Source organism: Cololabis saira, chromosome 3, assembly GCF_033807715.1.
Source record: "Cololabis saira isolate AMF1-May2022 chromosome 3, fColSai1.1, whole genome shotgun sequence".
Lineage (NCBI taxonomy): Eukaryota > Metazoa > Chordata > Actinopteri > Beloniformes > Belonidae > Cololabis > Cololabis saira.
In genome coordinates this window covers 34,598,066-34,734,692 of record NC_084589.1, presented here as the reverse complement: position 1 = coordinate 34,734,692, position 136,627 = coordinate 34,598,066, and the positions used below count along the sequence as shown (strand labels likewise).

Here is a 136,627-nt window from a genome sequence, read left to right as displayed (position 1 = left end):
AAATAAAACATCAGTGCTTTCCAAAAGATTCAACTCTTTGGTTTAACGAACCTCCAGTTTTGTTTTTGAAGCCCACCTTAAAGTATAGACACTTCAGTTGAGTTAGTTTGCACTTTTACTGAACTTCACTTCTACACTGTGACTCTAGAACGAACAGCAAGTCAATATTCTTATTTTAAAGATAACAGACCATCTAAAAATTCTGTGTTAGACTTTTTTGAGTGACTGAAATTGATATGGTCATGTAATGATAGTAAATTACAGTAATTATAAGTTATCAATTTAAGCAGTGCCTCAAACATCATGCTATGCGCAGGGGTAATATTATCTTAACTTCACTGTAAGATTAGCTCTTATCATAGATTTCCATATCACTTGAGTTTGTAACCATTAAGCGCTTGAAAGCATAAAGCTGTAAACAGATTTGTTCCATGCAGTCTGCCGGTGGATCCTACTCCCTGGTTCTGGCCAACCCCTGCTGCTCACGTTTTGTCCAGGGTGATTCACTGTGACCAGCCTTGGATGGTCAGGTAGTGTCTGGAAGTGATGGTAACTCATCCAGCAGTTCACACAGCCGTAAGCTTTACAGTGTCATCCCATCTGGACTTAACATCAGCACAGCTCTGTGGACAAAGACCACCGTGTGATGAAACTGGTGCTTGAAACATGGATCAGGGAGTCTAACTCAGCCCAAGTCAGTCAGATGTGTGATCTGATCAGATATGGCCAATGAAACATTTCATATGAGCATTGTCAATTCTAGCATCTGTTGGGGCTCTAGGTGTGTGTTCTAACCCTTTCTAGAATAAGTATGTATGTATGTACAGTATGTATGCAGGCAGCTATAAAAATGTACTAAAAAACAATATTAAAATAAATAATATGCATTAATGCAAAAATGTAAACAACATAAAACCTAACCATTCAAGAAACGATGAAAGATTTTGGAGAATAAATTAAGCAAAAGTATCAGACAGGATATTACTGCAATACATTTTTACTTGGCATGTAGATGTTGTGAATTTCATTGAAATGCTTTGAACTCACAGATATAGGTATAACCACCTGAATACAACGTTAGATCTCCCTGAGTTGGTTTTCTCTCAGGAGTGGTGGCTTCGCTTCTTTTTTTTTTTTAATATACACACTGACTCAGCTAAAGTGATAAAAAAAAAGGAACGTCAAATTTTACATCAAAGTGAAGCTTGAGGGTTAAATACACAAAGGCTATCGACATAAAGGTGGAAAACTGAAGTAAGATTTTACATAATCATTGTTATCATATGGAGGGACCACCTAGTCTGCTTCCTGCACTGCTTGTGCAAAGAATGGATCTTTAGGAAAGATGATAAAGTGAAAAAATGAATATATAATTGCAACAGTCATCTAAATGGGTTCGAAATGTTACAGAGTTGGAGTTCCTTAATCACACTGAGATTTTAATAAGAATAAGAAGTTGGCACCATGGTGTTTTCTACTAGTTTACGGTCTTTATGGTCCGTTGGTTTGAAGCTTGAGTTTGTCCTTTGGCTGTTGCCATCTTGGATTTTTTGAGGCAGGACTGACATGTAAAGAAATCATTGGGTTGGTGCCACCGCACTCATCTGTCACTCAATGTGACAACTACAGAGACCAGACCTTTTTTTCTTTTTTTACCAGAAGCTATACATGTTTATTTATGCAGCAAAGTACTGCATTTTAAAGCCTCAAGTGATAATTTAAGAATGTGCAGTTGTCTCCCCTTCAGCATTAACTTCAGTTCTCTGCCCTGGAGTCTACAATCCTATTTTTTTCCCCTCTCTTCTTTAACCTAGATGCAGACACACATTTAGACAGACATTACATAATATTGTATATTTTATATCTGTCACCTTTGAAGGTGAATATGCACTCTTGCATATTATTATTGATTAAAATCCATAAAAACATATGATCAAAAATGAAATTAATAAAAGTAGCAAATTAAACAGCAAAAATACAAACGTTGTGCTGCTAACTGACCTGGTACAGCCACTCAGGTTGAAACAGACAAATTAGTCAATGCAGGTGCTGCTGACTGTTTCTCAGGTGCTGCTGATGGCTCCTGCCAACATTCAGGTGCTAGCAACTCTGCAGATGATAGTGAGAAAATAATTATAATCAGATATCCTCGATAAATGTGTTAGATGTTTTCAACAACCTCACACAGGGCAAGGTTTATCCATCGTCTGTTCAAAACTCCCTGTCATCAACTGAGGAGGCTCTGACGCCTACATGGGCAGGTGGAGTTGGTTTTGCTCCAAAATACTGACTACTCCTGCAAAATAACGTTACACAAGTACATATTTGACTCTGCAGACTGAGTTTATTTTAACATCATCATATTTCATTGAAACTTGCGCACCAATCTGCATATCAAAATGAATAATTTTAATTTAAAAAAGAAAGAAAAAGTAACATCTGTAAGAAGCCCAGATACTGTAGGTGTTGTTAGTGAAAATAAGGTGAATTGAACTGCCTAATAACTAACTCTGTAAATAGCGCACTGAGGCAAAATCAGATATTATAAGGACACCAAAGAATTTTGGTTTCAGCTGTTTTCATTCTGAATGTTGCTTACAAAACATTTCATTTTACCATATAAGAAAAACTACCTTATCTCTAACTTACACATCCGCATCCCTGCTCTACACTAAATTGTAAAGACTATTATAAAGACACTAACCCTGTAAAATCAAACATAAGCATGCCAATATGATTCACACTGGTACCTCCATGTTTGCAACAACTCTAATTAATCGGTTTGCATCAACTATCCCCTTATAAACCTGTGAAGCTTTGCGTCACATGGGTGTTCTGTTTATAAATACTGAACAGCCCTCCCTTTATCTTGCTGGCTTTTTTCTCTTCCTCCAGTCTCTGTTTTATTCTATTTCTCCACTCCAGAGGCAAGGCAAGTTTATTTATACAGCACATTTCACACACAAGGCAGTTAAATGGAATTCACATAAAGATCAGATGTTTAGGCATAACTGAGCGGGTGTGCATGAATAACAATCGAATACAAAAATCTAGTAGAAAAGAACTATTAATAATTACTGAAAGAAAAGATCAGTAATACGGATAAAGGATACAGTCCAGATCTCATGCATAGGCCCATGAAAAAAGATAAGTCTTTTATTTAAAGACAGAGCTCAAAACTGTAGCTGGTTTGTCTCCAACTTCTAAAGGATATGAAAAATAACCTTCATGTTTAGCTCATTCTGGGTTAACACAAGCAGCTGGTTGCTTCGCTAAGGGTGGGAGCATAGTGATTACAGATGAGCAAGTGATAACAGCTAGCCATTGGCTGAGCCGACTGTCAATCAATCATATTAGAAATACATTTATTGCTTGATATAAACTCTCCTTGCATGGCACAAACATCATTTCCCCTCAGAGTTGCCACGGGTGTGAAGTGAAACGACGGACACCAACATGATTTGCTGTAAGTATGTTTATTTCTGCTCTAAAGCTGGAAGTTTTAACTTGAGAGTCACTGGGGATTGACTGGTTTTTGCATCCATCCTCTATTGGTCAGTCGAGGAACTGCAACTAATCTTAGTTCTGAGTGAGCCTCAATCCAGAAGTTAAATGGTTTGCGCTTTTTTTTATACCTCTAGTCTCTTGCTTTTCCTCTTTTCTCTTTGCCTACAGATATGGCTTCCTTCTCTCCCTTCCTCAACAGGCAGTCGCCCCAGTTTCATGGGCTCCCTATAGGTCAACACTGATGGCAGTCATTATTATCAGGGCCTCAATCGATATTATGGTCATATCTGGCATCTGGCATGTTTAGTTTGGTATAGTTTTTTAGTCGTATGCCCTTTCTGACATACATAACCCTCTCTAGAGGGTATTGTCAGACTCGGGACCGGCTCAAAAAGAATCTGGCTTGTGACCCCCTGATGCTACTTTGGCTGCTTGCGCAAATAACCTTTGCTCATAAACAAAGGAGCCAAAGAAAAGAAATTAGTCAAAACATTTCCTCATACTTTAATTGGAAAATGTCTGTGTAATGTTTGTAATGTAATGTAATGTATTGTAATGTATGTTTAAATCTTCTTGTCTCGATGTAACACAAATGCTGGACTTCACACTTGGTTAATATTAATTAAACAACCTGATTCATAACTCAGTGGTTACAAATCCAAAGCAAAAACTAATTGCTGATTACAAGTGGAGGCAATAAGACATCATATCCACATTCTGATCAGTTAAATACTTTGAAAGGATAACCATTATTTCTGACAGACCTATTAATTAACCTTTGATAACATTGTGCCTCACCTGTAAATATTAATATAGGCATGGATTTTATTTATTTACGGTATAAAAGAAGTAATTTTAGTCTAGCCAAATACCATTAGAAGACACTTCTACCACCTTCCGTTGAGGAGGAAATAAAAAATGTCACATTATTTTATTCTTGGCTGTTCTTTTCAGTTCATGTCACGTTCAACAGACTTTATCGATATCAAGTTTACTTTTTGAACAAAAAAGTAATCGCCATATGGGTACTGGAAGATCCTACCAGTTCTACTCCTACTTCACTATAAGAAGCTATTTTATTTTTCATCCATGTACATATACGTCACAATAATAATCACAACAATAATAATCTTTATTTGTCCGCATATATCTCACAAAACACATGGAAATCAGTCCTCTGCTTTTAACCCATCTCTAGTTGCACTAGCAGCAGTGGGCTACCACGTGTCCAGAAAGTTATATTTTTCACATTTTTTTTTACTTTCACATAGTGGATCAAGTCTCCTGCTGGGTTTTCAATTTTGTGATTCTTGAGAAGAACTGAGTCAGAACTAATGCCTTTTAACAAAAAAAGTTCATGTGGTTTACAGATTCCTGTCTGCAGTCATAACGGCAGCAAACTTCAGTGTAATTTAGCAGCAGGGATCTTTTCAGTAACAGGCCAATTTGTCGAGATCAATATCTTTTTTTCTCTCGGAGCTTTGAGGATTGAAACCTACGTAAGAACGTATTCTTCACAGACATTTTCCTCTCTGTTAGAGACCACATCAAATGTTTGTGTGAGTGTGTGTATTTGAATCATTCAGGAAATCCTTCTGAAGTTTTTAAAAATGAAAAAATTGTTGCTGTGTGTACGTGTGTGGGTTTTTTCTTGATCACTTTCTGAAAGCAAAATAAACTATGTCTCAAGCGTTTGATCAGCAACTTTAGGCGAAGAATAAGTGATTGAAGTGATGTGATGGGAAAATATCACACAGAGTGAAAATCAGTTTTGACAACTAAAAAACTCCAGGTAAACTTAATTTTGAATGAGCTTTGAGACACATTGACATTTTTCTCTTGGCATCCAAAAAGCCCATTTTGAGATAATTGCCTAGCACCCAGCAGAGATCTAACAAAATGATAAAAAAAAAACAGAATAGTAATACTGCTGACATTTATATGACAATCACTGAGCATCCATATGTTTAATTATCAGCATACTTTAAAAGCTTTCTTTAAACCAATTTACAGTAACTATTCCCTGCTACTACCTATTCCATTTTGTGATTAATCATCAACCATTTCGGCTTAATCACTCTTGCAGGGGTCGCCACTGCGGATCAAAGTTAGCACATCGATTTGGCCCAGTTTTACGCCTGATGCCGCTCCTGCCACGAGCCTGGGAGACTGTGGGAGGAAACCGGAGCACCCAGGGGAAACCCACGCAAGCACAAGGAGAACATGCAAACTCCACACAGAAACACTCTTGCTGGACTCAGGAATCTAACCAGGAACCTTCTTGCTATCAAGCAACCGTGCTAACCACTGAGCCACCGGGCTACTCAATCAAGCGTTTGATCACAAATGCCAATTTGTGATTGGTCATCTTTGAACCTCTTTGTTCATGAGGTCTCCGAACCCAATGTAACATTTTTGCTTTTGCTCTTTGGTTTCAGGTCCCTGCAGCTCATGTACAGTGTCTGTTATCCGCTGCTTCAGGCCTCAGTCTGTTCTTGCTGATTTGCCTAAGTAGCTTCTCATGCACTCAGGCGGCGTGTTGGCTGCAGCCCCCAATCAATTGGTCGTGCTTCTCCAAGCTCTTCCATCAGGAAGTCTTCAGAGGAGTCTGAACTAGAAAAAGTTGTCACTACCTCAAAGCACAAGCCGGGAGAAGAGGGCGTAAACGTCCACAGAGAGCACAAACCATTGTGTACGTGACTGACTTCATCAGAGTGTCTGTGTACTTGGAAAATAAAAGAAAAATGTGATGGTCTTTTGCTCAAGTTGGAGAAGCCACACAACAGCATGCTGACTTTCTAAATAATGATAATCCCTCTTACACCTTCACATTAGTTGTGGCTGATTGGATTATAGGTCTTTGGTGACAAAATCCTGATAAATTATTTCAGTCATTCAAACCAGTCTCAAAGACACATGGAGCTAATGATAATTTAGAGGATGAATTAGGTCGCAAACGAAATAGTGTTTTTTAAATCTTCGTTATTTTTTGAAAATGTTCCACTTCTGAAGAAGTACATGTCTGGATACTTTGTTAAAGGAGCATGAGGCTCCTTTTAAGAAATGAGACTCTCTAGTGCCACCCTTCACCACGACGGCCGTTGGGGGTACTGCAGCCAACAGTGAAGCCGGCACGGGAGAGCGGGGAGAACGCACATGCAGCGTCATGTGACGTCACATCCGCAGAACAGCGCGGGAAATTCCGGCCCGGAATTGCAGCACATTTTGCAGCACACAGCCTGTTCAAGGCAACAGAGAGATACGCTAGAGGGCTCATTCGTTTTGGTTTGGAACGCTTCATCTGACATTATTACTAGAAAACTTAAAACGTATACGAATTTTTTCATAAATCCTGCCTCAATCCTGCCTCATGCTCCTTTAAAGTCTGGGTCTTGATTCATACATCAGTGTGCTGCTACTAAGGTCAATTTTCAAGAAACATAATATCTATTTTCATTGTAATGCGAGATTTATTCGCCATGGACACCAGTGACTCTATAAAGACATTGCTTGATTGTTTCGCTGATTTTAAATCCTGGATGACCTCAAACTTTCTGCATCTAAATGAAAATAAGACCAGCAGAGGTCCAGCAGACTTTCCCTTTGACTTTTTGGCTCCCCTTGCCACCAACATTAAGTCTTCTGTAAAGAATCTTAGGGTGATATTTGATGATGGGCTAAAATGTGATTGCCAAGTCAGCTCAGTTATAAAAAATTGTTTTTACTCCCCTGCTAGCTGTGCTGCAAGGGCTCCCTGTTGCTTTTAGAATAGATTTTAACATTTTATTGATTGTTTTTAAAGCTCCAAATGGACTAGCCCCCATTATCTGACTGGCTCCTCAATACCCACAACCCTGCCAGGTCATTGAGATCCTCCAATCAGCTGCTACTGGTCGCCCCCAAAACACGACTGAAGACCAAAGGTGACAGAGCCTTTGCCTCTAAACTCTGGAATAACCTGCCCTTGCACGTTTGATCTGCACAATCACTTGAGGTTTTTAAATCAGCTTTAAAAACATACTTTTTCTCCCTGGCGTTTCATTAGTTTCAGTGGATTTTGGTAAAATTTTACTTCAAATATATTTACATTTTTGATTATTTTGCTCTTATTTTTTATTTCATTGTATTCTTGTATTTTGTACTCATCTTATTCTATTTATTTTATCTTGGTAATATATGCCTTTTATTCAGCTGTTTTTAAACTGTACAGCACTTTGGTCAACCTCGGTTGTTGTAAACTGTGCTCTATAAATAAAGATTAAGTTGAGTTGAGTTGAGTTGCTTTTTAATCCCCCTGAAAAAGAAAATATACTCTCTATCTATATTTCTGGAGCCGTAAGCAAGTTTTTTTTAAGAGAAACACTGAGACACTCGTTTGCATGTTTTCAGTTAAAAAGAAAATGTTGGTTTGTGTGTGGTGCCGATGACACATCAGTCCAAATTCTTATACAAGAGAAGATAAACTAGACGCTTTAAAACAACTTGAAGCATATATAAGAACATAGTGTCCTGTGTTTGCGTGTACTCACAAAAGTACTTAATTTGTAACAGCCGTAGCCTACTACGCAAAACATATGTTAAAAAGTATTTTTGTGCATAAACATCATACGTTTCAGGATAAATGAGGCTTTAAAAAAAAGCACCAGTTCTTTAATATGTCCTGAACTGAATTCAGGTTTTCTAATGAAAGACTCTCACTTCAAAATCTTTCTACTTCACATTTAGATTAGGCTATAGAGTGGTGTCGTAGTGCTGGCAAGCTGTTGCAGGTCATTTTGCATTTTTATTTGCAACATCCTGAGATTTCCCATTGAGATTTTTCTACAAGGACACAAATCTTTGACACTTTTTTTCCAACATTGGGTTAGATGCTCCTTAAATGATATGTGCTGGTAAATTCTTGCATTTCTTGGACATTGTTTATGATGAATAGGCTATGTGTTGCTGATTGAGGATTAAAGCCCATCTAATGCCCAACTTTAGAAGGAAAACATGTTTAGAAAGTTAAGCTGGAGTAAAATCAAGAGCAAGGAGACTCGATTGTAAACCATTTATCCTCTGCATTGTCATGAAGAGTGAGTCTGACACAAAAATTGGAAGAGATTCAATATTTGGCCATGATGAAGACAGAAAAGACGACAAAGTGTTTCATCAACATTTACCTGACGTGATCCAGAGATTTTAATCATGAGTCTCTCTCAGCTACAATTTCCAGAAGTTTGATTTATTTTGTATATTTCTAATAATTGTATTCTCGCTTCAAAAAACGATGTCCCTCCACACTTATAATGACTTGTGTGTATATATTATTTCTACCACTGCTTGAGTCCTGCATATATTCTAAGGACATGAAACCCACCTTGAGTTAGTTTGATTTGTCAGATTTGTCAAAAATGGGACTGAAATCTGCAGATAGACAAAGGAGCTATGACTACAAAAATAGGGCAACAACAAACTCTCATACTAATGGAAAGTGTGCTGTATTCTCCCGTACTGTTCCACAGCAGGCTGTGGCTCGGTTACACTCACTGATGATGTATGTTTTTACCCAGAGGCTCCATTGCTAAATATACCCGTTGCAGTGTGCACACCTTGACAGCCTGCGATCACACTGGGCTCATTTCATTATGCCGCATGATGGGATTTCACCACATGCAAATGAGTTTAATTAAGCCGAAACTTATCAGTCAGTGGAGTGAGAGTGAAAGGATATGCAAATGTGCAGCAGCAGGGATGAAAATCAGATCACATGTATAATAGGATGGAAGATAAAGAGGTGTAATAGCACAGCGGTAAGCTTGCAGCGTGTCGTTTACAGCTAAATAGATGACGCCATGTAAACATGATTACCTCCGAGCACATCGAGATAGGGGAAGATAGGATCATGCGAAGTAATTCACACAGCAAGGACAGACGCCAAAAAAGAAACATCCCAGTTTTTTTTCCTTTTTCAATTACTGTGAAATTGTGTGAGATTTTTTTGATTTTCTCTTTTTACCTCTCAACCTGAGCAAAGACCAGCATCATGTTTTCATGACTCTTCTTTTCCTGCAGAGGAGGATGAAAAAAAAAAGTGAGTGAGCTGTGATGAAAGAGTGGACTGAGCGGCTCTGACGGGAAATCTGACACCATCAGCTCCGTCACACGGGCTCACCGTCGGCTGGGACTGCTGGTCCCAGACATCTGTCAAACATAGAGGATGGAGGCGGAGGAGGGGTGGAGTGGGAGGGTTCATGGGCTAAAACCCTAGTAAAAGCTCTGATTTATTTCAACGGACAAATCCAAGTTGAATTCAACGGTGCTTCAAATTTAAAACGGCACAAAACATGAAAATAACACAACTGCATTTCCCAAAAAATATGGAATATCCTGTAAAATGGTTATAAAAATAGAATTGTATTCTTTTATTAAAGAAAGTATACAAAGAAAGGTGAATATTTTTAATATGAACTTTTGAAACTGGGTGTCGTTTTACTATTTGGCAACAGATGAGACAAATTTAACTTATTTGGGCAGCAAAGTTGGACTAAGCCTGATGTGTGCAAGTTTTTTGTTAAGTCAGTATGAGGTGGCTATGAGGACCGTTTTCAGGGTTCAGCTCTTGGGGATTTCAGTGCCTCGGGTTGGAGGGAGTTCTCGGGGTTGTTACTTGAATGCATTCAGAATTGTAGGATTCTTTCCTGAACGGGTGAAGTTAATGGAAAGTCTCCCAATTCTGCTCTACATGGGGTTTTTTTTGTATCTTGTGGACTTGACATGCATCAGCAGATTTAATGTGCTCACTGACACGGTTCCTGGTTCAGTGCAATGACTGAGAGATAAAGAATAGAGATTTAAACAGTGAATCATGATATTCTGTCTCACAAGTCATTTTTAAATACTGATATAAAAGTCATTTTGTTCATGGCCAGAACTCCTAAATTGCTCGTACCATTTCATCCCAAACTGCTTGAGAGCCTCTGGTGTTTCTTTTCATGCACATCTGTGTGAGCAATTTGTGTGATAATTAAAGTTCTTCTGTTATCTTGTTGTTATCTTATCTTATCTTATCTAATCTAATCTGTTGGTTTTTTTTATCTTATCTTATCATTGAACATAAGGCCCCTCTTGAACTTAATAAGTGTTGTTATGTGAGTTTATGCGCGTGCCTGACTATCTAAAGTGCCAGCTGAGGGATTTGCCATCAACCATTATTCAAAATGTTACACATAATTTCATAATAGACATCTTATGAAAACACAATCTGGGCTATTCACGTCAAAGAGCACACCAAGTTCATCTTTATACTCATTGTTCTGTCTTCAGAGCTTCTGTGACCAAGTGTTGTGTGAAGTTCTGCTGACTTGTGTTCTCCAGGTGGGGAATGCAAGAGAAACTGTTATTGCAATTATTATCCTTTGCCCTGTAAAAATGTATAATTGTATTGAAATTAAATAATCTTGTTTGCAAACTTTTGTAATCATCAGTTAGATAAATGCAGAGTTTTGTTTATTTGCAGCATAAAGTATTTCCAGCTTGCTATCCTTCAAGGTTAGACGTGTCCAGATATGTCTCTGTTTTGACATGCAGGCGCTGCCTTTGGCTTTTAAGATAAATGCAGTTGATCAAAGTGACACACAAGAACATAAAATATATTATTCATATCAAAAACAGTATCAAAAGTCTTTCACAGAATAACCATTTCTCAAATAAGATGGCAAAATAAAAGCTTTCTGGGTAATTCCATCAATTTTCAAACTTTTGAGAGTTAATAAAAAAGAAAGGAAAACTACATCCGTTTACTCCACGTCCTAGGAAATAAGGTAACATAAAGCTTTCTAATCAAATGTATGGACTTCTAGTCAAGAGGTTTACTCAAGAAACTTCAGGAAGCATGATGGTGCAGAGAAACAAGATGAATCCATCTTTTTCATGCAATTGCTCAGTCCAAAGTTAGCTGTCTTCATCTTTGTGGCGCTTCCCCTTGCAAGACATTTTTGCACCATTCAGGACACCTAGATGTGAGAGTATGGCTCCACACATTCTGGCATTTCAACTGACTGGGACAAATACTGTATTTGCTGCCAGCCAGATGGCACACAGATGGACAGAGTAGACCTCTGGCAGATTTACTGGAGGTGGACAATGATCGCGGCGCCACAGCCGCTGCGTCCTGTGACCCACAAAAATAGTTATCAGGGAGCTTGTGAATCACCTCTCTGCTCCAAATGTATTACACCGGGGCTGTAGCCAAATAACAGAGGAATAATGTGCTTTTTCTTTTTCTTTGTTAATATGCAATGGAATTTAACAGGTCAAAAAATAATATAATTTCTGTTTTAACTTTTTGAGTAAGTACAGAACATTTTCTCTCTTTTAAGCGAAATTAACAAAAACAATTGTTAAACCTGAGCTAAGTCATGTACAAAATGTATGCAAATGCAAAAACAAAAAGAAAGACACCGTGAAGGAGCTGGTATGCTTAATTCAACCAAGGACAATCTCTTTAACACAACATAGCGTTTACAATGAATCAAACTTCTGGTTTGGTTGGAAATTATATAAACTGTGATCATTTCATTTTCAAAAAGACTTCATGTCCTGAGAGACAAACATCCAGCTGTTGCTATTAAAGAGAGATATTTGAGTGCATATATGAATAGGAAGGTTTTTATATTTCTCTTTCTCACCTGGCAAAAAAGAAAGAAAAAAAATCATCAATATCAAACCAGCACAAATACTGTGGTCCGGTTGATGTTTGTTACCATGGTGATGCCACTTATGAACAGAAAACAAACGCACAACAACAGCAAAACACTATCTTCTAACAGCTCTCATTACTGAAGCAATGTGAATCTTTAAAGGCCAAAGCCCACTGCAAGCCTGCATGCAGACGTTGTTTTTTTTTATGGTTTTCTCCAGTTTTCTGTCATTATGATGTGACCAAGCAAAATACAACTTAACCGACTTTTAAATAAGAGATTTTTCTCTCTTCAAAATATTCAAAAAGTAAGCAGAGTCATTATTTAAAGGATAAGTGGTCTGTTAAGCGGTGTTCACTGGGTGGACGAGAATAAAACGTGAAAAGCTTAGAATGCCTCAAAAAGTCAGCTGAAAAGGCATTAATTACTCATACTGTGACATCTCTTCTATTCTCAGGCGACTTGTGACCATTTTAACCTCCTGCAAACCCCAGAGCAAATATGGCTAATTGGGTCCTTAATGACCCCCACTATAAACAGAAATGTAATTATTTCCACAGGCAACGAGATACCAGCAAGTACTTGGGAGCAGAAATGAGAAGTTGATTCATCAATTAGACAGCTGACTAAAAATAAACTTCCAAACACATTCTGGTTGTTGGTGAAATTGAAAGCTATTTTAAAGTGTTTTTCAAATATGTTTTAAATACAAATAGACACAGGCTTTACTATGAACTGCGAGAAATAGGATTTTTCTTATAATATAATAAAATCAAGTCATTTGATGAAGTTGAGGATAAGTGCTTTTGTGGTGAAGTTCGGCAAAGGCTGAACAAATCACCATCATCAGACTCTCGGAGTTGGGACAGATGGTTTGAATTGAGCGGAGGGGGGAGGGGGAAGGTGAGTGACAGTTATCCTCCACCCTCCATCTGTCCAAAATGTCACGCAGCAATCTGAGAAGCATCACCCTGACCAACAACTGGGAAACACATGTGCATCCGTGTGTCTGCGTCTGTGAGCCTGTAGCAGATGAATAACAGGCTCCAAGTGACATTTTAAATAGAGTGGTATTTCCCTTTAAGTGCAAGGCTGAATCTCACCGCTGCCGGTGAGTGATGAGTTTCTGACAGACGCAAACTGTGTGATTACGACGCACTCGCACACGCACTCATGCTTATGACCAGCAGCAGGATTAATTATGTCTGAGGGATGAAGGGGAAAGGAGAAAATGACCTGGTAAAACATTTGATGCCAACTTTTCAGTGTTGGAATGATTCCACACACACACACACACACACACACATACACGCAGGCACGCACGCACGCACGCACGAACGCACGCACACACACACACACACACACACACACACACACACACACACACACAGACACACACATACACACAGGCACGCACGAACGCACGCACACACACACACACACACACACACACACACACACACACACACACACACACACATGGAGGCTTTGAAGATATTTCTTTCCACTTGGTCTCTAACAAAGTTGTTTTTGAAAGAGCTGTCAATCATCTGCCTCCCACACTGCTCACCTGCAGAGACAATGAGAGATTTTCACTTGTTTTCTATACAAAAATAATATTTCGAGTATAAAACTGAGTGAAAATTCTAATGTGAAACATAATTATCATCAAGAATCGTTGTGTAAAACATGTCAGATAAGATGCAGAACCAGAAACAGCTCACATATGAAGGCACATATCATGTGGTGATCTGCTGTGCACACATGCAGACACACACGCACACAACTCATTATAGGAAGTGTAAAGTGTTGTTTAAAGTAAAGTGTGTTGTGTAAAAACAAAAAGTGTGTAAAAAAAAAGAAAAAAAAGTGTGTAAAGTGTGTAAAGTGTATAAAGTGTGTTGTGTAAAGTGTTGTGTTCGACTAGTACAGTCAAGAGAGCTAACTGTTTAAAACTAAGCATTATATTATTTCACAGAAAAGCTTCCAACTTCTCTGCAGAAAATATTTCTCCACCAAGGTATCACAAGATAACAAAATGCACACAATAAATGTTTTAAAGCAGCGACTCAATTCCAACAAAAGAGATTGTATTATGATACGTATTATAAAAGCTGCTATGTAAAATTCAAATTCAAAGAGAAAGTCTTTTTATCACATCACATAAAGCCTTGTTTGTTTACAGCAGAACAAAGAAAAATATAATTGAATGAGAAGCATTTGACCATTTCTTGAAAAATAGCTCATTTTGAATTTGATCACAACATTTATGAAAAGTTGGAATATGATCAACAAAAGGCTGAAAAAATAAACGGAAATTAAAAAAAAAAGAAAATGCTTGAATAAAAATCTTGCAATGTGTTAAACTTAACTGGAAACACGTATAAAAGAGCATCATAGAACGGCTCTCAGAGTCTCTCAGATGAAGAGGCAGGGTTTCACTAATGTGTGAAAAACTATGTCAACAAAATGGGAAACTACTGTATTTCAGAATAATATTCCGCTGCATACAATTGGGAAGAATTTGAATGTCTTATCATCTGTGGTACATGATACCATCAACAGATTAAGAGAATCTGGATAGATCTCTGCGCATAAGGCCTAAAATCAATACTGGTTTCAGGTTTCAAGGCAAGGACGCAAATGCATGCAGGAGTAACCAAAATAGAGTCCTTTTGAAATAACAACAAAACAACAATGCCACTGCAGGAATAACCAAAAATGAAAAGTAAAAGCACTAATCAAATTCACGACAGAAAGAAAGCAACACAGGGAGGAGAACAGACATAGGTATGTTACCCTTTTTCCATCTTACAGAGGAAAAAGCAGGAGAACCAAGACAAAACTGACAAAACACTAAGACACAAGTGTACAGAATTCAGATAAACACATATCAACGGTTAGGCACTTACCCTTGATATATATGCAGAAAAATGATTTTCAGTATTCAGATGGCACTGTTCTGCTCTAGACCTTGTGAGTTGCTAGGGGGTTAAAAACAGATTCTTTAACATAAATCACTGACTGCATTTACATGCAGTCAATAACCCTTTTAAAACCGGAATATTAGCAATAACCCGGTTTTGCACGGCCATGTAAACACCAATAACCCCTTTGAATAACCAGAATTTGCTCATATTCCGGTTTTTAAAAACCCGAATATGAGCCCTGGGACATCCCCATCAAAAGGAACATGAATTTGTTTTCTGCGCATGTTCTTTTCGGAATCTTGGTCTTTTGAGTCCAGGTAGTACTTCTAAACACGGCGAAACGCAAGACCACGCCACACTTTCGGAGTGAGGAGGAGACTAATCATTTTATAAATGTAATGAAGGATATGAACATTTTGGCATTTGTAGACGGTAGAAAGTACCGGGATAGCGACATTTACAAGAAGGTGAGCGAAAAGTTGCGCAAAGCAGCATTTGTAAGAACGCCAGACCAGATCAAGCACCGCTGGAAGACGCTGAAAAAGGCGAAATACAGGGCCGAGAAACAAAACGACTTCTACTGGGCTGTACATTATCCGCCGTGCTGCTGTTATTGTTGTTTTGAATTTGAATACAGGAAGAAGAAGCGGAAATGAGGGGAATTGCGTCATGACGTTCTCCGTGCATCGCTGTTTTGATCAAGATATCCCAAATGATTTATTACCTTGTATACAGGGATAACCCTGTTTGCTCAGCGTGTAAACAGATTATTCCGAATGTTTCAGTAACCGGAATATTGACCTTAACCCGAATTTTGACTGCGTGTAAACTTAGTCATTGTATGAGCTCGTGAATACTTCTGGAAATCACAGTTGTGAGAACTACAAATAGGTTGAAGTTTTCTCATGTAAAGATAATTATGAAGCCAAATTTGTGCATGATCCAGAAATCTTCTCTGGGCCAAACCTCCTTTAAAAAGGTGTGGAGAGGACCTACGTAAATTTGCTAGTTTGCTGTATTCAGTTCAACAGCCTGCATCTCTGATTGATTGGGGGGGGGGGGTCATTTAAGCCCAAGGAATGGGCATTTTGCAACACAGAATGCTCTGCTTTCTTTGAATATTTCTATCTCTTAGGGCAGTAAAAGAATAGCTTATCACAGACACTATAAGTATATAATAAATTGAGCCTAAAGACCAGAGGAAAAAACAACAACAAACTAACAAAAAAAAGAAACAATTCTCATGATATTTATATCTAAAAGTAGTGTATAGATTTAAATCACAGTGAAACGACTTATGATGCAACTATAGAATTCTCTTGTTTGTTACCGACGGTAACAGACTGGTGTGCAGCCTCAGCTCTGCGACTTGAACATCAGTCCAAACTTAAAGTGCCTGTATCAGCTGAGGAGCAGGAACTGTCCCTCTGATAAACACTGAAGCGTGCAGAAATCCAGCGCTGCAGGCTGTCTCCGTTTTTGGGGAAAAGTGAGAGTCAGTAGATTCTATATAAAGATTTTCTCCCTCCACAGCCAGAGTTCCTCCCTCTTGCTTCTGCAGGCCATCCTGCTGCTGTCAACACGAGGCCGGGCTGAAATATCAGGACTAATGGCTGTTTTAAAGAATCTGATAACAACCAGTCAGTCTGTTCCTAATACATTATCATCAACTCCATTTAATACATTTTGCAAAATCACACATCTTAAGCAACTTTGTCTTCTTCTACTGTGAGAGCCACAACACTACAGGAGAGCATGTCACAAGTTATATGAAGATACATTAATAGCACTAAAACAGAGCTACTGGGGTCAACTTTGAGTTTGTTTATCGACTGAGTGGAGAGATACATTTGAAAGCAATTGAAAACACTCCACTAATCCCCGAACCATGGTGGTCAAGAGGAAAAAAAGATAAAGGAAAGCTCATGTGTTTGTTTTTCCATTTCAGCACCGCAGTAGAGACATAGCAGTGATAGTGATAGTGATAGTGATCGAAGGAAAGTGCAGGAAATGCAGGAAATGCATACCTAATGCATCCTGCACAAAAGAGGTGCATGCACAGAAAAATCACCAGTGTTGAATGAACACTAAACAGTGTCTATATGTGCCCTCTTTTTAGTGTTATTGTAACACTGTTTAGTGTAAAAGTAAAACTCTCATAGTAAAATTAATTCATTTTTCAATCATTTACCATGGTAAATTTAACACTGCACGTGCAAGAAAGCATGCCATACTCGAAATATAAACTAAAACTTAATTAATTCTACTCTGAAAATTTTACTTTTACACAAAAACGGTGTTAAAATGACACTAAAGAGAATGGGCACGTATAGGCACTGTGTAGTGTTAATTTAACACTGATGATTTTGCTGTGTGGTTCTGTCTCTTATAGAACGCATACATTCACTAAAGCTATGAAGGAGGTTTTGAATGGGCTAAATTGCTAAAATGGATCCTAATTGCTTGCTTGATTATATTTATTTTCATGATATATTTTGGCGGGTTTCTACTTTAATTCTATCAATTTCTGTCTGTGAGGGAAAGCACTGCCTGTCCTTTTTGCGCTGAAATTCATCAAGATTTTCTTTTTTTAATATTTTCAACCCAAAGTTTTTCCCATTTTATCACCCAGCGCTCCTATCCAAGTCAGTCCTGGGCATTGCTCCCTCTACCAACCCCGGGAGGGCCCTGCACTGAGCTCAAGTCTCCTTCTTAACCTGAGGAGTGAGCAGGCCGCTTCTTTTCACCAGACAGGGCGGGGCTTCTCCGGCCGGACGTAGCGCGTGGAAGGATCACGTTATTCCAGCCAGATCCTCCCCACCCCGTCTGGTGCCCCGGTTGGCCAGAGGGGGCATGTATAGTCTAGGACTGCTGCATGTTTTTGTGAGGGTAGCTCACATTAGCTACCCAAGGGAACACGGGGAGAACATGCAAACTCCACACAGAAAGGCCCTTTCACCAACCCCACCCAGGGTGTGGGGGCTGAAGTCATGGGGGAACTTAACACGCACTTCAGCACCCACAGCGTCCCTGGCGAGAATATAACCCAGGACCTCAAGATTTTCTTAATATTTACGTGTTTAATGGTTTGATACTTTTTTGACAAAGTGGAACTAGAACTGCCTCACCATCATTACAATCGTGTGTCGAGATAACCTGCCTGAAATATCTTTATTTCGTTTTTTTATTTATATTTGCGCCATAACATGCACTTAACTGCCCCATCGACAATAAAAAGTAAGTCATATTTGTGAGATCCTATTGAAAAGGGGGAGTTGAGTGAGACTGCATAAAAACAGTTCAGGAAGGAAATAATCACAACTGATGAGAGACATTTAGCTCCAGAGGAAAGGATCGAAGAGAATAATGATTTTCGCCACTGAGTTTTGTAAGAAACTCAATCCTGCCCATACTGGAACACACAGCAAAAAAAAAATCTACTGCACATTGAAACCTCAGTGCAGGATTGTCAAACGCTTGTCCAATTGTTTGAAATAGACGGCCTTAATTCTCCTCAACAGCTGTAAACTCTCATGATTAATAGACTTCCGATTTTTTTCATCCTCAGTTAATGCACAAAAGGAAATAAATTCAAAGGAGATTGAATGTCTGTGGGTGTTTTTTGTTTGTGCACATTCAGATGACAAGGGATGCATTTCTCATCAAGCATGTAGAGCTGGGCACAACACCTGTGCAGGTCGATGATGACAAATCGACAATGATAATGACAAATCTCCCCTCATTCAAGTTTCATGGCCATGTATTGGATATAAATCCAGTCTAGGACCAAATACTAGAGGTGACATTATTCAGATCTGACAATCAGATCAGGCAATCAGAATATTATGTCTATGCAGCCCTGAAAAACAAATTGGATATGAGTCACTTCAGAAAAGTAGTGTGATATGGAGAATCTGTCCACGGGATTGCATCATTGTGCGTTTGAAGTTGCCAGTTATGCTGTCTCTAGCTGTGCAACTTTTAATACATTGTATTATTTACACGAAGAAAAATGTTTGAAAAGGACAGATTCAACTGTTTTTTTATACATCCATAAATGTCATGCTTCTACCACAGAGTCGACCAAGTGTGCATCACACTAAATCAGAATGATGTAGGGTCCTGCAAATCAATCTGTGTCTGAACTCAGCTGCTGAACACTGATAGAAACCCCCAAACTAGTTAAACTTTCTTTTCTCTAAATGGATCTTAACTTTGGAAAAATCTAAGAATTCTCTCAATAATCAGCTTTTATCAACAAACCCAGTTTTCCGCAACGCTCTGAACCATGTGGAGCTGCAGGGCCAACAGGAAGTTTAATGACCGTGGCCCCTCACTCCCATCGGCCGCTGTGACTGACGGCCTGACGGCTCTTGATGAATGACATTCTCCGCCTCGACAGAATGAAACCAACGCCAGGCGGAGGGAGGTGATTCAGCTGCTAAACATCATCTCTAGGTCCTTTGAGGGCTCGGTGCTGTAATGAGCCTGCCGCTCAGTTCAGAAGAAGGCCACAGAGGCCGAGGCCAAATGATGATGGCCAAGCGTGACAGCAGCAGAGCTGGTGAGGAAATGAGGGAGGAGGTATATTACTGCTGAGGAATACAACTCATTTCTCCAAGTTTTTACTTTTTTCCTTTGATTACTGGAACTAGTGCAGTTCCAGCTGCTTTATTCTGTATTAACTTTTGTTTCACATAGTCTCACACCTTGGAGCTGATGTTCGAGCTCATTTTTGCTGTTGCTGTTTTTGGTATTTCACAAACGCTTGTGACTCACTAAAACCACAAAATAAATCCACAGGTCAAAGCAGCTGCATCGCTTATTAAAAGTTAAAGTAAATTTAGTTCTACTTTTTTGTGTCACCTTTTTTCAAATAATTATACGAAGAAAAAGGATCCATCCTTAGACTGAATAAAGGAAGAAAATCTGGTGACCCATTTATGAAAGTTTCACTAAATAGACTCCCTAATTTGCATTCAAGTTAAATAAAAAACAAGTTTTTTGGGAGCTGATTCAGGTCTACTATTAGGTTTTGCTGCATTTGATACAGTAGATCATAACACTATTATTTGATCCCAACCTGTATCCCCACCTAACTGCGGGGTACCACAAGGCTCCATTATGGGCCCCAATCTTTTTACTTTTTCTCCACCTTCCTTCTTCGTTTTTGTTATATGTGCTTTGTCCAGGCTCTATTTTTCACGTTCATAATATTGCCTTTCATTGTTTCGCTGTTGATATGCAGATATACCTGCCCGGGCAAACAGTAATGCCTCTATTACAGTTCTAAACTGTCTAATAATACATTTTTATTTAAAGGCGCCTTTCTTGGCACTCAAGGTCGCCGTACACAACACATTAAAGAATAAAAACAGCAGAACACATTTAAAAACATCAGAAAACTAAAGGAAGTACAATAAATGGTTGGAGATACACTTGTTTAATTTGAAGACACAGCTCTGTGTACAGCTGGAGTTCGCTACTGTTAGTTTACTGTTATTTATTTGAAACATGTCTGAATATTTGTCAAATTCTGAGGTTGTGGACGACGACTTTGAATATGATGGACGTCCTTACCGTTTTGTACCGTTTTGTACCGTTTTGTACCGTTTTGTCTGTCCGGGATGCGCGCACAGAGATGACGTCATGCAGGTCAGAGGTCTTGTTTACAAACTGATTTCCTTGTTACACACACAGCCCCAGATGTAGACAACAGGTCCTGGAAGACGCGCAGAAGCAGATCTAGTGATTCATAAAAGAAATGAACGAGTTTTGCGACAATAATGTGTTATTTAGACGCTGCATCGTCTGTGTCCCGCTGTGCCCCCATTCGCTACCATTATATGGATAAGCGGCTCGCACAAAACTCCTAATATCTTCCGAAGGACTCCAAATGACACCAAACTTTTCTGGGTGAGTATACGACCATAAAAAATGCCAGAAATAAGGTCCAGGTTGTAAAAAACGAAACTTTCCCTTTAAATAACTTATTAATAATGTAAACGCCTACATTCCTCCAAAAGATTTTGAGAGGGTGATTCATGTTCTCATTACCTGTTGCCTGGATTTGTGGAATTGATCAGGTGTTGCTCTGTTCTTAGCAAACCGCACAGAATGCAGCATCTCACCATCTGAGAGGAAAGAAAAGGCATGACCACTTTATTCCAGTGCTGGTCTCCTTTCACCGATTTCCTGTCCAGTTCAGGATCCACTTAAGGATTTAATTGCTTGTTTTTAAGAGTCTTAATGGTTCTGCTGTCTGGCTTGTACGTTTTCACTCTCCAGCCAGACTGATATCAACTAACCAGTTACTATTGGCTGTTGGAAGACGTTGAGTGATAACGTCTCTCTCTTGGTTCTGTTCATGCACCAAAATTGTGAAACTGCCTCTCTTTTTGCACCTCAAATGAACAAATCAACACATGAAGAACCTTGAACCTATCACAAGGCTCAGCTAAGCTGTCAGAAAAAGTGCATGGCCTGTTGCCTAAAGGACAGCTGGCCCAAATGATGGGGTCTGAATGCTTTTTGAAAGTTGGAGCTGATGCCAATAGCGGTTGCAGGTGGTCCAGGCACAGGACAGAATCCAATTACTTTGGCAGGAGGTTGCACCAGAGGTGGATGGAGCCAATCCCAAACCACAGCTGAAACATCCGCTTCACATGATGGGCACCAGCTATGAAAAAGTAGACCAACGAATCCTTGGAAAGTACTTAAAGTGATCTCTTGGTATAAGGGAGGAGCAAGTAAACATGACTGCAGCAGGGGCCATAACATTATTATATAACTTGGCTGATATAATTTAATTATTTAGGGACTTTTAGGAAGTCTCTATATTTAGGGACTAGCCACTACAGTGGGATTGTTATTTGAAAAAATAAACTGAGTCAGTACCATTTCTTTTATTACAGTCTTTTTTCATAGAAGTGCAGTTTGAAGGAAGAATGTGTGTACCTTTCTCTATTCCAGTAAACATTAGTATTTGACAAAGGAGAATATGCTGCCCAAGAGACATTCAAGACCAACAAGGTCCTTTGTTCCCTTTGTTTACACCTACAGTACAAGGTTAGTTTGAATACTGTGAAAAGGTTGTAAAGAAAAATGTAAAATGTAAAATAAATATTCTGTTCAAAGGATTGTAAGCTCTTATCTAGATGTTTAATGAGTTAGATGATAGTTTGCAGTTTGTTGAGAACTGGATAGTCTTTTTATGGCTAAAATAGACATGTACCAACTTCTATTTCAATAAAAAGTCTATACTGTTTCCCACTAGAGATTTCTAAAAAGCCAGTTGTAGACATTGTGTATCTATGTAGATATTCTCGTTTTGTCTTGACACCCTGAAAGTTGAACACGTCAGCCATGAGTCAATTTGTCCACTCAGCAATGACATGAAATATTTCCATCCTTGAGAGCTCCTGGGCTGTAAAACATCTCCATCGTGGACACACAGTGTCACTGCTTTAACTTACCCCCTGCCCTTGATCAGCTCAGATAGAGAACTCTGTGACATCTGTGAAAGAAGCTGAACTATCCAAACTTAACCCTGTGGGTACAGCTTGTTAAGAAATCTTACCAAGGACTAAATTATAAGAGATGCACTTGCTCAGTTAAACACAGATCCCTGCTCAACTTTGCATGTGTTTTTTTTTAAGAGAAGCAGAGACACACACAAGCAAATGCATTTATTGGGACAAGATCAAAAGATTATTTGATGAAGATCTCGTAATGAGTTGTGTTTATGCTTCCAAGTCTAATCATTTACCTCATTTCATTTTATAGTTTTAGTCACTACCAGCTCTTTATATAACAGGCTGTGTAAAAGCTAGATTTGTCTATTTTTAAGTACCGTTAAAGACATTACTCAAAACCAAAAGTGAAAAAAGGTCTGGAACTGGATTACAAAGAGAAACATAGAAAAAAGAATAAAAAGCTTTACTCTGATTCTTGTATTGATAACATCTAAGTTCCTTGAGCCGTGGAAGACAAACCTGGAGCTGGCAAGAGAGGAGTCCACTGGGACAGCTGCACTATGATGCACGGTGGGACATTCTTATAAAGGACAGAGTTTGAACTTCAGAGATTGCTTGGAATACACGGTTTATAAGTGGAATTTGATTTTTTTGCTTTATTGATTAGTGGAGGTTTAATTATGTGTCAGCCTGAACTTCAGGCAACCAGTAAATGATGGCTCACTCTGGGGGAGTTAATCTGTCTGACACCCTAATGTTTGTCTTGGCCTTTCTCAGGGAAAGAGCGTTCTTGGGTTTCTTATAACAATACAGCCCCCAAACCAACACCTCATACAGATATAGGTCGAGTTACCTTCACTGTCAGGTTACAAATGATGGCTTTCTGGGCCATGAAGTCTTTTTGTGCAACATTTTTGGGAAATTGCACTAGTCAAGCAAATCGAATCTGTCAAATCAAATCTCTCTCTCTCTCTCCCTCTGTCTGTCTCTCTCTCTGTCTGTAGATATATGCACACATTTTAGTGTTTATGTACTGTACCTCTTGCAGATTTGCTTATGTTGTCTTGTTATCATGCGATGCAATGTTGCAACATGAAGTTGCACTACTGTTGGATTTACTTTTTTTTCAAGCTACATTGACACAGAAACTTAAAAATATATGCTATAAGATCTATGAATTGCAACTACAACAAAGAAGCAGATAGTGTTAAGAGCTAAAGGGGTCATATTATGCTGTCTATGTTTACTGACATGTGTTACGACCATGTATTATCATCTTCGATGTGACTAAAAGCTAGAAAAAAAGTGAGGCACATATATGTTGCAGGGTTTCTAATTTTCAGAGCTTCAAGATTGTTTTTTTTGTGTGTTTTTTTTTTCTTCAAGCACCAGCTATCAATGACATCAAAAAGGCATATTTTTCTGACATGGTCATATTTTCATGCCCACAAGAGCAAGAGTTTCAGCAGTCATATTAAAAACAAGTTTATGACCACGTAGCAAGGATCAAGTATGTCTTCTAACCCGGTAGCTTTTGCTTCCAAGATGTTTCCGAAGAAATGTTTTTGGCTGTGAGAGGAAAGTTGGCCAGCCATGTGTCAGTGGATCAGTGTGATATTCATAGTGTAGTAATGTAACACATTAGCAGGCAATGAGCATTGTGTTTAACAAACATCCAGCTGGTATCATAGTTCATTGTGTCGTCTACTCGCATATTCTGAATCCAATTTAGCTCAAACACAGATGGATGGATTTGAGGTATGGAGGACCCAAATGCAGGAGATGTTGGAGGCAAGATTAATCCAATAATCCAATAAAAGGTGCCGGCATGAGCAGGCAATTCAGATCAGAAACAAAAACAACCGCCACAGGAGAAAAAAAAAAGAATTAAACTGCAAAGGAGAGCAGAGAAACATGGCAGAGCTGCAAAATTGACACACTGGCAGGGAAAAAGAACAAAACAAACACATAGACAAATTAGTTGGAAAAGACAGATAAACCTAAAATGGTCACTGAAATAATTGAGCGTTTACTAATGAAAATCAGACATTGCTTTTAAATTGTGTTTCAAAAGATTCATTAAAAATAAACATAGTAATGAAACTGCCCTTTGCAAATGAGTTGGTACCCCTAGAAAGGATTGAAAATAATTTGACCATTGTGACATTTCCAAGTAAAGTGTGTCCTGTAATTAGTGGCATAATTGTCTTAAAGCCTGCAGTCAGCCAGTCTATGTAAATGGTGAAGAGGACTCACTTTTCTGTTTGTTATCATGGACATCAGAAATAAATCTGTTACAGGTAAAAGCTATAATGCCATGTCCAAGTAGCTTGATGTTCATGCAAAGTTCATTCAGGAGTTTTTAGAGACTGTAGCCAACTGGACTTGGCCACAAGCAGAAAACTGATGACATATTGAAGCTACGGATAATGTGAATAGTAACCAAAGAGGCCAGAACAAACTTCCCAGGAGAGTCAGGGTGAACTCCAAGGCCAGGGGACGTCAGTGTCGGATCACACCAGGCATCTTGAGCCAAAACGAGACAACCGAGGGGGTATCCGCTGTGGATGGAACATCGTGAAAAAATGAGACTGATATTTATCAAGTGTGTATTAAAAAGCCACAAAGCTTCTTGGAAAATATCTTAGACAGCTGAGACAAAACTTGAGCTTTTTGGCCAATCGCATCCCCTCCGCACTCAAAGAAAAGAGCACTGCGGCTGAAGTGACACATGGAGGGGGATGTTGTGGAAAAAAACGAGATATGTTTGGCTGCAAAGCTCCTCTAGAGGTACCAAAGAATTAAATTATTCAAAATGTACCATTATATGGCCACTTTAAGAACTAGTGGAAATAGAACTGTGGAAAAGTTTCTGTGTTCTGAAAACAGCTGAAATCCCTGTGGTTTTTGTGCGGGGACAGAAAAATGGTAATCGTAACGCCTTTCTAGAACTAAGGGGGCATTCAATTCTCAGCGGGTTAAATGGTTGAACGAAAAGGAAAAACAGAGATTGCATTTTAGCTTTCTCCTCTGTTATCATGTTTCCACCCTTTCAGAGAAGAGTGTAACTGCAGTAGGTTTTTATTACCCCTGCAATAAAAATGATAGCCTGAAACATCCATTAGCGGCGCAGACATTTGCACTCAAAGCGTGAACAATCAAACACTGGCGCTTCGTCGTCAATAACTCCCAACAAACCGGTGAAGGATTAATGTTCCTGTTTTATGGCCGCCGTGTTTGGAGTGTTTAGTTTTGCCATTACAGAGGGGTGGGTGGGTATTAGGAGGCTGAATTTGAAAGCACCTCTATTGCCTGTGGACAGTAAGAGTGATTACACAATTATGTTTTTGAGTTTAGTGGAAATTGGTTGTTTTGAGTTCTACGATAAATGTGTTTGATGTCCTCAATCCAGTGCTGTTAAAATAAGGGCTCCAATTCCACAACACAAAGGGATTACGCTGGTTGCCGTTAGCCTGACTCTTCAATAACCATTACTCATAAATTTGCATGCTGTCTGACATGGGGGAGAGATTTACGGTGAATACTTATATTACCAGAAACTTTACATACGTGTGTATCTGCGTCGCTGTCTTGAGAGCTGTTAATGTGATTGCCAGAATATTGGGACACATGCTTGATTTAAGAGGATTTGCGCCTCTTACCAGCTTTCTTTTTTTTTGGGGGGAAATTTACTCTAGGCCAATGTCTGTGTCGTATCATAGAATGGTGTGAATGTAAACTAGGAGAACGGGCACTTCTGAGATATACAAACAATGTGAATCTGAGCACAAAATGATTGTCCTGGCCCTGGAAGAAGTTTCCAAAAAGTGTTGTTGTGGGGCATTTCCTGGGAATGGAGACAAAAGCCCCATGAAGCAACCCCAGTGCTGCAACAATGAAGAGACACATTTTTATGCCTCTTTCTACATGTAAAGGAGCCACCGACTGTATCTCTAAATAGCAATATTCATCTGTCATGTGTTTATACCAGGGGTCGGCAACCCAAAATGTTGAAAGAGCCGTATTGGACCAAAAACACAAAAAACAAATATCTCTGGAGCCGCAAAAAATGAAAAGTCTTGTATCAGCCTTAGAATGAAGGCAACACATGCTGCATGTATCTATATTAGTTGTAACTGGGGGAAGATTTTTTTTTTCATTATGCACTTCAAGAGAAAAGTCGAAATGTTGAGAATAAATTGAAATGTCGAGAAAAAAGTCAAAATTTCGAGAAAAAATTGAAATGTCGAGAAAAAAGTCAAACTGTCGAGAAAAAAGTCGAAATTTCGAGAAAAAAAGTCAAACTGTCGAGAAAAAAGTCGAAATGTCGAGAAAAAAGTCAAAATTTCAAGAAAAAAGTCGAAATTTCGAGAAAAAATTGAAATGTCGAGAAAAAAGTCAAACTGTCGAGAAAAAAGTCGAAATGTCAAGAGAAAAGTCGAAATATCGAGAAAAAAGTCGAAATTTCGAGAAAAAAGTCGAAATGACGAGAAAAGAGTCGGAATGTTGAGAAAAAAGTCAAAATTTCAAGAAGAAAATCGAAATGTCGAGAAAAAAGTCAAAATTTCAAGAAAAAAATCGAAATGTCGAGAAAAAAGTCAAAATTTCAAGAAAAAAGGCGAAATGTTGAGAAAAAAGTCGAAATGTCGAGATTAAAAAAGGGAAAAAAGGAAAGGAAAAAAAGAAGAAAAAAGAAAAAAGGAAAAAAAGAAGAAGAAAAAAGAAAAAAAAAGAGAAAAAAAGGACAAAAAGAAAAAGAAGAAAAAAAGGAAAAAACAAAAAAGCTCCAGGAGCCACTAGGGCGGCGCTAAAGAGCCGCATGCAGCTCTAGAGCCGCGGGTTGCCGACCCCTGGTTTATACGTATTGCAACCATCTCATCCCAGCAAACTGTAACTTACAGTTGCTGTAAAATATACGTGCCTTTTTAAATTATTTATTCCAAAACTCAACATGTTATTGTTAAGAAACTATCACTCCCAAGATATATGTCACACTGGAAAAAGAAAGAACCTGTTAGACGTCTTTATTCCCCTTTTATTCATGGCAATGTGTAAACTGAAGTTAGTTAAATGCCCCGTACATGTCGCGCCTGAATGCTTAAGAGAGTATACCGTTGTGTTTTTAAATTTGAAAGGTGTCTGCTGACAAAAAATAAAACATGAATGATTCGGTGTGTGTGTAAAGCAGCAACATACTGTGTACATTTGTGTGTGTGGAGTGAAACTGTTACGGTCTTAATCCTCTTGTCACTTTTCCTAACGGTCACATTGCTTGAAAATAAAGACCCATTCTATTGTCTGTCTCCAGCACACACACACACACACACACACACACACACACACACACACACACACACACACACACACACACACACACACACACACACACACACACACACACACACACACACACAGAGAGAGAGAGAGAGAGACTGTCAGTCTGTTTCCTGCTGGCCTGTAGTGTGTGTTTTGCATAAAAGTGAATCACCAACATGTGTGAGAGCTGAGAATCTGACAGTCTGTTAATCCTTCACCCCCTCCTCTTCCCTTCGTCTCCATCATCTGCTCCTCCCCTTGAGTTCTTCCTGCCCTCTCACCCTCTCGTGCCTTTTCTTAACAGAGTTTTCTACCCTCTCTTTCTTCCCCTCTTCCTAGTCACATTCCTTCCGTTCTAAACTCCTCCATCCTTTCCCTTTCATCCTGGCAGTCATAACCCCCATCTTCCCCTTGTACGGTCTCACACAGTTGTCTAAAATATTAACTGGTAGCTCAACTGCATTCTTTCTTTCCTTCCTACTTTCTTTCTTTCATTCTTTCTTTCAATCCATTCACAGACACATTCATGCAGCACCCCTTGGTCCATATAGGTATTTTTAAGTCATTCCTTCTTCCTCCTCCACCACCTTGCTCACTCTCTTTCCTTTTATATATGTTCCTGTCACTTACCTTTTCATGTGTCTCTCTGGTTTTTCTATGGTTTTTGCTCTCCGTCCTGGCTGGAAGATGATGACGAGAAGATGCACTTAATAGATCCCAAAGTAAAGCACTTAATCTACGGAGCGAAACCTTTAAATGGTTAACTTTTTGTTCAGCATCCACAGCTCTCACATCAAACGCATGAGATAAATTACTCTCATTCATCTTCAAATGCAAAATCACATGATTTGATCCACCATCACCGTCACAGCGGCTTACACCGGCAGATGCACCCCATGTCCTTGTTCGCTGTAATATGTCGAACAAGACACGGCCTTTTTGAACGCAGCTTTGAAGATGATGCAACGCGATGGACGACTGAGACGCTCCTTAAGTAAGCGAATTCAAAGGTTTTGTTCTTCTTTTTTTTTTAATGTTCACTGGCAGAAAATGAAATTGGAATGAAACAGTAGAAAACATGATGTAAATGAGAAGACGAGTCCATCTGAAACATTTTATTCTCATAAGAATTTCAAGCAACACAAAGGAACCTTTTGCAATTTCTTTCAGAGCAGCAGGTTCCCCTGGGGCCGTTAAAAGATCAGAAATTGTGATGGTGCTTCTTAATATTGATCAAATGAAACCAAACCAGACATCTTAACATGAAAGAAAAAACTTGTTTGTGCTGCTTCAAATAATTTAAGAATGTGTCAACACTACAGTGACCTTTCGAAGCTCCAGAAAAAACCTGTTCCATTATGTTTCTGCGCAGTAAACACAGGAGGACAGGAAGGGCTCTTCATAGCCACACAGATTATCTTCCTCTACAATGTGGAATTAAAAACAGTGCATTTCTATACTAATAAGAACTCTTTAAGTAGAACAACTTAAGGCTGAACTAACCCTGGATTCTTGTTTTTAATGTCTTCTCATACATACACGTTAATAAAACTCCAAAAACTTCACCTTAAAACTGTTACATTGAGGCCTCCTAAGCATAAATATGTCATTCAGTGAGTTGTTCAGATTCGCAGGCTACTGGAACTTCTCAAGCCTGTATCAAAATGTACTTATTTAGCGTCAACATCTTAATTTTCACTCAACTTAACACCATGTGGCATCTGATGAACCTCAGAAGTCAGTAGCACAAAGTAGCATTGATTTTGAAATCAGCAGACCAAGACAGAGGAGAAGGGGTGGTCAGATTGTTGACCCCACCCCCTTAATACCAGCAGCTAACAGAGTCAGGAAGATGTGAATAAATATGTCTCTTTAGAACATTTTTCCTTCACTATTTTCTCCAAACCATGTATGGGAATACATTTTTGTTAATATCCCAAGAAGCCCAATGTCTCTTTAAAAACAACCCTGATAACGTAGGAGCTACATATCTCTGCAACTACACCTTTGTAGGTGTAAATATTATTTGTAAAAGAGTCCATAACAAAACACAGCTTCATTAAAAGCAACTGCATTATGTGTGCATGAAAAAAACATATTTTTTACATAAATATAGAAGTTACAGTTTAAAGTAAAAGCTTTAATTACTGTTTCACATGTTCATGGTCATTTCTGAATATACATTTATAGTATTTTCCTTCACTGAAAGTCATATATCATATTTCCATGATGTTGAGGAGACTGTTTAGCATAAATAATGAAATGTTAAACCAGCTATGAATGGACTTGAAACTGCTGTTGCAAGCAGTTTTATTTTTATTCTTATTTATTTTTCAGGTCTTAAACGGTCTGTTACTCTAATGTCCTTGCCTCTTCTCACTATGTAAGCCTCAGTTTTGGCTTAGAGATTTAAGGATTTTCTTTCAGTCTTTTTAATAAATCTAACACATGTATTTAGAGAATTAAAAGATGCACACAATTTTGCAGATTGTTTTGTCTGCTCTTTTCTGTTTTATACGAAACCATAAACCTACCCCGACGTCCTTGTCTGAGATTATAACGACTTTACAGCTTCATCACCATCATACAACACTAATCGCATTAAAAATTGCCCTCTCTGGTGTTGCTTCCCTAATGTGCATGAGTTAAAATGTTCCCTATTGTTCTGAGGCAGCCAGGTGGAAGAGCAGAAGCGATTCTTTCACATTATGAAGACGCTGTGGGTGTCGGAGGGCGATGGAGCCACAAAGTCCACCGGCTCAGTTGACGTGATGAGAGAGACAGGCAGGACACCAGCTTTGGGCCTCGTTTTATCGAGCTCCATTAAGCTTCATGCTTAAATTATACCCTAATACCTGTTGTCACGGTGATGCACTGGGCTGCAAACATTTATCCGGGTCGCAAGGGCTGGAAACTGCCCAAGCGTGCAACACCCCCAGGACAAGACACACACATGTTACCAACTCAGCACAACCAGTAACTCATGGACATTCCAACCTGCAGGTCACAAACAGAGACACGACAATCTGAACCTGGGTAATTCTTGTGCCAGCAAGCTTAATGAATGCAGCCAAATAGATGGAAAACTGAGAACTTATAAAGTTAAAGACATGTTTTCTCCTGTAACAAATAATAAATGCCTGTACAGTTCTTTTTATTTTCCTTTTGCTTAAGCATTTTGAGTTATTCTGCAAAAAAATAAATTCCCTCTTTTGCACAGCAAACATTTCAAAAAGCTCACGAAGGTCATTCCTCATCAAATACCAGGTCAAGAGGACAAAATGTGATCTAAAATCTAAAGAAAACCTAAATGAATGTGCTGAATCTCAGCTGAGACTGAGAATGTAAGATGTTGGATGTATTTAAGGCATCTATTTATCCTGAAGTATAAGAAAGGCTTGTGCTTAAGCCTCATTGTGTATAATAAAATGTTTTTGTTTAACTAAAGTTTAATGAGAAGGACATTTAAAATATCCCAACCTATACCAGAACAAGCTTGGTGAACATTAATGTTAATGTAGGATGTTGAAAAATAATGTGTAACTGCTCAGAATTCAAAATGCTTGATAGTGCCATGAATATTCATCCCTTATAGCATTTTTCATATTTCATTGCCTTACATTCTGGAATTTAAAAAACATTTTGTGGGTTTTTATCAATTGATCAAGACAGCACACTTTTAGATGCTAAACTTCTAACAAATGTTATTCCACTGTATGTAGCAATACCACATCTGACCACATGGGGGAAAGAGTGAAAGTAAATGAGTGAGATTGAGCAACATGACTTGTAATACCACATGTTTAGAGCAGAATATCTTGTTTCCCATGTTGATTTGATGGTGAAATCACAAATTACTGCTATGTTCAGCTGATACTGCGTTAGTCTTGTGAAGCTTGGTTGCATGGTTATTATGGATGAGGAAGTGATTATGGCTAGCCATTGGCCGAGTTGACTGTCAATCAATCATATTTGAGATAAATGTATTGCTTTATATTAACTCTCCTGATCAGATTTTAAAAAAACCTCACCACCCACAGAATTGTCATGGGTATAAAATAAAATGAATGGGACCAAAAATGGTTTTTGAACCGGCTGTAAATGTGTTTATTTCTGCTCTAAACATTTTAACAGCTGAGTAACAGTGGGGATTGACTCTCTTCCGCCAGCCTCTAGTGGCCAGTCGAGGTACTGCAACACATCTTAGTTCATATACACACTGTGTGTGTGTGTGTGTGTGTGTGTGTGTGTGTGTGTGTGTGTGTGTGTGTGTGTGTGTGTGTGTGTGTGTGTGTGTGTGTGTTACATAAAGCCACTTATGGCAGCAGTCAGTGTTTTTACATGATAATAGGGAATTTGTCTGACTGAAAATTGAAGAAGACCAGACTTTTCATAGTTGGACTAACACATGCAGATAATCTGATTGAAGTCGAGTTAATCATTGGATGTAAATGTTGACTAAAACCAGCCTACACATTCTCTGCATGCTCCACAGTTCCTGCCCCGGGCTTAGACTAAGAAGTGCAGGAAGAAGCCAATAAAGTCTGAAAGGAAATAAAAACTAAAGCATACAGAAAATCCAAAATGCCCTGAGCTGTAAGTCTGTTTACGTCACTGTTAGCCATTTTTACTGCCACCAGCTTCAGCAACGTTTTATTTGTTGTTTTGGTGTGTGACGTATTCGATCTACCAGAAAATCATAATCATAACTGCTGGAAGCAGGTACTATCACCACCTGTCATGGCAGTGTTTGACATACTTGGTTCTGCCAATCATTTCTCTTCATGTGCATGTATTTTGACAAAGAGAATTAATTCAGATAAACGGCCAAGCTGAGCTGTAATTTCAGCTTGACTAAATTGACCAAACTAAAGTCCCAACATCAACGCTAACATCGTACAATGTACACAACAAAGGTAGACGTAATGAAAGGATTTCCTGTAAAACTAAAACTAAATAAACATCACCAAAAGCAAAGACATCTTGGCATTTTTAACTATCACATTTTTATAGCCAGTTCCAATGTTTATCTATTAAGCCACACAAGTCTGATCAGTCCCTTCCTTTTAAAGGTAAAAGCTTTAACTTCCTGTAGCATCATCTCAAACATTATACTTCACTAAAACAGATGTATTTTTGAAAAATGATGGCAGGGATTTTAGTATGATTGCTCTGCTTGGTGATTCTTTTTTGAATGTTTTTATTTTTTATTTATTGTCCTCTTAACAGAAACTCTTACAGCAGAAGTGATCTTTTCCTGTTGCTAATCTTACTTTAGTATCACTTTTATTTTATCAGCCAGGTTCTATGACATCTCTTTTGGCAAATGCACAAGGTTTCATGAAATCATACTTACTACAAACAAATAAAGTGTGATATGAATGAAACCTAACTGCAACCGGATGAGCTTCAGCACGGACAGAATGAGTAGTCGTTGCTACATTTCTGTATTTCTTATATTTGACTAATCAGTGATATCATTTGCTGTGAGCAGCGGTGATTTTAGAAAGTGGGAGCATCTGCTTCCCATTCTGGGTTAGGGTTTATAGGTCTGTGTTATGTAACTGATGGTCTTGACAACTATAGCACAAGTGTGTGTGTGTGTGTGTGTGTGTGTGTGTGTGTGTGTGTGTGTGTGTGTGTGTGTGTGTGTGTGTGTGTGTGTGTGTGTGTGTGTGTGTGTGTGTGTGTGTGTTCTGACACTGCAGTGTGTTTTATCACAACTCGGTCTTTCATCTCTGCAGCAGGCCTGAATGCTGCAGACAGAGCCGGTGACGGTGACACCCAGGGGTCCCTGAACACATCAGCACCCGTCCCCCATCCTTCAGCCCCAAAGACCCGGAAATCTCCAGATACCACCACGACTGTCACACACACACACACACACACAGACACACACACACACACACACACACACACACACACACACACACACACACACACACACACACACACACACACACACACACACAGAAAGAAACACACAGTGTCCCTTTCATTCACGCAGATAAAGCCATTCCAGGTGTCTCCTCCTCCGTAATGAGTTTAACTTTCAGTCACGACCTATTTTAAAACAGAGAACTGATTTTGCCAATATTTTTGAAGGAACAATGTTTCGTCCAACAGAACTGGTATTTAAGGAATTTGCACTTAAGCACATAGACACAGTTGAAGGAATGTTCCTTAAACAAAACTGAAGGAAATTGACTGAAAATACATTTAAAAAAACAAGAACAAAAGGTACATTTTGTCATACCTTTCTCTGTAAATTGATTTGTTGAAGTAAAAGTAAATTGAAGTCTTTTTTATAAATCTTAAGTTTGAAAATCCACTGCAGGATACAAAGTAATACATTCAGAACCACCACATTGTATTTTCTTTTTTTTGACACACATTTACTTTTAATGAAGTATTATAACATGGTTTTTAAAGGTACTGAGATCCATCTTTTTCTGCCTCATGCTTCAGTATTATTTTATTTTATTTTATTATTATTATTTTTTTATTAACATACAGTGCAAACGATGACAAAAGACAGCATCAGTATGTGTGTGTGTGTGTGTGCGTGCCGTGTTTGAGTGTAAATAAGGTGATGAAAATAGGTACATAACTTGAGAATATTGATTCGAGAGTGAACAAATAAATAATTATCCACACCATTATCCACCACATTGTATTTTGATTAATTTTAGTGTTTTAGGCCTTGGTATCTTGTTTACTAACAAACACATTTTTTGTCTAACTCTTACCTGACTTGTACTGAACAATGAGTTTCTGTGTTGAAGACAAGGATCCGGCTCATCGCCGTATATAAACCCCTGTTCTCTCGTAAATATGAGCCTTTTTTGATGACGGAAGATGGTGTCACAACCGCTATCTTTCTGTCTTCACAGAATTCACTTGACACATCCCGAGTTTCTCTTCTTTCTTGAAATGGAGAGAAAACTTTGGAGGAGCATAATTTGGAGGCTCATGAAACCACCTGACTGTTCAGTTTTTGGCTCGGCATCGGGATGACAAGGGGGGTAAGTGGAAGCCTCCATAAACTGGGTCACGGAGGGTAAAAACACCGGAGGGCAACTTGGCTGACACCCCACATCTATATCAGCATGTTAGGCACCGGTGCCCTACAAAGAATTACTGGGGGGAAGAAAAAAAAATTGCAAGAGAGGAGAAACTCCATGAATTATGAGTTTTAATATTCAGTATTTGGAAAGTGGATGAGATCAGTACAGTGGAGCTGAGCCATTTGGCTTCCCTTCAAAGCAGCGGACGTGTAAAAGGTTCTGAACTGCTCAGGTTCAAACGGCTGCTTTGGCGTTTCCAGATGAATCCTCACCTGGAGGTTGTCACTCCGTAAGTGTGAAGCAGACGGAGTTTCAGGCCGTGTGTTCAGTAGACAGTCAAGGTCAAAACACCATATACGTTTAAGAGTCTCTTACTTTTACTTTTTAGGGTCAGAACCTTCATATGAATCATATTAAGTCAGTGTTGACCAGACTTCACCAGCTCACTGATGTGCAGCCAGTGACTAGCGCAGACCCAGGGGTCCATGTGGTCTGGGGAGACCGGCAGGAGCATCGGGTTGGAGCGTTGCAACACTTTTGGGAAAGTCACAATGATTGCAAAGAACCCATAATGACTTCACACGTTTCCAGATGAGCTTTGCTTTCCTTTGAAACTGACATAACACAAAAAACATTTTTTTTGTTTTTTATTTGAAGAGGTTATTCTATATAGAAACTAAAAACACCCCTAGATTTGTCTTTTAAAGGAGCTTGAGGCCGGATTGTGGCAAGATTTATGAAAAAAACATATACATTTTAGGTTTTCTAGTAATAATGTCAGATGAAGCATTCCAAACCCAAAAGAATGAGCCCTCTAGTGTATCTCTCCATTGCCTTGAACAGGCTGTGTGCTGCAAAATGTGCTGCAATTCGGTCCAGAATTTCCCGCGCTGGGCTGCGGATGTGACGTCACATGACGCTGCATGTGCGTTCTCCCCGTTCTCCCGTGCCGGTGTGGGTACCAGATTGTATCGGGCTGCAATATTTTCCCCGGAAGTGTGCATTTTTTCCCCGCGATGGTATTTTAGTCAGAAGCAGCAGATCATAGTGGAGGTAAAAGGGAGAAGAAACATATACAAGGAATTATCAGAATTATCAGTGATCTTACTGACATAGGCTAAAAAAAATATTAGAGTTAAAATATTTATTAGGGACTATTTTCATTAGACAATTGGAGATTCATCAGTGAGCTGAGAACAATAATAGCCTACTATATACAGTATAGGGTAAACAATCTTTTGCTTGCTGCATAGCAGTAAGCAGTTAAATATTTTGATCTTAATAGACATTTTAAATTATTGATTTGCTTTATTACATTTATTAATCATCAGTTTTCACAAGACGGAACGTCATCACGTACGGTCAAAAGCCAATCACAAGACGAAACGTCATCACGTACGGGGAGCCGGTAAAAAAAAGCAGGTGGGAAAAAAAAGCACCGACACCGGCTTCACTGTTGGCTGCAGTACCCCCAACGGCCGTCGTGGTGAAGGGTGGCGCTAGGGAGTCTCATTTCTTAAAAGGAGCCTCAAGCTCCTTCAACAGATTCACAATAAATAAGTATAGAATATTTTTTTGTATATATATTTTTTGTATTATTGAATAAAACATTTTTGTTCTTTTTAATTATGGAAGTCACATACAGAGGTCTCAGAAAGTCATGCATCAGTTAGGACATATCCAGGATTAGAGCTAATCAGGCAGCAACAGAAGGTGTCTACAGTATACCCAGGTTGAAGACACACCTGCATTTGAGTAAAGCTCTATATCTGCACTGGTACCTTTCAAAACGTAATCATATTTTAATTACTGATTTTCATCTATTCGTATTTTTTTCTTTTTTGTTTGAATTTTAAACAATGCTTTTTATTTATGCTTTAATGACTCTGTTAAGCACTTTGAATCGTCTTGTTGTTGAATCGTGCTCTAGAAATAAACCTGCCTTGCCCTTCTTTTTTATTTTCTCTTTTTTCTTATCTTTGTGGTTTTTATTAGCAGTAATTTGACATGGAGATGGATGGATAGAGAGATGGGGTGAGGAAAGACATGCAGGAAACCTGGACCGCTTGCATCAGGACTGAAGATTCCATACAAGGGACACCTGCTTATCCCAATGACCTAAAAAGGTATAGCAGTGAGCTGCTGCTGATCAAATTTTCATAACAAACAATTATCAGTAAGTGTGACTAATTTAGCACAAGTACTGTGAAATTGTAACTCAGATTTCAGGCTTTCGCATGCTTGTGTGGCTTCACATCTGACATACAGAAATAACAGTGGTAGCAGCCTCTTCAGGTGAAAGTCTAAATAAAATAACTCATTTACAGCACTATTGTTATGCATTTATAGTAAAACCTTACAAGTATAACAAATTATTGCTACATGGCCTCAAACTAATAAAAAAAAGTGAGGTTCAATAATCAAAACACAGTGAAAAGACTTATTTGTAGTGATATTGTGTCTCTTTCTGTCCATCTTTCTGTAGCAGTGTAAGAGGCCTTGTATGCATCAGTCTCTAGGGGCTTGTGATCTAAAAAACCATTCATTATTAAAAAGGAAAAAAGAACAAATTCATAAGTGTATGCATAAGTAGATTACGCAGACACCATCTTTGACAGATTATAGTCAGTGTAATCCTCGCCCGTCTGTAATTTCTTTATGAGGTGACTACACTGTATAGGGGACAGAATCCATAATCCTCTGAGCACAAATATATATTTAAGTGCAGCTAAAGATAATGTGATTCGTCAGCAGTGTGAGGTAGACAAATGAAGCAGGAATCACTTCCAGGTCTATTTCCTCATGTGAATACCGTAAATAGCTCCACAACTGCAGATCAGACGCAGAAAGCAGACCAGCTTTGGAGAGAAGCATATCTTTGTTGCTCTGTTCTGCATGCCAATCTATGACTTCACTCAGTTATTAAAGTGACCACAAACTCTCTGACTATATGCCAAAGATTTAATAAAAATATGAAGTCAGTCTTCGGGAACATCACTTAAAGTTCAAGGATTTTTTCTTCTTCTTTTTTATATATATAAAAAGGTGAGTTTATAATGATGGCGCTGGGTGAAGTCCTGAAGGATAAGAAAAGAGTGTGTAAGAAAAATGATCATGTAGGTTGATGGCTTTTCATAAAAGGCTGTACATTTCAGTGCAAAAATGAAATAATTTTGGAAATGGTCTCAGTGCTGAAATGTAGTTTTAGCTTCTTAGAAAGGTTTTATTGAATACATAAAGAGCAGGAGTGTTTTTAAAAGCATTAAAAACATCTTTCACTTCACTGCTTCTCCTCACACGTCATTGCTGACCACCATTGACTTTTTTCTCCCTTCAACCCGCCCATCTGGCTATGTCAGTGAAGCAATTCTGAATTAAAGTGCACTTGGGAGGGTTTATCTCTTAATGTGACTGAAAGCTGCTCAGATTTTATGACATGTTAAATGTTGCCCTGAGATCAACAGACAGCCTAAACATCTTTTTTTCCTTTTTTCATAAGGGCACATAGAGACATCAAATTAGCACATCATGAACAAATAATATAATTGATTATTATGTGGGTGTGGGAGGAAGCCATGAAAAGACATAGGCAGCGCTTCACCAACGTTGTTGTAGTTCCCATTGACTTTGCATAGTACTATATCCGTGGTGCTTCCATTAAAACCTCAATAAAACACTGCTAAAACAGCGTTAAAATTTTTTTTTTACAAACTGACAGTAACAAACAGTACCTTGCGCGACAAAAACGCATAATTTAGCCACTATAACAAAGAATAATATATAAATAATAATAATGTCATAATCCGTGTATATATCACGACCACGGATCGCATTGACTTTGCATGGTACAATATCCGTGGTGCTCACACGGAATTATACCACTTTCCGTGTTGGTACCACGGAAAATAGTGGTAAGAGGTCGTGGGCATTTCACGGATTTTTGTGAGATCAGGTTGCTTTAGGGCCTTTTCAATCCACCAACATGGGAGAGGAAGAGACAGAGCAGGCTGAGTCCTAGGATGGGTTTGACCGTTACTACGACTGAGGCGGCCAAAGCAGATATAAAGCTCCAAAGCAGCAGGGCTCCAGGGGTGGACGAGGTCCATCTTGAGTTCCTAAAGGCTTTAGATTGTGTGGGTCTGTCTTGGTCGACATGTCTCTGCAACATGACATGGACGCTACAGTGCTGCTGGACTGGCAGATTGCAACGGCGGTGGTTCTCTCTTTTTTTTTTTTTTTTAAAGGAGTGAAGCCAGGGGGTGTGTTACAGTTACGGGGGAATCACACTCTTGAGTCTCTAGTAAAGGCTATGCAGGATAGCCTTGAGACCCAGAGAGCCTGGCTGATAGTCAACTATTGAGATTCAGGAGGAACACAGATTCTAGCCTGGCTACTTGCTCATAACTTTTATGGTAGAATTTCTTGGCACAGCCAAAGGGGGGGTGGTTTGATGGACTCAGGATGACTTTTTGCAGACCATGTGGTCCTGTTATGCCACTGTGCTAAGATATTCAGCTCTCACTGGGGCAGTTTGCAGCTGAGTGTGAACTGGAGGTGATCTGATTCAAATGCTGAGGCCGCGATTCCCTGTCAGAAAGGATGGAGAGAGTTGGTCATGAAAGGCAGGTGTGGATCTCAAGTTATGGGATGCATTTTTTTCCCCGTTTTTCCTTTCAAATGACACCCATACAATTGTCACTTTTATCATTCTCCAATGCACGCACCACGATTTCATGTTTTACGGTTTTTGACAATAGAATAGACGTTTATTACATTGATCCTTATAAAGCACAGATGATGCACAGTTAATTGTAGTTTTTTATTCTGAGCTGCCAGCACATGTGACTAGTGCATAAAAATCATCAATTGTTAATTCAGTTCATGTTGATTCAATTGATTACAGTAGAATATGAAAAGGTAACACCTTGTGAGTTGGAGTAAAGGTCCAGATCTGAGACGAACACCAAAAATGTCTTGTCAAAGAAACGTGGGAACAAAGAAACTGGTTATCGGTGCTTTAACCAGCCATTAAAGCATGTTCACGGGTAAATTGTGTATTTATAAAGTCAAACACGATTTGGTTGTACTAAGGGGCCCAGTAATGAAGCTCTTTTACTTTTCATTTCACCCTTGCCCCCCTTCATCCCTCTCAGCCGGCTGGTTCATGGGCATTTTTTGAACGTGTGCAAAAGTAAACGGGGAGGGAAAATGAAATTGTGAACAGCTTTCTTTTTTTTTCTTTCAAGAAAGGAAAAGAAAACACAAATGGAAATGTTTTTCATTTTTGCCCATAGAAACAGATACAGATACCAAACTCCCCAAGTAAACCCTGCGTTACAGACGAGTAGAGGAGGTGTGTGTGCTTTGAAAATGAGGTCAACTGCAACATCTCCAACACACCCCTCTCAGTCTCCGTCTAACCTTTAGAGAATCTTGCCGACACTCAGATTAACTCTCAGTGAGGGTAAATCCTGGACGACAGCTCGCACATACACACACACACAAATGTGCGCAAAGGCAAAGTAATACCTTGTGTGCATGCACACACATACACAACCTGGATTTTTTTGCAGACAGACACACACTAAAGAGTACATAAAACAGCATCTCACACATAGACATACACAAGCTTTCAATCTGTCTTTGACTTGCTTGTGTACACACACTTTGCAAATGTGCAAACGCATGCTCTTCCTATATCCTTACACGCATGCACACACACACACACACACACACACACACACAAGACTACATATACCCACACTCACAGATTCGTCCTGAACTTTTGGGAATATTCGCGGGTAAAAAGCTGATGTGACGGGAGGTGTGCCGACTCGGCAGAAGTGCAGTTCTGCAGATAGCTGATGTGAACTTGCAGCAGCTGTCAGATCTCTGTCAGAAACCGTCACCATGTTCTTTATCCTACAAGCTCTTCCTCTCCCCCCCAAACCCTGCCTGCCCCCTCAGGAGTTTGTCAAACATCAACCTCATCCTCTAAGGGGACCATGAAAAACGTCAGGAATCTTGTTTCACTGCTACGCCGCATGATCTTACACTTTAGAGGCATAAAGAGAGAGGAGACATTGCAGTTAACATTCAGGGATTTATTTTTTTCTTCAAATTCCATTGGCATTAACCAATGAATTCATCCAGAGTAGGGGTGAAGTGGTGAATGAAGGCAGTTTTAGTGATTATACGAGCTGCAAAATTCTGAACCAGTTGAAGTTTATGGAAGGATATGTGACTGAGACTGAAAAGAGGGGAATTGCAATAATCAATACAAGAGATGGCAATGAAATGATCAGTGATGGCAGCGGTATGGAGGGGTGAGGGTTTAATATGGTCCTCAATTTCTGTCAGATATAAAAGCCCTCTTTTTCTGTGGGACAGGCCTCAGTTTCAGTCTCGGCTACAGGCGATTAATACCGCATGGATGAAAATATAAGGAAAAAGAGAGGGCCTGAAAAAACAAAAGACTACACAAAAGTATTTTGTGATGAACAGTGTTGTAAAACCACCTATAAAGACCCAAAGAGTTAAAAATTAAAAAAGTTCATTTGTGCTGTTTCAGTGCAAAATATCCAACAACAAGGGAAAGTTTTTTTATCAAAACAGCTGAATGTGACGGATTTTTCCTCAGGTATTTTAGGACTGGAACTTTCAAAAGATAATAAAGGGGAATAATAAAAAAAAACGGTTCTTTATTTATTGTGGACGTACACATGACAAGGCGCTCTTGGATTATTACAGTCAGACCTCCGGTATTGTTCTATTCACCCTCTTCCTTCATCAGAATATTCTAACTTCTTAAGTGTCGCTGTCATCATAATAAACCTGGATTTAAGTGTCAGAGTGTTGAGATTTTCCCAATTCAAAACTCCCACTGAGGATGCCGAGGGATGCGTTTATCAATTGCAAACACACTCTCACTCAGACTCATAAAGACACACTCGCTTACACAAAAATACCTCTTTGACTCACAGAGGATAAATATGCTACCAGGGATTTCTCTTCCCAAAATTTGCCTGTTCAGTTCCCTGGCTTAGAAACCCATACACGGACATTCCCGACACACAAACACTGTCTCCAAAAACACACGAGTCACATAAATACAAAAGAAAATTATTATATTTATTATTATCATCATGCAAGCATGCAAGAAGCTTTCAATTGCACGCAGTCTGATTCGCATAGCATAAACACACAATAACGCACAGTGACACACGATGAGGCTTATAAGTGATTTAAACACTCACATGCACATCTCTCACTTTGTTTAATCTCAGGGAAAGGGAAGCAGGCTGAGATGGAGAAGCAGCAGCATCAAACCAGGATTTAAAGCATCTTCCTCCTCCCCTTCAAAACACAAAGCTTGTTCAGCAGCATAGAAAATGTCATGTATGTCTGAAATATAGTTCCTCTACTGAGGAGGGTAGCTTTGTCTGAAATAGATCAAGGAGTCATCGAACACTTTTGGGAGCTCCTCGCGCCTCCAGAGACAGAGACTGAGACCACTGGCCTGTCCCACAGAAAAACAGGGCTTTTATATCTGACAGACATTGAGCCAAAAATAGTTCTTCCTGCTTTTGGAATATTAAAGTGTTTAAACCTCCATCCCTGTATCACAACAGCATTGTGTGATGCTGCAAGACTTTTTTTTTTTTAAACCACATTTATTGTATTTTTATCCTCACACTCCCTTTTTGATGCCACGGTGACTCAAGTTTAGATAAAACATTAATGATCCCTGTGGGGAATTTGTGTTCCGTGTATTTTTAAAGTTATGTAATACAAAGGGTTTTTAGTAAAATAAAGCACCAGCTGATGCTCCGGGCCAGTGAAGAAGAAGTCCTACTTTCATCAGGTTGACTGACAACCCCTTCAGTTTTTGTTCAGTGTTGGAACTCGTAGCCCTGGATGAGGTGAAGTCAAGTTTTTCCTTGGGTGTTTTCAAAATAAACATGCATGTTGAGTTTACTAGCAATTCTAATTTGTCAATATGTGTGAGCATGCATCACTTTCCTGTTCTGAATCTGCTTCCAGCTTGAACATTTATAGAAAGAATTAAATGAATATGAGACTCTTCTAGGGTTGCCACCTTTCAGAAATAGAAATAAGGGACGCCCTGATTTCAGCAGCGCAGGAGCTAAAGAAAAGCCCCTAAACTTCTAAACTAAATAAAAATGTGTTTATTTTATATGAAAAACAAAATGCTTTGATTTAAAGTTTAAAGTGCTTTAATAGCATTGAACTTGCATGACTGTACAGACAGCCAACCATACTAGCAACTGAAATATCCTCCTATGCTCTGTATGTCCACATCAGCCCAGATGTATAATATAGTTACAGGTGAAGAATATGGTGTAAAAGTTAATTTATTTCAATAATTCAACTAGAATATGGTGTAAAAGTTAATTTATTTCAATAATTCAACTAGAATATGGTGTAAAAGTTAATTTATGTCAATAATTCAACTAGAATATGGTGTAAAAGGTTAATTTATTTCAATAATTCAACTAGAATATGGTGTAAAAGGTCCATTTATTTTAATAATTCAACTAGAATATGGTGTAAAGGTTAATTTATTTCAATAATTCAACTAGAATATGGTGTAAAAGTAAATTTATTTCAATAATTCAACTAGAATATGGTGTAAAAGTTACTTATTTCAATAATTCAACTAGAATTTGGTGTAAAGGTTAATTTATTTCAATAATTCAACTAGAATATGGTGTAAAAGTTAATGAAAATACGGTACAAATTGCGTCCCGTATTAGTTCAATACGGGACGCAACATTTCTTTCTCAAATAAAGGACAATTCCATATTTTACGGGACGGGTGGCAACCCTAGACTCTTCAGTCAAATCTACTTGTATTCAGAAAGCGCCTCGCCTTGTAAATGTGCTCTTTGTTGAAAGAACTACAAGCTTTTGGACTTGCATGGACTTGTCCCTGCATCAGCACATCTGATTCTAATTGATTATCGCTAGCTTGTCGGCAAGGTCTGCTCAAGTCTGTCATTTGTGTCACGGTGTTCTGAAGCAGTGAAACATCTAAAAACATGCAGGACAGTAGATCTGGAGGAACAGGGTTGAAGACAACTGCTCCCGTACCACAGTTTACATTTAGGATGCGTGTAAATCAGGATGATATGCCCACAGAGGCCTGCCGGCAGGCCGAGCACGACTACTAACAACTGTCACTTCTTTTTTCATTGGCAAACAGAAAAACTGAGACACAGCTTTTAAGTTTAAAAATTGCACCCTGATTCTCCGAGTCTTACTAGTCATTATAGAGATTTATCTGAAATTAGAAGAGTCGTGCAGGTGATTTCAATTTGAGCTCCTGAAACATGAAAGCTCCTATGCAGGTGTTCTCCATTAGCCGGGCTGATTGCAAACTGCATTTGACAAGCTGCGGTCAAGATTTGTGAGACGTGCTTTCGCTTTTATCGTCCCTATACTTTGATTTGATTTGATTGATTCCCCCATATGCAACCAGTGTCTGAAGGCAAAATCAAATATGAGCTTTGCTTCAGTTGATTACACCACTCAGTTTTCCTGATCGTGTCCTGTTGGTTAACTTTAATTTCAGCATCAAACACAAGGAGGATTTAGCAAATATCTGCCACATGCTGTTTGAATGTGCGAATGATTGGTCTTATTGACTCGTGATCAGTCCGTATGCACACGGTTAACAGTGACGTTGACATGGCAACAGCAACCTCTTCCTGCAGACAAACACACTGACCTTCAGCTGTTTAAATCACAAACAGATGGCTGTATCTGTTGGTGGCTCGGGCAGCTCTGTGTGTGTGATTGTGTACTTGAACGTCTCAGGAGGACCCACTTGAATGTCAACAACTTTACCTTTCACTGGTTCTTTTAATTTCATGTGCTGCATGAGCGTTCACATCTGGTTGGGGTCAGTTGTGATGGTTCAGGTTATGGAAATGCATTAAATGAGATGCGATGGTCCGTCTAACTCAAATGGGCCTATGGAAGAGTAAGGCCCTGTCTCAATACACCCACTTCCCCTACTTTTCAGCCCTACCCCTAAATTTTGCGCGTTCCTGTGAGGGTAGTGGTGTCCCAATTCCTCTTTTCATCTAGGGGGAGTGCGGAAAACGAGGGTAGTGGCTATGAATCTAGCCCTACAGAGGGAGGGTTTTCCACCCTAGATGACCGAGGGCTAGAAAAATTTCCCAGAATGCTTTTCGTCGTCATTTGCGGACTGAATAAAAAAAAAAACATGGCGGACATTTCTTATTTTTTAGTGAATAAAATCAATATTTTGAGTTAGTTTCTGCATAAAAATGGATTTTGATTACATTTCTAGCGAGAAATATATATTTTACTTTCATAATATTCACTCAGTGAATGTACATAATCACTTGTTTGCCCGTTGTTGTGAAGTCTTTTTCAAACCTTGCCAGAATAAAGGCTGATTTATGGTTCCGCGTTACACCAACGCAGAGCCTACAGCGTAGGCTTCTCCCCGGGACGCAGGTTGATCCGGCCGTGAGCTGCTGCTGCTCCGAGCCGGCGGCTCTTCTCCGAAAACAAATTTCTTAACAGCCGTTATTTGGATAAACTGAGCCCAGGTTGGGGATCTTAACGGTTACTTTTACGCCTGAAAAAATATTAAAACGTAATAAAGTGGCATATTAAGAGCGCTACAGCTGAAATTAACAGCTTTTGGCTCTCAGCTTCCTGATATGGTGTGAGTCAGTGATTCTTAACCATAGGGCCGCGGCCCACACTTGGGCCGCGAGCGCCATCTAGTGGGCCGCCAAAAAAAATTCAGTTTTGTACGTGTGGGCCCCGAGGGCCGCGGGACTGCATAGCAACTCCCAACCAAATGAGGAGAAGAAGACACTGAGCTAGCTGTACGTGTAATAGTAAGAGAAATGGTGTGTATTTACAGAGAAAATCCTTCATTTTGCACAGAGTAGGTTTAGATCCGCCAGGATCAGGGATCGATTAATTGGGTCTGCGCCCAGAGCGAGCGAGCGCGGCGTGATTATTTATCCCGGCGCGTCCCCGCGGCCGGGGAGGTCGGCTGAGGCTGCCGCTCGGGCGGCTCCGTCGTTACTGCTGAAGGATGGTAGATGTAGATGCGTGGGCTGTCGTGTCTGCTGGACTGGACTGTTCGGGCTTTCTCAAAAGCATCGGAAAGTAACTGCTGCAGCGCGACCAGAGAGCTGCGGTGCGGGCTGTGCCCGTCGCAGCTGATCAGGCTCCGATGAAACCCGACACACTGAGTCCTGACAACTTATTAATGTAAATAACTTAAAGTAAAATCAAACTAAGTTTTGTCCTCGCTGTATTTTTAAATATGCAACCCGGAATGGACAAATTCATCCTGTTCAGTCTTCCCACTGGGACAAAACCAGTGTCTCATACGTTCAGAGGCCGTGGCGTTCAAAGTGCGAAAGTGAAACGCCACTGAAACAAAACACAAAGTTTTTCATCAAACATATCCACTCAAGTCTGAACCTAAGTCACAGAAATATAAGCTGACCATCTTAAAACATTTTTGGGTCCACATACAGCTGTGAAGCAGCTTTCTCCACAGTGAACATAATAAAACTAAATATCGTTCCAGGCTCATCAATGAGCACCTCCACATATGAGAACCTGACACCATCCAGCCCAGATTTAAAGTCATGACAGAAGAAATTAGAGCTCAGTTCTCTCACTGAACGACAGAAAGTGGGGGCATAAGATTAAGGGGAAGAAAGAAAAACTGCAAAACTGTTAAATTGTTAAGATGTGTTTATATTAATTTAGTATAAAAATGTGTTGAGACAATTAACAAAGAAAAGGGGAAATTCAAACTGCTGGTAGAGAAATAAAATAAGATAGCATTTGAAAAATAAAATAAAATCTACTTTATTTTTAAGAGAAAAAAATATGTTTAATTCAAGTTAAACATGTTAATTGGCAAATATGTACTTTTTTAATAAAAACAGTCAGATGCAGATGTTGATACAACTATGAGGCTACTTGAATATACACACACACACACACACACACACACACACACACACACACACACATATACATATATATATATATATATATATATATTATGATGTTCTGGACCTTCGCTTGAGTAAATTTTCTCTAAATGGACCTCTTAAAGTTTTAGTTGAATACACTTGCTATAGAGTGTTTATATTTAACGGGCCCCGGGCCACTCTGTACTGAAAAAATTGGGCCCCAAGGTCAGAAAGGTTAAGAACCCCTGGTGTGAGTGACGTATGTGCAAACGTAACTACGCAGTCGCTTACGTACCCGAACGTAAACCACGCAGTGACAGAGCACGCAAAATTTAGGGGTGGTGCTGAAAAGTAGGGGAAGTGATGGTATTGGGACAGGCCCCTGGGAAGATTTCAAGTGCCCTAAAATCTGTGGCTTCTTTTTTTAGGGGTAGTGGTAGAAAGTAGGGGGTGTATTGGGATTGGCCCTAAATATATGACTGTGTTTAGTTGTGAGCACCATCTTACATGTTAAAAAGTGTTGGGTTTGTATGTGACTGGCAGGGCTTTCATTTACTTCTAAAGTTGTAAAAATAAACTTATTGTGTTTTTGGTGCTTGTCATTCATCATATCCATCTATAGCAGCAGATGTTGCTACTTCTATGATTATCTGATATGCTTGATATGAGCCTCGATGAAACTTGGCTTTGATGGTTTTAAAGTGTCCACGATGTGCTTGCGGAGCAGATGACGTTCATTTAGTCCTGGCCCAAGTGGTTTTAACATCTCTGTGGGGGCCATATTCTTTATAAGTTGTTATGTGCGGTAATAGTTTAATGTGAAATGGAAAGTGTTTTTGGTTTTAACAGATGATGTTTGTCACAACATATACATGTATTGTTGGTGTCTGAGGAAACTACTGAGAGCAGCATATTTGTTTTTAATTGTACTTGATTCCTGCACGCGTGACTCTGAACTCTGGACTCAAACTTGTGCATTAACTGCTTTTTAAACTCGTAAATCACTAATTAATCATGTTGTTATTTTATTTCATGTGCCATAGTAGTTCGGCATAAAATTTACATTATGTTCAGTATCAATTTCACGCAAAATGCGTGTTCTTATGTGTCATATGTACCTCATGTTTGGGACCAAACTAATATGATGCTAAAATGTCTTTGGACTTGTCCGGTTTGCTTTAACTGATTTTTTTGGTTGTCCCAGTTTTAAAAGAACAACTGAGAACAGGATGGGGACACCTTTCAGCTTCAGTTGTTGTCTGGCAAGAGGTCACCCAGAGAAGTAAATGTTACTGTAATGGTCTTTGCTCCGTTTATAGTTGGGGCAGAGTGGTAGAGAAAACTCTCTCTGAGAGTTAGAACTCACTGTCGTTGTCTCCTTCCACGCGCTGCTTGTGTGCACCTCCCATGCAGAGCTGCAGCTGCAGCAGCAACTCATTAATGTTACATGGAACCATGTGTGTGTGTGTGTGTGTGTGTGTATATATATATATATATATATATGTATATATATATATATATATATATATATATATATATATATATATATATATATATATATATATATATATATATATATATATATATATATATATATATATATATATATATATATAAATATAATGTGTGTATATATTTTCATATATATATTTTTATATATTTTATTCTAGTTTTTCTTTTTAATTGGTGACACTAAAGCACAGTAGAAAGTTGTGATGCCAGCAGTGATAACAACGCGCTACTCACCACCACCGTGAAACTTGAAGCGACACAGGTCATGTTGCCATCCTCACAGACTGCAAACTGAGTCCTGGCAAGTTTGAAACATTTTTAATACAGTAACAATCATACAAATTTGTGTACTTTTTCATCCAATACCTGATTTGCTGAAACTATGCTGATGAATCATCTTGAATGTTGATTAAATTAGTTTTTGAATCATTAATTTCAGTGCAAGAAAGACAAACAAGACCGTATTCTTTCTCATATTCAATTCTGGTGAATATGTAAAAGAAGAAACACCAACTACCTGCACGATCTCAAATAAATATTTGGATACAAACTCTAGTAAAATGTCAACTTACTCATAATGCGTCCCAGCAAGATATCACTTATGCACAAAAAGTTACAACACACCGGGAGTGAACTGTCACTCAAGGATACGAATAATAGTTACACATGAATGCATGAATTGTCTCTCTCTCTCTCTCTCTCTCTCTCTCTCTCTTTCTCTCTCTCTCTCTCTCTCTCTCTCTCTCTCTCTCTCTCTCTCCCTCACACACACACACACACACACACGGCTCTTCTGCACAATCTACCCCTAAACCATATGTTTGGAACAGAGAGGAAAGACTTTATGAGCAGAAACTTCAAATCTGCGAGATGAGGGGAGACAGACGGCCGGCGAGCAACTCACACAGACGCACACTAATGTGACAAAACGTTCACACATCGCGCCTCTCCCACTTACACACATTTGTCACATCAAAACGGCACGCATGATTGCTCAGCTGCGTTTGGATGTTGACTGCATGGAGGATGGACTCCTTCAGGTGATTTGACACCTTCAAGCACACAAAGCCAGTTCAGACAGAAACGTGTTCAATCAACTGCGAGTCTGATCCTGCGTGTGTTTGTGTCACATGAATTCATGGATTTTCCTTTGAACGTTCCGTTGACATTAAAATTACTTATGTTAGGTCATGATATATGTTTTACCTGCACTTTGACTTATGAAAACCAGATCTAGTTTTTGAAAATGTATCTTTTTAGTTTTATTACTTCAACATTTGTGTACTAGCTCAATAAGTTATGTGTAAGACATTTTGAGTTGCATTAACGAGCCCAAACAATGCTTTAAAAGATACATTTGGCTGCTTGAAATCACAATTCTTATATCTAAATACTTCTGAATCCCCATAAGTGAAACTATATATTCTGGGGGATGGGGACATCTTGATGACGAGTGTCCTACAACAACAAAAAACACACTGGGACTCAAAATATGGATTGAAGGAAGTGCTTTTACAACAGGGAGGGTTTGTTGCAGACAAGACTCCGGAGTGAGGGGAGTATGAGAAGGAAGATATTCTCCATGCAATTTTAAGTTATTAGGAATGCCACAAGCGGCCATGAACAAAGAAAACCACTGAGGACAAGTTATTTTTAATTGGAGGAAAGTTGAGATAGCACGGATCCTTAACCTGAAGGAATTACACAACACTCACTGCAACAAAAACCTGTTAAAGTTCATCTTGTTTTAATTTTTATGATTATTTGTATTTGGTTGTTTTCTCATTTTGGAGAGTTTAGTCTCAGTTTCACCAAAAAATATGAAGCTTCCAAGCAGTGAGAAGGTAGTCAAAGCCCCAGCAGGTTTATGTTCACATGGAATGATGGTCTGCAACTACAGAGCACTTTTCTTTCTTTTTCAACCTTGACTAGATTCTAGAAAGGGCTTAACATTGTGTCCTGGTAGATTTGCATGCATTTTTTTAATATAATTTGTCAATTTTCCCCAAATCACCAGTTTGAATAAAAGTTGACAGGCTTCTTGTTTTTTCTTTTTAAATGTTCCGTTTTCCATTTCCTTATCATGACTTATTTCCCCACTAGTGGAGGATTGTGTGTTAACTGTCATCTGTGCAGAATCATGGAAGAAATGCTACTTTTATTTATGGGCAACATGGCACTAAAACAGAAAACACTTTAAAATTTCATGTTTGACTTTTTCAGGGAGAGCCATTAAAACCCACAAACAAGAAGCATCTGTCATATATCATTGTTTGTGTGTGTGTGTGTGTGTGTGTGTGTGTGTGTGTGTGTGTGTGTGTGTGTGTGTGTGTGTGTGTGTGTGTGTGTGTGTGTGTGTGTGTGTGTGTGTGTGTGTGTGTGTGTGTTCGGCTGGGCGAAAATAGGAAACTGCATGAATCAGAGCATAAAGGTATGCGTCTGTGAACCTTTTTTGTCAGATGAGTCACCCCCTCATTACCCATTAGTCCTATCACGCAGAGAACCCAGCGACGGTTACGCAGATGAGTGAGCGACTAGCGCAGCCCTGTCCAACGCTGCTTTTTGAAGTACATGCAACATGATGGACAGGCACATGTTTGCTTTGAAATGAATGCAGATGGATATCAGAAAAGGCGAGAAATACATGATGGCGGTGGCAGAACAGATGTTGGTCCGGATAGTTCACCACGGGACAGCAGAATGTGTGAACGAGCAAATCGCTCTGTACTCTCGCCTTCATGTAAAACTGTGTGCAGTTTGGCACACGGTGACAAGAGAGACAAAAGCTGTGTATTTGTTGCCTCATAAATCAAAGCACCGGAAAAACACCTGACCTCTTGGCTTATGTAAACCTCCTGCACATGAACAGACGGGTTAGACTGAGTTAACTATGAAAACCAGGAAGGTGTCAAGGCCAGCCTGATTAAAGATTATAGTGGAACTGTTATATTTGAAACGTACTTAGCCTGCAAACTAAGAATAATTACAGAAAGGCTTGATGCATCACAGATTGTTGGCTGTGGAGCGGCAGATAGGTCACTGTAACCATGCTGACTCCTTTTGAACTGCTTAAACCTTCCACAATGCACATGTGAATGCCAAAGATGCATCATTGAGCGTAGGAATTTTGTGGTCTGATCTGCTATTTTTTTTCTGTGATGGCTGCAGGAAGCTTTATTTCAAGACAGCGGGCTGGCAGAGGCAGATTCATTCCTTGGCTGATGATAAATCTCAGAGTGCCACTTACAAACCTTAGAAACATTATTACATACAACAGGATCTTGATTTTCAGCACGTTTGTACGTCCTGACTGACTTGGATACAGTAAGTGGTTCATAACAAGTATGTAAAACAAAAATCAAACATTATGCTTTATAAGACCCACAAACACAAGTCTGGTGTGTGTGTGTGTGTGTGTGTGTGTGTGTGTGTGTGTGTGTGTGTGTGTGTGTGTGTGTGTGTGTGTGTGTGTGTGTGTGTGTGTGTGTGTGTGTGTGTGTGTGTGGAAGAGAGAAAAGAGGAAAAGCAGGGACCAGGGACTTTGAATGTTGAGACTATGACAGGAAAAGCTAGAGTTGGTTAACATGATGCAGAGGAAGGTGGTTATTCTGCATGTTCAGGGGACCAGGTGGAAAAGTGGAAAGGATGTGCTTGTGTTGTTCTCTCAGATGTAAGTCGCTTTGGATAAAAGCGTCTGCTAAATGACAGTAGTATTAGTATTCATGGATATCATGTGACGTCACACAGTACTCGCAGCGCCATCTTGAGGACCGACTTTCAACATGCCGTCTATCTGTTGTGCCGTGGGATGCGACAATAATAAGTCTAAAAAACGGGATTGACCTTTTATCAGTGCTTTAAGTGGGCCGTGGGATATTGTGATGTTTAAATGTTCTTTTATTTTCTTCCTTTCACTCGTGTTGAAAGCCAGTTGAAAGCGCTGTAGGAAACGGTCACGGATGAGGAACGGTTGATCCAGTTAGTTGAAATGAGAAGTTATCTATGATTCCTCCTCATTTCACCACAAAAACCACAATAAAGTGGCAGAAAGAAATAATATCCTATTATTATATAGGTCCCAGAACATCGGACGGGAGGGAGAGAAAAGGTCCTGTAAGTGGGGGGGAAAAAAAACAATTAATAACTGCGTGTGGTGACGCAATCAAACAGCGAACAGCGTGGAATGAGCGGCGTGTTCGTGGTGTTAAATGCAGCAAACATGTCAGCATGTCAGATCATTACTGAGATGTGGGGAAAAAGCAGAGGACACGAGAAATGATCCAGGTTGAGTTGGATTTGGGAAACCGCTTGGTGATGGAGACGTCACGGGACGCACCGCGCAGGAGATCGGGAGCGCAAGATGAACATTTGCATTAATAATATAATAAATCATATTTTATATTTTATGTTTTAATAAAGTTTTATGGTGACATGATGATATGCCTTTACTTTCTAGAGTAGTAACGTAACTGAAAAAGTGAACTGCCTTCTTACTTTTCATTACATAAACGTATCCTGTGCAGGCAATTCAATGCTGATGCTATTCATCACCAGACTGTCACTTACCTTTCCTATTACCACCAACATTTTTTTGGCCTCCACATGATGAAGTTTGGCATCTTTAACCCATCATGATGTGAAGTAGCGGTAAGCTTTGGTACTTTAAAAGCTTTGAGAGCTTTGCCGGTGTATGGAGAAGGATTGTGGACCAGGTAGATATATATGTCCGCAAACGACAAATCTGGCAGGTTTTTGGCACACTGGAGTGGAGTCAGTAATTGATTAGATATTACATATGGATCGAAACCTAAAGTGTCAATTTTCTGTAGATACCGTTGCTGTTCTTCGGGAGTTAAGTGAGTTATTAGGTGAGACGTCATATTGGCTGCGCGACGGAAAGGTCCTCGGTCGGTCCTCAAGATGGCGCTGACAACAAAAAATGTCACGTGACTGAAATCCATGAATAGTAGTAGTAGTAGGATAGAAGCTTAGGAGCAGGATTCAAGCTCTTTATCATAGTGTGAATGAGAAGAGAGAGCACTAGTTACCTTGAAGGAGGAGCTTGTTCAGGATGTTCTGTATGTGGCAAGAGTCTCAGAGTGATTAGTCTGAAGCTAGAAATTGAAGGTGTGGTGTTCAGTGTTGTTTGTGGTTGTGCCCCATAGGTGGGATGTGGGTTAGAAGAGAAGGAGAACATCTGGAGTGACGTCAAAGAAGTGATGGAGAGTATCCCCGGAGATGAAAGAGTGGTCACTCATGAAGACTTCAATGGAGATGTTGGAGAAGGCAAGAGAGGTGATGAGGAAATGATACGCAGGTTTAGTATCCAGGATAGGAACGCAGAAGGACAAATGGTGGTCAGGAAGAAGAGGCAGGAGCACCAGATGACAGTCATTACAGACGGCTGGTCGGTGAGAGAGCAGCCAGACACCGTAGGGTGGTGGATGACTGGTAGTAAGACGAAGAGGGCAAAGGAGGTGCAGAGTTTTGTACAGAGAAAGAGATTTGCTAGGAAGAGATGGGACACTGAGAGGACTGAAGAAAGTAGACAGGATTACAGGGAGATGCAGCGTAGTGTAAAGGTAGATGTGGCAAAGGTCAAACAAGTGACGTGCAAAGATTTGTATGCTAGGTTAGACAACAAGGAGGGGAGAATGATTTATATGGTCTGCGAGGCAGAGAGATAGAGATGGGAAAGGCGTGCAGCAGGCTTGGATGATTAAGGATAGAGATGCAAGTGTATTGACAGGTGGCAGAAGTTTGCTAGGATGATGTAAAGAGCACTCTGAAGAGTTGATAAATAAAGAAAATTAAAGAGAACAAAGGGTACAAGATGGTGGTGAGACCAGCGATGTAAATGCAAACAGTTTCCCTGTTGCTTTGGCACCCCTTTAAAGGGGACCTATTATGAAAAACACGTTTTTTCTTGTTTTAACATATATAAAGTGGTCTCCCCCCACCCTGCCAACACAGAAAAGATGAAATCCCATGAATTTCTGCAAGGTCTGTACCCCCGCCCTGCAGAATCTTCCAGTGTCACGTGACTTCTACGGCCCGTTCTGAATCTGCGCCTATGGTGACCTCACCATAGGCGCTCATTTCCATAGGTCGGCCTCCGCTGCTGAAACCACGCCCACAACCAGCTCTCTCCGCCGGCTGGAGCTTCAGCCATTGTTTAGAAGCGGTGACTGACCACCGCGAGGGAGAGTTAAAATGAGGTTTTGCATCGACATTTTCCCGTCATAAAAGGATCAGTGCCCACAGTACGGACCCGGCAACTGCACACGAGTCAGCGGTAAGTGACGTTCATTTTTTATGTTATTTATATTTGTATGATCTTTGCATGGGCTAAGTATTTAGCTTAGCTCCGGAGCACCGGGGCCGCATACGGAGCTGCCGGAGCTGCTTACGGACCGGACCGTCGAGGAGCCCCGGGCCCGGAGCTCCGAACCCGGGGCTCCGGCGGCTCTATTAGTACCGTAATACATTTTTCTTCTCTTTATGGTTTCAGATCTGCCAAGCAATGCACCTGAAGCTGTTCAACGACACCTTCAGAAGACGCGCGGTCCTTCCTTGAGCCAGCAATAGTGCATAAATGTTATTTATATATTTTAACAATAAAGTTGCCATTTGTGAAAATTCAGTGTTGTGATTTCTTTACAGTTAACATGATCCATTTGTGTTGTAACATAAATGAAATGAGGAATTGGAGTAAAGAACTGTGGTGTAACTGTTTAGAATTAAAATTAAGTCTTCCTGTGTGAAGACGAGGTGACTAAAGGCTGATTTATGGTTCTGCGTTACACCAACGCAGAGCCTACGGCGTAGGGTACGCGTCGATTTAACGCAGAACCGTGAACACGCTTTGTGTACGCAGCCGCTGCTCTTCTCCCCAGAGCGACGCTTTGTCTCCTCCCCTGCTACACGTCATTCAAGCAGCCAATCAGCGCAGAGCCTCATTATCATAGCCTCCCCGCCCCTAAAATGAAGCACAGAAAAAGGCTTTAGAAGCGGTAAAACTAGAGACATAGCCCACAGGCTGAATTTCTGATTTATGTAGAAAAAACAAGCTTTAGATTGTTTTTAAGACATTCAAGGCCTTTTTAAAATATACATTAAATGCCATAATATATCCCCTTTAAGTTATTAAATATTACGACATAGATAATAAAACGTGTGAGATCCACATATGTGTACGCCAGGTCTTAAAAAGTTAAAGGGAGGTTTTTACCTGATGCAATGATCACAGTTTCAGTCTTGTTTGGATTTATCTGGAAATAGTTATTTTTTAGCTAGTTCTTGATAGTTTCCAAACACTAAAGATGGTGGTACAATGTCAACAGGACTCGATGATTTAATCTTAGTCAATAAAATGTTCACATCTACTAGACTAACAAGAGCGAATGAGGGCCACAAAAGTAAATGGTGTGCCATTATTTAACCAACTTGAGGTAGGTCAAATGCTAGCTCGGATGTGTTGCACTTTGGTTACCAAAGAGTTTGGAAATATATCCCAGTCTTCCCATAACCACACAGGAACTTTGAATGAGACATAAGATTTTGAATAGTGTCAAACAGGACCTTCTGATAACCTTTCAGATAACCAGCTCAGAAAAGTGAGCGTATCCAGCCTGTTTTACCATTTTATTTAAGAAGAAGGCACGGTATTGCCATAAAAATTAAATAAAACAGAATAGTAACTCATATGAAAATCCTAAATGCTTAACTGTCAAATGTTCATAAGAATATTAAATTAAGATTATTGTTTGGTAATAAGGTAAAATAAGAAGTTTACATATACAATATATTTTAGTGTGAAACATTCCTTCGTCAGAATGTGTAAAAAAAAAAAATTATCTTGCAGCTCAGTTAAATTTGTAAACTTTAAAAAGATTTATGTAATGTATAACCACGCTAAAGCTTAAATATACTGTCACATAAAAATGTACAGGTATATACTGTATGTTTTTAAAAATCAATATGTGTGATGATCTAAAGCATTCATAGATTCGTACATGAACAATTTGGCTGCATGAATCAAAACAATTTTATCAAATGTATTAAAATCTGGAAACCTAACTCTAGTGTAGAAAGTCTAGTGAATCTAAAGATTTCTGTTGTTTAATGAACCCCTCTCTGAACTGTCTTTGTTGAAGATTCTCAAATGTTACCAAAAAACAAAACCAACGACAAAAAAAACAAAACATCTGCTGATGGCATTAATATCCATTTAAATCTTCTGCAACATTATTTGGTTGACTTTTTAAAAAGTCTAAATTTAATAAAAAAGTATTTTTACTTTTAATATAGAGATTTGAACTGCAACTCCAATTCAAATATACACAGTATATATATATGTTCACGCTCACTGGAGAATGCAGTTCTGCCTGATGTCCAGAAGAGGGCGAAAATGACAACAAATCACTGAACATTTCATTTCACTTCACAGGTAGCGGTTTGGCGTGCCTGTAAATATATTAAATTCATGTGTAGGCCTACATAAAAAATACTTCAGTTACGGTCATCCGTTCAAAACAATGGGCGTCTGTGTTCACTGCTGAACACTCCCTGATGTAAGATGGTCTCCAGACCAGCAACACTACATTAGAAAGAAACACATACATGAAGCTGTAGCCAAATTGAATCTGTTGACCTGCAGCTAAGACTAAAATACTAAATTAGATGTTTGGGTTTGTTTTGCCCAGGGATTTTCTGATGTTTTTCATCAATTATGTAGTTTATTACATTAGTACAAAATAGTCTCTAAAATATCACCTTATGCCAAAACTAGTGATTGACTTTTGGAAGTAGGAAAAGAATGAACTGACCCTTTTTGAGATTTTCACAAGAAGAATAAAGGTTTTTACAAATCTCAAACTGTGGTTAATATATCCTTTAGATAGAATACATTTCTACAAAATACAGAAGAGAAAAATGTGCCATAAAAGTTGTGAGTTTTATTAATACAAGTTTGTAATTACCACTTACATATGTGGACACCTCCCTAATGAAAAACAAGACCAAAAACTCCAGAGGGACAGTTTTCAAGGCTAAGGCGATCAAGATTAATAAAAGACGGGGAGCAGTTAAACAGTAAATGTTCATATGAAACAGGATCACTCAAGCATGGAGAAGCTGTTACAGTTCATTACAAAAAAACCAAAAAAAAAATCGACATAAGCAGAAGCAAAGAAAACATTTTAAAAGGGTGGGCAATGAAAAAGATACATAGACAAAGGAAAGCTCAAATTATGATTTAAAACAAGGGGTTGAGGCAGACCAAATTCATTTCAAGTGTATGGTAATCATTCATAAGGGCAGAAAAGCAGGTGAGAATAACATTATATAGTGACTAGAGGACCTGCTTGGCCATACCTGCAAAGCCAATAATCATTATCATCATCCGCTGAACCGGGGGTTATTTGGTGTGCGAGTTAGCAGGTTGATGCCTGATAATCTGAAAATGACTACACAGTATACAAAAAAATTATCAATCTGGAAATCTTGCTCCAAAGTAAGAAATATTGTAAATCCAAAGGTTTATTTCGTATAATGAATCCCTTTCTTGCTTTACAAATAGGTATTTGTAACGTAAATAACATCTGATATGCGTTTTAGATAAGTCTACATTTATTACAAAAGTATATTACTTAAACGTTCGCGTTTTAGCTGCAGCTTTATTTCAAATATCGAGAGCAGTAATTGGAGGGTGCAGTTCTCCATAATGTCCGCAAGAGGGCGGCCTATGATCACAAACCGACTATCAGTGAACGAGTGACTACTTCACTTCAATACTGGTGCTTTGGTCCACTTGTTGAAACGTTTACGTTTAAAATGTAATATAAATGTAATACATTAATTTAAACATAAAATACTTAAAGTATAGTCACCTCGTCAAAACAACGTTTTCTTGATCTTCAGAAAAAAGAGCCTGGAAGAAAGTATAACCACTAAGATAAAGCTGTAGTGAACCTGCACCTGTTTGTGTTTCCCTATAATATATGAATTATAAGCACACTGAAGCACACTGAAGGTAATTACGTTAAATGGCATTAGGCTACTTTGCATCACTTGCAGGTGGAGTTACAGAAACAGCTTCTGTGTGTGCTGTGGACAGCCACGAAAAAAATAATTAAACACTCAATATAAAATCCTCACAATACTGTGCAAACATTCAAGCATCATTAAACAATATTCACAGCTATTCTGACACTTTTTTATTTTATTTTTTTAGTGATGCGTTCATGTTAGCTCCGGAAGTTTGACTATCAGTCAAGAAAACTACAATACCCCGTGACCCTGCAAAGGATAAAGCGGGTATAGATAATGGATGGATGGATGGAAAACTACACTATAGGAAAACTACGATCCATTCAAAAAAACAGGTAATTCTGAATGCTATAAATCTAAGCTGTGTTACAAAAGCCAAATTAATACAGAGTTGGTCTTCTGGCAGAGAAAGAAAGTGATTTAATTCCCTGTATTTCTACAAACATTAGGACTATAATGAGCCAAAATCAAGAACATGATTAAACTGCACATGACCATATTTTCTGCCAGAAAGCATGGTTCTTAATTATTATTACATGCTTTTAGAAGTTGAGAATAAGAATATTAGATTTACTGAATATAGACCAGATTTACTACAAAAATCCCCTGTAAAAGGCACAAATTACATGATAGGTGCATTTTCCATGCTCTTTCTCGCTCAGTTTCGCGCAGGCTTACGTAGCACCCGGATCCCCCACTTCCTCCCCCTGCAAGTGTGTAAACTGTAAAGACTGGGGGGGTTCCCCAGTCTCCAAGGGGCTTTCAGGTGTCCACAAACACTCTCATTTCACTCCCATTTTTTAACTTGGTATTGAACACCAAACAGCACATATCATCTCCTACACACAATCAAATACGTCACAGCAGCTTCGCTCCTACTTCTCATCTGGGTGTCTAAAAATAAACGAGGACAAGGCAAGTGGGTGGAGGCGAGGCATGACGAGTCGAGTCGCGCTGAGTAGGTACTAGTATAAAAGCGCCAAAAGAGACATGTTGAGACGTTTTATCTTTTGATTCTTGGAGTTAGTGTACTCATACAAGGCAATTCACAGCCTGAACGTTTATGAAGGAACCGGATAGGTCATGGTCACTTTTGTAGGGCCACATGTAGTTTATTACTGCTCAAATTAAACAAAAACAAACAAGCTGGGGAAATGTGTAAAAAGTTGTGAATCATTGTATAAGAGACTGGATGATTACAAAAGCGCTATGCAGGTACGGACCCTTTAGCATCCCTGCATCTATTATCTAAACCTGCCTTTTCATTTATGACCCTTAAATATCTAATTGTTCATTCAGAAATTATGTAACTACATCAAAACTGAGAAAGCCTTGGTCAGGTTATCTGTCGCTGATGTATTCAGAGGCTTAAACGCATTTAGAGATGGCTGGCAATTATTTCCAACTAAATCATTTAAAATTCTTATAAAATCCATTACATGAAATGACATCAACATGTCCTCTTTTGAGAGATGGCGTTTACACGGCCACAAGCGGGTGCCTACTCGCTTTATATCCATAATTCTTGTTTTTGTGAGTTTCTTTTTTCATTTTCTCTCTCCTTATTCTCATTTACTGTCAAACTTAATATTGTCATACTTGACTATCTTTCCGTCACGAGTCACCACCTCCTTCTGCTCCCATCTTTCCACCCCCCCGTCCTTCTCTTCGAAGCGCCGCACCATCACCCTCCCCGTCGCCGGGAGTTTGCAGGGAAGGTCTTTAGCAGCTTCTTGGTACAGTTTCATCTTCAGCATGTCCTGCGTGATGTCCGCCCTGCCCGTCGGGACCAGAGCCTGGGTGTGGTTCTTGTCTCCTGCCCGGTGAGGGGAAGGAGAGTGGTGCAGCCCAATCTGAGGACGCAGACCTTTGAACTCTGGTCTGGGCGTGCGTTCCCATTTCGGCGGCGCTGGAGTCCTGTCTTTGGTGTGTGGCGACAGATCCCTGTTCAAGGGTGAGGGAGATCGATTTCTGCCAGCGACGTGAGAAGAAGGTGGCTGAAGGTGACCTTTCTGAAGGGGTGTTGAGGTGACGGTGCTTGAACGCCCCGCCTTCCGTATCTCATACATGACCCCGGCCATGGAGGCTCTCAGAGAGGGGTCCGGCTCCACCATCCTACACACAGCACTGCAGTACGCCTGATCCTTCAGGGTCTCCTTGATCTTGGCGGGACAGACGCTGGGGGTGTGCAGCCGAATCCGGGCGCAGAGCTCGGCAATGATCTTCCCCATGGCCCAGACGTCGGAGCGCTGGTCTCGCTGGCTGCGCCTCTGAAGCACCTCGGGGGCCGAGTACGCCTCGTTCCCCATGTCCCAGGCAGAGTTTAGTCCACGTCTGAAGAACTTGGCCAGACCCAGGTCGATGATTACGGCTCTGTTCGTGTCATGTTCCACCTGAAACACAAGCGTCACTTAGCGTTAATTCCAGTGAATACAACTGAAACTCGGAAATGAATAAAAGAAAAAAAACACCTCATATACACACTCTAATTATTACCTGTCTGACTTTCAGATGTCCTTGTTAGAAGAACCACAACAAAGGAGACGGCTGAGAACTGAGAACTGAGAACTGACAGCTACCGAAGGTGCTGCATCATAAAAAGGTTCTGGTAGGAAGGTGATAAATAACGAATGTGCAGCGTTTTTTTTAAAACGTGTAGTTATTTCAGTTCTACGGATCTGCTAATGCTTAAAAAAAAAAAAAAAATACAAATAAAAACACCTTGTGTGCTGTGTATTAAGCGGTAAACTGTACTCGTGTAAAGCAACTGCACAGATATGTCGCCACTACTTTCCTGTTTTAGTACCTTTGATTGCACAAGATCAGCGTGTACACAGAGTCAGCACAGCATACCAGCTGTTTCCCTGACGGCACCATGTGAACAGCAGGAGCTTTAGACCCTCTTATGATCACAAGGTCCAGTGACAAATACCATGCAACATTCCTGAGAATTCCACCAGGATTTCAGTAAATTCTTATGTGGAAGTTAGGAAGTCGTTTAAGAAGTATTTCAAAGATGCGAGATGGTTCACATAACTGAGATTCTGGTTTTGTTGCCTGCAGGATTTTCTTTGTGTGACTAGTACAACTCAAACCAGCAGTGTGTTGCAAAACATCCTTTTCACAGCAACGGCCGCCACCCAAAAAGCAAATACTCTTTAGACAAACAGGCATACTGAGAGGCCATTGTTAACTGAAATGTGACACCCATATCTTTTTTTGAGAATTGAACTGGAGGTTTCCCCTCACCATGATGTTTTCAGGCTTAAGGTCTTGATGGACGATATCTTTGGTGTGGAGATGAAGCAGCCCTTCACACATGCCGACGATGATGGTAGCTTTATTTGCTGGAGTCACCTGTAGCGGAGACAATGTTACAAATGTTAGTAGTAGAAATCCACTTGTAAACAGGCCCAAAGCAAAATGATTAATTTAAATGCAGCATGTGAAATCTCTGTAGTTTTTAACACTGGATATTATCTTCCTCATGCTGCCCTTGAAAGGGTAATTCATGCTCTTATCTTTTCTAGACTGGACTTCTGCAACTCCCTTTTATAGTGGGATGGACCAGTCTCTTCGCCGCCGGACAAGACGGTGTGAGCAGTCCTGATACTGCGCTCTCTTCTGCGCTCTCTTCACTGGCTGCCTGATTCTTTAAGAATTGCTTTTAAATACACTTCAGGTGGAGCATTGATAGGATTATTACACACACACACACACACACACACACACACACACACACACACACACACACACACACACACACACACACACACACAGCCACACACACACACACACAGCCACACAGACATATACACACACACACACACACACACACACACACACACACACACACACACACACACACACACACACACACACACACACACACAGCCACACAGACACATACATACACACACACACACACACACACACACACACACACACATAGCCACACAGACACACACACACACACACACTCTCGAGACCTGAGACGGTTGCTGCTCGTGTTTCGACCGGTTCCGTGCCTGTTTCGTGTCTGTTCTGTTTTGTTTTTTTTGCAGATTTCCAGTGCTCAACGTGTGCCTCCATGTGTGTTTCTCGCGTCCTGGATTAGCAGCGGATGTCTACACGAGCTTTTAACTCCAGAGATCCCGATCAGTAGGCCGTTCCTTGGATTGTCTTTTGTGCATCTTTAGGGATGTTGCTTACTGCGTTTATTATTTACTGCTTTTGTCATATTTTTATTCCACAGCCCTTTGGTTGTCTTATGGCATGTTAAAGCGCTTTATAAATAACATTTTGATTGATTGATTGATTGATTGATTGATTGATCCCACAGTTTGGGAATTCTGTTGTTAGAGCAGCTCACATGACCATTTAAAGTGAAAATAAATGGTAGATTTACTAAGGATACAATGAAGAAAACAAAGTACAGGCCAAGTTCACACTAACAGAGATTTTAAGGTGTGGGGGGTGGGTTATCTGTGTGAGATACTGCACATCAGTTTCACAGACCCATCAGTGGAGTGAAAAAGAAAAGAAAAATAACCAGAGTACAACTAAACAGTGTAACATCGGTTGGAATTAAAGATCTGCGGTAGCGCTCCTTTCCATGCTTAGGGTGTACCAAGGAGCTGCTCAGACCCTCCACATGTTACAGATTGTCCAATAGGGGTGTCAGCTTGGTTAACGTTCCCCTCTCACCCTTGTCTCCTCAGAAAGTGGAGGTGACTTTGGTTCTTCTTGTACAGCACATGTGTGTTGTGTTGTGGAACCAGTTGACTGTTGAGGTGAACAACCTGAGACTTGAAGCTGGATGTTCGATGTCCGAGCCCTGGATGTTCACCGGTGTGCGTGGTAGTCTCCTTCTCTGGAAGTCGATCACTACCTTTGTGTGATTGGTGTTAAAGTACGGGTGGTTGTGTTCTCCATGAGGACTGAGCTGTACTCGGCGCGTCATTTCCGCCGGGGATAGTGGGGACGCGTCCCTACCACTTTGTCTGACGAGCAGATTTGTCCCCACCACTTAAAAAAAAAAAAAAAAAAAAAAAATTAAGTAGACAAAGTGCAAACGCCGCTTTTGGTGCAGAAGCTGAATTTTGGTTCAGAAGCTGCTCAAGAACGCCCCTCCCCTAGCCAGGCCTCGCCCTCCTAGTGACGCAACACCTTCAGCAAGTCTCGAACAGAAGTGATTTGGAAGGGGCCGCTCGGTGGCGCAGTGGGTTAAGAGGCGGCTCATATACTGAGGCTATAGTCCTCCTCCTGCAGCGGTCGCGGGTTCGAATCCAGCCCGCGCACCTTTGCTGCGTGTCTCCCCCGTTCTCTCTCTCTACCCCTTTCCAGTCATCTCCAATAAAGGGCCACTAGAGCCCAAAAAAATCTTTAAAAAAAAAAAAAGAAGTGATTTGGAAGTGGATGATAATCAGGCTACCCCTCCCCCCTCCACACCGAGTTTGGAAAACACGACACACGCATACAGTGAGAGTATGGACACACGTGAACATTCGATTCGAGGGCATGAGCACATTCCATGCGCGAATGTCTTGAAGAGTGATGCCGACGCTTTATGACACGACAGGAGCCTTATATCCCCTAATATGGGGACAATATCGCGTCAATACGCATCATCTAATGCAATGCCTATTATTTATCATGAAACCTCAATTCGGAAGTAATGGGCCTAGCTCGTACCCAGCACTTTTCAAACCTTACTCAGGTTTATGGTAAATGTCCCCAGCACTTCTGAAATCAAACTGACGCCCATGACTCCAGCACATCCCACTTATGGGTTGTGGTGACAGCTACTGGTGTTGAATGTGAAGTCCAAAGCGTACAGTGTGAAGAGAAACGGAGGGAGTACTGTCCTCTGAGGGGCCCCGGTGCTGCGGACCACCACCTCAGCGACAGTTACGCAGCCTCCCGTACTGCAGCCTGTTGGAGAGGTAACTGTTGCTCCAGCAGTCAGCTGTCCATCAACTCCAGCTGAATGGTGTCAAAAGCGCTTGAGAAGCATTTGTCTGTCAGTGCTTTCAGGTTTCCAGGTGAGTCAGCGGCCGGTGCAGCAGATAGACACCATCTTCCACCTCCATGTTTGCCCTGTAGGCTCACTACCAAGTGAAGGTGGTTGAGGATCAGCCTCTCCATGGGCTCCATCAGGTGTGAGCCCATGGGCCATGTCATTAGCCTCATTAATAGGTTCATCTTTGTGTCCAGATTCAGGCAAAACAAAAAGGTTATAGTGATTTCATGACAAATATCTGTGCTCCAAATCTCGGTGAGGACGTATTTTTGTTGGTGCACCATGCTAAATAAATGTACAAACAATGTTCACTGTTGTTTACAGACACAACAGATTCTGGCTTTTAAAAAATGGTTAATTCATGAATAATACTGATGTTACTTTAACTACTCACCTGGATCTTTGACTTTGCTGCCTTGAAGATAGTTGTCTCCAGGTCCTCTCCAAAAATAAACTCTAGGGGAATAATCCATTTCTTTTCTGTGAGGGTTATGTTCCCCAGAAGTTTCACGATGTTGGGATGCTCCGCCTTGCTGCAGATCAGAGCGGTGCAGAGAGGGAGAAACAAACAAACAAAGGCGCATCAAGTCAGCTAAAATAAAACAAGTTTTCTTTTGATGACATTGTGGAAACTATCACACTCCTGATGTATTTGCCAAAGTAAGGTTAATATGTGGACGTTTGTACGTCTACAAACAAGTAGCTGTATTTGGCATGCTGGGCCTCTTTTATCATCAACCTCCTGGAGTCAGTACAACAAGTTACCAAGAATAAGGATTGAGAGATGACTCAGATTTCGACGAATGACAATGAAACAAAGAAAGCATACTGATTTTAAGGCATAACGGATGATTCATTCTTACGATTCATTTACTTTAAAACTCATGAATAAGAAGTTATATTTGATTTTTTTCCTCCACCTTTTTTCTTTTGAGTCAGTCATTACTAAAAGCAACTTTGCCTTACTTGTACACATCACATTCTCGTTCAAGGTCCTTCCTGCTGATGAGATGTTGCGGGACCTTCTTGACAGCAGCCCACGTATCATTGTACTTCTGTTTGTACACCTTCCCAAAGCAGCCCTCTGCAATCGTGCTAGTTGAGTACGCCATCCAGGAGATGCTGTGGGGGTTGGAGATGTTGGGTTGGAGTCATTATTAAAAATCATGTTCAAGTTCCAAGAACCGTGCAATGATGAGAGCTAACTGGCATGCTGTGAATGCCTGGAGTCACTCTAAGCACCTCTGTGGTTACTTTCATTTTGTTTTATGTGTTCCTGTTAAATATACTGTTCTGGGTAATTTGCTTTCTACTGCAAAAAGGAATAACTCCAGCTGAAGCTATTGTGTAAGTTTCCATTTCAAGTAAATGCTCTGACAGGAACATCTTAGTAAAGAACTGTTCAAAGGTAGTTCCCCATAAGAATTACAATCTTAAAGCAGCACAATGTAACTTTTCCACCTTAATATAATATTTCCAGAGTCATTGTGATGGTACATCGACTTACAACAGGTTTAATGACACCTCTGTCATGGTCTGAGGGGTCTGTGTCGCCTTCACTGGCACTATGTAACTTCAAGGTGGATGGTAGGAACTCTTCCACACTACTGGTAAAGCACTACCACTTTTGTCCAAAGGAGCCGCCAAACTCAACAAAAGCTGAAAGTTACATTGTGCTGCTTTAACCCTAATAGGTCACAGGAGTTAATGTTGCTCATTTTATTCCATAAGGTTAATTTAAACAAATGCTTTACATTAAATGCAAGACAGGTTGATAAAAAAATATTGATAAATATGAAAGCAGAATTTTATAATGTTGTATGCACATAAAAAAAACAGTAATAGTACCAAATATAACACATAATAATACTTTGACACCAACAGCTATGATTCTGTGGAACTCCAAAGAATACACATGCTTAGAAAGGGTGTGTCACCTCTTGCCTTCTCTTCTTTGGAAATGCTCTCATTTTGAGTGTATGGTTAGGAAAACATGAACTGTAAAGATTTACTTCATGTACAGTTTAAACAATTTCAAATGAGTCATATACCACCTCCTGAGTTCGTAAGAAGTCGAGAGACTAACATGGATCCATCTGTTCACCAAATCAGTTCAACCATAACTGTATGTACAAGAGCTATAAGATCTGAGGGACATGCTTCACATTCTTAAGAATTGTGACAATAGAGTAACCTTTTCCCAGCATTCTGCTTTCTCTTTGCCGCTGTTGGAAAATAATATGTAGGTAAACTGGTAAGTCAAGGAAATAAAGTACACAATTGGACAGGCTTCTACAAGAAACTTGCAGTTTGTGGCAGAGCCCTGAAAACACATACACACTAGACTTGTAGTTCTCGAGACCGGTCTTGGTATTGAGACCACTTTTTTGGGGTCTTGCTCTTGTCACGACCTCGACAGTCTTTGGTCTTGGTCTTCTCTCGGTCTCGCCATGTCTCGGATAATTGAGATGCCATTGCACACCAAGGTGACAGAATATTGTGATCAGCAGTTCTTCCTCTTGTTAATGTACAGTTTTGTAAATATTTGTATTTTCCATTTGATTTAATGTTTTGGTGCATCTGCATGTGTGTCTGTATTTAATTACAGTATTGTGTTTAGATACACACACACACACACACACACACACACACACACACACACACACACACACACACACACACACACACACACACACACACACACACACACACACACACACACACAAACACACACACACATACACACACACACACACACACACACACACACACAGACTCATGTTTAAAATAGTTTCTAACGCATAAAAGCAAACACTTTCAGAGGGACCCTGCTGGTGGCTTTACGAAACAAAAGTGAACATGTCAAAGAATCCATCTTTTCAGTAACTACACTCTTTGTAACTTCTGTCGGAGCGATTCTTTCCTTACCTTATTGCAGTTGAGGAAAAGCAGCCGTCTCAGGTTTGAACACGCAAAGGTATTGCTGTCTGTATTTATACCAGCGCTCCGCCTCCTTCCGCATATGCAATCCATGGCTTTGGGCTAGATAAGCAAACCGAGTACCACTAACGCACTGTAAACAGACAAGAACAATGAGATGAGAGACCATGCTTGGAAAACAGAGGAACAGGTTTTTGATACAAGTGGGAGGAATATCTCACTGACCATGTGGAAAATACTGGGAGACGACTATTTTACTATGAAACTGAAAAGGGACAAATGGATTACACTCATATGGCGCTTTCCAGCTGTTCTCCTACAGCCCTAAAACGCTTTACACTGTTGACATTCACACACACCCATTCACACACCGGTTGTTTGCGGAGCTGCCATACACCGGCCTGACCCAAGGGAGCAACTAGGGATTCAGTGTCTTACCCAAGGACATTTGGTGGACACAGGAGGAACTAAGGCTCAATCCACTGACCTTCAGGTTCATGGGTGAACGCTCTACAAACTGAGCCTACCCCACATAATGTATCTACTGTTTGAGTCTGGTGCACCAACAACCTTCTTCTCTGAATTTGGTCTCCAAATTTTCTGCACGGGCAGCATGGCGGCTTGGTGGTTAGCACTGTTGCCTCACAGCAAGAAGGTTCCCAGTTCGACTCCCAGGCCTGGCAGGGTCTTTCTGTGTGGAGTTTGCATGTTCTCCCCGTGCTTGCGTGGGTTCCCTCCGGGTACTCCGGCTTCCTCCCACAGTCCAAAAACATGCATACTAGGTTAGTTTAGTGATTCTAAATTGTCCGTAGGTGTGAGTGTGAGTGTGTCTGGTTGTTTGTATGTATGTGGCCCTGCAATGGACTGGCGACCTGTCCAGGGTGAACCCCTTCCTCTCGCCTGAAAATTAGCTGGGATAGGCTCCAGCAGACCCCGTGACATATAGCGGGTATAGATGATAGATGGATGGATAGATGGAAAGTCTCTTCGCCCCTACTGGGGTGGAGGCGACCCATGTTGACGCGTGGGATGGCTGGGTTGCCGAACCTTTCCCCATGCAGATGGCTCCCTAAGGTGGCGTTTCCTCCCCAGTCCCTCTGCGCTACTCTTTTTTTTTTTTAAACTCTACATTTCGATTGGCCTTGTTTTAACTTTTTTTGAAAATTGTTAAAAAATGTTAAACATGTAAAGCACTTTGTGCTACATGTGTGTATGAAAAGTGACTTATAAATACAGTTTGTTTGATTGATTGATTGATTGATTGATTATGTGCATAAAACTCATGATGAAAACATGTCTATGCGTGGCTCAGCAAATTGCAGCTTCCTGTAGAGAGAAGGGCGTTTATTTGTGACATGCAAATAAAAAAAAAAACTCCCCAGAGCAGTTTCCATTTGAATGTCATTAGAGGCTCATTGTCTCCTGTCTGCCTTTTGGCTCCATATGGATTAATTCTCTGACAGCACTGATGGACAAAGGAAATGAATAGAAGTTTGAAATTGTTCATGCTGAAGGTAAGGTTCACTGGCTAAAGTTTAAGGACAGTCTGAAGGATTTACAGAACACGGTTTGCAGTGACTCATGACAGAGAACGGGTGTGAACAAGAGCTTTCATTTTCGTTTCTCTTTCAAGTATTACATGTTGTACATCTGTCACAGCAACATGTCACTATGTGAACATTAAACTGCAAGGTCTTTGGCATAGAAATGTTTATAATTTAGCTGTTTAATGAATTACAAATGTAAATAGAGTGTGCTTCAGTGAATGTTCAAAGCACAAGTTTAACACATTATCCTGTAATTACTCATCCTCTGATGGCGGGCGCACTGATCCAGACCACCCACGACAACAGTTCAAAAATGTCTGATGGTTAAGAATATTTTTTTTCTTTGGAAGACAAGGAGATTCTAGAGTAAAGTCAAAAGTTTAAATGTATTTATATTGGTGTATATGTAGATTGCAGAATGGTGCAGGTCATACTCACGGCTAACTTACAGTACATAAGCCATTTTTTGTTAGTGTCATCTCTGCTAGTGAAGACCTTCTTCCCCACAAAGTTTTTTAAGGGCTTTAGGAGGGGAGGAGGGTCTGTCTGATCCTCCTCTTACTCCTCCTCTTCCACCTCAACAATCTGGTTTGACCAGGGAGAGATTTTGCTGACACAGAGGAGTCCAGGGGCGTGTCCTGAGAAACAGCATTTCCCTTGCCTTTCCCTTAGGATTCTTTCCCAGGGCAGCTACAACAGAGCTCTGGCTACATAAATCATCCTGCGTTTTAGGTTGTCTGTCAAGCCATAGTAATGGTGGCCAGTGGAAAATTAAAACAATATGGCTATATTATATAGTAGTCCCTTCTCGGATAGCCCATGAATGACACACAAAAGTTTATAAAGTAGCCTACATAAAAAGTACAGTAGCATTAATTTCAAAGAAATGAAGGTAACTACTCCCCAAGATAAAACAAACAGCAAACTAGAAGAATATTACAATGTCCTATATAGCCATTACCTAAAATGTTCCAATCTTAGATGCATTTGTAGTCTTAAATAGATTTTTACTTCAATCCTCAGACCTCCAGGAGGCACAAAGCACCTGCAGGGCTGAGTCCAAAACCGCCTCACACAGGCACCCCAGCCACAGGGGTCACCTCATGCCATGCAGATCCACCCACCACTGATCCCCCCCGGAGCCCAGGAGTGCCACCTAAGGAGCCACCCAAGGAAATCCCATCATCACACCGCCCCCCTTAGGACCAGCACTACCAGGTCCCAGGGATGATCCATCCCACATCAGACCACCAGAAGCTGAGCCCCCGTTTGCAACGGGCTGGAGGGGGAGGCTGGGGCCAGCCTAGGTAGGTTGTTAATGTCTGTCCCTTACTTTATGATATATGATAAAACTGTTAAAGTCAGGCGCCGAGTGATTGAGTAGCCAACTGGTCTGGGCCTTGTCCCGCCTCCCAGCTGCCCCGGAACTGGTTTGGTGGAAAAGGGGTATCTGTGGCCTACTCTCAGTTCTGCTGGCTGCATAAATCATAGACATATACAGTATACATAGACACCTCATCGACCGCTGGGACGCGAGAAACACGGTCACCATCTTGGACCGGTCATCCTACCCATACGGCAGCATAAGACAGAACAGTATTGAAGATTATAGTGACTTCAAACCAAAAACGAAATCACTGAGAGGCTAAGGGCCAGTCCCAATACACCCCCTAGCCGTACTTTTCAGCCCTACCCCTAAATTTTGCGCGTTCCCGTGAGGGTAGTGGTGTCCCAATTGCTCTTTGCATCTAGGGGTAGTGGACTTTTCGAGGGGTACTGTGTATGAATCTAGCCCTTCACTGCTAGGGATTTCAGATGCTGACTTCGCGACCGAGGGCTAGAGAAATTTCCCAGAATGCTTTACGTCATCATTTGCAGACTGAATCAAACAAAAAAAACATGGCAGACATTTCTTATTTTCAGTGAATAAAATCAATATTTTGAGTTAGTTTCTGCATAAAAATGATTACATTTCTAGCGAGAAATATATATTTTACTTTCATAATATTCATTCAGTGAATGTACATAATCACTCGCTTGCCCGTTTGTTGCAAAGTCTTTTCAGACCTCGCCAGAATAAAGGCTGATTTATGGTTCCGCGTTACGCCAACGCAGAGCCTACGGCGTAGGTTACGCGGCGACGTACGCCATATGCGGTACCCTACGCCGTAGGCTCTGTGTCGATTTAACGCGGAACCATAAATCAGCTCCCGAGCCGGCAGGCTGTTCTCATCCCGAAAACATCGGACCAAATTTCTTAACAGGCGTTATTTGGATAAACTGAGCCCAGGTTGGGGATCTTAACGGTTACTTTTACGCCTGAAAAAATATTAAAACTTAATAAAGTGGCATATTAACAGCGCTACAGCGGAAATTAAAACTGCTTCTAGCTTGCTTTTAGCTCTCGGCTTCCTGATATGGTGTGACGTATGTGCAAACGTAACTACATCATTTCTAGATGTATGACATTTGCAGGAAAAAAAACAGTGAAAATCTGTTTTGTATTCTGCAAGTTATGACTATGGTTGCTAACTCCTCGAGAAATAAATAAGGGACACCTCATCTGCAGGGCCGGCCAACCCGATTGCCTTCACCTTTCCTGGCCTGGTGAATTTTTTTAGCCCGTTTTTTTGTGAGTGAAACGATTTTTTAACTATTTGACTCGAACCTGAATTGAATTAGATGCATATTTTTGAATGCATTGAACACATGGAAAACAAATTATTATCCAGCAATTCACTTTAATACAAAATAACAATATGAACTGAATAAAATGAGTATCTTTCTTTAACATAAACCTTTCCTGCTTAACTTAAAATTGTATAAATTAATATAAAATAGAAAGAAAGCAGAACTTTCATTCTGTAATAGTGCACATTTTCAGTGCAATAACAAAAGTGCAAACAGAAAGTCTGTAGAAAACTTGTAAACATATGTGTGCCTCAAAGGCCATGACTAGGCTACAGTTGTAGTAAAAAAGAAAAAAATAACATATGAACTCAACAGCTCAATGCCATTTTCCATTGGCATTTTATGACTATTTTTTGACTCTCACAGTAATACGGGACAAAGTGCGTGCCTTTTCAGCTCAATGCAGGACGAGTAGGCTACTGTAGTTTATAAATACAGGACGATTCCCTTTTTCAAGGGACGGTTGGCAGCCTTAGTTATGACTGATTAAATGTGCTGACACACAGCGCCAGGCAGACAGATGAGAGAGGGGCGGGTGACCGCTCCAAGATCCATGAGGCTTCTATGATGCGCATGTGCAGAGCGGTCCATGAGGCGTCTGTGATTGGCTGGTTTAAACATCACGTGACACGGACCAGCCCACACATGGGTGTCTCGGTCAAAATTAATTGAAACGTAAAACACTGTATAGTGGCGCGTACACATCCACATTTTATTTGTTAAATACTATCTATACGTGTTTAAGAATGTCGATAGCAAATGAGTTGCATGTTATTATCAATATATAGATACCACAGGGTCGATATTCCCAGCCCTACTTTTCTTTACTTCTCGTTTCTGAATGCTGCAAAAAGAAAGTGCAACGAGAGGGACTGTTCGAAAACGGAAAGGGTTTTAGGACTGATGGAGAGAAAAGAAATATGTAACCGACAAGGATGATTTAAGTCTAGGAGTGACAGCTTGCTTTGTTGGTTACAGATTCTCGGTTTTGTTTTGATTCACGGGTAACAAAGTTTGAAATTGTGCATACTTGTAGTGATTGTAGGCCTGAAGAGAGGTATCTGAATGATTTGGGGGACATTATGGAAAAATAAACCGTTAGTGTCTGCCACACCGTCCCTGAAGCAGGAAACGCAGTTGAGCTTTGTAATAAAGTAAAATGTTTGAAGTTCCAACCGCCAGATTTTCACTTATATGCAATAAAAGTGTTTTGAAATTGAGAATGCTTGTAGTGATTGTAGTCCTGAATAGATATATGTAATTATGGGAAAATACATTTTACAGTCTCTGCCTGTAAAGCATCGAGTTTTAATGCTCAGCAGCTCCCTGCGTGGAATATGAAGTAGTAGTCTGACTCGGTACACATTTAGCCTTGCTGGCTTATTTATTTGCTGCTTCTCACATGCAGGAAATACGCAGAATGAAAGAACGCGCCGGCAGTGCGCTGAGGCAGAGCTACCGTAATACCCCTAATACAAGGGAACAATATATTCACAGTAGATAGACAGAATGGGAAAGGACGTATTACACCTAATACTTTACAACTTTACACCCCCACTTGTCCTTTGCTTACTGGCTTCATCAAAAATAAATGAAGAAAAATAAACATATTCACAACTTAACAGTGTGATGGACATTACTCACTTGGAGCACCAAACATGTATCTGGCAAAGTTCTTTAACTTTAACTTGGTTACAGGTTTGGTTAACACATCTGCAATCATTTTGTCTGTGGGACAATACTCCAAAATCACATTTCCTCCATTTACAACCTCTCTTATGAAATGATACCGTATGTCTATGTGCTTGCATCTCTGTCTGCTGACAGGATTCTTCGCGAGAGCTAGAGCACCTTGGTTATCCTCATAGACTATTGTCTTTGCATAGTCATATTTGTCAATGCCTTTAAGAAGCTGTTCTAAATAGAGGCATTCTTGCATAGCTGAAGCTAGGGACATGTATTCTGCCTCACATGTGGAAAGAGCCACTGTTGGCTGTTTTCGTGTCTTCCATGAGATCAGCGAGGTGTTTTCACTGAGACTAACACAGTAGCCTGTTGTGCTGCGCCTGTCAGTTACATCAGCTGCCCAATCTGCATCAGTATACACCCGTAGGCCTAAACCTTGTTTGTGATTCTTCCTGAAACATAGCTCTTTTTCGGATGTCCCTTTAAAATACCTGAGAACATGTTTTACAGTGAGCCAATGTTCTTCATTTGGTTCTGAGAAGTATTGAGACAGCCTACTCACTACAAAACTCAAGTCAGGTCGAGTGCACGTAGATAGGTAGATTAAACTGCCTACTGCCTCCCTGTACCTTTTGGGATCTTCCATTTTTACATTGTTAGTGTATTCTAACTTTGGCTCACAGGGGGTTTCTCTCGGTTTACAATTGAACATGTCAAACCTTTCTAGTATTTTGTTTACGTACCTTCCCTGTGACATTTTGACACACCCTTCTGTCTGTTCAAAATCAATACCCAGGAAGTTTTTCAGTTTTCCTAAATCCTTCATTTTGAATTTAGCAGTAAGCATCTCCTTCACTTCTTTAAGTACCTTTTCGTTACTTGCTGCTATTATCAGACCATCCACCCATATGATAATAATGACCTTGTCACCATGTTTCTCCCTTGAATATACACAGTGGTCAGCAGGATTTTGTACAAAGTTATCATCAGTTAAGCATGCATGTAATATTGTGTTCCAGTTCCTGCCTGATTGCTTTAAACCATACAGTGATTTCTGCAATCTACACACCAGCTCTTCTCCTGTATGAGACACTTTTTCGTAACCCTCTGGTTGTTCAATGTATATTTCACAGTCTATGGGCGCATGCAAATAAGCAGTCTTTACGTCCATTTGGTGGAGAATGAGATTTTCTTGTGCAGCTTTTTGCATGACCACCCTTACACTGGTCATGTCGGCTGTGGGAGAAAACGTCTCTTCATAGTCCGTACCCTTTTTCTGGCTATAGCCCTTTGCCACAAATCTCGCTTTGAATCTGTCTGACCCATCCATGTCATTTTTCACAGCGTAGACCCATCTGCCCCCCACTGGCTTTTTGCCTGGTGGCAAAGTGGTGAAAGCACATGTTTTGTTTTCCTCTAGGGATTTTATTTCCTCATCCATAGCACTTTTCCATTGCTTTGATTTAACTGATGTTATAGCCTCCTGATAGGTTTGGGGAACATCAAAAACAGCTCTATAACAGAAATCTACACAAGTTTGTAGTTTATCATCGCTGTCATCAGTCACGTAGTCATCTAGGTAACCTGGCTTTTTCTTGCTCCTAGATGGATTCTTTCTAGTCGCTGTTTCAGCACTTTCAACCTCAGCCCCATCTTGAGTCTGAACACTTTGCTCATGTACATTTTCACCAGCAATATAGTTTCCATTGCTGCTCTCCCCAAGGTATACCTGCTCAGTGTGTTGCGTTTGGGTTTCTTTTTCCTGAGTTGTCTTACTCATAAACTTCACCAACCGGTGTTTCTGAACCCTCTCTGTGTCTGGGTAATACACCAGGTAGGCTGGGCTATTTTTGTCATAGCCTATGAAGACACCTTGGTCACATTTTGAGTCAAGCTTTCGTTTTTCTTGTCTGTATGTGAAACAATCACACCCAAATTTTTGCATTTTTGCCACATTTGGTTTTCTGCCTGTTAACATCTGGAATGGGGTTTGCTTAGTGCGTCTGTTATAGCACCTATTCCTAACATGAGCAGCTGTCTGGATAGCATAGTTCCATAATTTATTTGGTAGATTGCTTTCTAGCAGCATACATCTTCCCATCTCGTACAGCGTTCGCCAGCCTCTTTCGGCAGTGCCATTTTGGAGAGGAGAGTAAGGCGCTGACGTTTCATGTCTTATCTGGTTCCTAGTTAAGAGTGACTGAAAGCCACTGCTTGTGAACTCTGTTCCATTATCCGATCGCATACATTTTACTTTCCCATATGGTGCGATGTCTGCTAGGAATCTTTCAGTAGCCTGTATTGTATCGCTTTTGGCTTTTAGGAAGTATACAAATACAGCGCTGGAGTAGTCGTCTGTAAACGACTGTGCATATTTATATCCATCAATGGACTCAGTTTGCATAGGACCAGCTAGGTCAGTATGTACTAGCTGTAGGGGTTCCTTTGCCCTCCTATCTGGGTCTCTATTTCTCGTCTGAGAAAACTTCCCTTGTGTACATATTTCACATAGTGGTGGCCTTTTGGCTTTTCCTTTTATCTGCATACCCTCTACCACTTCTTGCATTTTATGCACATCTTCAAAGTTACAATGACCCATAATCTCGTGCCAAGTTTGCATATCATGACAACCATTACATTTATCCACATTTTCATCAACTGTGTGGAGGTAGTACAATTTCCCGTACTCATGGATGTCAAACCTTGTACCATCATTGCATATCATGACATTTTCACCTTTCTTGAAGACAACCGTTGATCCTTTGGCTGTGGCTGTTGCGACGGAGAAGATGTCCTGAGGGTAAGAAGGCATATACAACGCCCCACTTAGCGTTGCAGTAACCTGTCGTCCAGTGTCATCAAACATGCTCACCACAGCATCTCCCCTTTGCTGTGCGATGCCGCTGCATCTGGTCCCGTCTGCCAGCTCCACTGAATGCTTTCCAGCCTGGAAAGTGTTGTCGAAATTCTTGAATTTCCTGATGTCGTTGATTATGTGAGACGTTGCTCCAGCATCCACCATGAGGCCTTTCATCTGGACACCGTCCGGTGGCTTCCATCTCCGGGCTGGTCGGTCCCTGCCGTCCACGCCTCCCGCTTTGAAGAATAAATCTGAAGCGCTCTTCTCGTCAGACACCTTCCGGACACCATCTCGACGATCCTGTTGCTCTTTTCGCCGGCATGTTGAATCTTGATGTGTGTTGCTTTTGCAGTTGCTGCACCACGTCTTTTTGCGACAGTCTCTCGCTCTGTGGCCTTTGGTACCGCACTTGTAACACACCAAGCTGACATCTTCACCCTTTGTGGGCCTCCGACCTTGTCTCACGTGTGTTTTCATCACGTTGTCTGTTGATTCTGCTGCGTTCATCTTTTCTGTTTGTTCGTAATTTCTCAGTCTTCTCTTGAAGTCTGTGAGTGTGACTTGATCTTCATTCTGAGTCACATGAATGGCTAGGGGCTTATATGATTCAGGTAGACCGTTCAGGATCATGGCTACGGTCAATCCGTCGCTCATAGCTTCACCTGCATCTCTCAGGGCTGTGATGATGGCCTCCGCTCTTATCATATAGTCTGTTACGCCTTCCCCACTTGCCATATGAAGCCTGGTCAGTGAGGTATATAAACCTATTATACGGGGCTTTCCCTTCCCGGCATAATGTTCTCTCAAAATTTTCAAAGCTTCCCTGCCTTTGTCTGATGCCTCATGCATGATCAGTGATAGGCTCTTATCATCTATGAGCCGGATCAACTCTGCATAACAGTCCGCGTTTTTCTTCGCGTCGGCTGCCAAGGCCGCTTCGGTGACTTCGGTTGGTCCATGCAGAATTGTCTCTTTTAACTTCATAGTGTGCAAACGACCCAAAAACCTGGTCTCCCAAAGTCCATATTTTTCTTCATTCCCATCGAATATGAGATGATTCGACGTACCATCCGTCCCTCGACTCGCCATGCTGCTAACGTAGCTCCGACTTTTTCTTGCCAGCTATCTCGTTAGCCTCTTAGCTTCCGCGCGCCTTTTGCCCCGCGTTATAGTCTTCTGACGGTATATAACTACTCACTTCGTTTCCTTTATCTGGGCCCATAACCTGTAAAGCATCGAGTTTTAATGCTCAGCAGCTCCCTGCGTGGAATATGAAGTAGTAGTCTGACTCGGTACACATTTAGCCTTGCTGGCTTATTTATTTGCTGCTTCTCACATGCAGGAAAATACGCAGAATGAAAGAACGCGCCGGCAGTGCGCTGAGGCAGAGCTACCGTAATACCCCTAATACAAGGGAACAATATATTCACAGTAGATAGACAGAATGGGAAAGGACGTATTACACCTAATACTTTACAACTTTACACTGCCCCACAGTCTCTGAAGCAAAAGAGGCGATTGATTTTGTAGTCAAATGTTTGACGTTGAAACCTTATTTCCACGTTTGTACAGTATGTGTTTGCAGTGATTGTTGTTCCGAAGAGATGTATGTGGGCTATTAGATGAAATTATTGAAAATATATTTTTTACAGTCTATTCAACAGTAGGCTACCTGAAGCAAAAAAAAAAAAAAAGAAAAAAGTTCAAGCTCTTTAATAACGTGAAATATTTATCGATTTTACACTCCTTTTCACAATAAGTGTGTAACTTATGGTTGTAATCAGGGCAGTCAAGGAAATCTGTGAAATATTTTGAAAAAATACATATCTTCAATACTACTACTACGATTATTACTAGGTACTACTGTCATTTAGCAGACTTTTATCCAAAACGACTAACATCTGAGAGAACACAAGCACAAACATTTCATAGGAGGGTCCAGCTGGATAAGTGCTGGTCAGACAGCTGAGAGTCCAGTTGGACAGTGCTGCCATGCAGTGCTAGAAATTTGTATTATTTTTTTTTCCCTTCGACAAACCCAATAGTCCCTTTATACAAGAAAGCTACGTCTTTTTATAAAAAGACACCATTTTGTCATAAGTGCATGTGTGACGGGTCACAGCTGTATGTCAGAAGATGCAGCTCCACTACTGTCGCTTCCACAAAAGACAGACGCCTAGATTATGGGTTTCTTTATTCCTCAGCACTCTGCAACACACATTTAAACAGTGGTATGGACGAAGAGAGGGAATCTGCAGTGATCTCAGGAGGACCGTCTGAATAACACATGAAACAAGTTTAACTAGTTATATTAGCACTAAAAAATAGTTTATCCGATCTCCAAAACACAATTTTAGTTACAAACAATACAGTATTTGCTACAGACAGTTAGATTAGATCCTTGTAATTATATTACACGGTAAAATACAAAACATTAACTTCTGGAACGAAATAAAATCAATAAACATCCCGGACCACAGTGGAATCCTCACTGCTCTGTGCGATCAGACAGTGATCCAACAGATGGCATTGTTGCACTACTTTTGCATAATTTAATTAATATTATCCTTCTCCGTTACACATGCAGTTTACTCAGTCTTGAGTACTGCAAAGAGCTGGATCTTAACTAATTCTGATGAGCAAAGAAAGCAGATTACCTCAAAGCCCTACCTCATATATTGTATCTTTTACTTTTACATCTATCTAAAACCGGAAGAACATTTCATTGATTTTGTAGTAAAGACGGAAATAAGACTGCGGTAAAGTGAGCCGCTGTTTGCGAGATAGTGGCAAAGTGAGCCAAGTATGGGTAACTGCAGGCAGGGAGGGGGGGCGTGGTGCAGGGAAGGGGGCGTGGTGCGAGGGGAGTGGGGGCGTGGTGAGAACTGCAGTGGGTGTGCTGCGATCCAAGCCAATCAGTGGGTTTACAATGACATCTCAATTTTGTATTATATTTATCTAATTTATTATAACTATTTCCATTAGATAATTGCGGATTCATCCAAGTATGTGTTTATCTATAATATATAGGCTACTGCTAAATGCCTAAATTGTAAATTGTGTATATATATATATATATATATATATATATATATATATATATATATATATATATATATATATGTATATATATATATATATATATATATATATATATATATATATATATATACATATATATACATATATATACATATATATATATATATATATATATATATATATATATATATATATATATATATATATATATTTAGACGTTTAATTCAGAGCGATTTCGGCCTACTAAGCAAGAACAAAAAATACATCAGATATGCTAAGTAGTATAACAGTGTCAAATATTAATTATATGTAAGGGTTAGTGTATCACGAAGATCTGTAATGATACTAAGCATATAGTAAATAGTGCTGTGCCTATATAAAAGATAAAAGTTTACGTGAACTGTGTGTGTGTGTGTGTGTGTGTGTGTGTGTGTGTGTGTGTGTGTGTGTGTGTGTGTGTGTGTGTGTGTGTGTGTGTGTGTGTGTGTGTGTATTTGCCTACCATCACATATTCATGCATTATTAATAGTAATGTAACACACGTCCCTGTAGGTGTGCAAAAGGACATTTTTTTACCTACAAATGAATAATGCAAACTCCTAGCTTGTGTGGAATTAAATCCAACCCTTTCTTGAATGAATGTACAGAAAGCATTACAAATAGAAAGGACTGTAAATAACCATGCCTACAGAAGTATATTTACTGTATTTATAAATATATAGACCAAAACATCAAATCTCCCCAAGTGTCCAAGGTGAGAATAATGTGCCATCTCATGTGGAACCTAGCATCTCATAACACGATTACCAACAGACTCCATTAAAATGATTCTAGTGCTATAGTCACATTTAACCTTTAGCTGACACATTGTATTGATGGACAAAGCTGAATAAGACATTTCTGCAATGGCTAGAAAAACTTCCACGACAAGAACATTTATTTAGAGCATTTATTCGCAGAGATGGAATGAGAGATGATTTCAATACTGGCAAAAGGGACAGAGACCTGGTAGGCAGTCTGTGTAATAACGGGGGTACTCCCCACGTTTGCCATTGCCAGTGAAGCCAACGCAGTCTTTAAACATCTCGCCGCAGTCATGGCACCGGATTATGCAAAATGCCTTATGCCTTATTATGCAAAATGCCTTCCTGGATTCCTCCTTGTAGACTTTGGGGTACTTATCCCAGTTGAGCTCTCCTGTTCCAAAAACAAAAAAAAAAACAAAAAAAAAAAAAAGGGAAAAAATGCTTTAGCAATATACATTGTATAGGGATGATTTACTCAAACATGGCATTTTAATTACCATCTAGCCAAGCAAAGTGAGCCTTGTCCCTGAAGCTGGGGCTCATGGTGAGATTTTGAAATGCCTTGCACACCAGTGCCAGTCGCATGTATGCTGGGTCTCCTTCACTCAAAACAACCTCCAGGAGCACCATCGTGAGGATCTCATTAGGAAGCTATAAATCAAGCAAATCCCAACAATTACATCACAGTCAATTTTAAATAATTGTTTCTGGTTCAAGTTATTGCACCTTACCTTTAAGATTGGTGGTGTGTCTGTTGGCTATTGGGGGGGGGGGGGGGGGGGGGGGGGGGAAGAGAGAAAAAATGAGTCACATATGTGGAACTTTATGAAAGATTGTATGTGTGAGAGTAATTGATGTTAACACTAACCCACAATTCAGCCTCTTTCCTGCAATAGTTGTGTTCTTCCTCTGATGTCTACATTAAAACAGTAGAACAGTTATATCAATGAGGTGGGAGAAGAGATAAAAGAATAAAATGATAAACGGTCGGGAAATATATGTTCCCCGCGTTTGAATTTCATTGGGCGGCTTGGTTTGCGGTACGCCCAGTGCTTAGTTCGCAGCACGCCCCCCTGTGATGTCACTCGCTACTCCCTGCCTGCAGTTACTCATGACTCAAGTGAGCCGCTGTTGGTTTTTCGTTGCGCGCGTACTAGAGTAGGCACGGGTCTCGAGCAAAGTGAAGGTCCTAAAAGATACATAAAGCCTATGTGCTTTAACTGGAGAAATGTGGAGAAAAATCACCTCCAAAATGAGTCAACTTATTAGTTATATTTCACTGCCGTAAAGGGGAGAAAAATCACCTTTCAGTGCCATTTTACTGTAGTAATGTGAGAAAAATCTGTTTAAAATTACCCCTATAATAAAAGCCATATACAGAATGCTGACATTTGATCTTACCTCACATCAATTCCTTCATGTTCCTCATTTGTTTTGCATATTGTTCCTGTCATCTCACTCTACCTCTGGTACAATTTTGGTAACATTTTACTGTATATATTTGGAGAAAAATCATTTTGAAAATAAACTCCATTTACAGAATACTGACCTTTGACCTCATCTCACATTAATTCCTTCATAGGTGTTCCCAATTGAATTGATGTGAGATGAGGTCAAAGGTCAGTATTCTGTAAATTGAGTTTATCATAGACTTCATTTCAAAATTATTTTTCTCCAAATTTCTACAGTAAAATGTTACCAAAATTGTACCAGAGGTAGAGTGAGATGACAGGAACAATATGCAAAAAAAATGAGGAACATGAAGGAATTGATGTGAGGTAAGATCAAATGTCAGCATTTTGTAAATGGCTTTTATTATAGGGGTAATTTTAAACAGATTTTTCTCCATATTACTACAGTAAAATTTATTATAGGGGTAATTTTAAACAGATTTTTCTCACATTACTACAGTAAAATGGCACTGAAAGGTGATTTTTCTCCCCTTTACGGCAGTGAAATATAATAAGCTAACTAATAACTAATCATTTTGGAGGTGATTTTTCTCCACATTTCTCCAGTAAAAACACATAGGCTTTATGTATCTTTTAGGACCTTCACTTTGCTCGTGACCCGTGCCTACCGTATTTACTCTAGTACGCGCGCAACGAAAAACAAACAGCGGCTCACTTTACCACTATCTCGCAAACAGCGGCTCACTTTACCGCAGTGAAATAAGAGCGCATATGAAATTTAAATAGGGTCATCTTTCCGGTAGGGAGAGAATCGGAAGAACTGAGAACTAAACTGGACCGACCGCAGCACGTGACGCAATTATGATCGTAACCCTACCTAAATGATCACATAGGGATATAAAGGGCGTGAGGAACGCGTTTCGCCTCGTGGTGTTTTTTTTCTTTACCGCTGCCTGCAGCCTTGCATCGTCTCTCTTCAAGTGCCGTGGTTTGCAAAACTGAGAAACAATGGATTTTATTCATTCAAAGCAAAGTAAGTTTATCATTGAATAGAATATCAATTTTATTCAGACTTTGAAAAGTTTTAAGATTGATTCTTTCTGAATCAATATAGGATCTTTTGCCTATCTGACAGCTGATGCCATAAACATAAATATTTATGGCACCTACAAAGATGCCAGAGCACGTGCCGCGTATTCCGTCTATGAAGGTGTTATGGAAAACACCTATTGATAAAAAAAAAAAAAAAAAGTTACACTGATCATAAGACTTATTTCATTTTTGAAAAATACAATTGACTCAACAGGTTAAAAACGGATTCGTGAAGGAATAAAACATCTACATACTAACATAACATTTGTATCTAAATGTCCTTTTGGGAAACGTAAACTTGTAATTTTCTTTGCATTTACAGAGTACATGTGCCTTCTTTTGGCTCTTGGATTGGCTCTTCCCTCGGATGCATCTGCCGGTAAGTGTGGGTACAAGCTGATTACATTTATTTATTTAGGTTTTGTTGTTTTGAATGGGAGCTGAAATTGTAGTTTTTTTTAGAGGATACTTTGCTTTTAATTATCTTAAGTGACAGGGTTTTAGCTTGTTTTTTTCTATTATACTTTGTGGATGTGATATACTGGCCGCGCCTGGTCCTTTTCCTGAAGATTTTGAGAAAGTTTGGGACAAATTAAAGTCGAGGAATAGGTCATCAAACTTTACGCATGTAATTTTGTTAATGTAAAAACATGAATCGTTTCTCTTCCAATAAATACATGAATGATATAAATAAGTTAAAAAAAATGAGACAGAGGCTGAACGTCGCTTACCTTGAGACGTTGTAATGGGATATCAGTGAAATGAGAGTGAATAAATCCACATTCATTCATTTATTTGGAAAGTCAAAAGAAGAACTTATTAAAGCATTATTCACGAGGCATATAACATGAGAAATTATGAGGGGGGAAATTCCACGCCAACATTGCACTAATCTGCGCCAATCGGATTTTCAGTATGGTTCAAATATTGAAATAAATTGTTGCACGTCTGGGGCCAAACTTGCAGACCTGGATAGTCACGAAGCTGTTCAGGATTTACAACCATATGATTTCTTCCACAAAGCCCACTCATCATGTTAATATAGCTTTTTTTTTATTGGATGAAAACACAGTCTTGAAGGCCACAAAACAGATTATGTTGCACAGATCAAACTTGTCAAAAATTCACAATTTATTCAAAATAAATAAATAAGATACGACTAATACACGGTCAAAATTAAAATCTGTTGAAAAAGTTAGAGCATCACCTGCCGGGATTGTCGGGATTGGAAAGCAGGCCGTGTTCAGGTGAAGCGCAACTCTGGAAGGAGGAGCGGAGCCAGAGAGGCGTTACGGTCCTTCTATAAGGCCACACACATGATCCCCCAAAAAACTACAGTAAAAAACCCACGACCTCCACGGATCCACCTGCATATTTCTTTTCTGCGCTCCACGCCAGCCGGTTTCCTGTGTGCGTGGCCGCTGCGGACGCGCTGCTCCCATGAGGAGAGGAGGCCTCCGCCATCAGGCGTTCGGCTGCTGCACAAGTGGAAAAAAGTACAAAAATATTATACACAAAAGTACTATTGGCTGTATTTATTTATTTAAATGCTTTACAATTAGGCGTGTAATATTATACTGTTTTCGAATTTCAAACCTACCTTTTCTATTGCTTTTAAATGTTATTAATGTTTTTATTAGTGTAGCCTACTTTCTTATTTTTTGAGTTTGCCCAAAGGTTCATAATTTCACGACAATTACTTGAAATTATATGTGACAAATAAACAGAACGTGAAACTTGTATCAGGCACGGTGCCAGGATTTCTATTCTGGGTGGGTCAGCGTCCTTTTGGATGGACCTTTAATCAATAAAACTCTACTGACAGCTGAAAATCCCCACTTGATTGTTTCTGTAATGCCTGATAAGCCGTTAATGAAACGAGCTGTTGCTGAGCCTTGACAGTGCACTGCCCTCTCTCTCCTGTTAAAAGTTAATGTAGCTCACCCACCAAGTGGATTTTGATCCCCATTTAACATTTTTTTTATTTGTATCCAACTTAAGAAGATTGCTCTGTGAGGCCTTGCATGTGCAGGAAATAAATTCAGCTTCAAGGTGATTTCCATATCCTATGGATGTGATTAAAATGTATTGATTTCCAGTAAGAACAAAGTAAATAATAATAATAATAATAATAATAATAATAATAATAATAATAATAATAATAATAATAATAATAATACATTTTATTTATAGGCGCCTTTCAGGAAACTCAAGGTCACTGTACAAAAGGACAATAAAAACAATCAATAAAAACATGGCAATCAATCAAAAACATAACAAAGTACAATACATAAAACAACAGTAAAGTGCAATATGATGATGATGATGATGATGATGACTTGGATTTATATAGCACCCTTCAGGCACCCAGAGAGCATTATCCATTCATACACATCCTCACTGGTGGTGGTAAGCTACGTTTTGTAGCCACAGCTGCCCTGGGGACAGACCCCTCTGACCAACACCAAACATTCATACACATTCACACGGGGTAAGGTGTCTTGCCCAAGGACACTACGACAGCAAACTGGGACAGAGCAGGATTTGAACCCGCCGACCTTCTGATCATTGGACGACCCGCTCTACCACCTGAGCTACTGCCGCCCCAGCAATAGTGAGGTCATTCAGTCATTCAGTAATAAAATTACAGTGGCATGAGTTTTAGCTGTCCCTCATTTGTTTAGATTTCCCAATATATACAGTCTAAATGAAATCACAGAGATCAGCGGTGAAAGCCTGAATAGAAAAGAGAAGCTGCAGGAAATGGGGTTGACCCCAAAGCAGATACTGACCCAGGATCACAGTCCAAAACTGTTCCTCACTTCTGAGTCTATAATTTTCGGTGCCAACCTGTCTACATGTCCCACTGTCACGGACTGCTTTGGAATATCTGATCCAGTATTGAGTGAATAAAACTCTTTTGGCCTGGGATAAAAGCTCACACCTCACAACCTGTGCACCGATCACTTCATTTGTCATTTCACAGTCAATAGCAAACCTAATTTATTTACATCTGATTGCTTTGATATGCTACTTGTATCTTTGTTTTTGACTGCAGGTAACTGCTTTATCTGCAACGACGAAGTAAAATGCCCAAATGTGAATTCGATATGGCACAACAAACCCGTGTATGAGAGAAATCTAAGCAGCACATTACCCAGATGCCCCGAAGACCCACCAGCTACTGAGGAGAGATGCAAAGTATGCGAATGCCAGAATGACATCAAAATCTTCTGCCCAGAGGATTTTGTTAACATTGAGGTGGAGGATAATAACGGATCACAGATTACAAACATCACTCAGTGTATGTATAACAAGAGTTTTTAAGCTGAATTTCTGTGGGGTTTCTGATGAAATGCTGGTTAAAATAAGCCCTGATAAAACTCAACTGAACTGAATTTCAAAGACAACATATTTCTATGACGTTAAACCTCCTCTGAACATTGACTCACTTGAACATAACAGATTATCCAGGACATTGTGAAGAGTAGTTTGGATGAATTGAAATATTGAGGCACTTAAAAAAAAATAATTGTACTGAGTAAATGAATTGCTGTTTATTATTCACTTATTATGAAGGGAACCACTTTGTCTAGTTTATCTCAGAACAGTTCACTCTACAAACACAAACTAATCATATAGCTCTGTACACGCTTTCATAAAAGCTGCATATACAACATTACGGATGAACATTAGCATTCTGCTAAATCTGGTAATTATAACAATACTGTTCATTCATTAATACGCACTTTCCCATTTAAATAAAATCAATCAATCAATCAACAGATGTATTCAGTAAATATACAGTATTTTTTGTAGCCCGTAAAGAGCTTGTGCCACAAGTGCCTCACAAAACTGTAATTGTATTGACAAAATAAATGAGAGATGGTTTTTGCAGAGTCACAGATGCTGTTTTAATTTCTTTCATCCTGTTTAGGTCCAGAGCAGACCAGCAAACACAATGGAGCAACTAGTCTTCGTAAGTACACTCACCGAGTAGTTTGTTATGGGTTATGCTGAAAAAATAGGTTACATATGGCGGGGTCAGGCTGGGATGAAGTTGTCCTTGGAGGATTTAAAGACGGTTAAAAAGTTCTCTATACTGAAAGCAGAGCAAAAGAATGTGTCACAATATAATTTACATTCAATGTCAGAGTTGGAATTCCTTCCATTTGATTTAATAGTGATGACGATTTTTATGTCAGTAATTATCATCAATAATCATTTTCAACTTTTTCTAGTATCCTGTATTACAGTTTTCGGCCTCCTTTAGGCTGTCCCATCATATAAACCAAAGTTTTTATTTAGAGTAAACCTCATACCTTATAAATTAAAAGTTTACCAGTTGCTTTTTAATTCCTGTGACTGATTACAAGTTTATAATACATATGTTGATAATAATTACTGATAAATGCAATAAAAAGTCTCTGGGGAGGATTTTATTTACTTTTCTTAATTCTTCATGACAACTGTGTTTTTTATTTTCCAGCTTCTGTTTCCATCAGGACTATAATAGGCGTACTGCTGCTCCACATCGTATGTAAGTGTGGCTTAACATGAACACATACATTTTAACACGTGCAACACTAATGTTTTGAATATAAGAAAGCAAAGTTCACATTTTTGATTATTGAATTCAGATTATCTCTGTTGTCTAACTAATTTACATAAATCCACGTTGTAGTAAAATTAAGTTTCAAATATTCTAAAAATACAAAACGCCTGCTGTATATGTAACTCCCCCCAATTCAGAAATACTAGGAAGCTGTGTAATGTAAACAAAATTAAAATGCAATGATTTGCAAATGTCATAAATACACATTAAATCCATAACAGAATGCAGAAAACATAAAAGTGATATTTCACAATTTCACTAAAAATATTGGCTGAATATGTTGGCAGCAGCTTTCATCTAAAAAGTTGGGACAGCAAATAAAACGCTGGAGCATAAAAACAACAACTAAAAACAAATACCTGGAAGATCATTTAGAACATAATTAGGTTAACTAGTGTGTTAACCATGTCCATGTCCTCTAACTCAGTGGTTCCCAAACTGTGTGCCGAGGCACACTGGTGTGCCTTGAGGCAAGTCCAAGTGTGCCGTGGGATTTTGTGACAACCATAGCCTACTGCAATATAGTATACAACTAGACAAAAATAATTATTTTAATTTACTACTACTTTGAATGCACTCATTTCATAATACAGAGGCAAACTCTTTATCTAAAAACTATTTTAAAAAATCCCCAAAGAGGATCCCACATTTCGCTGTTCGCGCAGTTGCGCAGGTGGGAATTTTAGACTGTGACACATCAAAGGCAGTACGTCAACACAACATTAAAACATAAACAAGAGGGAAAATGGAGCGCTTTCTCGTGCGGAGCAAACCACCAATCTGGTTGAAATGGGTGTGTTTGATGAAGCCCAATTTGATAAAGTTTAAATATTTTTGTGAAGTATTTTGTTAATAAATATTTCATGAGTAGAATAGTTGTCTTTGTCATATCTTATTTGGCATTAGTAAATAATAAACTTAACAGATAAACAGATGATATTAGTGATAACACGTGTTATAAGGCTATTTTGCACAATAGGTGTGCCTTGAAATTTTTATTTGTAGGCTACTTTGGTGTGCCTTGGGCACAGAAAGTTTGGGAACCACTGCTCTAACTCAAGAGTGATAATGACTCAGTTCAAAAACCTGAATATCAGCCTTATTCTTACATGTAATTTCCCTGTGTTGTTAGTTTTTTTTTTTTCTAACCGTCGAGGCGTTCTCACGGGGGGGGGGGGGGGGGGGGGGGGGTTAGGGGATTTACGTGAATAAGTTTGTCTAAACAAAATCTACAGGTCTGTAACTCAGTGACTTTCCTAAATATGTGCATTTTATGCTTTCTGAAGTTTTGAACATATTCAAATAAAATACACACGTATTGCTCGGCCCTGAGCGGGACCAACACCGAGATAAGAAAAACGTCAACTGATACAGCCGTTAGACCCAAGTCCGCGCAAGGTACATATGGTTTCTAAACATACATTATTTTGCCAATACATATTTTTCATTCCTTGTGCTAGTTTCAGATCAGGCTACGAAATCAATAATAGCCGAAGCGGCTCCTCTGAGCGGCGCAAGCCGCGCTGCTGCAGCGGACCGGCTGCTGTCACGATAATGAAAACATCTAAAACTAATCATATCATAAAAAAACGAACACAAAGTAAGCAATTCTGAAAATAATATTATGAACCCAATAAATCTAGACAGAATCAAGAGAAACATAATGATTCTTATCCCTGCACACATCATTGTGTGTGTCTGTGCGCGTTCTGTTTTATTTACGTGCAGTTTGTTAAAATAATATGTTTTGAGGAGTGTGCTGGTGCTGTGAAAATATTTTATATATTTTGAAACTTAAAAATGCAATTAACAAGACCTAGGTCTGCTGAGCAGCTCAACTCCCATGTGAGACCATTTGCAACAGCATTCAGAAGCTCCAGCAGCAAGAAGAGCGCATGCCAAAGTATTAACTATAACATTATAACAACTGTTTCAGGTGTGTTGCTAACATAGAATTAAAAATGTCCTAATTTTCTCCTCGTGTTCAGCATTTTATGTTTTATGTGTTCTAATATTAATAAAATATTGGTTTATGATAAGGTCTGGTCTGGGTGATGTGCATTTAAGAATGGACATGGATAATGTTTATTTTGTGGAATCCCTGCTGATTTTTTTTCTTTCCTTTTTTTAAATTTAGGTCTTCTGATGGGTTGATGGTTTGCAATCTGGAGCGATGTGGATTGTCTCCAACATCCAGTTTCCAGTTTTGGCCAGGCATTTTTCCCTGTCCCTGAGCTTCTGTCCCGGTGCCCACATTCAGCTTTCTATGCTCCAAACCTGCTTCAGGCCTGAAACTCTCAATAAGGTTGAATGTCAGTAATCCACCATAATGCACTACAACCTTTATTTCTTCCATTTCCTTTGTTTTATTCTTTTTAACCTGTTTTTCATTCTGCTTTTAACATCTTAATATTTCATGAATTTATCAAACTGTTTTTATGTAAGGCATGGTGGCCTAGTTGCTTAGTGGTTAGCACTGTTGCCTCACAGCAAGAAGGTCCCCGGTTCGACTCCCAGGCCCAGCAGGGTCTTTCTGTGTGGAGTTTGCATGTTCTCCCCATGTTTGCGTGGGTTTTCTCCGGGTACTCCAGAGTACCCAGCTAACCCGACTAACCTAGCATGCATGTCCAAAAAAAACATGCATGCTAGGTTAATGGATGATTCTAAATTGCCCATAGGTGTGAGTGTGTCTGGTTGTCTGTTTATATGTGACCCTGCGATGCACTGGCGACCTGTCCAGGGTGTAACCCCTGCCTCTCGCCTGAAAATAGCTGGGATAGGCTCCAGCAGACCCTGCAAAGGATAAAGCGGGTATAGATAATGGATGGATGGAAGTACATTACATTAAAAGTACTATATAAATAAACTTGCCTGCCTGTCCTCCATAGATGGAAGCATAACAATGACATTTGGTTCTGAAAGTAATGTCTGTGTGTATTTATATATTGCGTGGACCACACGCGTGTTCTCCTGAGTGCCCCAGCCAACGGGCTACTCCGTTTCAGCGTCTCGGTCCGGCACCTCTGCAGCCATCTCTCCCGCGCAGATCTGCATCCCCGCTGCATCCCCGCTGCCTCCCGCTTCCTGCCCGGCGCTCCTCCAGGGATTTCCCTCCACCCAGCTGTCCAGGGACTCATACCGCCATTCTACAGCAGCTGTTTGTCCTGTGGTGCTCAAATAAAGAACCGTGCCCACCCCGGCCTTGTCTCCGCTTTTGGGTTCAACCCGAGTCTACTGAGCATATTCATATACTGTACATATATGTATTAAACAGGAAATGTGATTTAAAAAAGTGGCAAATTAAGCATTACTCCAAACCTCACATATGAGTGAGGATCAAATTTGGGATATATGACAAACATACACATGTGTGTACACATCTATACAGGACTGTCTCAGAAAATTAGAATATTGTGATAAAGTTCTTTATTTTCTGTAATGCAATTATAAAAACAAAAATGTCATACATTCTGGATTCATTACAAATCAACTGAAATATTGCAAGCCTTTTATTATTTTAATATTGCTGATTATGGTTTACAGTTTAAGATTAAGATTCCCAGAATATTCAAATTTTTTGAGATAGGATATTTGAGTTTTCTTAAGCTGTAAACCATGATCAGCAATTTTAAAATAACAAAAGGCTTGCAATATTTCCGTTGATTTGTAATGAATCCAGAATGTATGACATTTTTGGTTTTGTAATTGCATTACAGAAAATCACAATATTCTAATTTTCTGAGACAGTCCTGTATGTGATCCAAATGTTTTTCTGGGTTTAGTGAAAGAGGAAAGGGAAATGCTTCTAAGAATAATCCTGACTTAGAAATGATGTGAATCATGTGAACAAGGTTCGGAGAGAGGCTTCATTTGCCAGTGTTTTAAATTAAATTTCCTGTTTATTACACTTTTTCCATCACTTGGGATCTAAGCAATCTAATTTTGTAATAATGGATCTCTTTATTCTGAGATTACACATATTTATATGACTAAATCTCCATCATGCATTTCACAGCTCCTATATGATCAGCAGCTTGGGTAACAATTGCATTAATGACTTCTTGAAATGGAGGAGTTTTCCAAATAGTGGCTGTAATTTTTGAATGGTAAAGGTCATACAACTTCTTAAACAAAAGCTAATGCCCCAGACTTTGACCATATCTTGATATTTGTATTTCAAATCGACTGGCCTTTAGTTATGTTTGCTCTATCTGACCAAAAAAAAACAAACATCAGTGCCAACTTAAACTAGAAGAACATTAAACTGATAGATAGTGTTTCAAAGTTTCTACCACTAGAGGGAAACAGAGAGGCTAGATAGAGAGAGATAGAAGGAAAGGACAAGAACATCACTTCCTTAAGTGTATTCGCCATTGAAAGTTTACATATTAGCACGTTGGACAGCCGCCCGTCAACAGCTGAAGAATGGCGTACCTAACAGAAGACTTTGACCACGATCAGCCACAAAGTAAGTTTGGTTATTCAAATTTAGTGGCTTTAATTGAGCAGCATGGCCTTTTCCTGTATCTATTTTTAAGACTTTTTCATTCATTGTCGGTCTGCGTCGATACATTTTCCCTTCTGTTATTTCTGAAGTTTAACCTCACACAGGATGATGAGATCATACGTGTTACACCTGTTATTCTTGATTTGTTTTTGCATGTGAAAGTGTTACACTAACAAACTAAAACCAAGAGTCCCACATGTCTCATGCGGTCAGTGGCTGGAGCACGTGTTTAGTTGCAGAGAAATTGCAGGGATTTCATAATTTCTATCCATGTTAAATGGTAAAACACGCACTGCTTGGTGTAGATTGATTTTCAACCTAATCTAATCTTGCTTGTGAATAAAAAACTATTGCTGGAAGGCTAACATTTCTTTTTTCTCTCTTTTTCTCTCCTTTACTTAAGTAAGCATCAATCGGCATGTCCAGGAGAGTGGGTAGGTTCCTCATTTCTCTCTCCCTTTTTTATACATTTAAAACACATTTGAAAGAATACATCAGTGTTAATCCCTCAAGGCTGAATTCCTTTTTTAAATGTCATCTAGTCATTGTATTGATCCCTGGAAAAATCTAATCAGTTTTAATTATTGTGCTATTGCCAGCAATATTTAAACCAGTAAGCAGTAAAGATTTGCTTTGCACATAATAAAGAAAATATTGTTGTTTTTCTAATATATTACAGTGATGCAGGTTTCTCTATGCACATGGTGCACAAGTTTACTGATCCTGATGAAAACCCTTGTCTGCCAATAGTGGCTAAAAACAGCTCTGTGCGACCCATAACAAATGAAGGAATCTCTGAGCTTCCAGAGAAAGCAGAAAAAAACATCACCAGAAGATGGTACCGAGTTACAGGGTGTTGGAAAAGGGTTCGGGAAATTACAACGTGTGGGTGTGGAACAAGAAAGCTACCCTCAATTGATGCCCTCAGGGGAAAAGGGCGAGCTAGAGGAAGCTGTGAAGCAACCTGAAGTTTCCGCCATGATAGAAGCAGATGAAATGGGGGGAGGAGATGGCTGCAAAATGGATGCCAAGCCAAAAAACCCACAAAAAGGTCAATCATCGGCTCCAGGAACGGGAAGAAAAAAGAAGTGCCATGGGAGGGAAAGAAAGGAGAGCCAGAGGACTGCAGGTAAGAACCACACAGGCTTTTAAAAACAGATAAACTATCACTTAAAGTATCACCTAAATGTCAAGTCCAACAATGTTATATAGTATTCTTATTAACTGTGAAATATGACTTTGTGATTTCCCATAACATGTGCAATTTGTAATATTTTATCTGTGCAATATTCCCACATAAGCCCCCCCCCCCAAAAAAAAGCAAGTGCAATACCCCCATACAGCTTTCCCCTCCCTGACCTTTGTTAGTACCTGTATTTGTCTGGTGTTTATATATATATATATATATATATATATATATATATATATATATATATATATATAGTATTTTTTAATATAGTGTGTGGTCTTCTAAACTGCTGATTCTGAGAGAGCTCTGCACAAGAATTCCACTAGTTTATGCACAAATGGCAAAAACACCCTTGAACCTAGAAGTATTATAATCTTAATAATAATGGATTAGATTTTTGTTGCACTTTTTTAGAGGACACTCAAAGCGCTCAGAATGGTCACATTATTGATTCACTTCTCATTCTCTGTGATGATAAACTACGTGAATAGCCACAGCTGCCCTGGGCCAGACTGACGGAAACGTGGCAGCCAATATGCACCTAACGGCCTCTCCGACCCCTGCAGGAACATTCACACACATTTACACACATTTACACACATTTACACACAAGCTATGCCCTCACACTGGAGGCGAGGAGGGTGACGTGTCTTGCCCAAGGACATAAGGACAGATGACTGGGTTCAAACAGTCAATCCTTCTATCATTGGACGACCCGCTCTTCCCCCACTTTTAGTATAAATATAATCATAAATAACACTTTCACAATCAAAGACTTTGTAATGACAAAACAATATCATAGGTGTCTCAAAAGTCCATTATTACACTTGAGAATCAGCAGAATTATAATGTGACACTGTGTGTGGGATCAGGGCATCACGCATCAGTTAATTAACTGCTAAATAACTTTATTTTTCCTTGTCTGCATTTCCAGTTTACCTTGGCATTTTGGTGGCCATTACACTACTGCATGTCACTGATGCATTTCCTGGTAAGCTTTACAAATTGATAATTAACTTAACTCTTATTTCATTGCTGGAAATAAAGATGTCATTTAACTATTCGAACCAATGATGTGTGTCATGATGAATTGCTTGTCTATGATTTGATTTGACAGCAGGTTTCTGCTATACCTGCAAGGACAAAGAAAAATGCCAACATTTATTGGCGATATATGATGGTAATAATGACACTACTCCGCTATACTCGAGACCGCTTGACGAGGACATCCCTGAATGCTCTAGAAGCTCTACTCCCCTAAACATCTGCTTTGCCTGCCGAGGAGCAAAGAACGTCCTCATCCACTGCTCAAAGAACATCACCAACCTACAGCCAGAGGGCAACAGTGGATTTATAGACAACGTCTCTCCAGGATGTATGTATGACAAACACCTATTAAGCACGTAGTAGCTTTTCATTTAAAACTTTTATTTTAACATTCTAATGGTGTTAAATTTCCATGTAAATAATTACTTGAACATACATTGGGATGTTCAGGAGGAAATTGGTCATTACATTACACATTTACATGAAGGTTGCTTTTTTCAGTTTTTGAACTGTTCATTATGGCTGTAGAGGTTTATGTAGATATGTACTGTTAACTAATAAGCAATTGCAGAATTCATAGATAAAGGCAAACTGGACAGAAGTTTCTATACAGAACTGTAACCTTTCATAAAAGTCTCATAAAATGTGTTCACGGTGCCAACAGAAAACCATTACCTGATGCAAAATGTCTTTCCTTTCATGTTTTTAGGTGAACAGGAGCTGAAATCAGGTGTGTCAACTCTGTTAGATAGTGAAGTCCCCCTTAAGTTTTTGTCAGGAAAGTAGCTTGATAAATATTAAGTTTGAATTCTGAATTAATTCAGAATTGAAAAATGGTTATTTCCCCACCATGATGCATGGTTCACATAATCAAAAAGAATGCATGAAGAGAATCACATTCGCGTCCAGTCTCAGTCCCGGTTCTCGTGCACCACTGCATGTTTTAGGGGTTGCCCAGGTCTCCACCTAGCTTTAACGGATAAATCCTTAACAGACCTGTGCACACATTAATAACTAGTTGATGAAGTTTGATATTCATTTGAACCAGGAATGTTGGATCAGGGAAACATACTAGGCATCCACAGCTGTAAGTTTTGAATTGCAGGACTTTCTGTTGCTATACTTCCCTCCCCACAAATACACTCTAATCGCACATAGTAGACTTGAAAGTTATACTTTGGAATTCAACTTTCTATGTCTTACCTGATCAGTAAGTTTATATTCATAGAAGGGATATGCCATAATTTTGTCTACATTTACGGTTTACATAGAAATCCTGTTTCTTTACACTGCTGATGCCATTATGAAATCAGCTGATAAATTATATATTGTAGTAACATTACAGATAATAAATATATGAAATATGAAAATTTGATCAGGTACTTTTGTTTTTAATACACTATAATTTTCTTCCTTTGTAGATGTTGGCCACCATGCTCATCTTGGGCTCATCTTTAGTGCTGGTATGTATGACTTATTGTTCATTTCACAGTGAATTTTATAATAATGCCAAACGGGGTGAAATTTCCCATCACATCTTTTTTTTATCTTTTGCCTCTACTCAATCTGATAACTGTTTTGATTACTGATTACTGATTAACTGATTTTTGCTTTTTCATTTTACAGCTCTCTTTGCGATTGTGATTGTGATTGCCATACTGGCATGCTGGCGATCTAAATTGTAAGTATCACTTATTCTAACATCCAATACTTTCAAATAAAAAACAGAGCTAGCTTTTATAAGGGTTCTGCATGGAAGTTGAAAATCATTATATGTAATATTTTCCTAAATAAAAAACGAATCATTTTCAATTACACATGGTTTTATGTTTGGATACAGTAAATCACATTTTTTTAATGTCTTTTTTTTTCCCATTAAGCTTGAAAAGAATTATGTATGTTCATTTTTTATTATTTCTATTTCTGTGGCTCAGTACAAAATAATTCACTTGCAATACAAATTCTTTAAATACATTAAAATGGGTTGCACAAAATTAATCTATCTGAAAAATATGGGAGTCCTACTAGTGCTCCATGGATATCTTCTCTATCTTTAACTACATGTAAAACCAAATTCCAACTCTCCAAACGTCAACAAGGAACTAAGGATAATCACAGTTCCCTGACTGACCACTGTGGGATGGCTTCAAAAGCAAGTCAGACTTAAACCCCGGTGGCAGGAAGATCATTTTTAACACAATAGATTTATGAATAATTAGGGTTATTTACTTTTTTATTGGTGTCTAACACAGCCAATGGCTAGTTAACTTGTTACATAGCGCTTTGGACTGTCCTGAATTCTGAGCATATCTTCTGAGCTGTAAATACAGACCTAACAACACAGTCATTCATATTGTAAGGAAAATATGTTTTTCTTCTGCTGTTAATAGTACTAACAGAATACCATGACTAGCTGTGGGTTGCCCTGGAAGGTTCAGACTAGGATAAAGCTTATGGCACTTTTCCACTAGTACCTACTCAGCTCGGCTCCACTCAGTTTGGCGCTTTTCCACTAGGGGTCTAGCCGTGCCGAGTAGATCATTTTTCTGTAACTACTCTGCCGAGGTTTTAAGCGGGCTGTATCTGACGTCATCATACTACATGCCACCGATTGGTCAGAGGGTTGACACGTCAGACGTTTGAGTCAGGATGTGGACATCAGCGAAAGAGCGACTCTGAAGGCGGCTTCTTGTTCCTTTTATTCGACAGGCAATGGCAGCGCAAAAGTCTGTTTCGTGATCTAACTCTGAAGTGCAGATGTTTATAAACCTGGTGTCTGAGAAGAGAATTAAAAAGGGATCTAAATGGGCGATAAGGAACGACCAGATCGACCAGGAGCTCTGTCACTTCATAGCTGCTCGCGGCTCCCAGCGGACTTTTCAGCAGCGCTCTCATTTAACTTGATATTGAACACAAGCCACAGACCCAGCAGCACATAAATGATCTCCATGTTCTACATCTTTAGTGTTGTCTTCTTCGTTTAGAACACACGTTCAAATTAGGGCTGTTCGATTAATCGATTTTAAATCGTAATCGCGATTATGTAATTAGAACGATGTTAAAACGTGAAAATCGTAAAATCGATTTTTCACTTTTTTTTTTAAATTTAAAAATTTTATTTATTTATTTTTTACCTTGTCTGCACACATATTAATGATTGATACCATATTAATGATTGATGGAAATGCCTCTCAATACCTGCGACAAGTGCCCCATCGGAGAGGCTCTTTAGTGTAGGAGGGGGCGTTGGAACATGCCACCGGGTAGACCGGCTCGTGTTCCTTGCAAAAAACTTGCAAATGTGAATAGCAAATGTAATGACTGACATTACACACCTCTACCTCCTTCATGGGTTGCATTATTATTTAGCATGCAAAGACCCAGTTTAGTTTAATTAGAAAATGTCTTGTTTTATTTAATTGGAAATATAACTTACTGTATGTTTGCAAGTGCTGATTTTTTTTTCAGAGATAAAACTTTATATTTTATTATATATTTTTAAACTTTTTTTCAACTTATTTTACAGAGTTTTGCACTTTATTCATTAATTTTTGGTTTAATAAGAGCAAAGTTTGCACTTCAAGCCCAATGGGGCAAATGTTCAATAAAAAAACAGCATATTTGAAATCATTTATTTGCCTTTTGTCAATTCACAAAATAATCGTAATCGTAATCGAAAATCGGATTTTGAGAGAAAAAAATCGAGATTTTATTTTTGGGCAAAATCGAACAGCCCTAGTTCAAATATGTCACAGCAGCTTCACTCCAACTTGCTTACTTCTGCTCTAGGTGCTGAATTGTTATGGAAAAGAAACCAGGCCAAGTTGAGCCGAGCTGAGATGAGTAGAGCCGAGTAGGTACTAGTGGAAAAAGTGACATTAGGCTAAGAGTAGGACGCTTGTGTTAACCGAGCTTCAGCTAAACGCAACAGTCATTTCTGATTGCCCCTCCTCTCAAAATAACATTTTCACAGCATTTGTTTCTTAAAACAAGAATGTTGAATTGAATACCTTTTATTGTCATTATTCAATGTGCAACAAAATTGTATGTAAACTGCGGTGTACAGTTTGCAAAGTAATATGAAATAATATAAAAGGTTGGCATAAAGTTAATCAGCCAAGCTAAACTGACTGACAAAGTGGGGTTAAAATGTTCCAGTCAGCTTCCCACGCCTACTTGTTGTGCCTATTTGAAAAAGGCTATCATCCAATGTTGAGTAAGAGAGGCTTCAAAAGGACTCCTCAGGAAACCTAGAGGTGGATGTCAGATGGGGTTTATCAAGTTCTCCTCACACAGCATAACACAGTTTGTCCTGTCTTTTTGAGAACAGGTGATCAAGAAAGGCAGTGCCAAGCCAAAGGCCACCTCCCCACTTTCAGACAGCTTCGCTTCGCGCCACTCCAACATAACCCAGCTGCCTTCTCTTTATTTGGCATTTGGCTTTTTGCTTTTGATTGTGTTTCTGTAAACAAATTTAATTAAACATGATCATATTTTTGTACTGAATCAATACTTGTTATTCTGTTGTTAAATCTTCTGCTAATTTTACTTAATTTGACAGCTTAGCAATTGCTCTAGTAAATAGTAAATGATTGTGGTGGAGTGAAATAAAATGGTCTAATCAGCATATGACTTTTGTCGTTATTTATTCCACAATCTATTGTCTATAAATTATCGCTGAGGGGAAGATTATTTCTTCATCTGAGGTGAAAGGAGGGGGAAGGTTTTCTTTGTCCAAATAACAGATAAGACTTTATCCAGAAACTGTTTGCCCTACATAGTCCATGGGCCAGACCAGATATCAGTACCATTCAAGGTGACAAAGCTTGCTTATAATTTTTGAAAATATCCATGTCTGTAGACGATATTTTGGTATGATAACCCTTCCTGAGTGGCAGTTGTATCATAGTTATCAGCTCATGAAGTTCAGAAAATTACATTTTAGATGCTGGTGCATATCCTGGTTTAGACTCATGTACAGGATATCTGTCAATGTTTCACAATATTGTCTTTGGCATCATTTTAAGAATTCATTCAAGCTAAGATGTGAATCTTTCTGACCAACATTGAGGTCACTGCTGCTCTTTAAACTATAAACAACACACATTTTTACACAATTTTCGCTTAAATGATATACTATCTTTTAGCCCTGTGTCATCTAAGAACAACAGAGATGCAAAATACAAAAATTGGAATACTCACAGGACCTTAAGGATTCAGGAAATATATCACGTCTTAGCTTGAATGAATGCTTAAAAGGTCCCCTTTAAAATGATACCAACGACAATATTGTGAAACATTGACAGATATCCTGTCTAAAGTCTCTTCGTCTAAACCAGGATATTCACCAGCATCTAAAATGTAATTTTCTGAAGGGGGTGGGTGACTTGATGAGCTGATAACTATGATACAGCTGCCACTCAGGAAGGGTTATCATACCAGAATATCGTCTACAGTAGGGATGGGCGATATTTTACCATTCACGATAAACCGTCAAAAAAATTCCTCACGATAAGAATTTGTCATCTCACGGTAAAAACGATAAATTCCCATTGATGATGTTTTTGTGTAAAGCTGATTTATGGTTCTGTGTTAAATCCACGCACAACGTACGTGAAGGAAGGAAGGAAGGAAGGAAGGAAGGAAGGAAGGAAGGAAGGAAGGAAGGAAGGAAGGAAGGAAGGGAGGAAGGAAGGGAGGAAGGAAGGGAGAAAAGAGGAAGGGAAGAAGGAAGGAGAGAGCAGGAGGAAGGAAGGAAGGAAGGAAGTAAGGAAAGGGGAGAAGGAAGGTAGAAAACAAGGAAAGGAAGAAGGAAGGGAGAAAAGAGAAAGGGAAGAAGGAAGGAGAGAGCAGGAGGAAAGAAGGAAGGAAGGAAGGAAGGAAGGAAGGAAGGAAGGAAGGAAGGAAGGAAAGGGCAAAAGGAAGGGAGAAAACAAGGAAAGGAGGAAGAAAGGGAGAAAAGAGGAAGGGAAGAAGGAAGGAAGGGGAAAAAGGAAGGAAGGAAGGAAATGAGCCTGAAAGAAAGAAAGAAAGAAAGAAAGAAAGAAAGAAAGAAAGAAAGAAAGAAAGAAAGAAAGAAAGAAAGAAAGAAAGAAAGAAAGAAAGAAAGAAAAATTCCCGTTGATGACGTTTTTGTGTAACAAACATGGCGGATCTGAGAGCGAGATAGATTTATAGTTACAAAGATGGAGTTGAATTGGTATTTTTTTATCGTCATTTTTATCGTTATCGGGATAAATGCCAGAAATGATCGTGATACATTTTTTAGTCCATACCGCCCATCCCTAGTCTACAGACATGGATATTTTAAAAATTATAAGCACGTTTTGTCACCTTGAGTGGTACTGAAAGTGAAATTTTGGGCACAGTATATGTGTGTGTAAGCATTTAGTTATTACATTCAAGTTAGTTATTATTTTGCCTTAGCATAATGAATGGTTATCTTAAATTATTTATTGAATTTGTTCGCCCATTATTCACAACACTAGAACCACTACTTGGTAAAATAAGTAACAGAGCTCATTTTCCTGAGCTTCAATGTTCTGTGGAGAAGACCTATATCTTACCATTCAGTACTCGAGTTGAGGGGGGATGAGGGGGGATGAGGGGGGGATGGCATCCCCCATGAAATAAAAATGGTCAAAATCACCCCCCCTGTAAAACTGCCATCCTCCCTTTCCATCCCTTATGTCATTTCATCAATAAATGTGGTATTACTGCTATTTCAACATTTAGAGTCATCACCAGAAAAATAACACCAGAAAAATTACTTTTTTGACAATTTTCACCTGTTTCAAGTAAATTTTCACTTGAAATAAGTAGAAAAATCTGCCAGTGGGACAAGATTTATCTTATCATTACAAGCAAAAAAATCTTGTTTCACTGGCAGATTTTTCTACTTATTTTAAGTGAAAATCTACTCGAAACAAGTTAAAATTGTTGTTTTTTCCAGTGATGAGTCTTGTTTTAAGTGTAATGACAGTTTTTACTAAAATGAGACATTTTAACTAGAAATAAGACAAATATTCTTGTTAAGATTTTGATTTTTTGCAGTGATCCATTTTACTTATCCTGTGAAGGACAGAGTCATATTGATAAGTTCAGAAAACTGTTTTTTATTGTTGTGTTTTGATGTATTTGATGTAAGCCCAGTGGATATTTAAAGCTTACAGAAGGCTGCATTTAACTGCTGCTATGTCATTCCTGCAGTATTTCTGCAGGTGTTTTGGTCACTGCTATTTGTAATATATTATATTATTTGTATTCAGCACAAATTATCTGTCCCCATATGATACAATCCACCATCCCCCCTAATTTTTTTTTACAACTCGAGTACTGTTAACATTCACATTAAAGCTCCTTTGATACTTTTTTACAAACACAATTATGTTTGAGGACAAGTTGTACGAGTTGTCCTTATAGGCTACACATGCTCCTTTTTAAAGTTCACTGTGTATAAACAGGGAGCAAACTACTCGACAATAGTCGGATAAAAGAGAGACAATCTCACCAAGGGAGGGATTCTCTTCGTCAATGAGAAGTTTAATATTAACCAACAGCAGTTATCTGGAGCTGCTGGGCCGTACCAACCAGCGGGGGGGAAACGTGTACAAATAAACTTCACTGACAAAAGTTCCACGCTGTAAACACTTGTGGACAGCAAAACTCATTTGTAGCTGGTTCTAAAAAATGATATAACTCTAACTCCGACAAAAAATAAAACAAAATACTAATCTAAGTTTTTAAAAACTTGTGTTAAAAATTCACCTGTTGGACCTCGCAGGTGGTGCGTTCAGGTACGCGCTTATCAGCGGAGGAAGACAAAATGGAGCTGAGTCTACCTGGATGAACATTTTAAAACTTTTTTTTCAATATTAAGCGGGGTTACTTGTGTTATAGCTGTGTTTTACGAGTTGTCGGTAGTCACGTCGACTGTGGCTAAGAGGAAAAAGGGATTAAACATGTTTTGGACGATAATCGTGGCTGCTTTAATGGCGACAGGTAAGTTGACCTGTTTTCGGTGGAAGGGTGGGCCCTCTTCTTCCGTGGAAACTGCAGGATCCTTTTCTTTTCCCCTGTCGTCTGGTTTTGGGTGTAAACTGACATTTCTGCTGTCCAGTTGTGAAGTTTTGTTAGATTGAATGAAAATGATCTTTGAAGCATTGAAACAAATTTAATAAAGGTGCCTGAAACTAGACTAGAATGTTTCGGGAGGTTTATTATGGGAGTTGACGCAGTAAATAGGAAGGCACATTTCTGAAGTTATAAATTACGGAAAAAAAATATTTTTCCTTTTTTTTTTTTTTGTCTGCACACATATTAATGGTTAATATCATGCTGGTAAGAACCTAAGGCATATATATATATATATATATATATATATATATATATATATATATATATATATATATATATATAGTGTGCATTTTTTATATAAAATACATATGTTTTATTTTATGATATATAAAAAAATATTTTTCAATGTTGCTCTTTTGCTTGGTCAAAATTAACTTTTCAGTGACTCTAAGCGATCTGCTTATTTCATTTAAGAACGTGCCATTAGGCAAGGCAAGTTTATTTATATATCACAATTCAACACAAGGTAATTCCAAGTGCTTTACATCGACATTAAAAGCAGCAAGACATAATTAGACAGTAAATAACAAATAAAATGAAATAAAATTATGAGAAAAGAAGGTAAAATAATAAAAAGCACAAGTTGCTGATTTAAGAGTACATTAGGACATTTCTGGTTGTACTTTTTGTCTCTTGTGGCTGGAAATCAAAGGCTAATTGCAGACAGAGGAACATAAACCAGAGGAGAGGAAGTCACAGTGGGTATACCATGGGTATTTTTGTACTACCAGCTGCAAGATCATGCTCTATGCAAAAAACTGTTCTATATCGTTCTATTTCTTTATGGAATAAGTTGCCGGATTGCTTAAGACACACTACTTCTGTAATGGTTTTTAAAAAACATCCTAAAAAAAGTATGTTGGCTGAATACCATTAAAGTAACAATTAGCAGTCAGTTAGGTTTTTACTAGAGTTTTGATTTCATAACATGTAGAATTCTCGTTTTGTTTTGATCTCATGGATACCATGTTTAATTTTAATCTGTCTTGACTTCTAAACATGTTCTAGTCAATAGTCTAAACCAAGCTTTGATTGTGTGTTATCTTTAATTGTACCTAGTGATGATTTTTAGAACAGTGTTCTTGTAACATCTGACATTGTTTTATTTTGATTTTATTTTCAATGTTTTGTGCATGTACATTATTTTCATTGTTTTGTGCATGTACGGAGTAGGATGGGGTTGTGTGGTGGGAGGTGGATGGGTGGGTCGGGATTTTGGAGTGCTTAGTATAGTCCAAGCTCATTCAGTTTAGCTCTATTCACGTAGTAATGTACGAATTTTATATATGTTACATTTATATGTATTTTATGTGTAGACCCCAGGAAGACTAGCTGTTACCATGGGTGACAGCTAATGGGGATCTTAATAAACAATAAACAGTGGATTTATAAACAATAAGAACAGATTTCCATTTTATTCCACAAACTAGCCTTCAAAATCTAATGAACAGCTTCACTGACTGAAGGTGGATTCAGAACAGATGGAGTCATGCTCTTTTATGACATGCTTTGGGGGGAAACACTTTTAATCCCAACAAATCTAAAATAACCACAAGGTCAAATAGCACATGTGCATCCTAATCAAGATAGAATATACATGTATTGTCAGAACATTGATGTATGTGACCACGTGTTGGTCCGCCTTAAGCCACAGCAGTGTTTCTCAATGCTGGTCCTCATGGGCCCCTGTCCTGCATGACTTAGATGTTTTCCTGCACCAACACACCTGATTTTAATTAATGGTTCTAATTAGCTTGTCACCAAGGTCTGCACAGCTCTGTTGATGACACAGGTACTTCTATCAGGGTGTGTTGAAGCAGGGTAGCATCTAAAACATGCAGGACAGGGGCCCATGAGGACCGGAATGGAGAAACACTGAGCCACAGGAAATCTGAAGTGACTCATCTCAGCCAGTCTCAGTGATACTAACGGTGGGGAAACATTGTTTATTATGTGCCACACCTTACATGGTGCGTGTTGCTGAGATATCTTTTAAGCGGTCTTACAAAGGGTTTGTACTAGGGCTGTGCGATTAATCGATTTTAAATCTAAATCGGATTTATTAATCACAATTGATGTTAAAAAATCGGAAAATTGATTTTCCTTTTTTGCAGCTTTTTACAGACAGAGCTCGTCTAGTCATCTTTGTTTGGTCAAGAAAATTGTAAATGTTGTCACTTTACTAAACTCAAGGAGGATTTACAGTATCTTTCAATTGCACTTCAATCCCAATAAGGAAATTTGTTTGCTATTTTTCTTTAAAAATGAAGATAAAATATTTGAAACAATTTATTCCATTGTCTTTTATAGTTTTACCAAAAAATATCGAAATCGAAATCGAAAATCGGGTTTTCAGAGAAAAAAATCGGGATTTTATTTTTGTCCAAAATCGCCCAGCCCTAGTTTGTACCATTTCATAATGATAACAATCAGTCATGTATCACATGGGCTAATTAATCTATATTTTCTAATGCTTTCTAGAGTCCGCCCTCGCCATCTCAGTACAGTGTCCCACCAAGAGGCATATTGTCATCCTCTTTCAGCCTGTGACCCTCTCCTGTAAATACCAGACGTCTGCCACTACGCCTCCTGTCATAACATGGAAGTACAAGTCATACTGCCGGGACCCAATCCAGGCCGCACTCAATCCCAGCAGTGCGGACAACGTCCTGGCCCAAAACAACCCCAACTTTAACGCCAACATCGAGTGCTCCGACAGCCAGAGGACTGTCCGCATAGTGGCCTCGAAGCAAGGCAACGCTGTTACCCTCGGCCAAGAATACCAGGGTCGCAAGATCAGCATCATGAACGGTGAGTTGACAATCTTGCACTTCTAAATCACTTGACACTAAACTTTGGATTGGACAAATAATTTTGAAAATAAATACCAGAAGGAATACTGAAATTGAAGCCCATCAAAAGGTTTTAAACATTTTCAGTAAGTAGCCTGTTTAACCTTTACATTGTTTATCAACTAGTTTCTTTGCAGTTTCATAATGCCATTGAAAAGGTAACGAGTCGATTACAAGTGGGGTTTTTCCTTAGTAAGTTCTCTGCTCAGTTCAACTCTACTCCAGGATTTACCACTATGTGATGGTACCTTTTCGTACCTACTTGGTTGCAGTTTCAACTGGCTGAGTCAGACTGAAATGCCACACGACTAAAGCCCCAGATATACTTGCAGTTCAGAACGCGTACGCATCATGGCTGCCATGCGTGTCCTGCATTCATTTGAGGCATCGACGTGCACGTTCTCAAAAAGACACTGAACGCGTACGCGACCTGCAGTTCTCGCTGTGGCCGCGGGTGGCGCTGGTCCCGGTCTGATACCAGCTGGTCCCGGTCTGATACCAGCTGGCCACAAGTGACGACGCGGAGGTCGCTGGCGCCGTTTCCTTTGCCGAGATCGCAACCAAAGCAAAGTTATAATCTCCTATATCATCCAATGTTGCCATGTTAACTTGTTCGTTGTTCTAATCTGCTACTGCTGCTACTACCGCTACTACTAAATATTTACCGTATTTTCTGGACTATAAGCCGCTACTTTTTTCATAGGTTTTGAACCATGTGGCTTATACAAAGGTTCTATTCTGTGGATTTTTCTTCCACCGCTAGGGGGAGTGCTAACCGGAATTAGAATAAAAACTAAGACAAAATAAATGCAAAGAAGAATACACTACTTCTTCTTTAGCAGATAGAAGTAGAAGCAGATTTCAAACAGATAAATAGATAAATAAATACCGGTTATTTTCTCTTGGTTCTGTCCCGTTTTAATCAGAAAAGTTGCTGCCGTGTTAAAAGACACTGTTAGGAAAGGATCTATTTAGGTACAAACATGTACATCATTTACAGCTCAAAATCATTCTGTACATGTAGTAAATATCTAATCTAACAACATAAATATCTGCGGCTTGCATATCTTTTTTTCTAAATAGAGCGGATGCGGCTTATATATCTTTTTTTTTATTGTTTTTTTTTTTTTTTTTTTTTAAATAGAGCGGTTGCGGCTTATATACAGGTGCGGCTTATAGTCCAGAAAATATGGTAATCACTTTTCCAACTGTTGCTCTGCTTACTGCCCCCTTTCGGTCACCGCCGGTACGATGCGCTCTCCTCGCGTACTATAGGAACGATGTTGCAGTTGGTGGTGCACTCGACGGACGCGAAGTCTGGGGCTTAACGTCTCTGATGAGCCTTGAGAACAACTCCTTTGCAACAGCGACTGCTATATTTACTTTACGAGGAGGTCCACATGTTTCTGGGTGTGGTACTGAACTGTAACGTAAAATGACTGAAACGAGTAGAGTTGAATCAGGTCAAAAACTGTATAATGGGAAAGGGGTAAAAGCTGACTTAAACAGAAACAAGCGTCCAAACTGCTCCATGTCACCCAAGTTAAACATTGGAGCGAGGTTTAACCCTCTCACAGGATCAATGCATATTGACACATGACAGATAAAGACTGGTTGACTTCTAAATCAAGCATTCCAATCTCAGCTTTTCAGAATAGTAATGAATAATAGCAATAGCAAATCATTTTATTGCAAATGTTGCATCATAAACAAAAGAGAAGGGGAAGGGCAAGGGCATGGCCCATTGCACTTGTTCAGCAAAAGGGAGAAAATGAAGAAGTGAAGTGCTGGATATCATGCAATATAGTAATATGTTGCGGAGGGGGGTTTGCATTAGTACTGATTCTGGGTTGCGATGGAGAAGCACAAGTGGGTCTTCACACCTCAAATACGTATCACTCCACAGCTCCAATTAATGGTTAATCACAATTAGTTAGAAGATCCAGCTCTTTGCAGGACTCAGCTTTTATAAAGGGACTGTTGGGTTGGGTGAACAAAATAAATAAAATTGTAGCACTGGCATGGCAGCACCTGGACCCACAGCAGTCTGACTAGCACTTATCCAACTGATTTTGTGCTTGTGTTGTTCTCTGATGTAAGTTGCCTTGGATAAAAGCGTCTGCTAAATGACAGTAGTAACATCATACAACCCAATTATGTCTTGTGCACAATATGTATGTGGACTTGCCTTACTAATGACAAAGATTATCTAAAATAGGCATGCACATTATTTTTTACAGCTGTTTGCTATGTGGTCAATTAAAGGATCAAGAGTGTTTGAGCAAAGGCTGAGCCAATTTATGACATTACAGAAACTCAAGACTAATTTGCTATATGTCGGAGTGTGTAGAGAAAATAGTGGAGAATGAGATAATTGTCAGCTTGCTACCCTGCCCAGCAAATACAGGAGCTTGGAAAGAAACAGAAACTGACTGCATTCGCATGCAGGTCTTAACTCTGAGAATTAGTAACAGAATATGGTATCGCATTCTGATGACAACAACACTTAATTATAATCCCCCTTAAGTCTCAGGATGAGCTGTATCGGTTCTTTAATCAGGTTCGTGAGAGCCACCGAAGGCTGTTTCGAGCATGCAGTGCTTTCCATTAACCTCATCATGTCTGTTTCATGTCTGATTGGTTTTTTGGGTGCTTTCTATAACATTTTGCAACAGCAGTTTAGAGTGAAATTGATCAAATATACTTACCACTTTAAAAATACTGCAATTTTTCAGATTTTGCTAACATTAATGTGCACACACCGCATGATTTTATCTATGATGGTTAGCTGTCGCCACAAGTTCTTTTTGTCAGCTTCTGAGGTAAATGTTTTCACCCTCATCATATGTTGCTGTATAAAACTGTTCCCTTTTTAAGCACTCTCATCAGCAATAAACGTTGTCATGGGAGAAAACTACCTGATGTACTCGAGTAAAGTAAAATATCATGTTTTCTCAATGATGATGCTGATGATGTCAATTATGGAGCTGCAGTATTGTTTTTTTTTTTTTGTCAATAAAAAAACATAATTCAGTTCCTGAGATCCTCCAATCAACTGCTTTCATTTACTCAAAGAACAAAGCTCAAAAACACAGTTAAACAACCTACTCCTTTACTTAGGAGCTGCCCAGAAACTATTAGTTTAAAACACAACACTAAATTAGTTTTTATGGAAAAACAACCTGATATTCTGACAAAAGACCCTTTTGAGGTGGTTGTATCTCACTTCATTCACTGCAAAGGACCAGTATTGTGCACACCATGTTTCCCTCTGTCCTTTTCACACAGATGTCTGACAGATGCATAAGGAGCATTAACATGGGAGAGACCAGTGTCTTAATGAAATGTCATCTCTGTAACTGATTTATAAAGCCACAGATCATGTCTGAAAGGGGGTTTTCCTTGATATTTCACAATAGTACTCAATGGGAAAAAAAAAAAAAGCTTTCCAACACCGCACCACTCCTACTAAGTGAGGCCCTTTTCAGTATTGTGTAACCTTTTTTAATGTGGCATTGTCTCATGTTTGCTTTTACACAGTTCTGCAGGTCATATACAGGAAGCACCAGTAAACAAAAATGAAGCATGAAACCAGCATGCCGGAGTCAAAGTGTGACTCTGCGTTGTGCGTGTGAAACGAAGCAGAAGGGATCTTTCATGTTCACTGTCCTCATATTGCTAATACATTCCAAGTAACATGGCAGAGGGCAAACTAATCACAAGACACACACACTCAGATATATGCAGATATATCTATCATGAGTCTACTCTGAAGCTGGAGGGCAAAACCAACCCCAGTTAGAAGAATCCACACACAAGAAGAATATGTATTTTTTTTCCCATTATTTTTTTGCCTTCTTGTGATCATTGTCAAAACACTGCAACTGAGCTGTTGTAAAATCCTACTTAAATGACAGTTTCATAATAGAGATAATAGAAAACAATTGTTTTCCATAGATGCTGACCTGAATATTGTGCAGACTGCATGGGGAGACAGCGGTGTTTACGTCTGCTCCGTGGTGTCATCGCAGGATCTCACTGGAAATGGAGAAGATTACACTGAAGTAATAGTCCTTGGTAAGTGTGAATTGGATTCTTTGGTTGTCGCACAAAATTCCTTTCCTTTTTTAAATCTTTTTCCCTTCCTCTTTCTTCTTTATTCTCATCCAGTCAGCAGATGTGGTTAACTCTTAAAGTATGGGAGGGAGGAGGAGGAAACTGTAGTCATAGCCCTCGGCCTAGCTTATTCATTTGTTTTTGCAAGTGGCTGTTGAACAGTTATTTGATAACAGATTCACGGTTAGTACAGATCCATTTGACACAGAACAGGTGTTAAGGTTTCTGGGCTTGTGTTGTAGGCAGTAGGACTAGGCAGATTCTACTTTTAAAGTAATTGTGACTTTATCTTTCTTTCACAGAGAGAAAGTCAAATACTACTGACCTCCTGCCTGGCATTGACTTACTGGTTATGGAAGGTAGTACAAGCCACTTGATTTAGTTGAGTTAATGTTTAAGATAAACATTGAGGGCAATTTGGGGTTATCAGGTTTTGATGTGAGCTGTGAAGTTTGTGTTTTACTAAAGGCTACCCAGCTTGTTTTTACTTTCTTCAAAAGATTCCACCAAGCTGAAGGCTTTTGTTGAACTAATAGCTGGGGCATTAATTCAGAGAGTGGAGCTAAATTTATAAGAGAGATAAACATCCTGCTGTGTGCAGAAGCAGTTCATCATTTGGTACATTCAGCCATTGAGATGATCAGGTACTAATATACTTATGTGTTTCAACAAATGTGTTCCTTCTTGTCAAATATACCTATTGTGGCTGTGTTTGTATCAATTAACTTCTTTAATATGGATATTTTGCACCTGTTGTGAAACAGTTTCTGACCTGTGGGTGCTCTTGTTAGGCAGCAAAGTATACAAAATTAGATTTCAGCACCATAGACTCGCCTTTGTATCCGCTGATGTAAAAAATCACAGACCAGAGTGGATATTTGGTTTTGTGTGTGAAGTCAGCTGCAGGAAGGTGAAATGCAGTTTAGCTATGATAAACCATCATAGCAGTGAGTCCATTAATCCTGGGTGTCTATTGAAACTTGGCAAAATTTCAAAAATAATATGAATGTTGGCTCTGATCCTCACCTGTCTGTCACTGTTTTTACACTCTTATTGGACGTACAGCTCTCTCATCTCTCTAATTATAGCCTCTTTACAAAAATAAAAAAAATCAATGTCTAATTCCAGTAAGCATGCACGCATACTCTTAAAAACTGCAGTGTTGGATTGTCATCTTGACAATTCGGTCCAACAAACTTATATCTGATTTCCTGAGGTGTTTCCAAACCGTCAAATACTAATTCAAATTAAATCTGATAAGCAGAAAGTCTCATAGTTGCATTTGTGTATGAATACTTGCTGGCTGAGTCCTTCCGTCAATCCGCTGGCATCTACTCACATCATTTTTTTTTCTTTTCTTTGGAAATGATGTTTGAGTTGCACTTCCCACTTCAGGGTTGTGCAGATTTCAACAAAATGTGAAGATGAGGTCGTGTCATATAATTTTAAGACTGTTACTTAACGTCCATAGGTGACTTTCAGTCAGACGTGTGATCTACAGATCAGTTTCAGCTGCCAAGCAACAAGTCATTTTTTACTCAGTCTATCATGTGTACGGCGGAATAATGTCGGCATTGTATCTCATTCTTGGAACATGTTGCGCCACCTCTCTCTTGGGCTGTGCTGGCTGAACTGACATGCCGAGTGAACCTGCTTTTCCAGTTTGATGTTTTAGAAAAACAAAAACATGACCAAGATGTTCAGGGTTTTTTGTTTTCTACTTAACATAGTATATTATATCCCTTTTTGTATATAACATTGAGTGCGTTTACATGGGAAGTTTAATTCCTCTTTAATTCAGAATTAAAATTAAATTTGATTTAAAATTAGTAAAAATTACTATGTAAACACCTAATTCAGAATTAAAATGGCCATTCCAAATTAAACTTAATGAAAATGGCCATTCAGAATTAAACTTAATTCCGAAGTAAGTGGCTGGTTTATTCCGATTTTAAATCCGAATAGAGTAATTCCGCGATCATGTATACACTCATTCCGCCTTAAATTAATTCCGGTCTTTCTGCGCATGCTCGTTCCCTTGCCCGTCTGTCCCGATGACGCTTATATTCCGCGCTGGGCTTGTTTTCGAAACAAATGGCACTTTTAAACTAGTACCTACTCAGCGCGACTCGACTCGCCTTGCCCTTGTTTGTTTTTAGACACCCAGATCAGAAGTAGGAGGTTGGAGCGAAGCTGCTGTGACGTAGTTGATTGTGTGATCTAAACGAAGAAGACAACAACACTAAAGATGTAGAACATGGAGGAGATGATAAATGGGCTGCTGGGTCTGTGACTTGTGTCCGATATCAAGTTAAAAAATTTTAGTGAAAGAAGCTTAGAGCGGCAACTAGGGGTGGGCGGTACACCGGTGTCATAGTCATCACCGGTGTGAAACTGCGCCACGACATGGATTTTGCAATACCGTCAATACCGTAATAAATCAATTATAAAATAATAAGCCTAAATAAGGAATTAAAAACGTCGGTGATATGCAAGGTTTGCTGCCGTGTTGTGACAGCAAGAGGTGGAAACACAAGCAACCTGTTTCATCTCTTAAAAAACACGCACGCCCGTGAATATGAAGAGGCAACCCGGGCCAAAACGAGCGCAAGTGGGAACAGCAGCTGGTCCCGCTGGGACCGCTGCTCCGCTGGTGCTGCTGCAGCACCAGCGGAGCACGTCCCAAGACTACACAGCTTTCACTACAGGCATCGTTTATGCTGCTACACCTTACGACAAGAGTAGTAAGAAATGACAGGGCTTAAAGTATTCCGGCACCGTGCCGGATCTCCGGCGTACAGAGTTTTTTTTCTCGGCGTGCGAGTTTGACTGCTTTAAAAAAAAAAAAAAAAGGTTTGAGAGAAAAAAAAAGGTTGAGTCAACCGAGTTCGTCTACCAATGGAATGAGAGGAAAGCAGCTCTGGCTCAACCAAACTAACACTAGCCAATCAGAAGTGGAGCTGGGCGGGTCTTTGACGGCAGCGGAGCGCAGAGCGCTGTTTCAATCTGCCGGAATACCAGCCACCGACTTCAAGATGGAGAAAAAATTAATGAATGTCGGTTTAAAAGAATCTTTTTGCCCAAAAGAAAGAGAGAGTGACAAAAAAATACCCATAACCATGTTCTTCTCTCGAAAAAACACACCTGTACCGCGGGCTTTAGAAGAAAATTAGAGAATAAGAGAATAAAATTAAGGGAAATTTTCCACCACCCGCTGTCCAACCAGCCCAACCGAGGTCCAGTATTACATTTTAAGACAGGTTTACAAAATATTTAAAATATAATATAATAAAAATAAATATAATATTTTATATATATATATATATATATATATATATATATATATATATATATATATATATATATATATGTGTGTAAGATCTTTAGGTTTTTTGCCAAATAAGTATGTTGAGAATGCATAATACTCTCCCATGTCTCTTTTTGATAAGGATACCTACCATTTACTTATTATATTATAAAAATATTAACCTTATTCACATAAAGAGACAGGACAGGCTACTCCTCCCAAAACGTACCAAAAAATACCGTGATATTATACCGTCACCGTTCAAAAGATGAAAAATACCGTGATATTAATTTTAGGTCATATCGCCCACCCCTAGCGGCAACGCTTTTTTAAAATTTTGTTTGTCTCGGCGATGCTGAAAAGTCAGCTGGGAGCCGCGAGCAGTTGAGAAGTGGCCGAGCTCCTGGTAGATCTGGTCGTTCCTCATCACCCGTCTAGGTCCCTTATTAATTCTCTCCTCAGCCACCAGGTTTATGAACATCTGCACCTCAGAGTTGGATCACCAAACAGAGTTTTGGAACGCCAAATGCCTGTTGAATAAAATGAAGAAGCCGCGAGTCGCTCTTTGGGCAGATTTTCGCCTCTGGACTCAAACGTCTGACGGCCCCGCCCCCGACCAATCGGTGGTGTGTAGTGTGATGACATCAGATACAGCCGACTCAGCTGGTTAGAACCTCGGCAGAATAGATACAGAAAAAGTATCTACTCGGTACACCTCCACCCCTAGTGGAGAAGTGCAAAACTGGGGCGTGGCGAGTCGAGTCGCGCTGAGTAGGTACTAGTGGAAAAGCGCCAAAAGTTTCAAGATGGCAGCACGCAGTAAATGGTGGTCAAGGGCAGAGACGATTTATTTAATAAATAGCTTGGAGGACCTGGAAATAATTAAAAGAACAGATGGCAGGAAACATAAAAATTGTGAGCTTTTCAAAGCTGTTAAACTAATTTTGTTTTTCTTCCGGTAGACGTAACTTCCGGTCTGTCCTTTATCTAATCAGAACTCTTCCCAACCCCCAGATGGAATTGGATAAAGCCGATCAAACGTGTTTTCCATGTAAACCTCAATTCGGAATTACTATTTCCATGTAAAGTCGAAAGAAAATAGTTTAATTCGGAATAATTAATTCCGAATTAAAAAACATGATGTAACCGTGGCCATTGTAGTGTAGTTAATCCAAAACAGAATGTATGTCTCCAGATTAGTTTGTAATAGATCACTGAGGTAAAATAGTCTACATATTTTTTTTTTACCTGTAGTTGGAGAGCTCAGTTTTTTTGTTTTATAATTATTAAATTTTTTTAAATGTATGTGTTTATGTGATGGTAATGGATATTTTAAGGACAAAAGCATACAATGCAACTCTTAATTTTTGTTACAGACTGGCTGCTGGTTCTGCTGGTGGTTCTGGGCTTCCTCTTACTTCTCCTCCTGATTGGGATCTGCTGGTGCCAGTGTTGTCCACACACATGCTGCTGCTACGTCAGTTGTCCCTGCTGCCCCGAGCGGTGCTGCTGTCCACGAGCTCGTGAGTACCCATCCTAAAGACCAGTGGAAACATACTGTAATGGTTGAAATAAAATGGCTCTGAGAATGCTCTTATATTGGCTTTGGTTAATGTTCTTAATGAGATGCATCAGTTGATCAGACACGACCAAAATTCGCTGATTTATTTATTTTTTTTTCAGTCTAACCGGTAACCTGCTCGCAGAGCCGCCGCAAGGGGTGTGCGAACCGTGCGACCGCACGGGGCCTCGCGCCCCAAGGGGCCTCGCGCTATGGGCCGTTTTTGAAAAAAAAAAAAAAAAAAATTTTTTTTTTTTTTTTTTGTTTTCGTTTTTTCCCTTATAAATATCAACAGTCACATTCCATTACAGACCTAAATGTGTACTAGTCTGTGCATATCAATAAAATATATGTGCAATGATGACGCGTGTCTGTTGTTCAATACAACTGATCAGACCAAGCGCATTGACACAAGCTGCTCTGATCCAGATGGGTGGAGTGTGGAACAAACTGTCACACAATGTCGAGAGAACGAGACAGATTCAGGAAATTTCCATCAGGGGATGAAAAAAGAAAAAAACTAAAGAAAATGGAAGAGTTTAATGCCTCTCTGAAAGGCTCGTTTGATAAATTTGTTATAAAAATCACCGATCCGACCGGGTCTCAAGCAGCCGTGTGGCCCCGCGTCGAGGCAAGTCAAATGATGATGAGGCAGGGGAAGGTATCCAGTATTTTGCTAATTGGAGAGTTAAAATTGCGCATATAGACACCCGATCCGACCCAAAAAACCCAAAAATTTTGCGCGCGCTCGCTCGCTACGCTCACGCGCGAGGCCCCCCCGACCCATTTCGCACAGGGCCTCGCAAATCTCCCAGACGGCTCTGCCTGCTCGTCACCCTCAGTTTTTTTTGGACACATTTTGTACATGCACCGTTTGTACGGTGGCACATGCAATGTGAAAACTATGTGCGCACACTTGGGAGAAACATGTTAACATAGAAATATTTCAATCATAAAATTGAATATTATTGGACCGACAATCTGTAACACGGGGGTGAGACTGGTTTTGAAGCCAGTCAGTTAGTGTTAGCTGTGGCTACCAGCTCCTTCAGCTGATCTGTGCCGGAGGTGCAGCTGATTAAAGTTTACAGCCAAATATCCTATGCCATTTTGGTGGTAAAATTAGAGATGACCGGTGTGTTTAAGCAACGCTGAGTTAGTGCTGGTGAGTGATGGTGATTGCAAACTGCCAATTTGTTTCAATAAACCTCACTGAACTTAGTAGACGATGACTAATGACTAAGTGATGACGGCTGGCCATCGGGTAAGCTGACTCCCAATCCTTGCACCAGACCTTGCCCCATATTTTAAATAAATCTAATACATCTACATTGGTACTACAGTTTTATTGGATGTGAAATCTAGATATGAGGACCAAAATGGTTTCTTTTGAACCACGCTGTAATTATCTTTTATTTCTGATCCAATGTTTGATATTTTAACATGTGATTCAGTAGAGGTGAATGAGAAGATTCAGCAACACTGAAGAGAAGCTGCACTTCTGATCAGTGATCTCTGTTCACAGTTATTGACCCCAGACAAGTTACAAAGTCAAGATAGGCTGAGTGGCTGTCGGGAGTTTTATGTTGCTGGATGAGGTCTGAGTTTCAGCTTCAAGCGTTCCATGAATTCCATTCACTTGGGTGGAATCCTGTGGGAAACCACAGACACATGTACTGATCAACTAACACATCACTATAAAGAAATGTGTGGTGGCTCACTCTTGTTTTTGTTTTTTTTGACCACTTCAATCTTTCTCTGTGTTTTGCAGTGTACGAAGCAGGAAAAGCTGTGAAGAAAGGAGTCCCCAGTCAGTATGCCCCCACTCTCTATGCTGCCAGCATGTATGCTCAGCCAGTGTACGGGGGCCCACACACTAATCAGCCTGCAATGCCCCTGCTTCCTCTACCTAATGGGGCTGGATATCCCCCGCCCCACAACGGTTACGGTCGTGAATATGATGCTGCCAGCTCAGGTAAACGCAGCTCATTTTAAATACTTTTTTGTTAATGACTACTTTGTGTGATGATGTAATTTTCTGACATCATGCATGCAGTGGGCCAAGGGTCACAAGTTCCATTGCTACACGATCAAGACAGCAGAGTGGACAACAGTGAGTAAATGGAAAAATACACCCACACACGTATTGCATTTACCTTTTACTGGCAGTCATTAGAAGTGAAAAATGTATTCTTATCAGAGGAATTCCCTTACGATGTCACAAAACAGGAACACTGTAGCTCATGTTTCCATTTCCCTTTCTCAGCAGTGAGAATGATGAAAATGAACAGTGTTGAAATAAAAATAATTTCTTCAACCAAACAAGAAGTTTGACAGTAACATTGTGACTGTAGATGACAAATTATTCATCAAAACAAAGATTTGGTGTCAGAGTTTGGTGGGCAGAGAATTCCATTAAGTTGAAGCCCAAATGGAAAAACAAAAGTTGAGTTTTAGCAGCACAATACTCTCCTGCTTGTAAAATTCAAGATTTATATGAAACATTATAGGATGAATAGGGTTTAGAAAAGGTCTAAATAATTGTTTGTATTTGCACTCTGCCCTTTTCCTCTCCCCAGCTCGTAGTGGGTATCGCATCCAGGTGGACCCTGATGGGAATGCGACACGTGCCATTTACTATATGGAGAAGGAGTTGGCCAATTTGGACCCATCCAGACCTGCCAACTACAGCCGCTGTAAGTTGAGCGGGAAAAAAAAACCCCAAACCTCCCACAAGCCACACTTGCTGCTGTTTCTCGATACACCAGGGGGGTTGCAGATCACCCAGTGGTTTCAAAACGCCTCCTTTTTTTTTAAAAGAGCCAAGAAAGCCACAGGCAACCTGAATGCACTATGACTATATTTCATTTGAATAATCGTTTAATTCATCCCCTCATAATGCAGTTGTTGTTTTTTTAATACAACAATTATAACTGCATATTTTCAGAATTTTATTAAATAATGATGGTTTAGTTGCCTTGAACTGTACTGCAGGTCATGAGAGTCGAAAAATGATGTCAGCGAGAAATAGAAACCCAACTATTCTCTTGAAGAACTTTGTGAGAGTAACACTAATGTGGCACTTCCTCTCTGGTCTGAATAACAACTGCATGACACAGACTGCTTTTTTTGGGACTGAAATGGTGTGAAATCTGTGTGTATGAGGTATTACTGAAAGACAACTCTGTGTTATTATGGTAACTGGCAAACTACCTTTTTATCATGCCTTACAAGGATACACAAAAACAAATGAATGCTGTAAACAACTGCACAGGCTGAGTTATTTTCAGCTTTTATTGTGTTTTTTTTTTTCCTCAGTGGATAATATGACTGAGGTGAGTTCTCTGCATGACGGCCCGGACCCTCGAGGCCGCGGGGGTCGCTCCCAGCCGCCTCCTCTGGCTACAGTCTATGACCGGGACGAGGCTATGAGCACCATCAGCAGCGTCTCCCAGCAAGGCCGCCGCCGTGACGACTACCCTCGCCGTGGGGGGGGTTACATGGGGGGTCACGTCCGCGCCCGTTCAATGGACAACCTAGACGACATTGGACGGAGATACCACAGAGATGACTACCCACCACACCGACGCCCAGATGAGCCCAGAGGAAGAAGAGGGTAAGTCACTTCCTCAAGCAAAACCCCATTATTTTCTTATAACCAATTGCCTAAAGACGACTCTGTAATTTACATTAATTTGCATTGTATTATTCAATGTTCATATTATTATTATTATTATTATTATTATTATTATTATTATTATTATTATTTAATGTTCATATGCACTGAGAAATTCATGTTAATATTTTCAGGTTAATTGATCCATGTAATTCTTTGTATAAATGCTGTATTGTTGATTAATTGTTTGATTTAATGTGGACCCCAGGAAGAATAGTCTTCATATTTATGAGGACTAATGGGGATCCAATAAATAATAAACAATAAACAATAAAACCATTCAGTAGAGACTAATAACACCCTCCATTAATGGTTGAGCAAACTTACAAAAATGAGCCCAGTAACACGTCTAAGACATGGTCACAGTGAATGGTAATCTGACATACAGTATCATCTGCTATCCAAAGGATCCTGACAGGTGTTGTTTTTAAAATGACAACACAATGCAGGGTTGGAGATAAAAGAAATCATTCATTTTACAAATCTTCTATCTGATGTGTTTTATTTAGATGAATTCATTTTGCTTAGGGGCAACCAAAGAATCCATGTGTGTGAATGCAAATTAATGTGAACGAAATAAGCTTTTTGTATTTTGTGAAAGTTATCATGGTGCTTTTCAGTGAAGTATGCCTGTCTAATCATGTCTAATGATTATGCAGAAGTGGAGGGACTTATCAGAGCAGTCATATTACTCTAGTCTCTGGTGTTTCTGTGCTGTGGTCTTACGGGCAGGGAAGGTTAATGATCTTAGAGACTGAAACAGTGTCACTGCAATTGGTTTCTGTTGTGGAGGCTGATGGAGTGGAACTGGCATGTTATTAAGAATGTTATGTTCACAGTAAAACTTTTTTTTCTTTTCTTTTTTTTTCTTTTTATCCCCAATTTTTATTTATTTTTTAACCCATTTTATCACCCAGTGCTCCTAAGTCAGTCCTGTGCATTGCCATCCTCTACCAACCCCAGGAGGCCTTGCAATGAGCTCAGGCCTCCTCCTTAACCTGAGGAGTGAGCAGCAGCTTCTTTTCACCAGGCAGGGTGGGGCTTCTCTGGCCAGACGTAGCGCGTGGAAGGATCACGTTATTCCGGCCAGATCCTCCCCACCCCGTCTAGTGCCCTGGCTGGCCAGAGGGGGCATGTATACCCCAGGACTGTTGCATGTTTTTGTGAGGGTAGCTCACATTAGCTACCAAGGGAACATGGGGAGAACATGCAAACTCCACACAGAATAAAATTCAATAAAACTTAAGTACCGTAAAAAATCTGTATGCAGTCTTTGCTGACTGAGTTGCGTTTCCTCACGAGGTAGAGATGTTGCTGGCACCTTGTGAGAGTCTCTTCAGTGTTGGAGGAAAATTTCAGCAGTTCATCAAAGATGGTGTCCAGATATCCAAACTCCTCGACCTGCTCCACTGGCTTAGACTATGTTTTTAGAACCTGAAATATAACAATGGTGCATTGATGAGGAACAGCCTTTTCTTGTAGTTACGTGGTAGCCGTTATTCAGACCAGCTCCTCTTAATGAAAATTGATTTTTTTTTTTACTTCTGATTTATCTTCATGTAGAAACTTACTTTATTGTCCTACAGATTTAATTTTGTTGATGCTTTTGCAAATTTAAAAATGCGTTGCAACAATCTTGTAAATCGATCTTAACAGTAGTTTATCACAGATTACTTTTACTAGTGGACACTGATGTTTCCATAAAGTATTTGTGACATGATTTTGATTCAAAGACACGGATACAGCACTGAAACTCCACTTTAATAATGTCTTTACTGCTGTGTCCATAGCAGCAGATTTTGAGGATTGGTTGAACGGAAGGGGGGGTTGATTTTTAAACCGTATTTATATTTTCAGTTGGAGTGTCAGCTTATGTAATGATGAAGCTACGTTTCCAGTATGGTCAAATCCTATCGTGTCATTGTTTCCCTTTTAGGTCGGATGATGAGTGGAGCAGCAGTGCTCGCAGTGGCTACGATCATAGACGCCGTGACTACTCCCCCGAGGACCGCGGGAGAAGAGGTGGAGGGGCTAGCGGGGGCCTGGCAGGGAGACGGAGCCGCAGTCGTGACGACCTGATGGACCTGGAGAAAGGCCGTCGGTATGGCGACGGCGGCAGGGGAGGCCGAGACGACTACGATGACAGTTTGCTCCGAGAAGCCATGGAGAGGAAGAAGATGGGTGAGCAACAAAGGGCACGGAGCAGGGAGCGCCTGGACAGCGAGAGTGACCGCTCAGATCGGGGAAGAGCAGCACGTGGCCCCCCGCCACTTCCTCTTAGCCCACCCTCTGGATTTCCCGGTCGCCGTGATGACTACCCACCTCCTCCGCCTCCACCATACAGTGACAATGAAAGTCTGTCGTCGTCTAAGAAAAGCAATCTCCGCAAGGTAAGTCCCATACTGTTTCACATGTACAGTCATTACAGACAGAAATGAGCTAATCAGTCAAGAGAAGTAATGAAATGACTAAAACTAAGTAGGCCGTTATTTTCTTGTCGATTTTAATTTAAGGATTATTTTAGATTAATCTAATGATTTTTATTTTATTTTTTTTATTTTAATCTTATGATTTTTTACCCACTTTTGGATACATTTTTCTGTTAAGTGCCAACAAATAATACATTTTACCATTGTAACAGTTTTTTACTTTTAAATGTGAATAAAATAGAATAAATTTCATATGTAAACGAAAGCAAAAGTGTCTTAGGGCATCGTTTCGTTTATTCAGAACAATAAATCAAAATCTAAAATACCCGTAACTTATTCAAAGCCCGAAAAGTGCGAACACTGTTTAAGACATCACTTTATGTAAAAGTCCATAATTGTAACATAAATTCTGCCCAAAGTTGTAAGTCTGAAGGGTTTTCCATTACAAGTGTTAATCACTGCACAATTCACGTTGATTTTGTAACTTTATTAATCTTAATGATTATATTATATGATGTATATTTGCTGATTGTTATATTGACAAACAGAATGTTTAGTTTTAAGTGCTCAAAAAAGCAGGTTAGCCGTTAGCATCATCGTTTTATTTTTTACACCAGAAAATGATTAAGCCACGAATTACACATGAAAACTATAAAATAACAAGCTATTTTTCATGCCGTTTACTGTGACTTAGGTAAATGCTTACAGTATATTGTTGTAGTGTCGTCACTTTGAGATTTGAGAACCACAGGATGTTTTCTTTTGAGATGCTCACGCATGGCGGTTGTGCTGCTGTGATACGCTATTTAGATTTGACTGAGCGTAAAGGGCACCATGTTGTTGGGTTTCTCCCTCCCAACAGTCCTATGGGGTGGGGAGAATCTTCCACGCGCTACGTCATGCCAGAGAACCCTGTCTGTCTATCTGCGTAATTGACTATGTCGACGCGTCATTGCAGCTCTAAAAGTCAAAGTCTTAGATTACAAACGATTGTTAGGGAAAGTGCGGTTAAAGTATATAATTTTAAAAAACAAAAACCACGGAGTTCATCAATATTCATCTAAGAAATGACATCTCCAACTTATTTGAGTCACCTTATTTAGTCGGTATTACTAAAGTTTTAATAAAGATTAAACAAATTTTTCGCCTGCAATACTTAAAATATGTTTTATTTTAAATTAAGCCATTGTTTATTTATTTGGCTTACAATTTTTTTTATTAAGTATTAAATTTTGACAGGGTTTTAAAAGTTCTTTCAATAGTTAGTTTATAACTTTTTTCCCCAGCAAATGCTTTACATGATAACCTAATTGAAACCAATTCTCGGGGTTGGTGTTAACGTTTCATTTCCTTTTTTACATCTGAATTCCTGGTTTTCAGTTTCTGACCATCAAACAAAAGGGGAAAGTTGTCAGTGAACATAGAGTAGAACTAATCGGAGCTAAACATCATTAACAGCGTCGTTCTTGTGATATCATTAAAAGTGGATTTTTTTTTTTTGTTTTGAGATGTAAACACCTTTTATTCTGTTGTATGTACCTTTTGGTTAAATTATGATCTTTTTTTATGGATTTTGTTTAAACTGTTCAAAGAAATCTGATAATGTCGCGAAATATGAAAATCTGTTGGCACTTTTAAAGATAGTTTGTTTGTTTTTTTTAATAAAAAAAGACCAATTTAACGCCTGAGATCAGGAAAGGGAATCATTTTAACTATCACAAAAAAGAAACGTTGTCTAGTCCCTGCAGAAATTTAAAATGTGATGAAGTAAGACTGTTTAAACATTTTTCTCGTACAATGAGTTAACTGAAAATGTCTTTTCTTGACCTGCAGAATGGAGCGGTGAGTCGGGAGAGCCTCGTCGTCTAAAAACGATGACGTCGGATGCAGCGTTGACCTACCTGGAGACAACCTATGACACATTGTAAATATTGATCACAATATTAACTTGCTGTGCTAGTTTTATATACTATTAGATAAACTCATATTGATGATAAATGCAATTGAATACTTTTCTAGCAGGGAAAAGTGCACATACAGTATGTGCCTTTCTGTGTATAAATGTCATGGCTGCCACAAGTGCCTTAAAGTGTACAGAGTTTTATATTTAGATGTAGAATTCAGGTTTTTAGATACCTCTTTGTTAATGTTTTTATCTTGACGTGTTAAGATGTTCCATTGGGGTTTTTAATGTCTTTTAACTTTTATGTAGCTTCAGTCGGGAGATAAATTAACTGATCTAGTTAGGGGCACTTGCCATCTTTTGTTTTTATACTTGTAAAAAAAAAAGTGTTTTCTTTTATTATTAAAAACAACGACGAACTATGTACATTTGAATGAATGTATTTTTTTTTTATCTTTCATATTAGTTTGCTCCCCGTATAGGAGCACCTGGGGAAGTGACTGCCCTTCAGTAGGTTTTAGGATTTCATTTTTTATTCTCTTTGACATAAATGTGCAGTCTTGATCTACAGTACTCTGTAAAGCTCTGTAAAGTAATATGCTCAGAAAATGAGAATGATGTAACGCGATTTAATTTGTAAATAAAGCTCTTATTGCCAGGCGCTCTGTGTGACTGGTCGTCCTTCACCACTAGATGCCACCGTCTCTTCACTTAAGGACTTTAAAAGATGGACATGAAAGATCGGCTGTTACAGGCCACACTTTTGAGATCTTTGCTAAAATTAAATTGAAAACAGCTTTGTTTAGTCATCCATTTCTCTGCTTTCCTGGATGCTTGGCCGTCAGACCTCAAATCTTGTTTTGGAAAGGTGGAACAAAGGTCCAAATTTTAAAGTGACGTTTTCTTCAGCGATTTGAAAGACACTTGTCACCCATTACATCACCCACAATCAGTTGTTCCTGCTCAAACATACACTCTCTGGCCACCTAATTTACGCCTATTCCACTTCATTAATGCAAATATTTAATCAGCCACACATACCAGGAGCGTGTTGTATCTTCCTGATGTCGGAGAAGAAATGTCTTGAAGGGCAAAAGTAACTCAGAAGACCGTTTCTGCACACAAAATGCGCCAAACACTGAAGCAAATGAGTCAGAGCAGTAGAAAAACCACAGCAGGTGCGACAGGAAACCAAGACTAACGTTTGCAAAAGCTCACTAAAATTAGGCAGAAGACTGGAAGTACACCTGCTCTGATTAGTCTTGATTTGTGTTGAGACATTTTGAACAGTAGAATCCGAATTTAGCGTAATGATAAGAAAGGATTGATTCATCCTGCTTATGCGTCAGTGGTGGTGCGATGGCGTGGATGACACACTTTTGCCTTCTCACTGTAAACTGAGAAATCTTATAAATGGCAGTGCCCGTCAGTGTTGAGGCTTACCACATCCCCCCCTCCCTCCTTTGTGGCAACACCGCGCCCATGAACTCATTCATGCAGCAGCAACTGTGAGCCGTAGATGTCTCAGACGTAGGATCATTTAAAAAAAATTAAATATGAGCAGGAGCTTACAATGGAGCTCATTGTGAGTGCAACAATTTGTTGCGAAGCTATAAAGAACATCTTTTAAAGCAACCCCAGCATTGTCCAACTCGATGACGTACTCCAGTGGCATTAGACGGTCTGTGCAAAGAATCTGCATGTTGCCACATCTTCTTGTTTGCGACAGTGAAAACTTGTTTGCACTAAACACTAGCGGTGCTACACTCTGTGCTTTCCCACGCGGTTAAAAGGTCTGACTCTGCATAGAAGCAGGTTTCAGTGAGCAGGATAAACTTCTTGACTCAGCTCCTCCCCTCTTTCCTGTGTTGGGGTTCCTCATTTGAAATAGGAGTTCTAGTTTTGGTCCCACTTTTGACATGCAGCAAGATGTGCAGTTGGGAGGAGGTAGAGATCGGGGGGCAAATAAGGCTCATCTGATCTGGGTCTGTGATGGCAGTGTTGTTGCTGAAGGGGCCCTGACCTGAGGTTGGGTTTCAATGCTTTCAGGTGAGTAATTACTTCAGACACATCAACTTCTTTCTTCTTCTTTGGCCAGGTCACCCTTGTGAAAGAGATCCTTGATCTCAATGGACTATTACCTGGTTAAATAAAGGTTAAATAAAAAAAACTTTAACATGAGACTTTAAACTATGATAATAGATAATGAAAATTGTCTTTTTTTTTAATTTCTGATTTATCTTCATGTAGAAACTTACATTATTTTCCTACAGAGTTAATTTGTGTGTGTGTGTGTGTGTGTGTGTGTGTGTGTGTGTGTGTGTGTGTGTGTGTGTGTGTGTGTGTGTGTGTGTGTGTGTGTGTGTGTGTGTGTGTGTGTGTGTGTGTGTGTGTGTGTGTGTGTGTGTGTGTGTGTGTGTGTGTGTGTGTGTATTCTGTAATAATAATTCCAAGTGAAGAAACGTTTTACTTTGAAATTAATTTCAATCAACATTTGTAATTTCATCAGCGTTATCTAGATTAAGTGGTAAACATATATATATATATATATATATATATATATATATATCTCCATCCATCGTCCGCCGCTTATCCATTCCCGGGTCGCGGGGGCAGCAGTCTCTCCAGCGTGTCCTGGGTCTTCCCCAGGGTCTCCTCCCGGAGGGACATGCCTGGAACACCTCCCTAGGGAGGAGGGACATGCCTGGAACACCTCCCTAGGGAGGAGGGACATGTCTGGAACACCTCCCTAGGGAGGAGGGACATGCCTGGAACACCTCCCTAGGGAGGCATCCAGGAGGATCCGGTACAGATGCCCAAGCCACCTCAGCTGACTCCTCTCAATGTGAAGGAGCAGCGGCTCGACTCCGAGCTCCTCCCGGGTGACCGAACTCCTCACCCTATCTCTAAGGGAGCGTCCAGCCACCCTGCGGAGGAAACTCATCTCGGCCGCTTGTATCCGCGATCTTGTCCTTTCGGCCACTACCCAAAGTTCATGACCATAGGTGAGGGTAGGTGCGTAGATTGACCGGTAAATCGAGAGCTTCACCTTTCGACTCAGCTCCTTCTTCACCACGACGGTCCGGTACATCGACCGCATTACTGCGGACGCTGCACCGATCCGTTTGTCAATATCCCGCTCCATCGTTCCCTCACTCGTGAACAAGATCCCGAGATACTTGAACTCCTCCACCTGAGGCAGGACTTCTCCACCCACCCGGAGAAGGCATGCCACCCTTTCCCGGTGGAGAACCATGGCCTCGGTTTTGGAGGTGCTGATTCTCATCCCTGCCGCGTCGCACTCGGCCTCAAACCGCCCCAGCACATGCTGAAGGTCCCGGTCCGATGAAGCCAACAGGACAACATCATCCGCAAAAAGCAGAGATGAAATCCTGTGGTTCCCAAACCGGATCCCCTCCGGCCCCTGGCTGCGCCTAGAAATCCTGTCCATAAAAATTATGAACAGGACCGGTGACAAAGGGCAGCCCTGCCGGAGTCCAACATGCACCGGGAACAAGTCTGACTTACTGCTGGCAATGTGAACCAAACTCCTGCTCTGATCATACAGAGACCGGACAACCCTTAATAGAGGGCCCCGGACCCCATAGTCACTGACCCCCACAGAATGGCACGCGAGATATATATATATATATATATATATATATACAGAGGTGGGTAGTAACGAGTTACATTTACTCCATTACATTTACTTGAGTACGTTTTGGGAAAATTTGTACTTTTAGGAGTAGTTTTGAATCACTATACTTTGTACTTTTACTTGAGTAGATTTGTGAAGAAGGAACTGTTACTCTTACTCCGCTACATTAGGCTACGTTGAGCTGTTACTTTTCTTTTATCCCTTTTATTCGCGTACGCGTCAATCTCATGACATCACTGGGTGATTCTTTGGGAAAAAGGTTTGTTTTTGCATGTTTTGTCACATTTACACAGACTCAAACACACACAGTTTCTATGAGTTCATGGGCTTGTTCTAGTTCTGCCTGGTTAAAAAAGAAAAGTACAAAGCCTTGAAATTTGTGTTACTTGTGCTTAATTGATTTTTTTATTTTATTTTATTATGTATTAAAGTACTTCAATTTACTTTCAGATTATTTTAATTTAAGCTATTTTTTATTAATTTAAATTTATTTTATTATTTTATCGATTTAATTTGCCTTAAGATGATTATTTTGTACTTTTGTCTGTTTGAATGGTTGTGTTAAAAAAATAAATCTGACGTTACTCAACAGTTACTCAGTACTTGAGTAGTTTTTCCACCAAGTACTTTTTTACTTTTACTCAAGTAATTATTTGGAAGACTACTTTTTACTTCTACTTGAGTCATATTATTCTGAAGTAACAGTACTTTTACTTGAGTACAGTTTTTGGCTACTCTACCCAGCTCTGTATATATATAATTCTTGTACAGTAGATTAAATAGTTCACTGCGTATGAAGATAAAAAAGGAAGATGACCTCACTGCACAAAGTGACTCGTTTTGGTCATCTTTCATCGAGATATCATTTCATTCATTGTTATTCTGCCTCATCTCTTCCACTCTGGTTCTTCAGTGACGGCAGCTCTCTGGACGAAAGCTAGTCTCAAGATCGCAGGGGTCACCTCAGGCCACAGTCTGTGACCAGGATGGAGCCATGACCATCATCACCAGCATCTCCCAGCAAGAGGCACACGCTGATGACTACAATGACTACAATTATCACAGTTCTGTTGTTGGCGAACAACAGAACCATCATAAGTCACATGTCACCAACAACAGAACTATTCTTTAATCAAAGATTTAAAGCACCCCTTGCATCCACACTTTCTCCTCTGAATCACAGGTTTGCATGCCAAAGAGCCAATCTGTTGACACAGAGAGCAAACGAGAGGAGGGAGGAGGGAGAGCAGCAGAAAAAGCAAATGCTGAAGGAGAGAGGATGACTCTCTGAGCATCTCTCTGTGTGTCTCACTGGCTCCAGATCAGCTGGTAAGGTAAGAGCCATGCTACTCTGTAATAAACTCTCTTTACTACGTTTAGATGTCCGTGTCAGAAAATCCACAAAATGCTACTGTGTTTTTATTTTATAAATCATAGCTCTTTCTGTTTAAATCTACATTTCGGTATCTCACTGCAAACTACTGCCTTTGCAACAAAACAGCAGCAAATTGTAACAATTTAGTGGTGATAAAAGAGACAGGTGTCTCCTGACGTGTACGTGATGGTTGTGCATCCCTAAGCTTCTCCACATGTTGTTTTTTTATGAGTGAACCTGCACTTTACAGTTTTACCAATTCTTATGAGCTTTTGTTGTAAAAATCATGAAAAAACCTTTGTGCTGTTATTTATCAGTATTTTTCAAAAAAAAAGTACCGAGTTAAGTTAACAGTTTCACTCACAATATAGCCTTCAATAATGTCTCTGTGATGAACAAAAGCATGATAATTTTTAAAAGAAAATGTTATCGTCTCCTAAAGAGAAAAGCAAAGACCTTAACTAAACTGCTTATCGCATTTCAAATCTGAACCGATCATTAAGAGAGCGATGTGGGAACTTGTTGCCAAGCAGCACAAATTTGAGATTTAAGTACACATTTGGGAATAAGAACCGCATGTAAACTAACCGGGTAACACAGTATGTCACAGCTCTGGATCTATAACCTTAAATGAGGTCAATAATCTCTCACTGAGACCTTCTCAGATGTTATGTTTAAATACTTTTGGATAAATGAGCACAGTTCTTGCAGTCTGTGATGATGTGCTGCAAAAACTTTGATCCATCGAGCATAGTAATTAAATCCCCTCGTTGTAATTGGATATAAATGAGCCTTTAAATGTTTTATTTCTCCAAAGTCCTTCTGAGTATGATTACGTCCAACGTTTCATGTTGAAACGACTCTGAGCAGCTGTTGCATTTAATTAAATCCTTCTTTTAGTCATGCTGTGAGGGACGAGTTAAACGTGCTGGGTGCAAAATGATATGGTTGATCAACTGCAAAGCGGCACGATAAGTCACAAACGGTCGGGATATTTCAGTTTATGCAGATTGTGCACTCTTTGGCAAACTTCTGTCTGCATCCAGAACAGAGGGCAGAGGGACAATGGCTCCTTTTTCAGTGTGCCATTCTGTCACTCATCCAGTACAATCCCGAATCGCAGCATCCCCCTCCCACACAGCCTCCCCAAACCAACATCAGCACAAGCACGTCTGTGTGAATCCTGGTGCACTTTGTTTTTAGTACAATTGCAATGTGTACACGTCTAATAAGGCAAAATCATTAAAACCTCCTCTGTGAGTTCACCCCTGGTGTCCAGGTGTCATTAGCTTCACTTGTGAGTATTAAACTGCACATGGTTATGAATAAAATAAATCAACTGTATTACTATTTCATGCGATGCTATTTTTCATCAGGCTCTTTTTCATGAAATGTGAGACAGGATCATTTTCTCTCCTGGTGATTATTTTTTCTTTCTTAATCTCTTACTCATCAAAACAAATGCAATAATTGCAAGCCATGAATGTTTATTGGCAATTTGCAAAGACACGGCCATGTGTGAATCGGGGAGCTCGCATCATTTGCCATCTGCATTTGCCAGTCCTTCCTTGGCCGTGTTAGAGAAACCAGCCCACTGAAAGCCGGAGGACGCTGGTGGACGCTGGGACGAAGCAGGCGAAGCTGACTGGAGCTAAGAAAACACAGAAATCTTTTAAGCTGAGATGAGCTTTGCATGAAGTCTGCTCTCAGAGGAGTTCCTGCCTGGTGTGTGTTTATGCAGGAAGTGAGGAGCATTTGTGTGGAAATGGAAAAAAGAAGGCATGAGGAAGGTTTCAAGCTGGCCGCCTGGAAGTGTCTGCATGTTTACCCATCTGTCAGACTTTTTAGACACTGACATTCTTCTCATCCCATACCTCTACTAGTTCTACGCAGTGGCGGCTGGTGCTAAAACTTTTTTGGAGGGGCGCAATTTACCTTGGCATACATAGGGGTGTTACGATACGCAGAAGTCACGGTTAGGTACAAGCTTGGTACAATGGAGAAAAAAGAAAGGTAGAAAATAATATTTTGGTCCTTTTTAATTTTGAAAGATTTAACCACCCAACAATGGCTTGTTGGTCATAAGTTTTAGTGAAGCAGTTCAGTTATGCTGCAGTGGAAAAAGAAAACTGAACAGTAGAAAGTAGAGGTTTATCATTTCAACAAGTCCACTGTTATTTTGTATTGTTTTTTTCTTCCTGGTTTGGGTGCAGTTTTATTTTACACATTAGAGAGAAGACAACATTAACATTTCCGTTGTCCTGTCTGGAATTTGTATTATTTGATAAGATAACTTTCCTTTTCTTTCAGATATTTGATAATCAAATAATCAAAAGCAGGTGTTATTTAACCTATTTAAAACAAACATAAACATCTAGTTAGTGTAGTTCAGTCTGATTTTTCTAAAAAGGATTCGTTGCTGATAACTGATAACACGACTGCGTCCCTTTACGAATCTAATTCAAACCAATTAACAGAGATCATGAGGTCACGTGCTTATCAAATGTTCAAGAGTTTACACTGGATTCTGTTTGACCAGCGCCCCTTACTGGCCCCTTACAACATTCAATTACTATTGACAGTCACCCACAGACTGAAATAACAGCTTATTTTAATAATTATATGCATCTTACAGCATGTTTTTTATTTTATTTTAATTTTAATTTTATTCTACTTCTCTTGATTTGATGGGGCGGCGCCCTCTACTGGCCAGCCGCCACTGGTTCTACGAACTCCGAAAAGGTTCCAGGGGTCCAAAAACACCTTGCGTTTGTAAGAGAGCTGATCTGCTCTTTTCACTATTGTTAGAAATTGCTTGACAGGAAAACTTGAGGACCGGGTTGCATATCTCGGGTCGACGTCCTTCCAAACGCCCTTTGTCTTTTCTTTCTTCGTCTTCAGTACCATTCGTGCTCTGCCAAACTTGCCAAAAGCCAAGAAGGTAGAACCAAGAGAGAAAGGTTGAACAAGAGACGGGGACAAACAAGCGAGGGCAGAGAAAAGGGGATTGTTGTGATTAAAAGACAATTATCTGTGCACATCGACTTCCCAGTGTTGTGCGGTGTCAGGCTCGGGCCGAGCTGTTCTGTCCCACAAGGCCTCTGGAGACAATGGCTACTGTTTGAGCGGGAGGGAGGGGGTAGGTTAGCAACTCTCAGGGTTTTCATGCCGTGGTCTCTGCACCATGCAACTGTGTGAACGCCACCAACACCATACACTGATTTAATGACGGTGACAGCTTCGGGAAAACTGGCACGGGGACAAAAATAAAACAGGAGGGCTGGAAAAATGACATAATGCTGAAGCAAAGATAGAGAAAAGTCAGTCATGATTTGGTATAAAGAGATGACTCCAGAGAAGTTGATTATAACAAGGAAAGAGTGGAAAGTTGTTGATTGTTAAGTTGGTGAATCCTTTTCCAGATTATTTCAGAATGATCCCATAAGCATAAATTGGAAATAATTTGGAAATAATTGGACTAATTTGCCTCTCTTGTTTTCCAAGTTGAAGGGGAAAGTGTGAAGATCTGGTTTGTATCCGTGTGCAGTTCACAAACAGCATACTTTATGCAATAGGAGAGCAACAGAGAACATGGAACCACAAATCTGCAAAGTCACCGTGCAGCGGAGCCGCGTGGAGCAGCTATTACCGCCACGCAGGCGACAGCTTATTCTGGGAAGGCCTTGCTTAATTCAACAAGACAATGCCAGCCCACATTCTGCACATGGTTCAGGGGTAAAGTGTGGTAAACTGGGGCAAACATGAAAACAACATAGATTACAGCAAGACCACAGATATATGATAGACTGTAGATAAGAGGCAGAGAAAGCCTGCTTCATCTCAGTTACTCAGTGTGAGACTTGGCAGTATTTGGAGAACGGAGTGATTCATGACAGCTGATTGGTTTTTGACGACTTATGACAATTAACGTAATAATTATTAGGGATTATGGCTAATGAGACATAACTGAATGGTTAGATAAATGATTTATGAAGCATTTACTGTTTTTTGAACGAGAGGCTGCTGGAACGACCTGATTTAATTTTTTTTTAAATTTTAAATATGTTGGCTTCAAATTTAATTTTCTAGATCTCTGTCACTTTTTGTCTGAGGAGGGTAAGGCACGCTGATGTCAGCAGAGTAGTGAGTGTGCAACGCAGATAACTGGGTGGTTTGACTGAAAGTTAAGCTGCATATTTCTATTGTTTTTCAACCTGTGAAAAACAGACTTGAACACATTTTAACCTCGACTTCTGAAAGATGACATGTCTGAAGTCTGAATCATCAGAGTAAAGTTTTATTAGCCAGCATCCTGATCCGGCTGATAACGACAGTGACGTCGTGTTGCAGCATCTTTATCAGTTTCGTTTGGACCGAGGGTTGGAGTGGGATGATGTCATAATGTCGAAGTTTCCAACTTGTAAATTCCTCCAAAACTTCTCATACTTATGATCAAAACATAAACAGAAAAGCAGATTACCCGTGAGAACAAATGACTTATTTAATTATTACTGGTGGGTTAAAAATCCCCACAAGGCGTGTTGCAGCATCTTTATCACAGTTTCATTTGGACCGAGGGTTGGAGTGGGATGATGTCATAATGTCAATATTAAGTTTCCAACTTGTAAATTTCTCCAAAACTTCCCATACTTATGATCAAAACATAAACAGAAAAGCAGATTACCCGCGAAAACAAATGACTTATTTGATTATTACTGGTGCGTTAAAAAAACCCACAAGGCTGCGCATGCAAGTGAACTAGAAGCACAGGAATGAATTTCATCTGTTCTTGCCTCACAACCAACCGAGCAAGATCGTGTTTTCTTTTGATGTAGTGATTCATAACTTAAATGAGGTTGATCGTATGAACCTCTGAGTAAAGTGTGGTGGCGGTGCCACCGCCCGGGATAAAGAGGGGGTTTGAGTAGGATGCTGTTTTTGCATCTTTTGTACAAAATAGTTATCAGTCCGTCTAAGTTTGCGTCCAGATTTTCAAACACACAATGTTGTTATGTAACACAGCCGAGCAACACAAATGAAAGCAGACATGATGAACTTCGTTTCTCAAGCAGCGACGAAGCTTCTGAAAGTTGGTTTCATAAGTAAATGATTAGAAGTCGTTGGCAGCTTTGTTGTCGCAATAAAAAAAAAAAAAAAGAGGGAGCGAGAGAGATCTGAAAAACACTTTTTCATACTCTGAAAAGCATATTAGGCCCACTGGGGGAAATGAACCAAAAGTGGTCTGGCTCTTTAGATCTTCTGAGCCCCTGAAGCCTCGACTTAGATTGTTGTTTGACTCAAACAATGACATGTGTGAGACTCGAAAGCATTTTGATTTTCCGAGTGCTCAGACTGTTCCCATCCCTCCCCATCATCCCCCTCCCGAACTCACTTCCTGCTCGTGTCCACACGGGCTCAACAAAAACAAAAAGAAATCTGAATGTGCTCTCTATCAAATCTACAATGATCAAATATGCTTGGTTCCATCCAGCCAAACCCAACTGGTGAAATTAGCCAGAACGGCCTCAAAGCCTGTCCCGTATTTGTGGTGAAGAGTCGGAACAGTGCGGCCCTTTGTGGCCCCCTGTGTATTTATGAATGGCCGAGCCTTGGGGCGAAGCTTCAGAACAATGCTGCTACACTGAAGGGCTGATTTTCATATGGGAGGGGTGATGATGGTGGTGGTGGCGGCGGCGGCGGTGCTGGGGAGGGAAGTTTATTCTCTGCTGTTGGGGCTTGGTACAGAGAGTGGCGAGAGGTCTTGCTGGTGTGACGCTTTGCGTGAGAGTGTCAGAGGACAGACGGCTGGCGGCCACTCACACAGCAGCAGCTGAACATCTGCAGGTCTGCAGAGTCACCTCCACAGGTGAGGAGCAGCTCTTTCACCTGCTTTACCGGGGTCTTTTCCTTCTTCCCTTTTGGACATTTTGAAACGTGATTCATAAAGGTGCACAGAAGCAAGAGGACCAATCGTCTATTTTTTTTCTCCTGTTTGTTTTCTTTGAGGTCAAACACCTACAGTGAGGAGCAGGGTGAATGTGCACGCCTCCGTGAGCACTGATAAATCGTCTGAGGTGAAAAAGCTGAGGGTTGAATGAGTAGCAAGGTAGATTGTGTTCAGTAATGCGTGTGTAATGAATGCCTGGATGGTGTTTGTGACGAGGTGTGACCGTGCATGCTGTCTGATGTCAGCGGGCACCGCTAAGAGCCCAGCCAGATATTGCTGGATGGATTTCACAGCCTGTGCCGTATCCAAACCGTGTCTAAGCACTGGCGATCTCAGCTAGATAAGCAGGGTTTGGGTTTTTTTTTTTAGCAAGAGAAACCAAAGCTGTTTTGATGATTTAACGGTGTTCTGCATTTTCCAGTTAAGTAAGTTTTAGCTTTGTCTTTTGAGACGTTTGAAAAAGTGCACGTGATTCCCCACATCAGTGCATTAACTTTTTAACAGAAAAGTGGAAACTTCCTGATGGGCTGTATTGTTTTTCTCATAGACACGTCAGAGATGGACTAAAAATATCCTTTGTTACAGCTCACCTTTTTAGAGCTTTTAATTACTGTGTTTTTGTGATTTATATTTTTTGTACTGTAGTAGTGAGAAAAATCTAATTTAATATTACCCTTGAGGAATCAGGCCAGGTTTCCAGTACAGAGTCTTTCCTCCTTCCACAATGCTACATAATCCAGAAAGTGGCTCTATGGTTGCTCCTTATCAGGTGGAGATATTCAGGGAGCATCTCGGCTTATTTGTGCCTGAACAGGTTGATGGCTCTGCTTTTTGCCCCCTTTTGCTCGGAGCGGAAGCGAGACTGCTCTTTTGAGAGAGGAAGCCTGTGGATCACCATCTGCCCACTGGGATGGGGATTGCCAGACTCGCTGTACTTGCCAGGTAGAAAATAAGAAAAGGAGTAAAACGAGCTCGCGGCGCTCTTCCTGGCCTGTTTGTCTGTGGTCTGCCACCTGAAGATCTTCGGGTTGCACTGCACGCTTTGGGTGCTCTCAGTGAAAGACTTCAATGCGACACTCGGGGACATAACCTAAAAAGTTATTTGATATCTTTCAGTTAGTCTTTCTTTCAGTTCTTTAGATGTGGCATGAAAGCAGAAATTGGGTACTTACACTATATGATGGCTGTGGTTTCTCATGTTTAGCTATGGGGATTATCAGCGCCAACTGAAGTTTCAGTGAAAGACTGCAGTAGTAGTAGTTTAATTTACCGTTAATGTGCCCCAAACCTGCAGAATAAAACATGTATGAGGATACAAAGAGTACACTCTAGAGAAAAAGTCCAGTTTTTAATCCCCGCCAGCCTTCCTCTGCAGCTCCTCGGACAGACTGGCTGACTGGAAGCTGGCGCATCTCCACTTTCATGTTTATATCTCGTCTCGGCGAGAGTGTGTGTTGCGCACCGGGCTCATCGCAGCTCAGCGAGCCGTGTGTGAGAGGGGGAGTAGCCATGTTTTAAGACCATCTGCTCCTCTGAGTATTTTAGTGTGAGCCTTCGCTTGTGGTGGATCAACGCGCATCACAGGCAGGCAGCAAAGCACAAGCTGTGAGCGGGCCTGTTCCGGAAAAATTCCTCCAGTTTGTCCCTCGCACAATGGGCAGTGTTCTGCATACAAGGTTCCCATTCTTTCTTTTCCCCCCCGTCCAAGAGCTGTGGCGATTGCTCTTGTACATGGGCCGCAGACGATATTCACAATACAAACCTGCCCCTTCTTTATGCGAGCCTTTTCGTTTGAGTAATGCAACATGAGTTATGACAGGTTGAGGTTTTGATGGATGAGATGTGTCATCGAGGCACAATCCGAGGTTTGGTTGGTCAGACTGTCGGAGAGGGGATTTTATACAAGGTAACACAAATATTAGACAACAGATAAACTCTGTAAAGTCCAAACTTCTTATTGTTTGCGATAAAAAGAAAATCACCGAAACAACAATCCTAATTTATCCAAATTAGATGTTTCCTTGGAGCTTTTCGTGTACTCCTACAGACTGCGACTGCAGTCCCGGCGGACACACGTCGCAGTTTTACAACCGGCAGCGCGGCCCTGCAGAGGGAGGTCACATATCTGCTCGCCCCACACTGAGGAGTGTGTTGGCATGCTTTGTGCTGCATGTGTGTGTAGGGGGTAAGGCATGCTGCATATTCATTTGTGCTCCAGATCGTCATGAATGCAATCTCCTCTTCTTCCTCTCCTCTTCGGCCTGTTTATGGAGGGATTCCCTTGAGGTTATGCAGAGCTCTTTGGATGCCACCACTTGGCCGGTGATCTAATGGCTTTTCGACACCGTGACGCATCCGTCATGTAATATTGAGGGAGAAAACAAATCTTCCTCACTGGAGACACAGCTTGCCTTTGTTATGCTATTATGTAAACTAGGTGGACCTTGAGTGGATCCATGCTTGTGCTCTCCGCCTCCAGACATTCCTCATCAGGGCAAATATTAGATCTGCATCCATCTGCGATCAGAGTATTTTTTTTGTTTCTGAAATTCAAATCGATCCACGCTTTCTGGAGTCTTAAAGCAACTCTTTTGAGTTGGGATTTTTAATAAATGAACTCCACGGTCAAAATCTGTATCAAACTAATGTAAATCTGCAATTTACATAACAATATTCTTTTCTCAAGTTCCTCCCACTCTTCATATGTTGCCTTATTGCGGCCTTATTCAAAGTGATGCTGACTCATCCTCCCCCTATCTTTCATGCTCGAGCATCAACAGCGCGGCTGAGTTCAGCTAATGCCGACGTGTTTTTGCGTCGGCCTGAGAGAACGGCGCGGTCCGAGATCAGAGATCCACGCATTGGAAATGCATGGGATACCTCAGGAAAATGGTGAAACAGAGGAAAGGAATGCCGAGTGGGCCAAGGAAAAGGCTCTTGGAAATCAGGGAGAGCATATTCAAATCTGCCCACGACCAGAGTTAACAGAGCTCACACACACTCCTCTCTTCCCCTTTTCTGCCTCTGACATCTCGTTTTATCTCTCACTTCTCTGTCTTCTCCCACAGAAGTCTGGCGTCTTGGACTCAGAGAAAAAGACAAGCAGCTCAGGGAGAAGAAAGACAACGTGAAGAAGACAAAGTCATCAAGACTGGGAGGCAGCAGGAGCCTGGTGCTGAGGCTGGTATGAGGCAAGTGTCTTCTGTGCGTGGCGCCGTGCACACGTATGCCGTGTGCTCCGTGCCAGCCGTTTGTCTGCCCCTTGAATGGGCCTGTTGTTGTTGGAGCTGGTGGTGGTGTCAGTGGCCCTGCCTGGATGCTCGGCTCCATTCTCCCCCGCTGCTGCTGATACTGTTGTTGCACAGTGGTTCCTGCTGGACACGCTCGCCCTGCTCTTGGCCTTTTGTTGCAGTACAGATGGTGGAGCTTGACGCAACACTAGAGAGAAGTTGAAATCCTCACAGTTAGCAGTGTGAGTATGGGCCAAGACGTCTCAGACGATGCCCCCCCGCCCGCGTCCCTTTGAGATGATTACATCTCAAGCACAAGAAAACCAGCTGTAGCTTTGGTTTATTTTCATTGCATTATGTATTTCTGTGAACATTGCATAGTTAGAATTTGGGGTTCATTTGCTGGCACTCATTGGAACTGCCTTGGCTTTTCCAAAG

General features: G+C 39.9%; 3 protein-coding genes and 1 long non-coding RNA gene across 6 annotated transcripts; 2 read left to right on the top strand and 2 right to left on the bottom strand.

The window, feature by feature from the left end:
- Positions 1–57,439: 57,439 nt before the first annotated feature.
- Positions 57,440–69,555, bottom strand: zmp:0000000881 (uncharacterized). Its single transcript, XM_061717351.1, has 6 exons — positions 69,491–69,555; positions 67,494–67,638; positions 65,532–65,687; positions 64,960–65,098; positions 61,793–61,900; positions 57,440–60,936 (listed from the first exon to the last, which is right to left on the bottom strand). The coding sequence occupies exons 3-6, from the start codon at positions 65,675–65,677 to the stop codon at positions 60,112–60,114; spliced, it is 1,218 nt and encodes a 405-aa protein (XP_061573335.1). The 5' UTR covers positions 65,678–65,687; positions 67,494–67,638; positions 69,491–69,555; the 3' UTR covers positions 57,440–60,111.
- A 10,768-nt stretch (positions 69,556–80,323) lies between these two features.
- On the bottom strand, positions 80,324–81,115 carry LOC133441111 (uncharacterized). The gene is made up of 4 exons (XR_009782397.1): positions 81,006–81,115; positions 80,869–80,895; positions 80,635–80,788; positions 80,324–80,528 (listed from the first exon to the last, which is right to left on the bottom strand). It is a non-coding gene; the product is annotated as an uncharacterized LOC133441111 (long non-coding RNA).
- Positions 81,116–91,380: 10,265 nt separating this feature from the next.
- On the top strand, positions 91,381–98,533 carry LOC133441109 (uncharacterized). Of its 2 annotated transcripts, none has more exons than XM_061718500.1 (9): positions 91,381–91,724; positions 92,167–92,197; positions 92,443–92,892; positions 93,887–93,943; positions 94,070–94,327; positions 94,709–94,729; positions 95,421–95,462; positions 95,626–95,680; positions 98,330–98,533. In XM_061718500.1, the coding sequence occupies exons 3-9, from the start codon at positions 92,547–92,549 to the stop codon at positions 98,331–98,333; spliced, it is 783 nt and encodes a 260-aa protein (XP_061574484.1). In that variant the 5' UTR covers positions 91,381–91,724; positions 92,167–92,197; positions 92,443–92,546; the 3' UTR covers positions 98,334–98,533. The 2 variants fall into 2 exon arrangements, with proteins under 2 accessions (XP_061574484.1, XP_061574483.1); XM_061718499.1 differs by having other exon boundaries at positions 98,325–98,533.
- Positions 98,534–101,781: 3,248 nt separating this feature from the next.
- lsr (lipolysis stimulated lipoprotein receptor) lies at positions 101,782–122,640 on the top strand. Of its 2 annotated transcripts, XM_061717349.1 has the most exons (11): positions 101,782–102,000; positions 104,617–104,946; positions 108,945–109,064; positions 109,406–109,462; positions 113,787–113,933; positions 115,743–115,946; positions 116,028–116,084; positions 116,551–116,667; positions 117,290–117,587; positions 119,584–120,037; positions 121,910–122,640. In XM_061717349.1, exons 1-11 carry the CDS (start codon positions 101,961–101,963, stop codon positions 121,943–121,945), a joined length of 1,860 nt encoding a protein of 619 aa, XP_061573333.1. In that variant the 5' UTR covers positions 101,782–101,960; the 3' UTR covers positions 121,946–122,640. The 2 variants fall into 2 exon arrangements, with proteins under 2 accessions (XP_061573333.1, XP_061573334.1); XM_061717350.1 differs by lacking the exon at positions 109,406–109,462.
- Positions 122,641–136,627: the final 13,987 nt, after the last annotated feature.

Excerpts from the sequence above, each read along its gene's own strand:
- LOC133441109 (XM_061718499.1), top strand. The coding sequence starts at position 92,547 with ATGAAGGAATCTCTGAGCTTCCAGAGAAAGCAGAAAAAAACATCACCA. Across the intron at positions 94,328-94,708 it reads AGACAACGTCTCTCCAGGAT|GTGAACAGGAGCTGAAATCA; the intron begins GTATGTATGACA and ends TCATGTTTTTAG. Across the intron at positions 94,730-95,420 it reads TGAACAGGAGCTGAAATCAG|ATGTTGGCCACCATGCTCAT; the intron begins GTGTGTCAACTC and ends CTTCCTTTGTAG.
- zmp:0000000881 (XM_061717351.1), bottom strand. The coding sequence starts at position 65,677 with ATGGCGTACTCAACTAGCACGATTGCAGAGGGCTGCTTTGGGAAGGTG. Across the intron at positions 65,099-65,531 it reads CGAGAATGTGATGTGTACAA|CAAGGCGGAGCATCCCAACA; the intron begins GTAAGGCAAAGT and ends TCTGATCTGCAG. Across the intron at positions 61,901-64,959 it reads CAGCAAAGTCAAAGATCCAG|GTGACTCCAGCAAATAAAGC; the intron begins GTGAGTAGTTAA and ends TCTCCGCTACAG.
- lsr (XM_061717349.1), top strand. The coding sequence starts at position 101,961 with ATGTTTTGGACGATAATCGTGGCTGCTTTAATGGCGACAG. Across the intron at positions 109,065-109,405 it reads CACTGAAGTAATAGTCCTTG|AGAGAAAGTCAAATACTACT; the intron begins GTAAGTGTGAAT and ends TTTCTTTCACAG. Across the intron at positions 115,947-116,027 it reads ATATGATGCTGCCAGCTCAG|TGGGCCAAGGGTCACAAGTT; the intron begins GTAAACGCAGCT and ends TCATGCATGCAG.